This window comes from Wyeomyia smithii, chromosome 2, assembly GCF_029784165.1.
Source record: "Wyeomyia smithii strain HCP4-BCI-WySm-NY-G18 chromosome 2, ASM2978416v1, whole genome shotgun sequence".
Classification (NCBI taxonomy): Eukaryota; Metazoa; Arthropoda; class Insecta; order Diptera; family Culicidae; genus Wyeomyia; species Wyeomyia smithii.
In genome coordinates this window covers 262,286,732-262,388,269 of record NC_073695.1, presented here as the reverse complement: position 1 = coordinate 262,388,269, position 101,538 = coordinate 262,286,732, and the positions used below count along the sequence as shown (strand labels likewise).

The following is a 101,538-nucleotide window of genomic DNA, read 5'->3' as shown; positions in this document are numbered from 1 at the left end:
TTTCTGTTTCTGTTTCTGTTTCTGTTTCTGTTTCTGTTTCTGTTTCTGTTTCTGTTTCTGTTTCTGTTTCTGTTTCTGTTTCTGTTTCTGTTTCTGTTTCTGTTTCTGTTTCTGTTTCTGTTTCTGTTTCTGTTTCTGTTTCTGTTTCTGTTTCTGTTTCTGTTTCTGTTTCTGTTTCTGTTTCTGTTTCTGTTTCTGTTCTGTTTCTGTTTCTGTTTCTGTTTCTGTTTCTGTTTCTGTTTCTGTTTCTGTTTCTGTTTCTGTTTCTGTTTCTGTTTCTGTTTCTGGTTTCTGTTTCTGTTTCTGTTTCTGTTTCTGTTTCTGTTTCTGTTTCTGTTTCTGTTTCTGTTTCTGTTTCTGTTTCTGTTTCTGTTTCTGTTTCTGTTTCTGTTCTGGTTCTGGTTCTGGTTCTGGTTCTGGTTCTGGTTCTGGTTCTGGTTCTGGTTCTGGTTCTGGTTCTGGTTCTGGTTCTGGTTCTGGTTCTGGTTCTGGTTCTGGTTCTGGTTCTGGTTCTGGTTCTGGTTCTGGTTCTGGTTCTGGTTCTGGTTCTGGTTCTGGTTCTGGTTCTGGTTCTGGTTCTGGTTCTGGTTCTGGTTCTGGTTCTGGTTCTGGTTCTGGTTCTGGTTCTGGTTCTGGTTCTGGTTCTGGTTCTGGTTCTGGTTCTGGTTCTGGTTCTGGTTCTGGTTCTGGTTCTGGTTCTGGTTCTGGTTCTGGTTCTGGTTCTGGTTCTGGTTCTGGTTCTGGTTCTGGTTCTGGTTCTGGTTCTGGTTCTGGTTCTGGTTCTGGTTCTGGTTCTGGTTCTGGTTCTGGTTCTGGTTCTGGTTCTGGTTCTGGTTCTGGTTCTGGTTCTGGTTCTGGTTCTGGTTCTGGTTCTGGTTCTGGTTCTGGTTCTGGTTCTGGTTCTGGTTCTGGTTCTGGTTCTGGTTCTGGTTCTGGTTCTGGTTCTGGTTCTGGTTCTGGTTCTGGTTCTGGTTCTGGTTCTGGTTCTGGTTCTGGTTCTGGTTCTGGTTCTGGTTCTGGTTCTGGTTCTGGTTCTGGTTCTGGTTCTGGTTCTGGTTCTGGTTCTGGTTCTGGTTCTGGTTCTGGTTCTGGTCTGGTTCTGGTTCTGGTTCTGGTTCTGGTTCTGGTTCTGGTTCTGGTTCTGGTTCTGGTTCTGGTTCTGGTTCTGGTTCTGGTTCTGGTTCTGGTTCTGGTTCTGGTTCTGGTTCTGGTTCTGGTTCTGGTTCTGGTTCTGGTTCTGGTTCTGGTTCTGGTTCTGGTTCTGGTTCTGGTTCTGGTTCTGGTTCTGGTTCTGGTTCTGGTTCTGGTTCTGGTTCTGGTTCTGGGTTCTGGTCTGGTTCTGGTTCTGGTTCTGGTTCTGGTGTTCTGGTTCTGGTTCTGGTTCTGGTTCTGGTTCTGGTTCTGGTTCTGGTTCTGGTTCTGGTTCTGGTTCTGGTTCTGGTTCTGGTTCTGGTTCTGGTTCTGGTTCTGGTTCTGGTTCTGGTTCTGGTTCTGGTTCTGGTTCTGGTTCTGGTTCTGGTTCTGGTTCTGGTTCTGGTTCTGGTTCTGGTTCTGGTTCTGGTTCTGGTTCTGGTTCTGGTTCTGGTTCTGGTTCTGGTTCTGGTTCTGGTTCTGGTTCTGGTTCTGGTTCTGGTTCTGGTTCTGGTTCTGGTTCTGGTTCTGGTTCTGGTTCTGGTTCTGGTTCTGGTTCTGGTTCTGGTTCTGGTTCTGGTTCTGGTTCTGGTTCTGGTTCTGGTTCTGGTTCTGGTTCTGGTTCTGGTTCTGGTTCTGGTTCTGGTTCATTCTTTATAAACTTGTATTTACTTCTGCCAGTATTATTGCAATATCTTTTTTTATTTTGACGTAGGGCTACGTCTTACGGCATTTAAATAGGGGTATAAATTAAAAAACCGAAGCAGGCGAATAATTCGATTGCAACATTTTACGGTAAAGGGACCAACCGGCGAATCACAGCACTGCACAGCATAACTGAACATGGCCGGCCATGGTAGTAATTTTGTCCGGCTCGGTCGCGTCGCGTTTACATTTAGTCATTTGGCCACTGCTAATAGCTGTGAGTCAGGCTAATGCTATACTGAATGCAAAGCAGTGTGATACGCATCTTTTCTCACGTAAAAACAAATTAAAAGAGAACTATTACTGAAATTTACCGCATCACACCAATAAATTGATCAACCCTAATCGAGTGTATTACCAAACCTAAAGCAAAACATACATTGACCTAAGACAGGCAGTCGCATACCTTCGTTAACTTTGCGGTCGTGTCTCATAAACAACCTCTTCAACCATTGTTTGAGTTCAAATTTCTGCAATGCAGTATCATGATACAAATACAAACCGTATTTTGCCGTTTTGGAAGGTTCAAGATCTAGAAGACCCTTTCGTTTGATGTTTGCATTGAGAGAGCTTTTTTCAATGGAGACGCATGGTAGTCATAGTTGATATTGAAGATTATTGAAATGTTACCATTAAAATAAAAAAAACGGCTGTGGAAATTTGATATTTGATGTAAAATTTCCTGAGACGTTCAAAAAAATTATCAAACAATAGGGTCTTCCGGGTCTCAAACCCTCCATTACGGCAAAATACGGTATGTATCATAATTTTTACATAGTTATTTTTGCTTTAAGTACAGTGTGATATTTTTCTCTTGAAAGGCTCACAGATTTGGAATCGGTAAAACGGCTCGAAAGTTACAAATCTTTGAAATTGTAAACTTAAAACAAAATTGTTTTTTTTTTTTCAAAACAAGGTATTTACATTTAGTAATCATGATTTGTTCTACGACGTTAGACAGTGTCAAAATTAATTATAGCACACAGCAGAGACTCTACGCACCAATAACTTCCAGCAAAACCCAGTCGCAACAAATCCAGCGCACACACTCATGGCCAGGATGCAGCGAAAGGCTCATTGACATTAAACGCCTGAACAATATGCGAAACAGGAGCATACATTTCAACCTTCGCTCATTATACTCCTTTCAGGCTCCGGCCCGAAAAAAAAACTAAAATCCCCATCAATCAAGAGCTGTAGAACAATTTCCAAACCAGAAAAAGTCCTCCGTTCAAACCTTTTGTGCAAACAGTGAAACCGTATTGCAAAGAATCGTATCGCGGCCACTTGATCGAATTGTGAAGTGTCCTCGGTTGAATGAATGGCTGAGGAAAGAGAGAAAAAAGTCTATAATTGCTGCAGCGCGATAAGCGATCTGGGACCGACCAGCAGCGAGCGAAGCGAAATTCACCGCAAGTCGAGTGGATCCAGTGCAGTCGGGACAGGACGAAAGCCGAAAGCCTCAAGTGGGCAGCACAGTCGGGTTTTTTTTCCTCTACTCTGGCGTGTGAGCCTACCACTGTTAATGTGGCCATACAAAAACCGTGGGACTTCGTGAGGCTCCTTTCCGGTTTCTTGCTGCGATTGATTTCCAGCGGTTGACTTCGAACAGTGCACCGGGGAGGGGGACTTGAACCCTTTGGGAAGGAAGAAAACCGCATCCTAAGTCCAAACCCGTCATCGTTGTCGTCGTCGTTGCTGTTGCTGCCTTCGAGAATACTTGAGACTAATTGATCTTTTGCCTCTCGGGATTTTCGCGCGCGGACTCGAAACGGAATCGACTTGAGAAAAGCGAACTGATTAAGAAAATCAATTGTTTTTGTACCGCACTTCAGTGCGGTTCCGCGGTGAGAAACGTTCCATCAAGTGGCTTTCGGGTGGAATAATTGGTTACGTGAAACCAAAAGTGCGACCATCTTAGTAAATCGATCGGTCTTCGGATGCAATGGTAATTGAGACCGGCTGGAAATTGGCTGATTACTTTGTTAATGAAAAAATTCTTTTCGAATAATTCCAGTAGCAACAAATCGACGATTTTGACGGAAGTGGTAAGCTGAAGCAATAATATACCCAAATGAGTTTCGTCCAGTTGACTGAAAACATTCTCTGCTTGCTCCGAATCTGGGTGAGAGCCGCCTGCCAGGCGGGATAATTACACCTTAGAGCATTTTTACCCTCCCAGGTTTCTATTTTGTTCGTTACTGCAGGAGGTTACTGCTGTTGTTTGACAGTGATTTTCGATGAAAAGTGGCAGCCTAATCGTACGCGGACGTGAACCCAGCATGGAAGAAGCCCTGGTGCTGCGATGGGTCATACAATAGCGATCATAATAACAGAATAATAATAACAATTATTAGCGTTAACTGTTTCGCCCAGCCAGTCGATGATGGTTTAACCGCTCCTCACCGGAGGCATTTGAAAGTGTTGTATGTGTTGATTGATATTGGAAAAATGAACTTATCGAGTGGCCGTTAAATATGCGTCTGTCGAGGAGAGCAATGCGAAAAGGGTTGATGGCCACATGAGGCGAGCGGGGATCGAAAATTACCGGTTGTCAAATAAAAGTGTTCGCTTTTCACACCGAACAAAACCACAGAAGCGACCACAGTGGAATCGTTTTATGCTCGGTGCTGACAAGAATCAAATGCGATGGAAAATAATGGAGTGGAATTAATCGAGCAGAAGAAAAAAAATCATAAGCTATTAGACTTTGAAATCTGTTCAACTTATAATAATTATAAAACGGTCATGCAGTTCCGTAATGCAAACTGAAAATCATTGCAGTTTGCTTATGAGGACAATTTTTTTTACTTTACTTTCTATTCTATACACCAATTGTTAATACTATCTGTTATTTATGTGTGATGCCTATTCTACTTCGAAGAGTTTACAATGTTACAATAAAAGACAGAAGTCTTAGGTTACGAAATACAAATAATAAAAATAGTAATAATAATATTCTAATTTATTTAAAAAATTTTCATATGAAATATTCTGACAGTTTTCAGAATTTCTGATAAAATCCAACTCAATTTTATAGACTTGTGAGAGAGTGCTATCTAAATAAGTGTGAAGTTATGATTTCCGGGCTTTGAACTTTGCTGAACCCCGGAAACATTACCCAGTCCGTGATCCGTTCCAAAATGTAATTGGATTTTGAATATTTCGTTTCCGATTGGACTTTCCGGACCCTTAGATCGCCGATCGATGAAACTTTTGAGCGAACTTCAAAATGTAATGCTAATAAGCAAGTCTATGGAAACCACTCCAAAATTTACTTCTCAGTGTTGGAACACAGCCTAACCAAAAGTTGATTACATCGGTTCTACATTCCACGATGGTTATAAAAATAACCTGTAACAAGCAGAAAGCTTACAAAAAAATGTAAAAGTCAGTACAGTAACAACAATGGCGGACCCACAATTAGTTGCTTGTGTTACTTTTCTATCAATTCTGTACACAGTGAACACCGTATAGCAACAAGGTTGTTAGAAAAAGCGAAAGATCGAAGAATACGCAATATCGACATTAATAAGCATTCGGGGGGGATGAAGCGCGATCAAATCTCGCCCGTCCTCCTCGCATGCTCCCTTCATCTCAAGGAAAAAAAACCCCAATCGCTTTATCGCGTACGATCGCAGCGCGGATAATCACTGTTTAAATTTTTCATTTCAAAGCGGACCCACAATTAACACTTTCGGCTACTGTATGATTTACCCGTTTGTTGTGGAACATTGCTTTCGAGAAATTCAACACAGTAAGAAGCGCCTCCTGGCTGGCAAGTAGTCAATCAATCAGCAGCAGCGCCGTTTTGCGTGTTGGTGGGAAAGCAATTATTCACGTTTGAATGAAATTTTGTGAATGATTTCCCGTACGAGTGTGTGGGGAGATCTCGGGGTTGTTGTTCGCTGGGTAACCCAGAAAGTGTTTCTTTTGCGTTCAGGGCTTTTTCTTTTCTCTCTCTCGTGTTACTTGCCAATCATGATGTTCCATGCCGATAATTACTGTTGAGATTTCCGAGAAAAAGTACGCAAGTTCCACGAACGTACGTGCCATAATGGCGATCCACTAATCCATTAGGCCAACAATAATTTACCCCTATTGGGATCGAACCGTTGAATGGCAAGCTTACATTTACTTGCAATGACCATTAGAAAGAATTTTAGAGAAAAAAAATCCTTCACCAGTTTATGAATGAAACCTTGGTAAAAGAGCCGAATTTTCATTGTTACGCAAACATAAATTACCACTCATTCAGGACAGTCAACCAAGCAGAATCAACGTTTCTCACATCCAGCACAACGTCATACAAAAAACAGGATACACCACACCGAGCCAGCAACACCTCCTTCCATTATGGGCCCTGAAAGAAATAGAAGTGTTACTTTCATGAATGACCTGAACCTGGAAGAACGAGGAGAATGCATCGTTTTACGAGGCTCTTTGTCCTGTAGTGATCTTCAATAGGCTACGGAATAGTAGAAAACTGTGTAAATGTACGCAAGTTTATTCTTCTGCATGAAAAATAAAAAACGAACTCTATGAAAATAGTCCCAGCATGGCACTATCCTGCCCTCTCGGATGGGTGTAATACGCACGCACACGCACACTCGTGGAATTTTAATGGAATGCATATCGAAAGGATCGTTTTTATGTGATATTGTTATTGGAACACAGAACTTCATTTCATCGTTAATTTCTTGTTATAAAAAAATGCTATGATATTTTTTCTCGTAATCAGGGCATTAATTAGATACACAAAAAAACTCAAGTGACTAACTAATCATTATTACAATGAAAAGATCATCTAAAAAGTAGACTGTTCCAAAATGCTGTAAAGGAGAAAAAAAGGACAAAAAAAGAGATTATAATAAATCGCTATCATTGGGGTACTTTGATTCCTGAATTCCCTTTTTTCACCCAAACATTTTTTTTCTGACCTATCCACCGTCAAAAAATATTCTCCAACTAGCAATTAGCATATCCAAGATAGCGGACTTTCCGTAACATTTTTCAGGAGGCCTAAAACAAACGATTTATCAGCGGAGGTGGTCACTATTACCTAATCTTTTTTGAACTCGTTAAATGTATCTGCTACTTTTTTTCCTAAGGTTTACTTTCAATAATACCCAAAAATTCCTGAATAAAAGCCAGTTCGCAACCGCATATTGTTTGATGCTCTCCGATTGGGCTGAAATTTTCAGCATTTATTTGTCTATTTGTCTATTATGTCATTGAGATTAAGTGTGATACGTCGAAAAACGTCCAACTCACAAAAATTGCAATAACTCCTGCTACCTACCTTATTTTGAATGCCTGAAGTGCATTTGGACTAATATCATATTGATTACAACGATCAACACAGGTGCACTCCAAAAGCTCAAACCGAAAAAAAATGAAAGATTAAAGTTGTTCATAAACTTTTGTGAATTTTGGCGTCCCTGGCGTCACCTACCGTGTGAAACTGCAATACTGGCAGAGTTTTTAATGAAGTTCACTGGTAAACAAAGGTTTCATTCCAGAGCTCAAAGAGGAATTAAATCCATCCAGTTCCACGCAATTATTCTCGTTTGATCCATGAATGGGGGGGAGAATTGGAGTGCCCCTAGCAAAGATAACTTTTTCAGTGACTGAAATGAGTTCTCCTGAAAGCAAACGTGGTGGTGACGAACCCGGCGAGCAATTTTTCTGCGGCCTGTTGATGCACCAGAATCAACAGGGAAGCTATAATCTTTCAATTTTCCAATTTGAACTTAAGAGCAACTTTATATTTCGTTTTTGTCGACCAGTGTTTTCATACCGATATCATTTCCACAAAAGATTTTGTTTTGCAACTTCCTAGCTCCCAATTAAATGGATGCTGCTTGTTTCATGCTTTTCTATGGCACACGCTGGTTTTTGTATGTCTTCAAATCAAGTGTCTGCCTACCACGCCCAACGTTTGATACATATGCATCCACGTTATTCCTTAAATCACGTACTGATGACAACGGCCTCAACAACAGACCTTGTACTACTACTATCTGTACTACTTGATCGCATTTTGAAAATTAACACCAGTTTTTAAAAACACCAGAAGTTCTAAAACGCTTCTAAAGGTCTGAAAACACCCCCAAATAAAACACAAAAGCGATGAATAAGCTGAAAAAGTTTTATTAGGAGGATTTAAAAAAATAATTTAAGTATCTAGAGTACAAAACGTTGCTTTTGATAAAAATTAGTAGAAGTTTGTATCCGAAACACGACCCCATGATTGACATAAAACTAAGCACTCTTTAAAAAACTGCATTGTTGAGAGTAATACTGCACAACTTGAAGTAAGAGACAATTTGCACGTTTTGTGCCGTGCTGGAGAACGAAAATGGTGAAACTTCAATTACTTGTTTGGTTGCCCTTAGAAGGGCAATTTACTGTTTAAAGTTGGAATTGACGCTGATCGAAACCTTTGTTTGCCCCGACAGTGGAGAGATAAGGCACTCTGGAAACACACACTGTAAAAGCTGTTTTCACACTTAGTAAATTAGACGGCCGCCGAAGATTTTGAATACTAGAATCCATCAATATTTTTTTCACTACACTTTTCTCTCAATTTTGTGCTCTGTCTTTGTTGCTCACAGGGAAACTAACACCCTTGCTGCTTACACCACAACTGAGCGAAACAGATTAGAATTCTAAAAGCAAACATGCGTATCGGACGGCAGGATTAATTTTTTTTTTCATTTTCGAGATGCAAAGCAAACAACGCAATACACTTTTCTATCTAGATTCTTCCTTCATTTGATAGTTACTTACGAGACACACAGTAAAAGCACCGCAGTGAGCTCTGTTGTGTAGTTATTGAGCGTATTGTCGTTTCTTGTGAGAATGATCACACCAGTTTATCATCTCTCTGGAGAAATAGTTCAGCTTTTACAGCAGTGTTTTTGCGAGCTCCTCAGATACCCATGATTCGCTGCTCTATTGAAACATGTGCGGCGCGTCGAGAGTAGTTGTTTGCGCAGTGAAAGATAATCTCCCACACGGTACCCAAGTAACACACAAAACATGTTAGAAAATAGATTACAACGAAAGTAGTCATATAAGTGTACTACAAGCGCAATTAAAAACTTGTGTTATTATATCGTGTTTTAAGTTGTTTTTCATCAGTAATACAACCGCATTTCGAAAACAAGCTCATTTTTTCTTGTTTTGGAGATGTTTTTAATAACATGAGTTCAAGAATAACAATCACTATCACTTGGTCTTTTCGTTAGACATTGCACCATCTAATAACAACATTACGTACCTGTAAAATGCTTTTCCTTTGTACAACAGTCGTAGCATTAAACACTTAACTTAAAAATACTTGATCAAAATAATATTTAAATTTTATTAACGATTTCTATATTTATTCGAAGCGGGTCAAAACGTGCCATCAAAAGATAAACAAAACGCTGGCAGTGTAACCAAAATCACTTCAGTTTTTTATTATTGTATATCCAACATCGTTTTCTAGTTTTGTTAGATTTTATATCCAGATAACGTTGAAACTATGCGAAAACAATTTTAATATTCAATCAAAAGAAACAACTCTTTTTGAAAGGTTGAAAATCATTTTTGTCATCAATTTATAATCATTTAAAACTGCCACTGATAAAAGCAATTGTCGATCTAGTTGCACTGCGCCGTCACAACACATTTGCGCATGCGCTAATTAACAGTTGTCATAGCAACAGATTTGCGCATTGCCGTATTAGTACTCAAGATGTATTTTGCTACTTAATTCTATCAAGTTGGCTTGCTCTCATGCTGTTATCGGTACTTGTTCTATTAGCCTTCATGTTTTGCGCTTTTCTGGTGATAGAGATGTCATGGAATAGGTAACGTCAACTATTTTATACCAACGTGTGTTACTTGGGTAGTGTTTCCCCGAGGAGAAAAGAAAAGCCTGCTGCTAAAATATGTGGCAAACCGCAAGTGCTTTGTTTGAGCCGAAAGCAAATTTGGAAAACCAGCTGGTACTGTCACGCTACCGCGCATCCGTCCTACCATCAACCAGAAGAATGTAATTAGTTTGACCAGAAGCAGGCTTTTTTATAGCCCAAATTGTGCATTCCAGGCTAATTAGGTATACTATTCTGCCGACTTTTTCAGGGACCAATCAGAGTACGTAATTTTCGTTCAACAAGGTAGCCTCAATAGTAGGGTAAACAGGTATGAAACGCCCCAGAACATTTAATCGGAAACATACAAAAAATAAGATACGAGACTATTGGGAGCAGAGCCTGACAAAGTAATTTTCAATTGACAATTATCAGGTTATAGTGACGCTTTGACCCATCGCTTTCAATTGAAAAGCTTTTCTATCATTTTCTAGCACTTCGTGAGTCACATGACACATAGTCGAAAGCTCTTGCTGTGATTCTGACAACTGAAGAGCTTGGAATTGATAAAAACGCTTTTTAATTGAAAGCGGAGATTATCACCATCACTCTCAAATGACGATTCTCAAGTAAAAATGGCAATGAGCGCTGACGGAGACAGAAGGCTTCCATACAGTACTGCACGCATATATATATATATATATATATATATATATATATATATATATATATATATATATATATATATATATATATATATATATATATATATATATATATATATATATATATAGGAAAGAGGAGGGAAATATTGATCGGAACTTGCGTAACGTATTTATTGGATGCCATTACCGTTTTAACTACGGCTTGCGGGATAAGAAAACTACCATCAAACGATGCGATGCGGTGCTAATTTCAATTGAGGCGCTGAAGGAAAGGACAGAGTCTCTCTCTCCGTCACTCTCTCCATCGATTGAAATAGTCATTAGTTTCATTTGAAATGATCCGAAAGAAGAAAGAGGGAAAGAGAGAAAGTGATTCGTTGATAGTGGCTGAAAGGAATCAAGTGAAAACGAAACTGTTCGAATCGAAATGACAGCGCGAGTATATCAATTTCATTGTTTTGTTTCGAAAATGTAGAGCCCTGATTGGGAGTCCCTAACAATTAATGGGACCGATCTTTTTTGTTTTTATTTTTGTAACCAGTAGCAGAAAATAAACAAAAATAAGATTTGATTCGAGCTGCTACAGATCTAATTTCTTGCAGCAGTTCAACATTGTTTTACTAGTTCATAAAGTTTATTAACTGAATTTTGCACTTATATATCTTAAGCGAACCTAAAAGCTATAAACTATATCAAGTGAATAATTATATAATTTACCTTAATATAAAATGTTTTGGCCATTACAGACGAAATTATAGACAAAAAAACTGATTTTAAGGAGGGTTGTTGCACAAAAAATTCTATTTTGTCGTGTTTAACGAACAGATAGGACATCGCAGTATTCGGCAATTGTTTTTCTTTTAAATTTTTCCACAACTTTGCTAAAGAAAGCAATCCGGTATGTTGAAAATTAGAAAAATTATTTTTTTTATGTAACTGTTAGGTGGATTGATCGAAAACTAAATCGCCAAAAGTAAGGCCTTGTTGGCCTGATTTTTCGAATTTAGACCATTGTGCACTGTGGGATTTTCAAATAAATCTTTCCACCAATTGTAAATGTCTTGAAATATAATACTTGGAATGTTTCATAAAATTGTGGCTGAAAAACGTGCTTTACATTGAGTATTTCGTCGTTTTTATATCACTTTTTTGTACTTTACGACCTTCAAAAGGGCATTACTCAAAAAGGTACCGTACGATGATTTTGAAATTTTGACTAGCGATTCTGGACGTCATAACGAATCGAATGGTGTACTCAGATTCTGTGGTGCTTTTTTTTATAATAACGGTCCCAGCACCGTGTGGCGTTCTTTCAGTGCTTGTATGTCTATAAGCATGCCGCGTGCTTCATATGATAGTAAGGGAAATGCTGTCCAATTTAGCTTACGATTTTACATTTTTATACTGGTTGGTTTCCTGAGAAATTGTCTGCTGGTGGTGTTACTGTTTTTCCGATGAAGGCTATTGAATTACATTTTTTAATGTTGAGTTGCAATAGACTTTTGTTGCACCATGTGTATAATACATTAATTTCATTCTGGAATATTTCTAAATCTTCTGCGTTGATTATTTCTATAAAAAGCATCATGGCGTCAGCATATACAAGCACATTGATTTTTTTAAGAAAACGAAATGTCATTTACGTATAATATAAAAGGAAGAGGACCCAGGTGAGAACCTTGAGGAACCCCAGAAGTTACTTCTATTGGGTTTGAAAAGGAATTTTGAAAGCGGACTATTCCATGAAAACACGGGCATTTGGGCTATTGATTAAGGTATATTTGAAGATGTATTTTGTGGGTGCAAATATAGTGAGTATTACGCTATTGGCAGTGTTTTTCAACTGGTGGTACGTTTTTCTCAGCATCTACCAAACCGATTTGGCTAAAGTTTTACAAGCAGCTGTAAAAAAATTTCAGCCAAATCGGTGCAGTAGATGCTGAGAAAAACGTACCACCAGTTGAAAAACATGGTTTCGAGAGAAACGATGCGTAATACTCACTATATTTGTATCCAACACATGCAAATTATATCTCTAAATATACCTTAATCGATAGGCAAAATACTCGAACACATCACTCTACTCTAAACATCCGAAAAAAAAATACGGATTTTTTTATTTTTCAAACTTCCAATGTCCCCCCTTAACAAATGTATGGCTTGAATTGTTTCATTAACGAGTCTTAAAATCTACTATTGCTTGCTCAAATCGAGAAACTTTTCATTGAATAAACTCTGTGAGTCTACTGTACAAGAATAATACAATACTTTGCACATTTTGTGCCGTGCTGGAGTGCAAAATATATGGCTGTGTGATCTGGAACCTCCACATGGTTAAGAAAATTCCACATCTATCGACCCATTTCAACTGAGCAATATCCCCGTACTTTTTCACATCCTAAGTGAGCGCTTTACCTTGAACTAAAACATCCATAAAGTTAGCATAGGTTTTATTACTTCTGTATTAAATGTTGCTAGCTCAACATGAATGAGAATAACAGCGAATAAAAATAATAAACATGCAGTAACGCTTTTTATTCGATTTTTTTTTTTGCAATTGCAGTGCTATAGGCTTCTAATTCGCATATAAAAAATAAGATGTCAATGAACCAACTGAAAGAAATTGCTGTTGAAATCAGGCGCTCGAGATCTTTCGAAAATACGATTAATATTCGATCATTTGTTTTTTTTACCTTAAGAAAGGCACAGTTTGCTGTTCAAAATCAATAATAGCACTCTGATAACACGCACTGTGGAAGCTGTTCCCATATTCAGTAAATTAGACGGCCGCGACAGAATTTGATTGTACGGATCCAGCACAGATTACTTGCTTGTGTTTTAAAAAAAATATTAACCTTCAATTACTTGTTCAAAAGGCATTTTGCTATTCAAAATAGGATATGCTGATGGCAACTTTTGTGCTGCCCCAACAATGGGGGAATAACGGCACTCTGACGACACATGCTGAGAACCGCGCTGCTACTGAGACATGTGACCAACCACTGGGCAAGTAATTTGTTTACTCGTAAATCAGCTACAAAGCAACCCGCTGCTACTGCTGCAATCCGCTCCTGCTACTGTCAACGTTGTGTACCCTTTGTGCTGCCCTAACAGGGGGGAATAAGGTACTCTGACAACACGCACTTTGAAAGCTGTTTTCACATTCAGTAAATTAGACGGCCGCAACAAAATTTGATTGTTAAGATTGTTGTCAGAAAATATTAATCTTCAATTACTTGTTTATTTGCCTTGAAAAAGGCATTTTGCTGTTCAAAATCGGTTGCCGATCGCAAACTTTGTGCTGCCCCATCAGTAGGGGGATAAAGACACACGGACAACACGCACTGTAACTGTTTTACATTCATTCAGCAAATCAGACGGCGCGATTTAAATTGCTAGGATCCAGCACAGAAATTATTAACCTTCAATGACGTGTTTATTTGCCTTGAAAAAGGCATTTTGCTGTGTAAAATTTGATTTGTTGATGGCAAACTTTATGCTGCCCCAACAGTGGGGGAATAACGGCACTCTGACGACACACGCTGCTCCTGAGACATGTAACCAACTACCGGGCAAGTGATTTGTTTAATCCGAAAGCAGCTACAGGCCCAACCCGCTGCTACTGTTGGTATCCGCTTCTGCTACTGTCAACGTTGTGGACTGGACGTCCGCCCAGTACACCTTCCAACTAAAAAATGTAACTGATTTTACCAGGGACACTCTTTTATAGCCGAAGGTTGCTACGAAATAGGCCACGCTTCATTTCTAAGTTTTACCATTGTCTCATGTTCTTTAGACGAATAATTCCCAATTCGCATTTAAGTTTTGTATCCAGCGAAAAAACACCGATGGTGCTCTCACACACGTAACGATATTAACCCGCATCGTATTGCGGCTTGTAACGTCAAGCGATTTCATTTGCTCGCTGTTGCGTGTTGCATCATGTTGCAACTGAGCAGCTGGGAGACGACGAAATTCTGTCATGCAGATTGATTGAATCGATTTCAATTTATTCCTGTAAAATCGAATTAATCAACCTTGTTAAGGCGTTCTAACAGGACAGGGCAGTTTGTTGCTCAAAATCGGTTATGCTGATCGCAGCCTTTGTGCTGCCCCAACAGTAAATAAATAAAGCAAATTTTTTGCCCGCGATAGAATTTGATTGCTAGGATCCAGCACAGAATGATTGTGTTATTGCCAAAAATTATTAACCTTCAATTACTTGATTATTTGCCTTGAGAAAGGCATTTTGCTGGCAAATCTGCAAAAGCTGTTTTCGCGTTCAGTAAATAAGACGGCCGCGACAGATTGTGTTTTCTTGGATTCAGCACAGAATGTGCTGTTGTCAAGATAAAGCAAAACTTTATTGCGGGCAGAAGGCCGAAGCCCTTAACTGGCAAATCGAGACGTTTGGTGCTACCTCGCTGCTGCTGTGTACTGTGATTTGTGTACTGGTGCAACCCGTTACTGCTACTTCCGCTATTCGCTACACTGCAGCTAACTAGTTATACTATTCTGTCGACCTTTTTAGGGAAAGGAACCGAGCGACCAATCAGAGGACGTGATTTTCGTTTCAACAAGGCTTGAAAATCATCAATAGTACCGTAAACTGGTGTGACTTTGATCACTTTTTTGATTGTATCTCAAATATTTTCAGAATATACTGAAAACAATATTCTTTCATATTTTTAAAATAAGTACTGGCATGCATTGAACAAGATTCAGTCACTACTTCAAAAGTTTAGCAACAATTTTGCTGTTTTTAAATATGCTCTAAAAATTTTACACCAATAATCATTCCGGGGTGACTTTGATCACTTCATTGTTTTGATGAATTTGGAGTAACACTTTGCTACTTTCACTAAATTGAACAGCCTTAAACGACTTAAACGAGTTTATAAATATGGAAAGCAATTTGGGGGCCATTGAGATTCTACGTGAACAGTTTATAATGGCGAATGTCCAAGATTCATAAAAAATTTTTAGAATACATATGAATGATTATTCACTGAGAGAGAAGGTGGTCTAAAATCGTCAAAAACTAGTCCACGAAGAATACGACTTATGAAATTGTCCAAATTTGCATGTTACTTCACGTCTTGGGTTTTTGTTAAGAAGAAATATGTAATACGCTGTGGAGAAAATTGGGACTCAACATTGCCTTCGAGGAAAAACTTGCACAAAATAACAATAAAATGTATTGTTATAATATATGTTCATCTTAAGAACTAATCTGGGAACAAAATAAAAACACTTTACGTATTGCAACTTGTTGTTTTGAATCTGCTTGAACCGATTGTTTGTATGCAACAAAAATCGCCAAAAATACACTTTATTTTCAAATAATATTTTAGCATGAAAAACACTCTTTAAATAGCAGGAAATGCATGAATAGTAGCAATGCTAACATATATCCACACAATCAGTGAAGATTACGACAAATCCCAAGCAATACGAGCGCTTTTCTACCACATTTTCAGAAAAGAGGTATAGTGATCAGAGTCACCCCAGTTTACGGTACATTGGATGGATGCGTGTATAATTTTCCAATCAATTGCTGCAAAAATGAAAGAAATCGGTAGCAAACAAACCGATTTATAAGCATTTAAAAAGGGACAATTTTCGTCCCCTTTTCGTTTATAGTTTTCCTATTTACATCCCTATGTAGTAGGCTAAAGAAAAACATTGTTCTACGTCAAAAACGATCTAAATTGAAACACAATGTAGTTCCTGAAGCCTGGAAAAAAATTTAAACAAAAAACAAACAAATAAATTTTTCAAACACATTTTTGAAGGTAAAAAAACAACAAAGAAAACGATTTTGATTAAGCGTAAAACTAAATAAAAATAATCTATAGTGAACCCCTCTATTTTATCAACCATTAGTGGACCACCCGTCAGATTTCTCCCAATATAAATCGGAATATATAAATGTTTGTGATGTAGATTGGCTGGATAAGATGTTTCCCGATGGAAGTTTCCTGAAAATCCCTCGAGTTTTCTCATGAATTGAGTTAATCTGACGGGTGGTCCACTATAGGCCAATTCACTCTACAAAAATGATCCTGAGGATTAAGAACCGAAAAAAATGACCTCTAGTTATATTGAAAGTTTTTATAATACACCTCAAGAAGATAAAAAAACATAAATTACACACGCTGAAAAAATCTGCTTCACGCAAAACATAAATGAAGGTGACAAAAATTAAAACCTGTACAACGAATGTGTGTTGGATATGTCACATTGGATGAATTAGGCTGCTCCAAACTACTACACTTGTAAAGCATCAACTGGTGTTCAGCAGGCTGTTATCGCTGAAGCAGTGCAACCAGCAATCAAAGTGATGATTTTGATACTGACTAGATTCATGTGAATATTTTCTGATCGATTTACTTTCAAGAATCCTGTCATCATAGTCTTTTCGGCAGCCGAGCAGTAAAGTCGTTTTTCTAAAGTGCTCTGCGGACCGAAACTAATTTCCCGCTCTCTTTTTTAGCGTTCGCGTGTGCAGTGGTGTTGTTTGGTGTGCGAATACGCGTACGGTGTGCGAATACGGTGGGGGAGCCCCGACTGCCGAACAGCACCAGTGGTAGTGGTGCTAATCGGCGCGATTGCTGCGTTCGCGTGTGAGGTGGTGAGTCGTGCTTGTTTTGGCGCGAGTGCTGAAAGGTGTCGTGCTGGTCCAGCATCAGCGTAGGTCGATTCCCGCAGCAGAGGAGTACGGAGCTGTGGTAGTGGTTAGTTGGCGCGTGTGCTGTGGAACCCTGACGGGGGGAAAGCGTGCGGCGTCGCCGCTCTGCAGTTGAAGAGACAGCGCAAGCAGTACTGCTGATTCACATACATATAAAGATAAGTGACACAACCTTTATTTTTTTTAACTTTTGAAGTAGAATGCTTCTCTCAGGAAGTTCGGCTACATAGGGATGTGGATGAAAATCTAAAACTGAAAAAAGTGAGGAATATGTCCAATTTCAAATGCTAATAAATCGGTTAGTTTTCGATGGATTTCCTTCGTTTTTGCAGCAATCGATTAGAAAATCTTCTAAGATTCCTACCAAATGCATGAAATTTCAATTTTATCATTCGAACTATTGTACTATTGAAAATTCTTAAGCCTTGTCAAAACACAAAATTCGACCTGATTGGTCGTTATACCGCACTTTCCCAAGCACGGTCGGCAGACTTATGGACCTAGTAAATTGGGAATACATCATTTCGCCTATATAAGAGCTTCATCAGATAATAAACAGACATTTCATCGGATATTAAATTGAACAACGGAAATTTGAAGAACACATATGAATATTTGAAGAGTTAATTTTTTCTCGTGTTGCGCTATAATCCAAAGTTAATTGTCTTTATCTACATGCATACTCTGACTATTAATACGTGTTTGCGTCGCTTATGGCCTAAACACAATGGATACGTTGCGGCTGCGTTTGCGGCAATTTGACAGTAAGCCCATACATTTTCTGTCAAATTAACGTCAACGCAACGCAAACGTATCCATTGTGTTTGGGCCTTTAGTGTTTGGGTACGGTTATGCAGAACGCAAATAACGGCACGATGCCATTCGGCAAGACGAAATGTGTTGAAATGTATAGCTCTACTTCGCCTTAAAAAGAGCTGTACATTTTACCACGGTAAGGCGAATCGCATCGCGCCGTCATTCGCGTTCTGCATAACCGTGGCCTTTATTCCATTCCCGTTTAATGATGTCGTATTAAATGTGCATATTACAATTCGGCAGCACTTCAACTTCTCATTTGCACAAAATTCAAAAATATTCAATGAACTTCATTCAAAATATCAAACAAAAAGAAATTACAATACTGCCAATGAACGGTCAACGTTTATTTACTAGAAAAAATGACTGACACGCAAGCAGCCGGGTTATCTTTCTTGTAAAAGTATTCTACTTCAACCTTGCGGTCGTGGCTTTGCCTACAACCTTCCTGTGATTTTTATTTCCGTATATACACACAGATATATTTCGATTTCGTATTTCCTCTCCTATTTATATATAGTCATACTCTTTAGCTTTAAATATATAAGTATTTCAGTATATTCCATATATTAATTATTAGCGGCATATAGTTCACAACCGCTATGGCGGTAGGTGGATTGCCTATTCCACCGGACATCTCATCTTGCTCAGAAGGTGACGAGTCCGGGATGGATTTTTCTGACATCCCGAATAATGGAAATAACGCTTTTTTCGATGTCGTTAAAAAGCGTAAAAGACCCCGTAAAACTGCCCCGGTTATCCCATCCAGTGAAGATGAGTCAACTCGGGTTAAAATGTATCAGGTTAAACAACCTGGTCTACGTTGGGTCGTGTATTTCCGACCCAAAAACAAGCCTCTTAGAGTTTTACAGATATGCAAAACTCTAAAGGAAAAGTACTCGAGCTTGACCGAGGTCTACAAGGTCAAAGCGGATAGACTCAAGGCAACATTCTCGGATCCCCGACAAGCAAATGCTGTCGTCCAGGATCCGAATTTCAATATCGAGTACCGCGTTTATATACCGGCACGCGTAGTTGAAATAGAGGCTGTTATAACCGAGGCTGACCTCACCGAAGAGGATGTTGTGAAAGGTATTGGATGCTTTAAAAATCCATCCCTTCCTGAAATAAAAATCCTCAATGCAGGAGAATGTATTCGAAGGATAATACGGGCAATTTTTCCCCAAATGACTCGTTTAGAGTGACTTTTGAGGGAAAAGTTCTCCCGGATTTTGTCGAGCTCCACAAGCTTCGACTACCCGTGAGACTTTTCTTTCCAAAAGTCATGACGTGTACGAATAGTTTGCAGTTAGGGCACACGAAGACCTACTGCAACAAGAAACCTTAATGCTCCAAGTGTGGTGAAATCTCCGAGATTAACCACGCTTGCGGCGATCAAGAGACAAATTGTGTCTTTGTGGTGGTGATCCACATGAAGTCGAGGCACACCAAACAACGCTCAGAAGCGTTAAAAAAATCGACAAAACAACGCTGTAAGCAGTCATTTGCACAGATGCTGAAGACTGCCTTACAGCAACAGGAAAACCCATATTCCAGCTTGGAACATGACGATCCCAATGATGATGAAGAGGTATATCAACCTCTTCCGTCAAGTGGAGCCGTGCGTAAACGACCAAGCGTATCTTCCCCCAAGCTTCCTAGAAAGGAGCAGAAGAAAACACATAAAGATACCCCAAGTGGTCCACCTTCTAAGCAAAATATTGCTAAGCCGTCACCTCCAGGATTCAAGCTTAATCCTGAGAGTAACAATTTCGATAAAGGTTTTCCCAAACTACCAGGAAAACAATCTGCTTCCGCCAAAAAACAGTCATCGGAATCTGAAATACCGACCACTGATGGACGTATCTCATTCAAAACGATCGTTGAATGGATATTTACCACTTTTGGTCTATCTGATTCCCTCAAGAGTGTGATTTCGGCTTGGCTTCCAACAATTTGCATGTTGGGTAAGCAACTAAGCACCAAATGGCCCCTCTTCGCGTTCGTATCCTTCGATGTCTAAATCAGACAGCCGAACACAACTGATACGACACTAGCCGTTCAAGACTTCAATATCATCCGTTTAGACCGAGGAAACTCTTATGGCGGAGTGCTCCTTGGTATCAAAAAATGCTACCCATTCTTCCGAATTCCTCTCCCAGCAATTGATGCAATAGAAATTGTTGCTTGCCATATAACAATTGCTGGGGAGGGCCTCACTGTCGCATCAGTCTACATTCCGCCTAGAGCGGTTATTAACCGGTTGCAGCTGTCACAAATAACGGAACTGCTTCCGACTCCACGCCTCATCCTGGGAGATTTCAATTCTCACGGTACGGCGGGGGGTGCACCCAGAGATGATAGCCGCGCTGTTCTTATTGAAAGCTTTCTCGATGACTTCGATATGACCTTATTGAACATACCTGGGTTAGCTACGAGAATTGCAAGGCCTCCAATACGAGAGAGCACATTAGACTTGTCGATGTGTTCCTCCTCAATGGCTTTGGTCTTCAAATGGGAGATTATTCAAGATCCCCACGGTAGCGACCATTTGCCAATCAGTATTTCGATTATGAGCAGGCTCCATTCTGCTACCACAGTCGAAGTAGAGTATGATCTTACCCGGAATATTGATTGGGAAAAATTCTCGAACACAATATCCCAGGGTCTCGAAACAACGGATGAGCTTTCTCCATCCGACGAATACAACTCCCTTGCAACATTAGTGCTAGATAGTGCGTTGCAATCTCAGAAGAGACCTGCCCCTGAGAACAAGTTGAAAATTCGTCCCAACAAGCAATGGTGGGACAAAGAATGCACCGAGATGAAAAAAGCTCTAAAAGCATCATACATAGCATTCAGGGATAGTAGTTCAATTGAGCTTTATGATCAGTTTGGGGAGCTGGAAATAAAACAGTCTAAGCTACACAAACTGAAAAAAAGATCATACTGGCAAAATTTCATAAGCACGTTACCCAGAGATGCTTCTATGAGCTATCTTTGGAATACGGCTCGAAAAATGCACAATAGGTCCGACAGTAATGAGGCTAATGAATACTCTGAACGTTGGATCTATGATTTCGCGAAAAAGGTATGCCCAGACGTTGTCCCATCACAGCAAAAATTCAGCCCATTCACAGCAAAAGTTGCGATAATTAAGATTATCGCAATCAAAAAGCCAGACAAACCTGCCGCAAATCACCGCTAGTACAGGCCGATTACGATGCTCTCATGCATACGCAAATTGCTTGAAAAAATGATCCTGCGTAGACTTGACAACTGGGCAGAAACAACTAACCAACTATCAGAGACCCAGTTCGGCTTTCGTAGGGGCAAGGGCCCTAACGATTGCCTGGCATTGCTAGCCACAGAAGCGGAAATGGCTCTTGGCAGCGAACAACAAATGACCTCGGTTTTCCTGGATATCACAGGCGCATTTGATTCAGTTTCAATCGAAATTCTTTCCTAGAAACTGCATCAAAGAGGATTCTCCCCTATATTGACAAACTTTTTGATCAACCTGCTGTCTGAAAAGCATTTACTTTTCAACCACGGTTCTTCAACAATAACACGAACAAGCTACATGGGTCTCCCCCAAGGCTCTTGTCTGAGTCCGCTGTTGTACAACTTCTACATCAGTGACATCGACACATGCTTGACGGACGGCTGCACAATGCGCCAGTTAGCTGACGACTGCGTTGTATCAGTCACGGCGACTCTAGCTGTAGACATGAAAAATAGCCTGCAAAATACGTTAGATAATCTGACCGGTTGGGCCAGTTGTCTTGGAATCGAGTTCTCGCTTGAAAAAACGGAGATGGTAGTCTTTTCAAAAAAGCGACCTCCACCTCGCTTCGAGCTAGTTCTGTCCGGAAGACCCATCACTCAGTCACCTAGCTTCAAGTATTTAGGAGTATGGTATGACTCTAAGTGCACATGGGAAAAACATGTCAATTACCTGAAGCAAAGATGCCAACCGAGAATTATTTTTTTTCGGATGGTAACAGTAACCACATGGGGTGCTCATCCAGAGGATTTGATACGACTCTACCAAACCACGATTCTGCCCGTAATAGAATACGGCAGCATATGCTTCAGAGGTGTCGCAGCCTCACACATGCTGAAGCTAGAGAGGATACAATACCGTTGTTTGCGTATCGCTCTAGGCTGCATGCAATCGACACATACCATGTCTCTAGAGGTCATTTCGGGAGTACTACCACTCAAAGAGAGGCTATATGAGTTGGCTCTTCGTTTCCTCATCAGATCGGAGATAGCAAACCCAATGATAATTGAGAACTATGCGGAATGTTTGGAAGTTGTTCAAAAACCCTGTATGTCAGTATACCAGCAGTTTTTGACTATGGAGATAAACCCTTCGGATGTTGCTCCATACCGTGTGATTTCACCAACGCTCAACAATTCTTCTGTTGTATTTGATTTGACGATGAAACAAGAAATCCAGGGAATCCCCAAACACATCAAACCAACAGTTGTGCCATCAATATTTTCGGCAAAATTCGGCCACCTCCCAGAACAGAATTCCTTTTTCACGGATGGATCTGTAATGGATGGACATGCCGGATATGGCGTTTTTAACACAGATCATCGCATATCCCGCAAACTGGCACAGCCTTGCTCCATAGACGTAGCTGAATTAGCTGCCATACACAACTCACTGCGAATTATGGAGCTCAAGACACCAGGAAATTATTTCATCTTCTCGGACAGCCTCAGTTCTATCGAAACTATCCGATCGATCAAACCGGTCAAGCACCCGTCCTATTTCCTTCCGGAAATTAGACGGATATTAGAAGTGCTGGTTGATCGGTCTTTCATTATCTGCTTTGTGTGGGTCCCCTCTCATTGCTCAATCCCAGACAATAAAGAAGCTGATTTATTAGCGAAAAGGGGTGCCATAGAAGGAGATATATTTGATAGACCGATCACCTATACCGAGTATTTTCACCTGCCTCGACAACTGGCCCTGGCAAACTGGCAGGAAAAATGGGATAAAGACGATCTTGGGCGATGGATGCATTCGATTTCGCCCAAAGTGTCTACAAAAGCTTGGTTCAAAGGCTTAGATTTAACTCGAGATTTCATTCGAGTTATTTCGCGCCTAATGTCCAATCACTATGTTGCAAACGCACACCTTTATCGAATAAACTTAGTCGATAGTAATCTGTGCGAATGTGGAGGGTACGAAGATATTGATCATATAGTCTTCGTATGCCCTAAGTACCACAGAGCAAGGACCAAGCTTATTGATTCTCTCCGGAAACAGAATGTGACAATGCAAGTACGGGATGCGCTTGCCAGCCGCAACCCCGCGCTTATAATACCTATTTATGACTTTTTAAGAGATATCAAGTATTGAATTTGATTATCTCCTTGCTTTTTCTTCTTATTTTTACAACACAACCTCCATCAAAAAGTTTCACACTAATTCTGTTCTTTTTCGTGTTTCTTTTATTGATCTTTTTAGAGACACATGAATCATCGCTTCTTTCTGAGAGACATGATCCATCGAACATAGATATAAGTTTTGATTTCTAAGAGATAAGGAACCATCACACCTCAACGAATAGTATTAAGAATTGATATTTACCCATACAGAGAAGAATAATGTGTAGGTTTAAATGACATGTATTTTAAAATTGTATTTATGAAAGAGAAAAGATGAGAGGGTTTTTATGCCTGTTTGAGGAGGAGCAGTCGGGATACAGACTCTACCCAAGCTGGCTTTTCCCTACTCCAAAAGATATTCGGCCCCGTTATGCTTTGCGGTTGGGCCTAAATAAATATTAGAGTTTAAAAAAAAAACCTGTCATTTAAAAACATTCTCGAATCAATAATCATTAAAAACACGTTGGGTTTATTCAAAAAAAAACAACTTTTTCAAGAAAACCCTTCTGAAGGCTAAACAATAACAAAATAAAGTATTTGAATTATGGTATGAAGTACTAGAAAAGCTTCTTACAGGAGAAATCACTCAAAAAAGTGATACCACATATAGCGCAAAATCACCTAAAGAGGCTTTCAGAAGTAAAACTTGTGCGAAGGCCAAATGACATTAAATTTGGTTTAGAACCATTGACAAAGTTTAACTTTTTCCAGCTTTCGGAACAATTTTAATAATTCTATGTTCAAGCAGGGAGGTATCCCTGCTAGTCTAACAAGCCAGTCGTCGTAGGTTCGAGGCTCGGCTTGTGAGAGACTTTTAGTGTCAGTAGGATCGTAGCGCTAGCCCCGCAATTGTCTTGTACACTTGGCTGCGAAGTCTGTGTATAATTAAACAGAAAGTCAAGTTTCGAATCGGAATGTAGCACCAAGGCTTTGCTTTGCTTTGCAGGACCAAAAATACCTTTGGGATTTTGAAAAGGAGAGAGATTATGATTCTAGAGATTATAATATAGACTTCCCTCACTAATAAATCTGAATACACGTTTAGAAGCGTGTTTATTGTATTCCTTTTTTTATAACAACTTTTTACTACCTTTTTACATTCAAGTTCATTAAAAGGAGACAGTGTGTGCAGCTGGGGAAGCGAAAAATAAACGAACTGAAAATATGATACAGACAGGGAAAAATATATAGCATCCAGACGATTCTAGCACCCGCAATTTCCTTGTCCCCGGCATGGTGTTTTGACCAATTAAACTACTGGTACCACAGTCGTAAGGCGATTGCGGGTTCAAGTCCCGCCTGAATGCGGTATATTTTTCCAAGTCTGTATCAAACTTCCAGTTCGCCTATTTTTCGCTTTCCCAGCTGTAAGTATTATCTGCCCTTAATAAACTAAAATTATATAAAAATACATTATTTTCAATCATTTACTTTTAAGTCTTTTCTATTTTTTTTTTCTTTTCCGAGCACAATCTAAAATGAATTCAGAATCATTATAAACTACTTCTGAAGACTAATAATTGAAAATAAAGCATAGAATAGCTTCATTTCGTAGGACTCAAAACCTAAGAACTACTGGAAAAAGTTATTTTCCTTAATTAGAACAATACAACCTTTAGTCTTACCTTCCAGTCGGTCTCAGAATACGATGCTGGCCTAACAAGCCAGTCGTCGTTGGTTCGAGTCTCGGCTCGGGAGAGACTGTTAGAGCAATTGTCCTGTATATTAAACAGTTGGCTGCGAAGTCTGTGTATAATTAAACAAAAGGTCGAGTTCCGAATCGGAATGTAGCACCAAGGCTTTGCTTTGCTTTACATGCCTTAGTTATAAAAATCTCGTCAAAAATCAGAATATAAGTTAAATCCACAATGAATTAAGTTTAATTAGTACTAATGATGTAAAATGAACGCAGATACACTTTGTCTCATTAAAACTTTATACTTTTATTCAGGAAAGGCACGTCGTATCCTGTTATGATACCTACATTATAAGAACAGTTTATTTACTAGCTTTAGAACAGACATTGAGTTTTTATAATTTAATCAAACAACAGTGTGCAATGTCCTAAACAGTATAGAAAAAAAAACGCAAATTTGATAAGCTAAAACTTCCATCCGATTTTAGCAGCAACAAAAACATTCAATAATTATACATTTGAATACATACATATACATTTAATTATACATTTAAAAAAAGCTATGATTACCATACTATGTTTTGCAATGGTTTTTGATTGAAAAATGTTATACTAAACTAAACTTTTACATAGATATTTAAGATACATACAATTTTTTCGCATAGAAAAATGCTCAACAAAAGTGAAACAAAACTTGCCCTTAAGGCCCACATACAAAATTCAGCAAAATAATTTTACTATGTTCACAAGATGATCAAAATCAAGCCAAATTCTTTACATGAATTTCATTTCTGAGATACATAGAACGAAAGTCTTTCAAATTCAATACAAACAAGGGATCTCATTCCGTTCTAACCTTTCAAATACATATATTACACAAAAAATTCGACAACCCACTTTCGGAACCCCAATCGGAAAATTATAATACTTTCCTGTCGGAAACACTGTGAGAAAAAATGCTGCTCGCACGCAATCCTTCCATCTTTTCACCATCACAGTCAACCCCCGCAGGGCAAAGGACTTTCCAGCGGCGCGGCTGTGAGTTAACCCACCCCGGCAGGAGGTCCTGCATCGAAAGGCACTATTTACACCGCTTTGAGGTAAACATTCAGGCCACAGCCAGTATTAACCCTTCAAATTTGAATCCGTGGGTCATACTGAGACCTTGAATATTTCAACAGTAGCATTGATTAAATGATTTTTAATTGATTTCATTGTAGCTGGACCGATCTCCTGCGGGTAACGGTTCAATCGAGTTAGTGAGTCACAGGCAAAGTTAATTTGTTTCTCAACACTTAACGCAGATTAAATTGTCTCGAAGTATTTTGTAGAGAAAGACCTTGATTCGAAAGCGCTAAACGTAACTCAAACAAATTTGGTGCTTCATTCTAACGAAATCTGGTCCATGGCGAACAATTACTTCGTAACACTGTAACATGATCTGATTCCAGTGTAAATCTCCTGCCAATTGTTATAGAACTGATTGTACCCCATTCTTCGCGTCCTTTCATTAAGGGGTCTGCCAATGCCAGACGAACCATTATAATCGATCCAGGATTACAGAACGACAAAGCAATTCCCACCAGTTCCAGTCAGTTCCGGGTTTTCCGTTCGTCTCCGCCTCCAACCTTCCTAAGCGGCATTCGCTGAATGGCGACATAATCGCTTTGAGAAAACATTTGAAATAATTGCAACAAAACCCGGTCGCATAATAACACCTTTGAGTCGAAGCAAGACCCATTGTGGCACTCACCCTTCGCCTTTCCCTCCCGCACACACACACCCTCGACAGCGGGGTGATGTGAAAGTTTAGGAATCAAATTCATTCACACCATTAACATACAAAAACTACAAAAACCTTCGGAAAATGATTCGCTTTTGAACGGGACAACGGGCAGACTCCGAACAGAGGAAAAGTGTCAAACGCAAAAACGGCTCGAACGCCCACTTCCGCTACCACAACAGCAGCAGCAGAGAAAAAAGGACTTGCTTGGGTTGGTGATTGCGGTGAATAAGGATAAAACGTACTCTTCGCCACCTTACTTATTATAATAACCGAAGGCAAACGCACAGTTTTACCATCCATCGCCTCAAACAAGCAAAAAAGGATCACTTTCGAAAAGGACTTAACTGACAGCGCTGTCCAGAATAAGTAATGTGGACGACAGTTTACGGTTTTGTGGCTCTGATTGGTGTCGAAGAAGGAGCGTTTTAGCATGTATTTACACATTCATGAAAGGTGGACAAATACCACGGCGAATAGTCTGCGATCGAAGGTTCAACAAAGACAAGATGACGTCGACGTCATCAACGTCGAGGGCGGTGGCTGCAATAACGCTTTGTTACGCGGCTCTCTCGGCAAACATAATAATACATTTTAAGCCCCTCTTAGGGATTGTGTGAAAGTCCTGTTTATTGTATGAAATACCAAGAAAAAAAAATAGTGAAAAGAAACAACCTCAAGAGACGTGTTATTTTGTTTGCACGCTAATTAGGATTTTGAATGATTAGAATTTCCGGAACGACGGATTGTGGGTTCTGGTTTGGCTCATTTATTTTTGCCTTTGGCGATTTCCGCTCCTCCTTCCTGCTTACTGCGGAGAATTCCTGGTAGAAATTGGTCCCATGATGTGGGTTCTGGCTGATGCGAAGGTATGGACCGGCGTAGTCTGGAAAAAATGAATAAGTTGCAGAACGTTGAATGTGGAATTTAATCCTGAAAACTAATGAAGAAGTTAATCTTTCATTAAACATTAATTTGAGTGAAATATAAAAAACTATAAGCTCATTTCGAATTTCGATAAATGTCAAATATGTCAAAATGTTATAAATGTTCTCATTTGTTTCACGCCTCTATCCTAATACGCTTCCCCTGGTATACAGGGGAACTCTAAGAATATATACTCTCTTTTTAGGCGATTGATGCGTGCGCGCAAAAAAAATCGCGTAATTTGGAGCAAATCGTCTGAAAAAGATCGCGCCGTTACAAAATCTTTCGCTATGTGGTAAGTGTGAGTGTATATATTTGTATGTATGTGTATGTGTGTGTATGTATGTGTATGTATGTGTATGTATGTGTGTGTTACATCTTGGCTCATAAACAATATTTTCCATGTCACATATCGCGTAATTTCAAGAAAATCGCTTAAAAAAATCGTATAAAATAAAATCAAGTACAAAAAGTCGCATAAAAACAGAATTCAGTGTATCCATGTTTTGATATTAGCTTCTGTTTAAAGCAAGTGAGTGTTTTTCACATTGTAACACGTAAAAAAAGTTTGCAACATTTTCTATGAACTTTTCAGTTTTTCGACTTATCATCTTTGCATATTGTATTGTTGTGCATAAAAAATATCTAAACACTAACAGCAGGTAAAATTCCGAACGCTTGGTTCGATTAAGCAGTTCACTGAGCAGTTGGTTGGTTGGCTTCCGATGAAAAAAACAAAACTGTACGATGGTATTGGAGGTGTGCGCAACTCCATCTTTGCACTTGTTTCTAAGTCTCACTAACAATGCTTACGATAACTTGGCCAAAACTAGTCCAAATGTAGCAGAAGCGTGGGCTCAGTCCGCAAATGTGACCAGACACGCCCAATTTGGCTTCGTTGGAAGACGTTGCTGTGCTCTACTATAGCAAAACAAAATGTTTTGAAAATTTTCTCTTATGATCCTACATTTGGGCTCGGTTATCGAAAAATGCCAGACATTGTTTATGGATACTTCCAAGCAATCAATCATCACATAAAATTTCCAGCCACACTAATGTTTCATATAATAAAATTTTCCATAGCAGAATTTTGTGTAAATCCCGACAAATGTTTTGGACAGTTTTCCGAGAAGACCATTGAAGCTATTCATCAAGATTTTTTCAAAATATGGATGAATTACAAAGTTCCAGAAACCAAAGTCCCTTAAAGCTTTAAGAGGAATATAGTAGGGTGCCAGCAAAATGATCATCTCGAATTTCAAAAAAAAAACTTTATATAAAATGTTCACCTGCTCGAAAAAACATCTCAATCGGACTTAAAATGGGGTGGCGCAAAGCGATTGAAGCTTTAGCCTTTTTGAAAACCGAAAAATCACTCAAGGGGGTACGTGAAATTTCGGTTTCCGAAATTTTTTTTTTTCATGCCAAATGACTTAAAAACGCATAAAACGTCGAGAATTGGTGCCATCTGGAATTTTTTTTTTTTGCAAAACTCGACTCTCTGGGACTTGGTCGTTTATTCAATTGTGGAAGGCGGAGTTCAAAATGTTTAGAATTTATCTTTTGAAATTGATCACTTACTTACCTTACCAGTCAGCTCCAGGCGGAAGTGTCCCTTGCTGCTCGAAGAACTCGCCAATCAACTCGCCAGCCATGTCGTCTGCGGAGGCCCCGCAGGTCGTCTTCCACTTGATCGAGCCACCTTGCTCGCTGCGCGCCCCGTCGCCTTGTTCCAGTCGGGTTGTTATCAAGAACCATTTTCAACGGATTGTCGTCCGACATCCTAACGACATGCCCAGCCCACCGTAGTCTCCCAATTTTCGCCGTTTGAACGATGAGTGGTTCTCCCAGCAGCTGATGCAACTAGTGGTTCATCCGCCTCCGCCATGATCCATCTTCCATCTGCACTCCACCACAGATGGTACGCAGCACCTTTCGTTCGAAAACCCCAAGGGCGCGTTGGTCCTCCACGAGCATAGTCCACGTTTCGTGGCCGTAGAGGACTACCGGTCTGATCAGTGTTTTGTAGATGGTTAACTTCGTGCGGCGGCGGATTTTATTCGAGCGGAGTGTCCTCCGGAGTCCAAAGTAGGCACGATTTCCTGCCATAAGGCGCCGACGAATTTCTATGCTGGTGTCGTTGTCAGCAGTCACCAGTGAGCCCAGGTACACGAACTCGTCTACCACCTCGATTTCATCACCGCTAATATGAATTCGTGGCGGGAGGTTGACACTGTCTTCTCTGGAACCTCTTCCTCTCATGTACTTGGTCTTCGATGCGTTTATGTCCAGTCCAATTCGTCCGGCTTCAGCCTTCAGTCTGATGTACGTCTCCGTCATCTTTTCAAGGGTTCGTGCTACAATATCAATGTCATCGGCGAAGCCAAAGAGCTGAACAGACCTTCTAAAAACCGTGCCACTCGTGTCGATACCAGCCCTACGTATCACACCTTCCAAAGCGATGTTGAATAGCAAGCACGATAATCCATCACCTTGCCGTAAACCTCTTCGAGATTCAAAGGGACTCAAGAGTGTCCTCGAAACTCGAACTACGCACATCACCCGATCCATTGTCGACTTGACCAACCGTTTCAGTTTATCCGGAAAGCCGTAATCTCGAACGATTGTGTCGTATGCCGATTTAAAATCGATGAACAAGTGATGTGTGGGCACGTTATACTCACGGCACTTCTGTAGGACCCGCCGTACCTTGGATATTTGGTCCGTGGTGGCGCGGGCACCCATAAATCCCGCTTGGTATTGCCCCACGAATTCCCTTGCAAACGGTGATAGTCGACGGCACAGAATTTGAGAGAGTACGTGGTAGTTGCGACAATCTAACTCGTTGCCTTTTCTGTAGATGGGGCACACTGTACCCTCCATCCACTCCTCCGGTACTACCTCCTCCTCCCAAATCTTGGCAATAACCCAGTGTAGCGCCTTATTCAGTGATTCACCACCGTGTTTTAACAGCTCGCTGGAGAGTTGGTCAGCTCCAGCGGCTTTATTGTTTTTCAGCCGGCCGATCTCCTCTTTACCCTCCTGGAGGTCAGGGGCTGGGATTCTGTCGTCATCTGCGCGTACACCGAGATCTACTACCACTCCGTCGTCGTCCTCTGCTACATCACCATTAAGGTGCTCATCGTAGTACTGTCTCCACCTGTCAATCACCTCACACTTGTTCGTGAGAAGGTTGCCGCCCAGGTCCCTGCACAAGTCGGCTTGTGGCACATAGCCCTTGCGGGAACAGTTCAGCTTCTCGTAGAACTTTCGTGTGTCACGAGACGACTGGTTTAACGACGAGTGCAAACAGTTAGTGGAAAAGAAGAATGCAGCACGAGCGAGAATGCTGCAACATCAAACGAGGGCGAACGTGGAGCGCTAACGACGCGCACGGAACAGGCAAAACTCGTAAGAAGAAGCGCCAGGAGGAAGATCGAGATCGCGAGGCGATGGAGGAACTGTACCGTGCGAATGAAATTGATCACTAGTCTCTTGAAATAGCCTGTATAATGATATACACTATAACTAGCATCGAATACATTATGTTTCATTAGGGTAGTTCATTTATTCGGCATATGGTGGTTCATAATATTGTTAAAAATAAAAAAAGCACTACGGTTCGTTTGATTGGTGTGACATCTTCGACAAAGTTGTAGATAGTTATTCTGTCTTTCGAAGAAAATTACACTTGAAAAAATTTTTTTTGGAAAATTTTTTTTTCAGCTAGTTTTTTGAAAACGGCATATTTTTCTTCTGGAAAGACAAAATATTATCTAAGACTTTGCCCAAGACACTAGGCCAATCAAACAAACCGTTTCGACTGTAGACATATTTTTAATTTCCAATAGAGCACTCTATGAAGAATTAAGAATATTTTTACAGTCAAAACGGTTTATTTGATTAGCACGGTGTATCTGGCAAAGTTGTAAATAATAACTTCCCGATCAGAAAGACAAAACAAAAATGTAACAGAAGCTGTTAGTTTGTTATATGAAAAACCTTACAGATTGTGTTTTGAATTTGATCCCGTTAGGTGTTGAAATAACAGAAATGATAACAAAAACTATTCTTCTAATGTCAAACCCATATCAAACTTTGTTACTAACGGATCTGCTTTCTAACAAAATTAGATAGCATATAGAACAGTATAATAAAAACCATTGTTATAAACAGCAGGTTTTGATAGAGACGAAAAAATTGTGAGATTTGTCTCAAAACAACTTCATTCCAGGATTTATTTTTACCACTCATTCAGATTTACTTTTGCTATCAAAAGCATATGAGAAAAAACAAAATCGTATAAAATTATGTTATTTGTATCTCGTGATGATAGAGTTTTGTAATTTTTTTGTTATGCTCTTCTTATCGGGTTTGTTCTTCCAAAAAAATGTACCCCGTGCAAAATAAAATAAATTATAATAAAAAAAATCAGTTTTTTTAAATGGGCTGTTTTGGATAATTGATTTTTAACTTTCTTTTAATATTTTTTTTTTTCAAAAAACTAATAATTTGTTTTTAGAGTGTATATTTTTTTTGGAAAGACAAAACTATTATCTACAACTTTGCCCAAGACGTCACACCGCTCAAACGAACCGTGTTGGCTCAAAAAATATTTGTAATCATCAATACCTATCCGAAGTAGCATTTTTCAATAGTTTTTCAAAAATGAGTTGTTTCAAAAAATTAAACCAATAGCACAACATGGCATCTTTTGCCTATAAGAACGTCTATGCCAAGTTTCAGCCAATGGGCACGTTCACGTTCTGATGATGTAAACTTGACAGAAAATGTATGGTCGAACTGTCAAAACGACGCAAACCCAGAAACAACGAGTCAATTGTGTTGCGTATCTGTTTGAGATCCCTATACTCTCACTATCACTGAATAACATCGGAGTCTATTGTCCGATTATATAAGCCAGAGCACTGTGTGTTCCATCAAGTGTTGGCAAAGGACATTATTGTATTATTCGAAAAACAAGTGTCCTAGAGAGTAGATTTTTCGAACAAAATTAACAAAAAACATATTCCATCAGTTTCCACCGTTTCATGTACTTTTGAGACACTTGGAATCGAAAACATTTTTAAATATTCAAATTCTATGCACCTCCCGCGTGTGATTTTGCAAATGACATGAACACATCCAACATTTTCCGCGAGACACAATCTTAATATTGGTAATTTTTTTTTTTTTTTTTGCTCAGAGTAGTTTTTTGGAACATTTTGTTAATTTGTTTTGTGATATCTTGCCATTTTACATAGTATTTTTTCCAATTTAACATTGCCACCGTAACGACAATGATATAACAAATATTATATTTTAAGGAAGTTTTCTATTGGTATTCAGTGAAAAGTGATTTTTTTTTTCATTTTATACTCATTTTTACACAATATTATGAACCACCTTATGTCGAAAAAATGAACCACCCAAATGAAACATAATGTATTCGATGCTAGTTATAGTGTATATCATTATACAGGCTATTTCTAGAGACAAGCGATCAATTTCATTGAATAAATTCTAAATTGAAAAAACGACTACGTCCCAGAGAGTCGATTTTTGCAAAAAAAAATCAGATGACACCAATTCTCGACGTTTCATGCGTTTTAAAGTCAATTGGCATAAAAAAAATTTCGAAAACCGAAATTTCACGTACCCCCCTTGGGTGATTTTTCGGTTTTCAAAAAGGCCAAACTTCAATCGCTTTGCGCCACCCCATTTTGAGTCCGATTGAGCTAAAATTTTGCAAAGGGTGTTTTTCGAGCATTCGAGCACATTTTGTATAGGGTTTCTTTTTGAAATTTTCTGGTCACTTTTTTTCCATACGATGATTGACACCCTAGAATAATTTTTATTTAAATGCACAATATTAGCTGCGTGATGCTCGAAATGGATCGACATTAGGGTGGCAGCAAAAATGGTCATGGCACCGACCATGTACCTTTTGTTCGAAAAAAACCTGTGTAAAATTTCAGCTCAATCGGATATGATTTAGGGGTGCCTCAAAGTGTTCAGAGTTTCGTTGTTTAGACTCTCGAAAATAGACATCTTCTTCTTCTATCTATCTTCTATTTATATAAATGAGAAGTTTTGTATGTATGTATGTATGTATATATGTTCCAGCATAACTCTCGAAGGCCTTAACCGATTTCAACCAAACTTGGCATACGTGTTCTTTGTACAAAGGAAGTGGTCATAGAAATATTGGATAGGGGGAGGGGTCATACTTAAAAAAGCAGGGGCTGAAAAGTAATAAATTTTCATACATAATGGAAACCCTTCATTAAAATTTGATGATTTTCGGGTTCTTGGTCATATTTGGAGGCCGGAAATTGATGTTAAGAGACCGAAACATGATGTTCGATGCCATTTTCAATCCAAGATGGCGACTTCCGGTTTCTGGGAAGCCATTCAAAACTGTGGAAAACGCTTACAAACCCCCCAATGTTGGTATTTTCGGAGCAAAAATGACTCTTAAGAACACGTTATCGGTGTCTGACGATACTTTGAAACTTGGGTTGCCGACTTCCAGTTTCTGGAAATCTGCGAAAATTTATAATTTAATTATATACTCGGCCATATGGGTATTTTCGGAATCGGAATGACGTCGTCATATGAAAATCGATCATATATTTCCAAATATTGGCCTTTTTTGAAACATAGTGACGTCTGTTCGCAGCCGAAAATCGGCTTTCGTGCAAATGTTTCTAGAGAAGTGTTTCAAAACATCCAACCTGCTTTGATCCGTTTTTGGAACGATTTCTTGACTTATTTCATGCAAAATTTGATAACGGATAGTCCAAATTAGCGTTTTGGATAAAAAATATGTTTGGAAAAGTTGCTGAAGCTTAACCATAACCGAATAAAAATTTGGTTAAGAGCATCGATCAAATAAGATAAGAGCTCCTAAAATCCAGCTATTTATTTAAAAAAAAGTTTTGTATGCATGTATGTATGTATGTATGTATGTTCCAGCATAACTTTTAAATGGCTGTACCGATTTTAACCAAACTTGGCATACGTGTTCTTTGTGCTTCGGACACGGTGTGTAGCAGTGACATCTTAAGCCCTGAGGAACATCTGTGGAAAGTTTCAGCCAGGTAAAATTGTAAAAATGTCTTAAATGTCTAAAATGTCGTGTGCCAGCTGAAATACGGGCAACCAAGGGAAAATTCAAAATATCCGCACGTGCGTAATTCTCATTTCTAAAAAAAAAAAAAAATCAAAATACGTTTGAGGTAAAATAACGTCGTCGTGGTGGCACTACTCGTTTGACAGCTTTGGTAGCGTCAGAGGCAGAAGAAGACAATTATCGCAGTGAAAAGTGGTTCTACCGTGACGTGAAGCCTGCTCACAAGTAATGAAGGAAGAACAAAGAAACTCGAACTGGAACAATCGGAACAGACTCACGTGACGAACACGAACTAACGATTGTAAACTCGGGACGTGGAGCTGCCGATCTCTCAATTTCCAAGGGAGCACACGAGTGCTCTCCGAAGTATTGAAATCCCGCAGGTTCGAAGTCGTAGCGTAGCACTGCGGGAGGTGTGTTGGAAGGGCTCGATGGTACGTACGTTCCGTGTTGGTCGTGTCATCTACCAAAGCGTACAGCGTACACGGCCTAAATTTTGGAAGTACCGAAGACGACAAGGAATAATTCTACGCGCAGTTGGAGCGTGAGTACGACCACTGTCCAAAACATGTGTCGAAATCGTCATCGGGGATTTCAACGCTCAGGTCAGCCAAGAAGAAAAATACAACCGGCGATTGGAAGGTTTAGGACGTACCAGCTGTCCAACGAAATGGGCCTAAGATTTATCGACTTTGCCGTCTCCAAGAACATGGCTGTGCTAAGTACCTGCTTCCAGCACAACCTTTACACCAGTACACCGAATCAGACAGAAACACAGATCGTCCACGTTCTGATTGATTATAGGCACTTCTCAGACATCATCGAAGTCAGATCCTCTAGTAGCGCTAACGTCGACTCGGACCACTATCTGATGATGGTTATTAAGATGTTCTCTAAAGTGAAAGACTGAAAAATTAGATTTTGAAACATATTGTCATTCTTTGAGGATTTTTATATACTAATTTTTTGACGTTGACTAACGTCTATATCGAAGTGAGGCCCCTGAATTTGAAAATCTAGTAATTCAACCAGGGAAAACCAGAGAAAAGTGGTCAGGTTTTGAGCGCTTATTTTGCAGTCATCTATAATCAGGTTTTCGAGGTTTTGGCATCAATCGATCAGAAATTCTTTTACGGTTAAATTTATGTAACAAAAACAAACTATTGTTTGAGATACACTATTGAAAAATTGGTAATTAATATCGATTGTCTAAATCATACCGCGCAGCCAATCACTACCTCTCTTCCCAAGCACAGTCGACACTAACGGATACAATCGATCTGACTTTGTTGTTATTGTTGTTGTCACTTTCTGTTTCCGATGTTTATGCTGCTGCTAGCGGAAAAAACCTTGCAAATATGCATCTTTTTGTTGGTGTTAATTTTACGACAGCGGCCGGCGCCCCATCATTTTAATTCTAAAACCGCACCAGTGACATGCGAACGCTAGGTGATAGCAGCTGAAAGGAGGAAAGACAAAATAGTACCGGTCATCTCGTGGCGGTTTCACCCGTAATGCTGGTGGCTTTTGTAGTAAATGGCTACTGCAAAACACTTAAATGGCTGGAATTCTGGACGGACTAACCAGGAAACTATAATCGGCAACTGGCACCTTCTGGTGCCTCGAAATTTTTGTACAGAAGCGGCTAATTGAATTTTCTGTTTCACCAAATGCTGCTGCTAGCGGAAAAAACCTTGCAAAAATGCATGTTTGTGTTTGTGTTAATATTACGACAGCGGCCGGCGCAGCTTTCAAGAAACATTTGTCTCTACCATTCCATCATCTATGTAGCCCCTCCTTCTTTCTAATTATCTGACGAAGCCTTGGTATAAAACGTATCGTTCGAACGTTTCACCCCATCAGTTTCATTATTAAACCGTACCGGATACATACGGACGCTTGGTGTTAGCAGCTAAAAGGAGGAAAAACAAAATAGTACCGGTCATCTCGTGCCGGTTTCACCCGTAATGCTGGTGGCTACTGCAAAATATTAAAATGGCTGGAATTCTGGACAGAAACCAGTAAATAGGGACGTTGCGATACCATTAAACATCGATACTTAGGATCGATACCTGTATCGAGAGCCAGTACTGATTTTCCGATAGTATCGAGGCTAACGTATCGATACCTAAAAGTATCGTTGCGCGATACCAGTTCATTCAAAATATAACTCATAATTCTTTTTTATTATTTAAAAGATAAAACGTTTAATTCAAATAAACCATTTATATAACCCATTTTACGAGACGTTTTTGAACTCAATCTATGAATGAAATTTTGACAGAAAGCTAGGAACCGCTGACATAACGCACGTAAAAGCAACATCATCAACAGCAGAATACGTAACACCTGTCAGTTCGTAAAATGGTCTCTAAATTTACTGAATCTAGAAACACCAGCTTCTGCAGACACTTAGTCGAAAGTCAATTACGCTTTTCCTTAATAATTGATCCTGTTTTCAAAAGAACCGCATGCATGGCTCTGTAGATTTTACCTTCGGATCTGCATGACCGTAGAAAAGGATCGTTCCCGTAGGTTAATCTACAGAAATTTCTGTTAAATTGGCATTGCCGATGAGATGGCATGCATGCATACGATGCATCAAAATGGCACAGGAAACAGCAAGTTTTCTGCTTCGTTCGTTCTTCTTTACAGGGTTGTTTTGGGTTTTTTTGATACTGAGAGGTGTGTATCGATATTAATGAAGTATCGCTGATAAAACATCGATACCAAAAATGCGAGTATCGGAAGTAGAAGGATCGATTCTGTATTAGTATCGGTGGTATCGCAACGTCCCTACCAGTAAACAAGAAATCGGCAACCTCGCAGTTTTATAATAGAAGCGGTTAGTTGAATTTTATGTTTTACAATTGCTGCTGCTAGCGGAAAAAAACCTTGCAAAAATGCATGTTTATGTTGATGTTAATTTCACGACAGCGCTAGGTGTTAGCAGCTGAAAGGAGGAAAGACAAAATAGTACTGGTCATCTCGTGGTGGCTTTAGTAGTAAATGGCTAGTGCAAAATACTAAAATGGCTGGAATTCTGGACGGACTAACCAGTAAACGAGAATAATCGGCAACTGGTACCTTTTGGTGCCTCGAAATTTCATTACAGAAGTTTTGTAAAAGAAGCGTTGCAATTCCCTCTACTATTTGCTTCAATGGAATATTTTTTTTATAAGAATACGGTAGTCAACGTCATGCGGTCGTGTCTTGAATACCACCCTCCTACTTTTTCTAAAGACAGTATGTCAATAACACCAGTATTTGGAGATGAAAAAAGAAAAAAGTACCAATATAGCATTTTAACAACCCCATCCCCTACAGTCTAAGAGACCATACATAAAAGTGTAAAATATCAAAAATGTCTAAAACGTCGAGTCAAAAATTATTAAAGAACATCAGAAAGAATTAAAACGTGTTGAAGAGTGTATATATTGTCAAATTGTTGGATGTTCAAATAATAAAGTACGCTGAAGTTGCTTTGTACACGGTTACGTGTTACGTATGCAAACTGACGGATGCGTGTTACGTATGCAAAACTGCGTAAGTTCCGGAATCTATGCAAAAATAATTTATCAGCAGAGCTAATTCCACCTAGAAATCAGGATGAAAACAGAATAAAAGCTTAGATAACATCATTGTCTATTTTTTTTTTCCTCATCTATTACATCATTGTCTATTCGGTAATCAAATTTTGATTACCGTTACTTCGAATGAGCAATATGAATTACATAATTATAAAAACAATACTTTATAATAATTACGAAATCAGCGTAAACAAGCTGCGTTAATTCTCAAATTTGTGGTAAAACCCGCATGAATTCCCAAATACACCAAGCGTCTCAAATATATCAAGCGTGCAAAATGAATGTAGTCTAGAAACTTTAAAAAATGACAAAATTTTTTTTTTGAGTTTGAAACAAGTCAAAAATGCCATTTAAAATGTTAAAAATGTCAACAATCGCCACTCCTCTAGATTTTTAAAATTTGTCTCGAATTTCTGAATTCGATACTTTTTTCAAGATCTTCTTTTGAGAATCTTGATTCTTTCGTTCAAAATTCTCTTGATTCGATCTTTTTTTGGTTTGAGTCACAATGTTTCTAGTTGAAAAAAATAATAAAACTGTCGCTCTAGATGCATACTTACCAGTCATCGGTTTCCAAACAACGCCATTCGCCTCACTACTGGGAACTCCAGTGGCGCAGAAACTGGTCCACAGATCTACCATCATGTGGGAAATTTCCGCATCCTTCTCGCTCAACCCAGGTTTCCCTGGAGGGAACGGAAACAAGTACAGCAAATCATCAGAATGGTGAACTCCACCACGAAAAGGGTAGTGCGATGTGTCAGCACCGTATCCGAAGCGAGTTTGGTCTCCTGAATAGTCGAACGTGTACAGGAAAGTTCCACTTGGGTTAGCCAAACTATTGACTTGAGCTTCCCGCAGAAGCGGGGCTTTAACGGTAGCTGTTCCTATCATCTGCAATAAGGATCTTGAGAATATTACTTTTAAAGAAAGAGGGTAACTTACGTCAATAAGACCATCCTTCAGTCTGTCGAAATCACCACTTTCCAATTGATCCATACTGAACAATGTACTAATTTGATACCCCACCAAGACTCCGGTTGGATCATCGATACCAAGAATTTGATTGATTCTATCCAACAATCTATGCTTGACAAAGGTTCGATTCGCCAGCAAACCACTTCCCATTAGTGCGTCGTAAATAGATGTTAACAAAAAGGTTCCCTCATGCTCGACCACTCCAGCCATCATCGGGAGACCTCGACGAGGGTTTCCTGCTTCCAGCGGTACACGCGGAATGAGTCCGTAATAATCCTGAACAATAAACCGATTTCCACCAACCTGTCGCAGGCCCTTATTTTTTGTAGTTTTCATTTTGTGTGCAACGAAACTACTCAACAGACGCCCTGCGTCAATCCCACGAAGACATTCTTGAACTGCCTCGAAGTTCTGTGGAAAAACGTGTTTTCTTATTAATCTTCAAACCAGATTTGAGGCTAACCTTCTCACTGTGTTCAGCGCTTGTTGAACAACCAGTAATCGTGGCAATTTTGAGCGTATTACCGACCGGATCCATGTCCCAAACCCACGGAGAACTTGAAGCTCCAGATTGTAAGATCACCTTATGGAACAAACCGTCGGGAACTAGAGGACTGTACAACAGTGCCGAGACGGCAGCCGCTCCGGCAGACTGGCCAAACAATGTAACATTTTCATCATCGCCACCGAACTTCCGAATATTACTTTGCACCCATTCGAGGGCGAGTTTAATATCCAGCAGACCCACATTGCCGGGCATCCCCTCAGTTTTCAACGCCAAAAATCCAAACGGTCCAAAGCGATACTGGACGACTACCAGAACTATTTCCTTCTCCAGCAAGAATTCTCCAGTCTGAACTGTACCACCGTCTCTGCTGGCACTTCGGCCTTGAAGAAACACCATTACTGGATTTCTGCTTGAGAGCTGAAAATTTAGCCTTAATTATTTTTGCTCGGATGCCTAAAAAAGACGCTCACATCACCAGTAAACACGGAAAGAGTCAAACAATCCTCCAAATCTTGCACCGAACTTTGCGACGAATTCAAAGACACCGTTGTCAGCTGCGGACATGGTAATCCAAAGTGCGAAACATTGCGTACCCCCCGCCAAGGAAGCGCCTTCCGTGGAGCCTGCGACGAAAATACTAAAACCAATCACAGCCATTGTAAACATACTGCGCAAAACCTACCCGAAACCGGTACTCTCCGGCCGTTGTTTCTCCATACGGAATGCTCAAAAACTGATAGATAGAACGTCGACTAAAAGCACTCACGGTCTGGGACCCACGCAGGATACCCAGTTCAGGTAAATTCACTTCCGGTACGCTGTTGGCGCCATAACGCTGATAGAGAACCACGAATAAAATTATCACTTTCATACCGGCAAAAATTAAACGCCTCCGAAGAGTCCGAAATTCTGACTGAAACTAATCTAAACATGACTTAATGTATACTGGAATCACTGACTGACTGACTGATCGGACTGAGAGAGTATGCTATTTCGGTGTTCCTCATCAAATACGCGCCACTCATTCACAAGGACGTTCGAGGATGGAATTCTCTGCTTGGGATCAGTGAATATTGGCTTCCGCGATGAGCACATGACTCATAGACACAGACTCAAAACGAAGCTCTATCTAGACAAAACATTTCGCGATGTCATTCACCTCGATTGCATTTGTATGATGTTTGGTGGTACGGAAGGATTGAATTTTATTTTTGCGGGTTTTCTTTCTTTTATTTTTTGTTCAATTGCTTGATACATTTGAAAGAATTTATTTTACATTCATGGAAAATTGTTGATGAATGTTGAATGAATACAATTCGCATTACTATTAATTTTAGGGCTAACCAATCCATTACAGTCAAACCTGTTTTTGTGCAAGGGATAGGGACCGCTCGAAATAAATCGCATAAAAAATCACTTGAGACTTCACGTGCAGCTATAAAACAATGTTTCCACAACATTATTGAAAAAATATTTATTATGCGGTGGATAGGGACCGCATAAAAAAAATTTCATACAAAAATAACTCAAAAAGTAATGTTTCTGATTTAGAATACCTATGAGAACAATTTTAAAACATCTGATTGGTAAACGTAATTTTTTAAAACATACTAATCTTTTGTAGGCTAGTAATACGTGACTTTTCTTTCGTAAAACTGGCTCAAATAGTAATTTTTTGATGCAACACTTATGTAATGCGTTGAAATTCATTCCAAGGATCGAAAAAACTAAACGGCTGGAAATCTTGTCGGATGTGGTCCTTTTTCATATACCGCACAAAAAAAATCGCACAAATAAATTCACCGCATAAAAAAAGTCGCTTAAAAAATATTTCGCACAAAAAAGTCGCATAAAAAGCAGGTTTGACTATACTTTTTACAGATAAAGCATTTCTTCATCCCTTTGTAACAGAAACGACGCCTCTTGCGTCTCCGGACGAATATCCGTCTGTAGTATGCAAGAGACTCATTGGCAATTGTATGCAAGTTTTCACACAAGCCAGCCTTGTTAGCAATCCAAGCCATCTCGTGGTTCGACTGCGAACCAGACTAGAATATTTCAGGTCTGATTTGTGAACAAGTCCTATCAACATGCAAGCTAACTATGTGAAAGTTTATTGTCCCACGCGGTTTTTTTGCGATATTTGTACATCTATATACTGCCCATAATCGCATATCAGCCCCAGCTTCATTTTCATCAAGTTGACAAAACAACGCGTAAAGGTATTTTTCTTCCTTAAGTTATTCAGCTGTTGAGCGTGGTTCATTCCCATATTTCGACATAATATAATGAGATAGACATTTACCATAACTTCTCTAGAAGAACGACAAAAATGCAGGCTGGACTGGTATGCGATTATAGGCAGTATATGTCTGGTCAACGAATTCTGCGGTTCTCCTGACAAGCGTTATTTCTTCGGAATAATTCCAATTTATAAACATTAATAAAGGAACTTTTCTCATTAAAATTCGAAGCTGTTTCGAAATAGTTTTTGTATCGAATGTTTGCTAATCTTTTCATTTTTGCTGTCAAGAACAAACCATCGAAAAAACTGATAGCTTGCTTCATGCAATTATACATTTCAGTCACCAATCGACGATAAACGATAATTATTAATTTTGCAAACTATGAACACTAACAATCCTAACATTCAGAAATATTAGAATAAAATTATCAGGTATTTGGACGAATATGAACACTTAAAAAGAATAAATACATCTGAATTTCCTGTCTTTGTTTTTGCAGCCTCGTATTCCACGATATAATTGCATTAGGCTTCAACGTAGTCAAAAACAAATTGATTTTCAAGTTTCAATGATGTAGACACGTTTTGTAGGGAATGGCTTCTTGAAGCAAACCTTTCTAGGATATAGTACCAGAATTGTACGTAGATAACAATTTCAAGTAGACGCATTTTGTTACGAAATCGAATGGCTTAATTTTTCGCCGGATCATAGTCTTCTGAACGTTCTACTATGCATAAGATTTCGCCTGACGCCGAATGAACAAAAATGCGTTCCAAATTTGTATAGAGCCGCGTAAAAAGAGACTATAGACTGTTCCGAAAATTATAAATACATCTTCTTTCTTGAATAAAACAAAAAAAACAGAATTTTTCGGGTCATTTTATTCTGAAATATAGATAATAAGTGTTTTCTTTCCAGTTTCAATTCAAGTTGGGATTATTTTTCGTAGGATACGCGAGTTCTCTAACTTTTCTCTTAACACTACTCATAAGCTTTTGCACAGTGTGTTCTCCGACCATTTTTACCACTTTAAGCCAATCTTTTTTAAATTTTTCAGCATTGTCCGCTGGTATGACATATTTCCTCAGCTTTGCCTTGGTCAAAGCCCAAAAAGTTTCAATAGGGCGAATTTCAGGGCAGTTTGGAGGATTCATCTCCTTTGGGACACATGTGACATTATTTGTTTTATACCACCCTAGTGCATCCTTAGAGTAATGACAGGAAGCAAGATCGGGCCAAAAGATTGGAGGATTGATATGCTTTTCTGCAAACACTCTTTCACGTAAATTTTACCATTCATTTTGTTATTCGTAATGAATGGACGAGATATTTTCCCACATTCACAAATGGCCTGCCAAACCATTACCTTCTTGCCGAATTTTTCGGTGTAAATGGCTTTCACTGATCCAGGGACATCCTTTCCCTTCGGTGATGTATAAAATTGCGGTCCTGGCAGAGTCTTATAGTCCAGTTTTATGTAGGTTTCGTCATCCATGATAACACACCCCATTTTTTTGGTCAGAAGTTTGTCATAAAGCTTCCAAGCTCTCGGTTTCACAGATTCAGCTTGTTTTGGATTTCGTTTTGGCTGCTTCTGCTTCCGACGGGTCTGCAGACCCATTCTTCCCTTGGCACGCATAACGTTACTCGCCGAGGTTCCAAGCTTTCTCGCCACATCTCGTACTAATACTGAAGGATGCCGCTTGTAGTATTCCTTAACCTTTTTGTCCATAGTGGGATCAACAGGCCCGGGTTTTCTACCACGTCTTGAGGCATCAGTAAATGTGCACTCTTCACATCACTTCCGCAATGCGGTTTGAACTGCTCCGACACTTATACCTTCTTCTCTGGCTAATTTGCTTATAGAAAGACCACTCACGGTGCCCCATTTGTGCACAATTCGCTTTCTTTGCTCGGGAGAAAGGCCACGCATTGTCAAAATTTCGCACTAAATGTTAGAAAAAATGACAGCATCTGTTTCTTTTGGATGTAAACAACAGGACGCAGCCAACGTTTGGTTCAATACTGCACGTTATTTGAAATGACGGTTGATCGTAAGTGTATTTATAATTATCGGAACGGTCTATAAATTGAGCTGAATTGAGAATTGAGTTAAAACAATAACGTAAAAAACTGTCCCAAAATGTTTTAACTTTGACTGAATATTATAGTAATCAGCTAAACCCCGAAATGCAATATTATTAATTTTTGGTATTTACACCAAAAATTTTATTTTAAAACGGATAACCTGATTGGATTGATACCTTGTACCGTTTTTAAGTTATTGAAGAAGGCAACCCGCGTAAAACAACCTGACTGTATTTGGTTTTACAAATGCGCTCTGTAATATTTTCAGACTTTCTCTGTTATGATGTCAATTATTTCGGAAGATGGATAGGTCATATGTCCACTTTTTTATTTCCGTGCATCTCAAATGGGTCATATTCCATTGTCCGACGATCTGATAAGAGCCGTCCTTTAGCTGACAAACTCAGAGCCAAAATTGAAATTATCAATATGAAGAAACAATTACCCGCGTGAAAAAATAAAAAAAAAGTCGCCGATTAAGACTTATGACCTTTTAATGACGAGTATCAAAGGAATGACTCAAATAATCACAAAATAGGTATTGTTCGGTCTGGGGAGAACTCTTGCTATAGCAAAGTGGACTGTATTCGGTGGAACGAGCATAGGGAGTAAGTATCAATCAATCAACGCTTGGAAGCTCTGGAAAGAACTGGGATTTGACTTTGCTCCTTGCCGAGGACGAAAAACTATACCAGAGTTGAACACAGTTGATATTTCTCAACTACTTTTATTTTCTTCTTCTTCCTACTGCTGATGCTTACAGACCGATGGTTGAAACAAAACTAAAAAACTTCACGATGCGACCGCTGCTTTTATAGCGTCGCGCTGGGGGTGGGGTTTGGTGGTCTTCGCTGATTGGTTGTTCGATTTCTGTTGGAATGAATACCGATGCCGCGTATGTTGTCGACAGTAACAATATAGCAGTGAATGATCTGCTTTCGACGGAGACGGAACATTCTCCCCCCGGTTGAGGTTACTCAACTTTATCAAGACATGGAACACTATCTTCTGTGGGCAGGACCGAAATCTTGTTAATGGGGCGTCGGAAGACGGAACCTCCAACCACGACGTCAACGGTACGAACTACACCGTCGTCACCAGGGTAAACGGCTGTTATTCGACCCAACTTCCAGTTGAGTGGGGCCTGGTTTCGATCATGAAGCAACACAATCATATTGTTACGGATGTTTGGTGTGGCACGCAGATTCTTCTTTCGGGGTTGGAGCGTATTTAGGTAGTCACGACTCCACGCTCGCCAAAAATGTTCCCGCAACAGTTGTACGTGCTGCCATCGCGTAAGACGGGTTGCCTTGATGTCCTCTAAAGATGGTTCTGGGATGGCAGTAAGAGGGCGTCCAAATAAATAGTGGGCAGGTGTGATAACCGTTGGAGACGGAGAAAAGTGGTCGAGAGTTCATCACAGCCTCGATCTCGACCATAACAGTAGTTAGTTCTTCGAACGTCAGCCTTACGTTCCCGATGATGCGCCTCAGGTGTGTCTTTGCGGATTTAACTGCAGCTTCCCGAAGTCCGCCGAATTCTGGTGCGTCCGGCGGGATGAAATGCCACTCAATTGCACGCGACGAACAAAAATCTCTAATGGTATCCACGGACTGCTGACTTCGAAATTGTTGAAACAACTCATTCAATTCGTGATGAGCACCTCGGAAATTAGGGGCGTTATCCGAGTGAAGCTGCTGGACTATTCCTCTCCGGCCGATGAAACGCTTCAACGACGCCAAGAAAGCATCCGTGCTTAAGTCGGAAACCACCTCCAAATGCACGGCCTTGGTTGTCATGCACACGAAGACAGACACGTAAACTTTGACCAGGGTCGGACGGCGTCCACCTTGTTTTATCAAAAACGGGCCAGCAAGTCAACACCGGTGATTGCGAATGGGGGTGACGGTACCACCCTTGATACTGGTAAGTTCCCCATCAGTTGAGTTGAGTTGGTTGAGTTAATCCGGAAGCATCTGATACACTTGCATGTAATCTGCCGAATTGTTGATCGAGCGTTCAGAAGCCAGGATCGTTGTCTAATGGCGTTCATCAATCCAGACTGCCCGACGTGAAGCTGTTTGATGTGCATTTGCCAGATTAGAAGGCGTACTACCGTTGACGTAGATTTTTCTGTCGTGAGGTCGGGACCTTGATTCGACAATTGGCAATTAATCGCAGGACGTAGCTCGTAACACGTTGGATCTTACGGAAGCTACTGTACCTGGAGAAAAAAGGGAAATGGTACAACATTCACAGCTGCAATAACGACTGGTTCTTTCAATTCGGGAAGTTCGGGAATTTTTTCGGGTATATCGGTGTCGTATTCCACTCGCTAGAGAAACTCGAGGCCGTTCCACCAAAGGTGGTTGTCTTTAAAACCCTCTGGTAGTTGACCACGAGAAACGGTGGTTTTGCTGCGATCGAATGTATTTCCAGCGGTATCCACTATTGTGTTGTTGGATTATGGCGATTCGATTCCGGACATACAACTGGAGTTGGTTGAGCGGCTTCTTGATCCATGCCAGGACAATTGTGCTGTCACACCAAAGCACAATCTCTCGGAGTTCCATATCCAAGGCGGGTATTACTTTTACTAACAACCGGGTCAATAGCCGCGCGGCGCATAACTCCTTGCGAGGGATTGAAAGTTCCTCCAAAGGAGCTACCTTTGACTTGCTGGTAAGTAGACGCAGCTCGGCTGAACCGTCGGCAAATAGGCTACGCAGGTAGATGCAAGCCCCATATGCCACGGTGGAGGCGTCAGAAAAACCATGCAGCTCGTGAGCAATGGCTCCTTCAAAGGTGACGCATCTTGGAATGGCGATATGTGCTAGCAAAGACATCGGGACTTGCAGTTCATTCCACTGTCGCGCTGTGCCTTCATCGACCGGATTGTTCCATCCGATTTTAAGTTGCCACAGTCGTTGAGCCAGGAGTTTTGCCAAAACAGTTACTGGAAAGATCAATCCTAGAGGGTCGAAGAATTTGGCGATTTCTGAGTACATCACCCTTTTAGTGAAACGGTGTTGTGAATGCGGCGACTGCTTCGTATTTTTTGTGTTGTACAAAGTATCGGCAGATGAATCCCATAGCAGTCCGAGAACCTTGATAGCCTCGTTAACTCCGCGTTCAGCCAATGGCACCCTCTTTTCTTGATCTTCTATAGGAATGTGCTCGAGAAATTCAGGAGAATTCGAACACCACTTGCGTATCGGGAATCCACCGCTCTCTAGAAGCTGTTGTAGTTGTCGTTGAGCCCCGATGGCCTCTTCTATTGAGCCTGCACCGGAAAGCACATCGTCCATACAAGTTTCATCCTTCACGATGCGAGCGGCGATAGGAAAAGATTTGCCTTCTTCTTCGACGAGCTGTACCAAGCACCTTGTCGCGAGGAGGGAGCGGATGCTGTTCCGTAGGTCACCGTAAAAAGTTCTAGGACTCGCAGCGGTTGTGATGAATGGGCTCTCCAGAAAATACGAAGAAAACGTCGGTCTTGAGGCGCGTGTACGCGTGTACTTGCCGATACATTTTGGCAATGTCCCCGGAAAACGCAATCTTAAATTTTCTGAAGCGAAGAATGATGAAATGCAAATCATTCTGTACTACTGGACCCACTTGTAGAACTTCGTTTAAGGACAGCTGCACTGATGAGGACTTTGTACTTGCATTAAAAACGACCCGACACTTCGTGCTCGAGCTGGATGGACGTAATACCGCGTGACGAGGAAGATAATACTTCTGCTGGTTAGGTGGATCATTTGCCTCAAAAATTTCCCGACAAAGTCCGAGAGCCTCGTACTCCTGGATGAACTTGACGTACTGCGCCTGTAGCTCTGGATTATTTATCAAGCGTTTTTCTTGAATCAAGAACCTCTTCAGGGCCAATGCACGACAATCACCCAATTTAGAAGCGTTCTCGTTGAATGGTAACCGCACTATAAATCTTCCGCTCTTATCACGTTGGTAAGTGGATAGAAAGTGCGCTTCGCAAGCCATTTCTTCTGTTGACAACTTCGGAACGTCAGACACTTCCTCGATTTCCCAGAACTGCTACATCATTCGCTCGACATCTTCAAGGGAAGTGTGGTTGGCATGCTGGACGGAAATGTTGGACATTTGTGGCTCGACGATGACACCAGATACAATCCATCCAAGATGAGTATCTCTCAGCTGTGGCAGGTTATCATCTAGGCTTAATTGGCTCGGTTTCAGGATATCGAAGAACAGCTCAGCACCAATTAGCAGGTCAACTTTTGGTGGCGTATTGGAAACGGGATCAGCCAAAACCACTCCTTCGGGGAGATTCCAGTGTGTGATGTTGATCTACGACACTGGTATTGTACCAATTACTTTCGGTGTAATCAGGCACTCGAGACATGCTTGGAAGTTCGACACTCGGGATTTAAACTTCAAGGTGATTTTATCCCGAGCGTGGGATTAATTGGCCATATCTTCAGTCACAAAGTTCACTTGGGATTCGCTATCCAATAGAACGCGGCATGGATGAGGGTGGTTTTTCTGGTCAATCACATGTACCACTGCGGTAAGCAGCAGAACAGTCTTGGTCGCTTGGGCTAAGTTGGATGAACAGGTTGTAGACACAGGTGGATGGATGTGGATGGTTGATTCGAAGCAGCCGGAACCGGTGGTTTATTTGTCACTGCTTCCGCGGGAAGAGAAACGTTGGACGGTTTCTCCAAATTGGGTACTCCATCATCATGGAGCAACGTGTGGGGACGTCGTTGACACTTATGGCATTTCTTATTGGAAGGACATTCTTTGGAACGGTGCCCTTTCCACAGGCAGTTAAAGCAAACTCCAGCGGCTCGTATCTTTTCTTTTTTCTGGGATGCCGTCAGGTGAATCAGCGCGTTGCATTGGTAGTTTCGATGATCACCACCGCAAATCTCACAAGTTTGAGGTGTATTTGCCGAGACGGTGTGGCTCATCTGTGGCATAACTTTCGTTGGTTGCTGCTTGCTCTTGAAAATTGGAGGTGCTGTTTGGAAGGCCGCTTCACAGTTTCCCAGAATCTGACATCTGGATTTCAGGAACTCGTTGACTTGTTTGTAATTCGGCAGCTCGCCTTTCTTCTGAGTGGCTTCTTACGACTTACGAGTTGCCTTGTCCAAGGCAGAAATAAGCAGATAAACAATTCTATGCTACTCCAGTGATTTCTTGTTGAAGGTAGCGCAAACTTTCGACGTGTCGATTTTTTTCAAATTTAGCAACCCACGAATGTGAGTTTCCACTAGTGCCCGTTTGTTCTCGTACCGATCGGATAAAATTTCACAAGCTTGCTGATAGTTGCTTTCACTCAGAATCTTTGTATCTAAAATTCCAGCGGCATCTCCAGCCAACGCCTTGTCGAGGTGATACAGTTTAATGGCATCTGTATCCCCCGAATTAGCCATTAAGTCTTGAAAGATAGCCTTGAATTTCGGCCAAGAATCATAGCTTCCATCAAAAGATGGAATTGGTGCTTTCAACGGTTGTTGCTGGATGATGACCTGAGGTGCTGTGGAACTTACTGAAGGAGTTTGTGTGGCAATCCGGGTTTTCGCTTCCAATAGTAATTCTTTCACTGCATTGGAAACATTGTAATAGGTACAGCTCCTCAAATTTCGCATACTCATCATCCTGTGCATCAATCGCTTCATCGGGTACAATGGCTAATATCTTATTATGAATTTGGCTATACTTGGCGTAATTTACACTCAAATTTGTAGACAACATTCCAAGTTGTGCCAATCCAGGCGTTGAAGCGATTAGCGTCCGGTTAATTCGCATCAACTTCTGTTTCGCAGCAATTCTTTGGAGCACTAATCTCCCGCGTTGTGGCAGCACCCATTTGCATCTCCCATTCGTCGAATCCGTGTAACGATGAAGAATCATTCGGAGTTTGAGCTAGGTTTTCCGTTTGTATAACCGCATCAGTACCACCAGCGGTGTTATGCTGCTCTTGTCTCGGCGAATGTAGTACTGCCATTTCACTTTTTTTTTATTTACGAACGCGGTTTACTAACTACTTCGCTTCGCGCGCGGTTTGAATCGACAGCAGCAGCAGTAGAATTAGAAACAGCTACGTTCGACAGGTTACTGCAATCCTGTTCGGTATGGACCAAAATTTATGTTCGGTCTGGGGAGAACGCTTGCTATAGCAAAGTGGACTGTATTCGGTGGAACGAGCAAAGGGAGCAAGTGTCAATCAATCAACTCTTCCACTCTTCCACTCCAAGCTTCCACTCTGAAAAGAACTGGGATTTGACTTTGCTCCTTGCCGAGGACGAAAAACTATAGCAGAGTTGAACACAGTTGATATTTCTCAACTCGTATTATTTTCTTCTTCTTCCTACTGCTGATGCTTACAGAACGATGGTTAAAACAAAACTAACAAACTTCCGATGCGATCGCTGCTTTTATAGCGTCGCGCTGGCGTTTTGGTGGTCTTCGCTGATTGGTTGTTCGGTTTCTGTTGGAATGAATACCGATGCCGCGTATGTTGTCGACAGTAACAACATAGCAGTGAATGATCTGCTTTCGGTGGAGACGGAACAGGTATATTATACAAAAGGCGTTATCACAGTATTCGTAATCAATCCATAGAAAATAAGTAAATCGTACAATACAAATTGCTTGCGTTTTTTTTTCTGACGCGTCATACGATTAGCTGCAACTAACCTGTTGGCGTAGACCCGCTTTTTGTTCTAGACACTCAGCATCGTGCCACCCACTAAGCGTGGTTCCCGTTATCATGCCCATCACTTCTCGCGCTGTTTCGCTAACCGCATCATGGATGTGCTTCCACTGCTCGTTCGGGCCCCACTCTAGCTGGTTCACCGATCCGTCTGTCAACTTTCCGAGTATACTCTGCAACAACTCCTTCCGCTGATAACCTCTGGATGTCCACACGTCGATCCACATTCCACGTGGACAGATTTTTGACCATTTCGATCAAATCTACTAGTTTCACAGTTTCGAATAAACGAGCATCACTCGCTTTGAACTATACTAGAATTTGCAAAATAAAATCAAATTATTATTGCATGTATAATTGCCTTGAGATAGTTCGCGAAAATGCTATGGAGAAAAATACTATATACTAGCATTTTGTTGTTTATTCGTTTGAATTGTGAACCTATATTCCATTGACCTTTAAGAGTGCATTATTTTACTCAGAATCGAAGCAAATTGTATCCAACAAAAAAACAACTTTTTTGTCATTTCTCTAAATGCACGGTTTCTTTAAATTTACGGTGAAATTTTTTTTATACCGTGATAAAAGGAAAAAGCACTGTTAGGTTTATAATGAGGCAACAACAAGTCTTGCTAGCAACTTAGTATCGATTCACCGTATATCTAAACGATATATCAATGCGTCTGACACAAAAACAGCTGAGCAGCTCAGCCTGAGCTCAGCTCAGCCGAATGGGCTTTCGCGTTCTCTCCGAAACCAGTTTCGCATCAGTGATAAGACCGTTCGCATGGTTTGCTGCCGAGTTGAAGCTTTTTTGTGATTACAAAACATTGCATGTATGTATACTTTCAAACGAATGTCAAGAACAATCGGTGAGTTCTATTCTATTCTGAAAAGAAAAGAAAGTTAGTTTAATTTTGACCATTTCACGACGCGGAGCCACTCTCTCAGCCGGTTGTTTGACTCGATGACTTTCACTTTTTTCTGTGATGTGAACTTTGTTCCAGCAAAATGATGATAGCTTATCTTTTATTAGCAGCCGTGGCGATGACTTCGCACCTCACTGACGCGTTGCCGGTACCGGGCGATGCCCCACTGGTAACTCTAACCAATTTGGGTACACTACGAGGATCAACCACGGTTAGTGCATTCAGCAGCCGAAAAATCCTGCAATTTCTCAGCATCAAATATGGTGAAACCACGGCTGGGGAGTTTCGTTTCAAGGTAAGTATACCGATTGCGAACTCGAAATTTGAGAGAAATCTATAAGTTGATTATTTTAGGCACCCAGAAAAGCAACCGCTTGGGATGGGATACGAGACGTTTCCCAATATGGACTGCCGTGTCCGCAGCTGAAACTGGGAGCCTTTTTCGCCAACCAACCCGCGGGAATTGATTTCGAAGACTGCTTGAAACTGTCTGTCTACACACATGAAGTGAGTGAAGTGATTTTATAAAAAAGGCGCGTAACATTAACTGTGCACGATTAAATTGTAGCTATCGGGAAGTAAACCGGTGATGGTTTTTGTTCACGGCGGTGGCTTCTACGAAGGATCAGGAGCAAATCATACGCCAGAGTTTCTACTGGAGAAGGATGTCGTCCTGGTAGTGGTACAATATCGGCTGGGACCGCTGGGATTTCTTTCACTCAAAAATGAACAAATGCCGGGAAACGCTGGACTGCTGGACATTAAGTTAGCTCTCGAGTGGGTTAAGGATAATATAGGAAGCTTCGGAGGAGATGCCACCAATGTGACTCTGTTTGGGCAATCTGCCGGGGCGGCCGCCGTCTCGGCTCTCATGTACAGTCCACTCGTTCCGGAAGGTTTGTTCCACAAGGTGATACTTCAGTCAGGCGGTTCGAGTTCACCCTGGGTTTGGGATAAGGATCCGATTGGGCATGTGCGCGAAATAGTCACAATTGCTGGTTGTGATCCAAATGCTGACCTACCTCACAAGGTACAACCTAAAATGATCACTTCCATATGTGATGTATAATAAAAATATTTTTAGATTGAATGCCTTCGAGAGATGGACATCTGGAAGCTGCTAAAAGCTTTCATCGAACACAAAAATCGAACAACCTCCACCAAAGGCTTATCCGAGGTTGGAGGAAATCGTTTGACGGTGGGTGATTTCCACGGACTTCTGCCCGAGAAACCCTGGGAGCTACTTAAGATGGGAAAAATTCGACGTAACCTGCCGATGATGGCTGGTGTCGTGAAACACGAGGGAACGTTTCTGCTGACTACGATATACGATGGGCTAAAGAACATAGGACAGCTGGATAATGAATACTTCATCAAGTATGGACTGCTGGAGAGAACTAATAGAATTTTCGGAGTGGACGATTCGACCGGAACGTTAGCTGGGTATCAGATAAGAACGTTGTTTAGTCCGTCGCAATTATCCAGCGGAAATTTTGAAGAAATGGCAGATGGTTTGATAGATGTAATTTTTCGAATCAATCTGGTGATTCGGAAAATAAATCTCTCATGAGTTTGTTTTAATTTTTCAGCTTACCGGAACGATGCTCATCAAGGCAGCTCTCCTGCGTGAAGCTCAAGCCAACGGTCAGGTGAACCCGAATGGAACCTTCCTGTACACGTTCGACTACCAAGGGGAAAAGACGCGCTTCGGGTACGGTGCCGATACGTCTCATTATCCGTTCGCTGGAGGAGTTCACCATTCCGATGATTTGCTGTACCTTTTCCCGCATCCTCCAGGGGAACCAACGCTCAATGAGAAAGATGCCAAGATGGCTCGAATGATGGTAGATCTGTGGACTAGCTTTGCTACTAGCGGAGTGCCCAAAAGTGATCTAACCGATGTTGAGTGGACGACTATGAAAGGTAACAAAAAGTGGAGCAGATTGTTGTTGTAAGATCAAAAACATCGTTTGTTATTATAGAGTATGCTGGTCCGTACCTTCACATCGACGAAAAGCCCCGACTTGGTACAAACTTTTACGAGGAGTTTTCAGTAGTCAGCGATGAGAAACAACGGTTTCCAGAACAGTGATTTTACCAACAGTTTGGAATGATTTAATTCTGTAATATGTTTATTGTTTCGTTGTATAAGATTTAATATATTTTTTCCTTGGAACCTTGGATTCTATAAACGTATAATTCAAACAGCGTATAATTTTTTTTTTTCATATTCATTATTGAACTTCAATTTATTCTTTATCCCTCGTATTCAGTGCACAAATGAAACTTGCAGCCTAATCCGAACGGCACTTGAAAAACTTTCTACCGCGAGTCAAGTACCGGTGTCGCGCTCTCTGAATCAGTCGCTAGCAACACTCAGTATCGCGCAAGAATGCGGCAAGTAATCACACTCGTAGTTTTGAGCTCTGCAGTGCTACTAGCAAGCAACCAACACGCAACACCGATCGTGAACATCCAAGGGCAAGGACCCGTGCAGGGTTCAATCGGTTACACCGCGTGGAGAAATAAAACCATTTACCTATTTCAGGCAATTCCGTACGCCCAACCTCCCGCGGGAGGTCTTAGATTTCAGGTATGCATTGAATAGTTGTGTACTTTGAGTAGTAAATCACCTTCTCTACTAGTCTCCGAGAAAGAAGACCGCGTGGGAAGGAACGCTGGACACATCAAAGCCGGGTCTACATTGCCCCCAACTTACCGGAAGCACTAACGAAAACATTGACAGCGAAGATTGTTTGACCTTATCCGTGTACTCGGGTAACGTAAGTTGAATCACACTCAAGACACAAACATTGCTAATAAAGCATCACCAATCTTACAGTTAGATGCAAGTAGGCCTGTGTTACTATTTATCCATGGAGGATGGTTCCATTTGGGAGGTGCCAGCATCCACGGTCCTCAATACCTGCTGGAAGCAAACATTGTCTTAGTAGTGATCCAATATCGCCTGGGTCCTTTGGGATTCCTCTCAACTATAAGTGATAAAATTCCGGGAAACGTTGGCATTTTGGACGCTATTGCCACTCTAGAATGGACACAACAATACATCAAGTACTTCGGAGGGGACGCAAACAAAGTGACGGTCTACGGTCAATCGGCAAGATCGGCAGCTGTTTCAGCAATACTCCACAGCCCTTTAGTGCACAATCGACCCACGCGACTCTTCCGGAGTGCAATTCTTCAATCCGGTTCTGTATTCAGTCCATGGGCGATTTGTGAAACTCCCATCGAATCGGTTCAGGACATTGCTAGTCGCTTAGATTGTAACAACACCAACTCGTTAGAAGATTGTTTCCTACGGGCTCCTGTCGGGGTCTTCTGGCTGCTTTCAACGCACATCGAAGTGACACAATCAAAAATCGAGGATACCCGTATGTGGCGGGTACGAACATTGTCGTTGGCGGCCCCTCAGGATTATTCCCGCAGCACCCCAAGCAGTACCTTTGGAACGCAACCGCAGGGATAGCCATCATGGGAGGGACCACCTCACAGGAGGGACTTTTTCTACTAAACGAAATTTGCAATTTACAGCCAGAAAAGCCAAAAACTTTGAATGATTCGTTAGTCCTGCTGGCGTTTGTTCGCCTGCTGCACGAAAAATTTGGACAGGTCAAACTGGATGGTGCCCTGGAAGGGAACAGCATTCTGGAACACTTCAATGTGACACAGGTTGACCAAGTTAATTGGAATGACCTGGTACTGGGTTTCGTTGATGTAAGTTAGTAAGAAGCTCCCTGCCTTAAGTCAAGTGTTTAAATTTAACTTCGTAGATCTGCGGCAATCATGGAATAAAAGGACCAGTTCTAACGGACATTCACGCATTCTCCAATGTGAATCCAGCTAACGTATACCTGGACACGTTCGATTATGCCTCACATTTTGGGAAAAAGAGAGCCCTCAGTTTTTCGTTCCCCTACGAAGGAGCAGTCGATCACGGTGATGATATGAAGTTTATATTTCCAACTGAAGAATTGAATTCCGAAGAAACCATACTAGCGAAAACGTTGGTCCAACTATGGACTTCCTTCGTCATCGACGGTATTGCTACAGCAAAAAACATATCGTACTGGCCGCCGGCAAACAGTAGGTAAATGCATCTTCAATGATTATTTTTTTTTTACTTATTATTTACTGTTTTGGACAGGATTATATGGACCGTATCTTAAAATAGACAAAGAGAGCAAGCAGAAAGGATATTATTTAGGTGAATTTAAAGCTACAAGTACGAGACGAGCAATCAGCCAAACTCTGCCCGTGGACAATATCAGGTGTCTGTTTTTCTATGGCTGGTTCTGTTAGTTTTTAATAAATGCATAAATTTCTAAAAACTTCAGTTGCGCAATCCCGTGTTTACCAATAATATGAAAAAATAATAATTTCTGGAACGCTTCTTTCAGCTGAAATATTTCTAAGATTCTTCTTTCTCAAAAAGGTCTTCATGTATATTATCCATCTTTTAATTGGTTGATATTATTTTAAATAAGTTAACAAAGCTCCTGCTCTTTGTGAATAGTTCAATGCCCGGATAATAGAGTATGACCTATATAAAACTTTTTATTTATTTTCGAATATTTCGTTTGTTTTAATTCTTAAACTGGAATTTATATCTTCCATCCATCCATCTTCTTGCGCGCCATTCACCATAGATTTTAAGTTTAATTTTCGCCTTCATCTTCACCTTTTTAATATTTTTACTCGCGTTCATATCGTTCATATGGGTTTTCTGCTGACTCGTCTACATGGTGTTCAATAGGTTCGAATACATTTTAAAAATCAACTTTACTACGACGTCACGCTACTCTTCCTTCCATTGTGTGCGGTAAACAAACAACAAATGTCAGCAAGTCGACAACGACAACTCGCGTCGGATAGCCTATAGCCCGCATAATCAAAAACCATTGCTGAAGCGGTAAGGACTTCATCTGTACTTAATGAAGTATGGTAACTGTTCGTGATAATATCTTTTATCAGTTATTACTATACTAAATTGAATGACTTAAACTATTGAGCTACAATATTATATTCAGTATCCCCAAATAGGATAGTGAGCACTATTTGTTCACAACACCATCGCATGAGGAAGTAAAGCCGTTGGCGCCGGTCCGTTAATAAACGGGTCGTGAGTTAGGGTCTTGGGTGTGAAGTCGTCGCCTCCCTGGGCGTCGGTGATTGGCCACAACAGTGACGGAACTAGACCGACGGAAAATAAGCGAGAATAAAAAAAAAAAATTGGTCACAAATTTTTCGGCTTTAGTATTTATACAATAATTTTTTCTATCCAGTATCTCCGAGCAGACGAAGTTGAAGTCGACATTGCACGACGAATGCATAACAGCGCCCCTCGCAGCCTGGAAGAATACAAATATGACTACTCACGAAGAAAAGTGTGCTACATTTCTGGCAAGTGATGATATCTGCAGGTGCAAAACAAAAACATCATGTTTTTGCAAAAAAAAGAAATCGCCACTAGCCATCTTTATAATATTCAAAACAATATCACGACTATTCCGCGAACGATGAAATGCGATTCATGAAATGATACCTGAACAACTGGAAACTACTGCAAAATAACATATTGATACTATTTGAAGAATAGTTTTAGTACAAAATTTTGGATTATTAGTTTACCATATCGTGTATAATATCGAAAAAAGCATGTTCGGGAAATCGCTGTTTTTGAATGGTAACCATACCTAACGCCTAGTTCACCAAATGGTTATTTCTCAGTTTACTATAAACTAGGTGGTCAAAACTGAAGCTGATATGGTATGTAAATGGTTATGTGACTTTTTTATAAATGGTTAAGATACTATACGGGAAACAATTCGTGTATGGTATTTGTTTATGCGGGAGATCATTGCACGGTGACGTAACAAAAAATACCACAAAACCACAAAAGATCAAAATAATGGTTGCAGTGGTCCAAATCTTACAAAAAAAATCACAGGAGGGTTGTGTGCAAAGCCACGACCGCAAGGTTGAAGTAGAATACTTTTACAAGAAAGATACTCCGGCTGCTTGCGTGTCAGCCATTTTTTTTCTAGTAAATAAATGTTGGCTAATCATATCAATCGAATTTTGCGCTTCAACAAGGATTGACCGTTTTCAATATAATAGTAAGTTGCTTGTCATGATTGGGGCTTGACAATTTTTAAATTTTTGTCATGCGAAAAATTAATTTTTATGCAGATAATGAAAATTTTTCGGATGTCGTGCTCATGACTGAGGGAAAAGATAATTCAGTACGTCCTGAGACACGGAGATAAAGTAAAATTTATAGCTATTACAAATTTAAAAATGTAAATTAACTCAAGAGAAAATATGACCTCTTCAATCATCAGCTTTTTCTCATCCTGAAAAGGACAATTTGTTGTTCAATTCAATGTCGGATAAGATACCGATCACAACTTGGTGTTATCACTGACAGTGCGAATTAAGTATTTCTTGTGATAAAATAAACAGTGAAAAGCTGATTTAACACTCAAAATTAGACGGCTCACGTGTTGTCAAAATGAGTCAACTCTCCATTGAATGCATTTACTAGTGTCCGCTATCACACAGAGTCTGTATTTTACTAAAGTACCTCACTGCATCAGCTGCTATCGATGCTGATACCCGCTGCAACTGCTACGCTATCCGTAGCCATGCCACAGTTGTGGCCGCTATACGCTACCATTGGTATCCGCTGTCCCTGCATCAGCTGGTCCAGCTGCTATCGATGCTGAGATCCGCTGCACCTAGTGCGCTATCCATTGCTATGCCACAGCTGTGGCCGCTATCCGCCATCGCTGGTATCCACTGCACTGCTACTGCTGCTGCTAAGGGAGGACTGCTGTTGTCGCTATCTAGAACTATTATGAGCGGCTTCGGCTAAAACAAATTCTTATATAGGCCAAATAGCATATTTTAAATTGCAAGGTATATGATTCTGTCGACCGTGCTTGGGAAGCAATCATATAACGACCAATCAGAGGTCGAATTTGTCATTTTGACAAGGCTTGACTATTTTCAATAGTACAATATTTAGAATAATAAAATTACAATTATCTTCATTTGGGAAGAATCTTATAAAATTTTCCAATCTATTGCTGCAAGAACGAAGGAAATCCATTGAGTACTAACCGATTTGTTAGCATTTAAAATTGGACATATTTTTCACTTTTTTTCGGTTTTAGATTTTCATTTCACATCCCTATGTAGCCGAACTTCCTGAGAGAAGTATTCTACTTCAAAAAACAAAAAAGAAGAAGAAAGAGATTTGACAGTTGTCGCGGGTTTGTATTCATGGAGTTTTCGGCTCGAGTGAAAATGCGGAAGTGTACTGTTAAAAATTGCGTTTCCGAGAATAAACCAAAAGATTATAGTTATTTCAACATTCCATCCGATTTCCACAACCGGTACCTAAACAATCTAAGTGCTAAACGAAGAAAACTTTAATTCAATGTCCTCCAGCTGGAGGAAAACTTTCGGTGGAGTTGTGAATATGTTTGTTCTCTACATTTTAAGCCCAATGAGTGCTTTTCCAGTTCCCAGGGAGACTTGATTGACCAAATAGTCCATGATATGGCCTGCCGTCCCCGAAGGTACACGCAAAAGTTGGATGGTGCGAAACCAGTACAAAATTGTGCGTTTTTAGCGCAATTGTTGATGTAATTCGGAACCAGTACAATGATTGCGTGTTGGGCATAACGCAATTAATGCTCTAGGGTTTCTCCAATGTATTTGGCAGCTCCAAACTACTACACCTAAACAGTTTCAACTGGTATCAAGCAGCATTGCAAAGCGAGCAAGAAGCAAAACCTTTCTCCTCCTTTCTGCTTGAGGACGAGACATATGCTACGCTTTTCAAGTCTTTTGCACACACGCTTTCGAGATACTTTTTCTTCTTCATGCATTCCTCTGAATAGCAGCAAGCACGCATCGACAGTATGAGTGAGACTAACAACACTGACATCTAGTATGTACAGCACGGGTGTTTCGTAAAGCGACGAGACATCGTCTTGCGCGTCGCAACCCGAACCGAGAAAGAAGCGAAAAAGCAACCTGCAAATTATATGTGACGTATCTAGTCTCGTTGCACGTACATGGAAAATCTACGAGCAAGAGAAAAAAAGCAGTCACTAATACACTCGATGTGAGAAATAAAGTGTCGGTATATGATACATATTCTGATTTCAATCTATGTCAATGTATTCGAAGTACAACTGTTGCATTATGCGTTTCACACATTTATTGTGCGATTTCTGTGCAACCTTTGTGCGAATCGGGAAGACACAATGATTGTACAAGACTTCAACTTTTGCGTGTAAGATATCGTCCAAATTGAGGTGTGTTTCATACTGGTTTGCGTACCCGATAGATCGAATTTTTTCAGCATAGCGCTTTTCACTGGTTGGTAAACGGCTGGGCAATGCGTACCAGCAGTACACCCGTACTAGTTGGCATAAAATAGACCCCAGTGTGGTCCATAGCATAATGCCCAGCAACTCCTATCCCTACCTCCACGTGGTACCGACTGGGATACGAGCAACCAAGGGTAGATCGGTGAACCGGTGGGAACTTGGTCGTATGCTGACAGGGAAGGAGGAGTTGTTCTCCTTGGAGAGCAGCTTGCCTAAGCGTCTGTTCCCCAGGTCAGGGCTCAAACAGCGACTGATCCGGAGCGGACGGCTGAACTATGAAATGCGGTGTCTCGCCAGCTACACCAGTGTGGCAGTCGCAGCCCTAGTAAGGCAGCATGCTGAAAATAAACATACTACGAACAATCCAGAGAATGATACGAATCGGAACAATCGGTATAGACCTAGGCAAACGAAAAAGGACAACGATTGGAAACTTGGTACTTGGAATGTTAGGACTCTGCTCGAACCAGTACGCGTGGGCATCTTGGCCAGAGAGCTACGGAAGGCAAAAGTGGAGGTAGCAGCCATACAAGAGGTGCGTTGGCCTAAAACCGGGGAACGTAAATTCCGGGCGGTCGATCCGACCGCGAGCACTTCTTTCAAGTATCACATCTACTACAGTGGTGGCGATAGAGCGGATCGGGGCGTCGGTTTCGTACTACTTGGAAACCAAATGAAGCGTGTTATTAGGTGGAGGCCTATTAATGACCGTTTATGCGTATTGAGGATCAAGGGCAGATTCTTCAAAACAGCCTTATCAACGTGTACGCGCTGACAAACGATAAAACCGATGACGTATAAGAGGAGTTCTATGAGCTCCTCGAGAAAACGTATGGAGAATGCCCACAACACAATATAAAGATCGTCATCGGAGATACGAACGCACAAGTCGGACGAGAGGAGTTCTTTCGTCCCGTTATTGGTAGGGAAAGCCTTCACTCTACCTCCAACGACAACGGCTTGAGGCTAGTGAACTTCGCCACGGCCAGGGGAATGGCCATCTGTAGCACCCATTTTGCACGTCTGAATATTCGGAAGCACACCTGGAGACACCCCAATGAAGAGGCCTGCTCCCAGATCGACCACATGCTGATCGACGGCCGGCACTTTTCAGACGTCATAGATGTGCGGTCCTTTCGAGGGCCAAACATCGACTCGGATCACTATCTTGTGGTAGGCAAGATTCGCGCCCGGTTGTCCAATGTATTTAAATCGAGATCGGCGAGGAAGATACATCTGGTCATCCAGAGGTTATCAGCGGAAGGAGTTGCTGCAGAGTATACTCGGAAAGTTGATAGACGGATCGGTGGACCAGCTGGAGTGGACCTGAACGAGCAGTGAAAGCACATCCATGATGCGGTCAGCGAAACAGCGCGAGAAGTGATAGGCATGACAACGGGAACCACGCGTAGTGGGTGGTTCGATGCTGAGTGCCTAGAGGTGACGGAGGAGAAGAATCGAGCCTACGCCAACACGTTAGTAGCAGCTAATCGTGTAACGCGTCAGATGCGGGAGAAACACCGGGAGGCAAGAGCTGCCGAAAAGAGGCTTCATCGCCGTAAGAAACGTGAGCACTACGATCGCGTCCTCGCGGAGGCGGAGAATTGCTTCACCAGGCACGACACGAGGAGCTTCTGTAGAACGATCAACGGAATCAGGAACCAGACCGTGCCAGTACCTGCCATGTGCAATGACAGGGAGGGGAACCTGATTACCGATAAATCGCAGGTGGCCAGGCGTTGGAAGCAACATTTCGAAGTGGTGTTGAACGGCGAGGAAGGGAGGAGAGTCGTCGAGGGGAACAGGATAAAAATTGGGGAGGACGGACAAGCTGTGGACCCACCAACATTGGACGAGGTGAAGAATGCTTGCAAAGAGCTAAAAAACAACAAAGCCGCTGGGAAGGACGGCTTACCGGCCGAACTTTTCAAAGTTGGGAGCGAGCGGCTGTGTAGTGCAATTCACCAGATTATCCTAAGGGTATGGTCTGAGGAACAACTACCTACGGACTGGTTGGAAGGACTCATATGCCCTATCTACAAGAAGGGACATAGACTCGAGTGTAGTAATTATCGAGGCATAACCCTCCTCAATTCCGCTTACAAAATTCTCTCTCGTCTCCTGTTCCAGCGACTGAGGCCGTTGCAGGAAGCCTTTGTTGGAGAATACCAATGCGGTTTTCGAGTGGGGCGATCTACAACGGACCAGATGTTCACCTTGAGACAGATCCTCGAAAAGTTTCGAGAACACAACCTGCAGACACATCAACTTTCGAGCGGCGTACGATACAGTGAAACGCAACGAGCTGTGGCAAATAATGCTAGAACATGGTTTCCCAACTAAACTGATTAAACTGAAACGTGCGACGCTCGACGGTTTCACATCATGCGTCAGGACAGCGGGCGAATTTTCGGACGCGTTTGTGACGTTAGATGGTCTGAAGCAAGGTGACAAGCTCTCGAACTTGCTGTTCAACATAGCTTTGGAAGGTGCGATACGAAGGGCAGGTGTGCAGAGGAGCGGCACCATCATCACTAAGTCTCACATGCTTCTGGGCTTTGCGGACGACATTGATATAATTGGTGTTAACCGTAGAGCAGTTGAGAAGGCCTTTACGGCTCTCAAAAGGGAAGCTGCGAGAATTGGACTCACCATAAACACTGCTAAAACGAAGTACATGGTGGCATGGTTCTACGGGTGTTGGTGCTGCGGTGGAGATGCATGGGGATACTTTCGAAGTGGTCGACGAATTTATTTATCTTGGTACTCTCGTGACCTGTGACAATGAGGTGAGCCGCGAGGTGAAGAGGCGGATTGCGGCTGCGAATAGGGCTTATTACGGATTGCGTAGCCAGCTTAGGTCCCGTAGCCTACAGATCCGTACGAAATTTGCGATCTATAGGACTCTGATCCTCCCGGTGGCGCTCTACGAACATGAATCGTGGACGTGGAAGGAGGCCGATCGACGAGCGCTTGGGGTCTTCGAGCGTAGAATCCTGCGATCAATACTCGGAGACAAACTAGAGAACGGGGTGTGGCGCAGGCGCATGAATCACGAGCTGTACGAAGTATACAAACACACTGATATTGTCAAGCTGATGAAACACGGCAGGTTACAGTGGGCTGGCCATGTAGCACGGTTGGCAAATTAGCGACCGGCAAAGATAATATTTAGTAGAGAACCGGATAGAGGCCGACGACTTCGAGGCAGACCGCGCACGCGCTGGATGTGTGCTGTCGACGAGGATGCCAGAGCAGCGGGTGTAAGGGGAGACTGGTGAGTAGCAGCCCAAGACCGAGTTTTGTGGAGACGTATTCTGGATTCGGCATAGGATCTTAATGATCTGTCGCCATAAAAGTAAGTAAGTAAGTAAGCGCTTTACACTGCCTGGTGGTAACGAATTCGCATAGGTGGAAAGTTGTCCGATCTTTTTCGTTCTCGTATCATTCACTTCTATCACTAAACGATGAATTGAAAAAAAATCTAACACCTTGTTGACAAACCCGTGGGAAGTGTCAAAAAGTGTGTGTAACGATCTATATATACGTAAATCTGACACCAATACCAATACACTACACAGAATGAACATAGTGCGTATCTACTCAACGATAAAAAGTTGTATCCGGACTTATTGAACACCCTGTACGGTGTTACACACTTCTAGCACGAACCGCTAGAAAAATACAATTTTCATCCCAACCAATTTTGATTGGAATCTTCTCATAACGGTCCAGTAATACGCTAGCAATCAATCGTAAGTGCGAATTGTACTAGTAAAAGGATCATTTCTTAAAACTTTTTCACAAATAGTGTTATTTAAAAAATCCCAATGAAACAACTAACCTCACCAATCAGCCCCAGACCGTAGTGTCCCTTGCAGTTCGAAGAAATCATCTACATTCAATTCAATCCATGTCATCAGTTCACTACCCATGTCGTCTACGAAGGCCCCGAAGGCAGACTTTGTTTTGCTCATCTTCATTTTAAAGAGAAAACAGTTTTTTTTTTCCTCTTAACAACTGCGAGCTTACATTCAATGTGCATCACACCATCTGCTGTAGAGAAAGTGCAGAGTAATAGTTTTTCTGACGCAAAAACTCAGTGAAACTCTTGTAAATTGCTCATCCACGCACGCAAGAAAAGTGAAATAAATTGCTCGGCGATCAACTGTGCATTGCGTAACCGTTCTCATCGCTCTGGGGTGCGGCAAAAACAGTATACAATCAAACTTTCTGCAGAATACGCACCCACGGTGAGTTGTGAATCTTCTTATAATATTGTTTTCAAAAACGGATTAGGATGTGGCTTCAATGTGAACCTACATGTTTTGATATTTGGCCAACTTCTTTTCTAGTAAAGGAGAAGCTAACGAAAACTACTCCCTCTTAAGCTGAGAGAATAAATAAATGTTTAACACGCGATGATTAAGAGTGTAAACGAACTCTGCGACTGAAATACTCTACGCCTTAATGTGGATAATTACTCACTCTGTGTGAGAGAAAGTCTAGTTCTCCTAGGGGTTTGGCAGGTAGAGAAGAAAATTTGAGCAAGAGAACGGAAGAGCCTGCCCGCAGGTCGTCTTCCACTCGAACGAGCCACCTTGCTCACTGGGTGCCTTGTCGCCTCGTTCTAGTCGGGCGTTATGAAGAACCATACCCACCGGGTAGTCGTCGGACATCTTTACAACAAACTCAGCTCATCATGGCCTGCCGATTTTCGCCATTTGGACGATGACCACTCACCACTTCTCCCAGCAGCTGAAACTCGTGGTTCATTCGCCTATAGAAATCTACCAGTAATGTACCAGTGTGTCAATTTCGTGCGGCGACGAATTTAATTCCAGCAGGGCATCATCCGAGGTCCAAAGCAGACATGATTTCCTACCATAGAGTTCAATTTCTATGCTGGTGTCTCGATTTCATCACCACCTATCTCTTCGATTCCTGGTGGGAGGTTTAAACTGTTTGCTCCGGAACCTCTTTCTATCACCTAATCTTCGTAGCGTTTATGACCTGTACGCTGGCTAGAGTTTCTCGCTGGAAAAATGGGCCAAATGGATTCAAAAACAGAATACTGAAAATTTTTATTAATCAAAGTATTAATTGCTTAATCAAAGTATTAATTAATTCGGGATTTCTGTTAAATATAGTTTTCGCTGGTCATTCTTTCAGCATTCTAGCTACATGCCAGGCTCACTGCAACCGTTTAACTATATCCGCCGATTTGTACACTTGGTACACTTGATGGTTCATGCGTCTGCACCAAACACCATTTTCTAGTTTGCCTCCAAGGATTGAATGCGAAATCCTACGCTTAAAAACACCAAGAGCTCACCGATCGGCCTCTTACAACGTCCATTGCTTTGTAGAGTGCAAGTTTAGTACGACCGACTCCCCTTTCTGCTTTCACGCTGCCACTGTATTAGATGTGGTACTTAATTGCAGTGCCCGCAATAGGATCAACTGCTCGGAATTCGCGTTCTCCCGTTTTCGGCCACCTCACCTCCTGTATGACAGCAACCTCCAGATTCATCTTCTGCAGCTCTCGAGCCAGGATACCTGCACGTGCCGGTTCGAGTAGAGTCCATTTCAAGTACCGAGTTTCCAATAATCGTTGTCCTTTTTCGTTCGCCTAGGTCCATCCGATAATTCCGTTCCGTATTTATTCCTGGATTGTTCGTAGGATTTTACCTTCGGTATGCTGCCTTACTAGGGCTACGATACCTAGTCCCGCGACGGAGCTACCGTCTTAGATATAGCTGGCGAGGCACCGCGTTTCATAGCTCAGCTGCCCACTCCGATTCAGACGCTGTTGTGCGCCGCCCCTAACATGGGAATACAGCCGCATACGATCCCTCTTCCCAGTCAGCATACGACCATAGTTCATTTGCTGCATAATATTGATCAGTTGTCATTTTTTTTGACGCCTGGCACAAGTTGGTACTACAAATGGTTCGATTCCCCAAAAAGTGCTTGATAATTTGTCAATGTTTACAGCGCTTCCTGTAAATACCGTTTAGCATTAATCGAGTGATGGTATTTTGTGAAGCATTTATTTAAGCTGCAGAAAAAAATATAGCGGCAGCAAAAAGCTTCAAAAAACTTTTTTCTTATTTTGGCCAGCTTTTTGTCCTAGGTACTCCTCTGTGGCACCGACGGGAAGGTAAAAGGCGGCCAGATAGGATGTACCATTGGTGATTAAGATCACAAGCATGTCGTGAAAGTGTTTAAGCCGAATCCCAATGCTTCGGGCAGGGATGTGCCCAAAAAGTTTAATCTGTCCAAGCCTGTCGTTCAGAGAGCCAAAGACCGGAAAGGACCGCGTACGAATAAAGGGCAAAAGGCACCAAATAGTAACAGACAGTAAAATAAAGCATGAAATTCGCGGGCCCGGAAACTGTCAGCCCAGATGCTAACGAAGCTCCATTGTCTCGTCATGGATGATGAGTCTTATGTCAAGGCGGACTTCTGGTGGTTTGCGGAGCTACTTTCATTCTTCACCCAGCACAAGTTTGATGTTCTAAAGGAACTAAGTAATTCATAATTTGGCAAGCGATCTGCTCATGTGAGATCTACATCAAGGAATGTCTACAGTAGCGTCTGCTTCTCCTGTCAAAGGAACACGAAGGCCCTACGATATTCTGGCCGGATCTAGCTCTCTAGGAGTACGAAGCCAACGGGGTCACTCTCGTACCCAAGGTCAAGAAATCTCCAACGCACCGGAACTAAGGCCCATCAAAAATTCGGGGCTATCATGAAGCAGGCAATACGGAAGCATCCCAAGGAAATAAAATCTGAGGAAGACACGAAGAGAAGTTGGTTTCCGTACAAAAGATGCTTCAACTAGATGGTATACAAAATCTAATGAGTGAAGTTGAGAAGCCCCGTATCTAGAAGAAACCGTTCTAGAAAGTAATTTCAGTTTATTAATCTGTTTCTTGAAATAACACGAACTATTTCAAACAATTTGTTGAGAGAACGCTGAATATTTTCACACAATTTCTTGAAGTACCATAATGAATTATGTTAAATGCTTCTTGTACTTTGAGCTGACCGATGTTTATCCTATGTTCGGGAACGCATTCAAATCCATCCGAAAAAAGCTGCAAAACTGGTAACGATTAGTAAGGAAGCCGTGACAATGTTTGCATTAGCTGCACTCGGATTATCCCTGGCGGTTGCAGAAAATTCACGATAAAAATTATCACCAACACTCGTCGGTGAATCGATGTGCAGATACGGTCCGAATAAACCTACAATAACACAGTTACTCATCAGCATCGAAAAAAAAACCCAGTCGCACTTACTATCCACTGAAGGCCACTCCTGAACATTAGCAGACTGCGGGACCCCATCGATCGCAAATGACGTCCACAAATCAACCATGGTTTCCGACATTCGAGTATCCGCAGCGTTAAGCTCGGTCATCTCAGCCGGATGTGGAAATAGATAAATATTCTCATCCGAGTGATAAATTCCTCCTTCGTATGGATAATGCGAAATGTTCACTCCATATCCAAATTTAGTGTGTTCTCCATCGTAATCAAAAGTGTACAAATATGTTTCCATGTCACTGTACTTCACGTTCGCCTGAACATCCCTGAGAACCGGTCCTTTCACGATGATCGCTCCAGAAATCTAAATATAAAAAAATGAAGCGTCTAAAAGAAATGCAACACAAAGCACAACTCACATCAATCAATCCTTTAGCCATCACAGAGAAATTGGCACTCTGGAGATCTTCCGAACCGAAAAGCGCATCGATTTCGAACGCCGTTAGTGCTCCTGTTTCCTCCTCCAAGCCTAGGAGACGATTCAAAGTATCCACCAGGTCGTATTGGAGGAATTTGGAGTCATTCACTAGCTGACTAGCTAATAAGTAATCGTACACTTCGCCGAGAAGAAATGATCCATCCTGTTTGGTGACTCCAGCCATCATTCGAACATCTTTGCGAGTTTCACCTTGGCGAACACTTTCGAATGGTTTTTTGGTGAGAAAGTTTGATGGCCCTCCTACCACCATACCAAAACCACTGATGTGTTCTTTGCCAGCGGCGAATATGTTGGCCTTCAATTATCAACATTAAAACTATATCGTTAGGTGTAAACCACCGGCAGCAACATATACTTACTCGATGTATCAGTAAAGCGTTAACAAGTTGCTTAGTGGGAACCATCATCAGACACTGTTCGGTTCCTTCGAGTGAAAGTTCCTCCATGCAACCGGCATGTTTGGCAATATCTTGAGCATTTTCTTTCGGGTTGGAATCAACTGCCCAAGTAGAAATAGATCCACCTGATTGCACAATGACCTTGTTGAAGAGATTCTGCGGAACTAGCGGACTGTACAAGAGTGCGGAGACTGCGGCTGCCCCAGCGGATTGTCCAAATACAGTAACGTTCTGTGGGTTTCCACCGAAATCCGCGATATGGTCATGTACCCATTGTAGAGCCATAATCACATCCAACATCGCAGCATTTCCCAGTATGGTATTACTCAACGTCGAGAGGAAACCGAGGGCACCAAGACGGTACTGAATCGCTACTAGGAGAACATCCCGTTCCAGCAGATAATTTGGCGGGTGTTTGGCGGCCGATCCCGTGTAGAAAGAACCACCGTGAATGTAAACCATCACCGGATAATTACCTTCCGTCTGAAACGAATTCGCGGATAATTGAGCCGTTGATTCTTCTTCTTTCACTCAGAAGCACTCACATTTTTCGTAAACACCGATAGAGTTAAACAATCTTCATTGTCCTGATTAAGTCCTTCAACCGGTTGGGGACATTCTCGACCGGGTTGAGTAACATCTCGTTCCGTAGTCCACGCAGCAACCTTGACAGGAGCTTTGAACCGCCGAGCGCCGGTCGGTGGTTCAGCGTACGGGATGTTATAGAAGCTCGAAATCGATTGATTAGTGCGAGCAGTCCAATCGGTAGAACCACGAACTGTTCCAAGACCCTGAATAGTGACCAATACATTGGGGACTTCTTGACGCTCAACCACGCTGGTGCTGGAGTAAGTCGTACCCCACAGAACGGAGAGCAAGAGCGCGAACTTCACACTGTTGGACCTCATTGCAAATTTTTAAACAATTACGACAAGCTGTGGACTCTGACTGCGGGTTTTGGCACAAATGTGGTCACTGATAAAACACCCTTTATGATAAGGGTGATATCCGAGCTATTACCCGCGATAAGAGACGCCATCAGTCATCAACCAAAGAACGTACAGATTAACTCTATTGCGGCTGTAGTGTCTACCAAATGTCTATATCAGGGCTATCAAGTTGGTTCGATTAATTGATTACTTTTTTGGCGGTGTAAACCGTTGTTTTCACTGTTTTGGCATAGCACAGTTTATTCCGAGGAATTTCGTAAGAACAGTATTTCCGGTTTTATGGCGTTTGCGCTTGATTTAATAGTCCCCCAATAAGCATAAAAACTTTCAACGTTTCTCTTATATCACGAGTGAAGATTAAAGAGCAGTTGAGCGATAAATTGTTAAATTTTCTGAAAATTTTCCCTGGCAATGACATTTCTTATAAATCTTAAAATCAGAGACCTGAATATAATTTGTGTTTCCAGTTTCTTGATGTTTTCGAATTCGCATCGTTGCTTTCTCTATTGCTTTACTCTCGCTATTGCATTCAATGCTTTATCAATCGATCTTCATGAAGTGATGTCTCAAATCTGGTAAAATTTCACATTTTTGACATTTTTGATGAAAATAAAGCGCAGTATCCAGGAAATGTGCGATATCAGATTTTTTTGATGCCAAATGTCTCCGAAAATCTGATGTTATTTTAATGAATGAAGCCTTGCATAAATCGTCATTCAAACTTTTCAGCTACGAAAGTTTATCAGCTCAACAATTCCATGCATTTCTAACACATTTGGCGAAAAAATATATTCGTTATCGAACATATCACGATCTGTACTTTTTTCATCGCTCAAAGCAGTGAAATTTTAACTGCTTTGAGCTTAAATCCTTAAATTAAATGTAATTTGGCACGATGAAATTTATTTATTTTGATATGATTGTGACACATCATTTTCTATTTTATCATCGAATATTGAACTATTCACCTTATTCCCATGTATAAAACATTCGGTATGCGATACACACGTCCTTCAGTACACAGCCGCAATTTGCTTTTCTTTGCACGAAGTACATTGTGATGATCACCTGACTACCAGCGCGGGTAGCTATCGCAAACACGAAGCAACATAAAAAGTATTCTGAGAAGACAGTAAAAAAGGCTATACTTTTGGAAAGCCTGGATGGGGTTAATGGTTAAACCTGACTTCGCCGTCTCCTTTTCCAGGGGCACAAAAGCCTGTTCCACTGCCCCATGATCGTCACTAATGATATCAAACGTTGTCAGACCTGCACGTCAGAATTCCCAATCATACCTTCGAGCCCAATTAAAGTAAACTAATCAGCGCATCACCCTGCTTTAAACAATCATCAAACTACGATCTTGTTTGTGAAAAATTTCACGAATTATTCCTAAAAAGCACACTCTACTGCGCAAAACTTTATCATCGACGTAGTATACTTTTTGTAGAGAATTAGGCAGGTTTAGCAAAGCAATCAGCAAGGTTGGTAAATGACTAGGCACGTGTCACTTGAGACCCTATTGTGGTCATCCACCTCTATTCGGCAACTCCTATGCTATCTCAACCTCCACGAGGTGCAGACCGGGATACGAGTAACCTTAGCGGAGATCGGATAACCAACCCCCGATGGGAACTATGGTCGTATGCTGACTGGAAAGGGGGATCGTGCGCGGCTGTATCCCCATGTTAGGGGCGGCGTACAACAGCGTCTGACTCGGAGCGGGCGGCTGAACTACGAAACGCGGTGTCTCGCCAGTTATATCTAAGACGGCAGCCCCGTCGCGTTACTAGGTATATCGCAGCCTTAGTAAGGCAGTAATAGAATATAAAATACTAGGTTGTTCCTAGTATGAATACGGAACGAAACAATCGGTATGGATCTAGGCGAACGAAAAAGAACAACGTTTATTGGAAACTCGGTACTTGGAATGTAAGAACTCTACTCGAACCGGCAGCTATGCTGGCTAGAGAGCTGCAAAAAGTGAATGTGGAGGTTGCTGCCATACAGGAGGTGAGGTGGCCGAAAACGGGAGAGCGCGCTTTCCGGGCAGTTGATCCTATTGCGGGCACTTCAATTCAATACCACATCTACAACAGTGGTGGCGCGAAAGCAGAAAAGGGGAGTCGGTTTCGTGCTGATATGTCTGTTGAGAATTAAGGGCAAATTTTTCAACTACAGCCTGATAAATGTGTACGCACCGAACCTTATCTCTTACAAAATTACGAATAATCTTACGAATGAGCCATCAAAACGCTTCCATAGTCTTACATCATCTCTTATGGACAACGAACATTTATAGCAGCTAAGTTTTGAGTTTCCAGCAACACATGCGTTACAATCAGAAAGCAGCCTGGTCGCAATTGGTTTCATGTAACGGACACCGATTGTCAGGTTCTGTCCTAGGAAAAAAAAACTGACGTTTACGGTGACTATTTTTCACTTTCATGCAAAGCGCTGAAATTTTTCAGCCCTGTCTGCAACAGACAACCGCGCAATTTATCTTAAAGTTGCGAAACTAATTCACAAAACGCAAATGCGAGTGTAAATATTGACTATTACACAAGGAAACCGCTCCTACATTCAACTCAACACACTTCATCTCAATTTGTCCTATATAACGTAAATTTTTACTTTTTTTTAAAGTAAATGTATTTTCAATTTCATCTCTCGATTTGGTCGAGTGGCTTGAAATTTTACTTCGGAAAAACATGAAAAAATTTACGGTAAATTTGATAAACAAGATCGATGAGATGAATACAGAAGATTTGAGATGAATATAAGAGCGTTTCCTCTATTATGAATGTGATACCGAAGAGAAATAGGGTATTTGTTCCATTATTCATCTCATTAAGCCGAAAATCACGAAGAATACACGGATTAAACACCAATTTGTTCACGAAATCATTGGACAAATAAACAAAATACGATAACATGCTCTTATGGAATCGCCCTGCAATGGAAGTTTAGTAAACTTAGCTAGGTTTATTCTAAATTTTGTAAAACAAACCAGTTCTCCAGCTCAATTATTCATCTCACGACTTCCTCATATTCATCACTTCACTTGGTCACAATCACTTTGGTGAATGAACGTAGCCGCAAACCATCGTAGCAGGTTACCTAGTTATTCCCTATAGTTGTTCACGCACTAATTTGGTAACCTCCTAGGTAAACACAGTGCTGTCGATTTATGTCAATTATTCAACATTTTCAGCATGATATTTTCGTATTAACAGAAACTAATTTAGCAACTTTTGATTATCTTTCGCTTATGACGAAAAAACTTTGGTTGGATGCTGAACGAGTCCCGTTGTAGCCGTAAAGACAATGCGTGGAATTTGTTTTCTGCGGTAGGTGGCTGAAATGAATGAGTTTTTGGGTGCAGATGCCCGCACGGTGCTCCTGCAGACCGTTATTATCAAACAAAAAATACCATTAAAACGGTGGATGCCAGTTTGTTCGTTTTGACGTTCTCCATCTCTGGGTAAATTTAAAAAAAATCGTTGGAAGCATTTTTGAGTTAAGTCCATTTTATGTAAAAATGGCCGATATTCTTAGGAAATTCATACACGCTGCACCCTCAGATTTCAATGGTACTTTGTGAGTATAGATATCTGACTACCTATAAGCAATTAATATAACCAAAAACAAGCCTAATCTTTGAAAAGGGGGTTACTTCTTCGTTTCAATAAAAAATATTCTAGTGAGAGGTCGCTCTTATGTGATGATTATGTGAAGAGAGGTCGCTCAACCGAAATAAACTTAATAAACACATAAACAATGAACGAAAGATTGCTATATCCTTTACAACTCAGTTTTACGGTTGCAGGACTCGACGACCGAAGATAAAGTTGAAATCAAGCCATTACCAAAAAATATAACCTTTTACTACGCAACTGTGATACAGTCAAATTAACGACATGGGAATAAACCCCGAATTTTAGAATCAAAGTTTTCAAATTGGCATAATGATTGAGCATGCTATTTTGAAGTTTACAAAAAACAAATTCACCCTTGCTGCACCCGCTTCCTGCCCACGCTAATGAGATAGACAAAATCTGTTGCTTTAGGATCTATATGCACCGAATTAAATAATCAAATTAATAATTAATAAATGATGACATAACTCATACTCCTCTCCTTCTTCCACTTTACTACGCCACTGAGATATAGCAAAGTCTCAGATGACACAGTAATGACGCAAAACTCCGTTTAATACTCGAAAATCTTTGTATATGAAATTTGCACAGATACAGTGGAGAACGTTTTCAAGTTTACAGAGTACAAATTACCCTCCCCCCCCTTTGCCCACGCTAATGAAATAGAACCAAACTAATATATATTCTGAAAACCCTCTGAATGCAAATTTTTGCAGTAATCAGTTCAGTATTTTCTGAGCCCATAAGTAACAAGCAGACAGACAGGCTGACAAACAACGATGCCCACTATGATTAGAATTTTTCACGTAAACTTTTGACATTTCTGTCAATTTTCAACGCCTACTACAGTTTAAAAGTTTTCTCCTGTAATCACAACATAACTTAAACGAACTTTTGACTTTTAGTTTTGTTGAGATGAAGAGGTTACGCCCTTTTCGTAGCTTAGGTTTGTTTTTTTTCGGTAATGCCAATGACCTTCCTATCTGCGCTAGTATTAGTAGTCGATTTCACTAATCCAAGTTTTAGATTTGGTTGCAAATAATCAACACGCTGGTGGTAACGAAAAATTTCCTCCTATCCCGAACTCTTATTCAAGTTGTAAGCCGATTTTTAGTTTTTTTTTTCATCTATTTTTCCACTAAAACAAAGTTTGTTAAAACAGGTAACACTAATGAACTAGGATTTATGAGTGAAATATTTTTTGAAATTGAATATCAGCTGATTTTTTGGTTGAAAACAAATCGATTTTATAAGGATACACGACTAAGCCTGTATTGGTGAGATCTGGCGTAGAAAGCTCTATTGCTCATAGGTAGGCAAAATATCTATACCTTCAAAGTACAATTGAAATCTGAGAGACTTAAACCAATTACTGGTGCAGTGTGTATGAATTTCCTAAGAATATCGACCATTTTAACATAAAATGGACATAACTCAAAAATGCTACCAACAATTTTTTTTTCAATTTATCCAGAGATGAAGAACATCATTACAAACAAACTGGCTTTCACCGTTTTGATGGTATTTTTTGTTTGATAATAACGGTCTGTGGGAGCACCGTGGCCCGACTATGATATCAAATTTAGAGCTTTTAAGTAAGTTTCTGAGGATTTATTTTATAAGAAATCCACTGTGAACTGAGAAGAATTCATTCCATGGATTAGTAGATTGGTTTGTTAAAAAAATATGCCTTTTTTCTAATAAGTAAAGGGATTCTCCGTCAACAGCTAAGAAATTTCCAGCGAGGAACAGAATACGCTTTTTGTGTGTGGTATGTACGATTAGTTTTTTTATTCTCGCTTATTTTCCGTCGGTCCGCCACTGTTGTTGTGCCAATCACCGACGCCCGGGAGGCGACTCCACCCAGGACTCTAACTTACGACCCGTTGATTACCGGACCGGCGCCAACGGCTTTACTTCCTCATGCGATGGAAGGCGTTATCCCAGAGATCATTCCTAGGATATATTAATTAAAGTTGGATGAAATGAATGGCAATGGCATAGCTGGCGCTCTGATATCAGCTATGCTTCCACCACAGAACGGAACTTCTACACCAATTTCCCATTCTAATACAAAACTACAAACAAGGAGCTACGTATGAGCGGTACTATGCTTCCAATGAGACCAGTGAGTATTTTTTCGTGACGTCCAGATTTTGCGCAATTTAAATATTCGACTCCACTCCTTTCACAAAACTAAAGCACTCGGTCGTGGTATTCACCTATGTATAAGCCCCCTCAAGAGAATCTGTGCCAAAAAAGTAATTTCAGTTTTATACTGACCTATTTCTTGAAATGAGGAGGATGATTTTGTGCGATTTCTTAGTAAGAACGCCGATAATGTTTGCAAGATTTCTTCATGTAACATGAATTGAAATGTTTTCTCGGAAGCATTAAAACGACCACAGTAATGCATACTATATGTTCTGAAACTACCAGCTTTTACTCAAGCACTTTTCGTACACTATGGTACTACCGATTTATAGCCTAAGTTTTGTAATGAACTTAAATCCATCCAAAAAAGGCTGCGAAACAGCTAACGATCAGTAAGTAAACCGTGACAACGGTAGCATCAGCTGCACTTGGATTATCTCTGGCGGTAGCAGAAAATTCACGATAGAAGTTTTCACCAACACTCGCCGGTGAATTAATGTGCAAATACGGTCCGAATAAACCTACAATAACACAGTTACTCATAAGTGTCAGAGAAACAAACAAACAAACCCTATCGCACTTACTATCAACTTGTGGCCACTGCTGAACATTAGCAGATTGCGGGACCCCATCGATCGCAAACGACGTCCACAAATCAACCATGGTTTCTGACATTCGAGTATCCGCAGCGTTAAGCTCGCTCACCTCAGCCGGATGTGGAAATAGATAAATATTCTCATCCGAGTGATGAATTCCACCCTCGTATGGAAATTGCGAAGTGTTCCTTCCATATCCGAATCTAGTGTGTTCTCCATCGTAATCAAAAGTGTACAAATATGTTTCCATGTCACTGTATTTCACGTTCGCTTGAACATCCCTGAGAACCGGTCCTTTCAGGGTGATCGCTCCGGCAATCTATACGTAAAGAAAAACATTCTGAAGCATTCAAGTGAAGCGGCATAAACCACAACTTACATCAATCAATCCCTTAGCCATCATAGAGAAATTACCACTCTGGAGATCTTCCGCACTGAAAAGCGCATCGATTTCGAATGCCGTGAGTGCTCCTGTTTCTTCTTCCAAACCTAAAAGGCCGTTCAAAGTATCCACCAGATCGTACTGGAGAAATTTGGAGTCATTCAGCAACTGACTGGTGGACAGATAATCATAAACACTGTTGAGAAGGAATGATCCATCTTGTTTGGTGACTCCAGCCATCAGCCGAATATCTTTGCGAGTTTCACCTAGGCGAACGCTTAGAAACGGTTTTTTCGTTAGAAAATTAGATGGTCCTCCTACCACCATACCAATACCACTGATGTGCTCCTTGCCAGCGGTGAATATGTTAGCCTTCAATTATCAAAAACAACTTTATCAGTTAAACCAAACCACCAACAGCAGTTTGTACTTACAAGGTGTAACGGTAAAACGTTAACAAGCAACTGAGTGGGAATCGCCATCAGACACTGTTCGGTTCCTTCGAGTGAAAGATCTTCTAGGCACCCGGCATGTTTGGCAATATCTTGAGCATTCGCTACTGGATTGGAATCAACTGCCCAAGTGGAGATGGAGCCACCAGATTGCAGAATGACCTTGTTGAAGAGATTCTGCGAAACAAGCGGGCTGTACAAGAGCGCCGAGGCTGCTGCAGCTCCAGCGGATTGTCCAAACACGGTCACGTTCCGTGGATTTCCACCGAAATCTGCGATGTGATCCTGTACCCATTGTAGAGCCATAATCACATCCAGCATTCCGGCATTGCCCGGTATGGTATTACTCAACGTCGAGAGGAAGCCGAGAGCACCAAGACGGTACTGAATCGCTACTAGGAGAACGTCACGCTCGAGTAGATAATTCGGCGGATGATCAGCAGCCGACCCCAGGTAGAATGAGCCACCGTGAATGTAAACCATCACCGGATAATTCCCTTTCGTCTGAAACGAATTCGCGTATAATCAAACCCCTTATTCTTCCTCTACCCAGAAACACTCACATTTTTCGTAAACACCGACAAAGTTAAGCAGTCTTCATTGTTCTGATTAAGTCCAGCAATCGGTTGGGGACATGCTCGCCCGGGTTGAGTAACATCTCGTTCCGTAGTCCACGCGGCAACCTTGACTGGGGCTTTAAATCGTAGAGTACCGGTCGGTGGTTCAGCGTACGGGATATTATAGAAGCTTGAGATCGATTGATTGGTGCGAGCTGTCCAATCGGTAGTACCACGAACTGCTCCAAGGCCCTGAATGTTGACTACCACATTAGGAATTTCTTGACGCTCGACCACGTTAGGGCTGGAGTATGTCGTACCCCATAGGACGGAGAGCAGGAGCACGAACTTCATTGCTAATTCTTAAACAATCACTGCGAGCTGTGGACTCTGACTGCGGGTTTTGGCACAAATGTGGCTGCTGATAAAACACCTTTTACGATAAGACGGATGGGTGATATCCGAGCTATTACCTGCGATAAGAGACGCCATCAGTCATCAACTTTGGAACGTACAGATTAACTCTATGGTGGCTGTAGTGACTATCAAATGTCGGTAGCAGTGCTATCATGAAGTAACAGCACTGTAGCACATGTATTTTGGGAGTATGATTAATTGGTTGCTACTCTAGGTGGTACAAGTAGTTGTTTCCGCTATTTTAACATAATAGCGTTTCTGCGAAGGAATTTCGTAAGAAAAATAGTTTTTATGTAATGGCATGTGCAATCATTCAAATAATCGCTAAATTTATAAAGCTGATGAAAAATTGAGTTAGTATGCTATCACCTAGAATTACTATATATATTAAAAAAAAAAACGTTACGATAGAGTTCAGATGATCAGATCCCAATTTTGATGTTTGACTCTTAAAAGGCACGAATTTCTCTTCCATTACCTTATCAGTCCACTTCAAGTCGAAGCAAGGGCCCTGCAAACAAATTGGTTCATATAACTCGCGCTCAACTCTGCCAAGTGAACCCTTATTTGGTAAAAAATGACCATATAAGATGCATAAAATGCGCCTATGTGTACAAATCTGGAGGCCATATACGTACATTGTGAAAAAAAAATTGGTTACGATTTTGTATAACTTCGCATGCTCTCTCGAATGGCCTCATTTGAAACTTTGTATTGCATTGTATACGACTTAGAGGATTGACGCATTTTACAAGTTTATATGACACGTTAAATGGCTTTGTATATAACCTAATATTGCGTTTCATCGGATCTAAATTTTATACGATATGAATAAATTTAATGTTGCATCTTATGTAACTTCAAACTCGATATGCACATTTGAGTGACTAAGAATTAACATCCTTATACGACTTCTGGTTTGCTAGGGGACCTTGCTGTTCGAAAATGTCGTCTTCATCAAGTCAAACATCAAGTACGACAAGAAAAAATCGTTCTACATGCAGTTGGAGGCAACATACGACGGCTGCTCTGCCGTGATATGACATTGTGACGTAGATCCAAGTGAACTGTTGTTCAGTACGGCCCAAAAACGAATGAATTTCTCACCACTTTTTTTTTTCTTCATCTATAGTTTATTTGACACGGCACAAATACAATTCAATGTTTAACGGCGCCAATTATATCTGGTAGCTTACTTTCTAAAGTATCTTAATAACTAAAAGCAAATTTTTTATCCTCGCTGCCGACTACGAGCTGAAACTAAATCTAACTTAAAGCTAGAATTTTTTGCATTAAAAGCACAGGTTTGCTGTTTGAAGGTTTTCATTGCCATAGGTAAGCAGCATATTAAATTTGTTCCGCTGCTGGGCCAAGATATTACGGACTGGCATATTGGGTTGTTTCCATCGGGCCTTGAGAGTATCGTGCGGGTCTGATTGCTGTTTCCGGATCCGGGGTCTTAACGTGTTCTTGTCGTTTGGTTGGATGTAGGCGGAAGGGGGTAGGACTAAACTGGGGCGTGGATGGATTTCAAGAAAACGTATATAAGGGACATGTAGGATAGGTCACGGCTCACCAAGACATCACGAACAGGAACAGCCGGCTGCCTACCTTCGGCTTGCAGGCAAGCTATTAATCTAGACCTGGCGTCACGGTGTACAGGGCATGACCAAACAACGTGCTCTATGTCGTGATAACCTTCACCACAGGCACAGATACCACTCTCCCCGAGCCCAACACGACGGAGATGCGCGTCAAATCTATAGTGATTGGACATAAGCCGGGACATCACGCAAATGAAATCCCGACTTACATCCAACCCCTTGAACCACGGGTTCGTCGATGCCTTGGGGATTATGGAATGTAACCACCTTCCCAGTTCCCCCTTGGTCCAAGAATTTTGCCAACTGATGATCGTATTCTGACGTACAAATGCAAAAAATTCATTAAAGGCAATTGGTCTTTCATAAATATCACCGTTTGTTGCGCCCACCTTAGCCAAAGAGTCCGCTTTCTCATTGCCCGGTATCGAGCAGTGAGAAGGGACCCACGCTAAGGTAATCTGAGTAGATTTTTCGGATTAAGCACTCAGATGTTCCCGTATTTTCCCCAGGAAATACGGAGAGTGCTTAACATCTTTCATCGATCGGAGAGCCTCAATGGAACTGAGACTGTCCGTAAAGATGAAATAATGGTCCGTGGGCATTCTTTCGATAATCCCTAGGGTGTACTGAATTGCAGCTAATTCTGCGACGTAAACAGAAGCAGGATTATCGAGCTTATGGGAGACGGTTAAATTGTTATTGAAAATACCGAAGCCAGTGGACCCATCAAGAAGTGATTCGTCAGTGTAGTACATATTGTCGCAGTTGATGTTTCGATATTTATTGGAAAAAATTTTAGGGATCTGCTGCACGCGTAAATGATCCGGGATTCCACGAGTTTCTTCTATCATGGATGTATCGAAAAACACAGTAGAATCAGAAGTATTTGATAAGTCGACACGATTTGGAATATTCGAAGAAGGGTTAATATTTTGGGACATGTGATTGAAATACAATGTCATAAAACGGGTTTGAGAATTGAGTTCGATTACCCTTTCAAAATTTTCAATCACGGGACGGTTCAAGACCTCACATTTGATTAGAATACAAGAAGACAGGCTCCAGAAGCGGTTTTTCAATGGTAGTACTCCAGCTAAGATCTCCGAACTCATCGTATGGGTCGACTGCATGCAACCCAAGGCGATACGCAAACAACGATATTGTATTCGATCCAGTTTGATCAAATGTGTGTTTGCTGCGGAGCGGAAGCAGAAACACCCGTACTCAATAACAGACAGTATCGTTGTTTGGTAAAGCCTTATAAGGTCTCCTGGGTGGGCACCCCACCATTGTCCGGTTATTGTACGAAGAAAATTCACTCTTTGTTGACATTTTTTCATCAGATACCTCACGTGACAACCCCAGGTGCCTTTAGGGGGCTTAAACATGAGCCCTGGGGAAGACCCATGTAGCTAATGCGAAAAGTAGCCAAATCGCCGTGCGTAAAATGCATGTGCTTTTCGGACAACAAATTGTGCAAAAAATGGTTCAAAATTGGAGAAAATCCTTGTCGGTGAAGTTTGCCCGAAAGAATGTCAATAGAAACGGAATCAAAAGCCCCCTCAATGTCCAAGAACGCAGACGCCATTCGTTCTTTGCGAGCATACGCCAGCTGAATATCTGTTGAAAGCAACGCAAGACAATCATTCGTCCCTTTGGCACGGCGGAAGCCAAATTGAGTATCTGATAGTAGACCATTTGATTCGACCCAATGGTCTAAACGACAGAGTATCATTTTTTCCATCAATTTCCGGATACAGGATAGCATTGCAATCGGCCTATAAGAGTTGTGATCAGAAGCTGGTTTCCCCGGTTATGGATGGCGATCACCTTCACTTGCCTCCAATCCTGCGGTACAATGTTTTGCTCCAGGAACTTATTGAACAAGTTCAACAAGCGCCTCTTGGCATTGCCGGGTAGATTCTTCAACATGTTGAATTTGATTCTATCTAACCCAGGCGCGTTATTGTTACATGCCAGAAGGGCAACTGAAAATTCTGCCATCGTAAAAGGTGATTCTATCGCGTCGTGGCCTGGAGACGCATCGCGAACAATGTTTTGCTCAGGAACAGAGTCCGGACATACTTTCCTGGCAAAATCAAATATCCACCTACTTGAAGACTCCTCGCTTTCGTTGACCGTTACGCGATTCCGCATTCTTCGGGCTGTGTTCCAAAGAGTGCTCATCGATGTCTCCCTCGACGTCTCGTTCACGAGCCGACGCCAATATCCGCGTTTCTTTGCTTTAGCCAGGCTTTTAAGCTTGGTATTAAGCTCCGAATACCGTATATAGTCGTCGGGTATACCTCCCTTCTGGAAGGCCAAAAACGCGTCGGATCTTTGCGTGTAGACATCGGAGCACTCTTTGTCCCACCACGGAGTTGGAGGCCGCTCTTTGATCGTTACGCCGGGATATTTCTTCGTTTGGGCTTGCAACGCGGCGTCGAGGATTAAGCCCGCGAGGAGGTTGTATTCTTCAAGTGGTGGGTGATGTTGAATCGACTCGACCGCTTTAGAAATCATTTCCTCGTATAACTTCCAATCGACATTCCGTGTGAGGTCATACGGAATGTCAATTGGTCGCATGCGAGTTGACCCGTTTGTAATTGAAATAAGAATAGGCAGATGGTCGCTACCGTGAGGATCGAGGATTACCTTCCATGTGCAATCCAACCGTAGCGACGTCGAACATAAGGATAGATCCAGAGCGCTTGGGCGCGCTGGAGGTTTCGGGATACGTGTCATTTCACCGTTGTTTAAAATAGTCATGTCGAAGTCATCGCAAAAATTATAGATTAAAGAGGAGCGGTTATCATTGTAGGGGGAACCCCAAGCCACACCATGAGAGTTGAAGTCTCCCAAAATCAAACGTGGCGAGGGAAGAAGTTCTATTAAATCAAAGAGCAGCCGTTGCCCAACCTGTGCTCTGGGAGGAATATATATTGAGGCAATACAAAGCTCTTTACCTTGTATTGTCATTTGACATGCGACAACTTCGATGCCTGGAATCGAGGGGAGGTTAATACGATAGAAAGAATAGCACTTTTTAATCCCTAAAAGTACTCCTCCATATGGGGTGTCTCGATCAAGGCGAATAATATTAAAATCATGGAAGTTGAGATCAATATTTGAAGTAAGCCAAGTTTCACAAAGGGAAAATGCATCGCATTTGTTTTTATTTATCAAAACTTTAAACGAATCAATTTTTGGTAAAATACTTCTACAATTCCACTGTAAGACAGAGATAAAATCCTTCATATACGCAGTTGAATTAGGCATCGAAGGATACAATCGCTGCAAGGAGGGGCCATTGGGCAGTCAACTGCTTCAAAAATGATCTAACTGTTGGGAGGAATGCTGTAAGAAAAATTTTAATTGGATCGGGTACATTGAAATTTTCAAAAATCCAGTCCACAATGTCAGAAAATTTCACTAATCCAGAGTTTGTTTCATCAACTGGATGTGCAAAAGGAACAACTGGGGTTTTAGATGTTCCTGGCAGTGCTGGGCACTCCTCCTGGGACTTTAAATTTGCAAGCCCAGGAGGAGTTTGCTTCGGTTTTTCCGCAGCACTGTTTGGTTTGTTCGTACTTTTCATTACACTTTGGGAATTCTTAGGACCTTTACGGGGAAGTTTAGGAGAAGAAACATTTTTCCTCTTCCTAGACTCCCCAGGATTGGCATAAGATGTTCCCGCTGATGAATCGTCAGAATCGGTTTCATCAGAGGACAACAGATCAAAGGGGTTCGATGTTATGGTAGAAGTGGTCACGGTCTTCTTCAGCATCTCAGCGTAAGAACGCTTTGAACGCTCCTTAAGTGACCGCTTGATTTTATCTCTGCGCTGCATGTACACCGGGCATGTGGAGAGCTCATGCTGGTTTTCCCCACAGTGAATACATTTTTCAGCATTAACACTGCAAGAATCTTCCGCATGAGTCTCCCCACACTTGCTACATCGTGTCTTATTGCAGCAGTAGGCGGCTGTGTGGCCTAACTGCTTGCAATTGGTGCAATTCATAACACGGGGTACATACAATCGCACAGGCAGACGAACCCGGTCGATCGAGACGTGGCTAGGGAGTGCAGATCCGGCAAACGTAACGCGAAACGAGTCTGACGGAGTGTAAACTTTTTTACCGCCGACGAGAGACATGGACCGCAATTGCTTACAATCCAAAATCTTCGCCTGTGTTTCGGTATTTTTGAAGCAACCGGTTGCGCTTTTTAGGATACACTCGACAGACAGACTCGAATCGGCTATGACACTGTCGATCTCCACGTCTCGTGCGGGTATGTAAACGCGATACTCGCGTGTGAAGAGCTCAGAGCAAGCGATAGCATTGGCCTGTGCCAGATCACTGACCACGACACGGAGCTTGTTAGGTCGGACCTTGGAAATTTCGGTCACGGCCTTGTACCCCTTCGTCAGGTCTTTAGAAATTTGCAATATGTTTAATCGCTTTGAATTCACTCCTGTCTTTGGACGAAAATAAACAGTATAGCTGCCCTGTTGAGATCCGTCCGGGTAAAGCCTGGGGCGAGGGGGGACTGGAGAATGAACAGGGGAGGGGGTAACAGGAGGGTCAGGGTCAAGGGGGTTCGGGGATGGTGGCACGGGAGGCGAGGGATCTATATCCATCGCGCTAAATGTAGCGCACTAGCGCACTAGCGCCGACAAGAACACGTACCTATTTACTTCTTCCTTTCAGCAGTGGTTGTCCGATCGTTCGAAGCTGCACCCAAAGCAGCCAGCAGCACCAGTACAGCAGCACCAATACAGCCACCAGCAGTGAGCCGGGTGTGAGATCACTCAGCACAGCGACACGACTCGACTGTCAAATGATGGCCTTGAATTAGAAAGATCTATTCAGTGTGCACAGATCAAAACTGCAGCTGGTATTTTGCACCAATACAGCCAAAGTTGCAAGCCGGGTACAGAACGTATCGACACAACTCACAATCTAGTTGGCCTTTAGCGCGAATAATACACTCTTTTGTTTGGCTATTCGTACACACGGACCGGATTGTAATAGAACGGCCACTTTGCACGTCCGTTTCTGTTAGAAAGCCTATAGAGAAGAGAGACGCCATGACACTCACTTCCATTAAGCTCACACCAAAACGGCTGGAAGGCCTTTAAAGTTTCGAAAGTTTTGACGCAAAGTATTGCAATAAAGTTGCGATGAAAAAAGGGACTTGCTAGTTTACGGAACAACTTGTATGCAAGTACAATTTTAAAAAAAGAAATGTTAATGTTTTTCGAATCCCAGCTCTCGAGGTACGATGCTGGCCTAACAAGTCATTCATCGTAGGTTCGAGTCTTGACTCGGGAGAGACTGTTAGTGTTAGTAAGATCGTAGCGCTAGCCCCGCAATTGTCCTGTACACTTAACGGTTGGCTGCGAAGTCTGTGTATAGTAAACAGAAGGTCAAGTTCCGAATCGGAATGTGACTCTAACACATATCAAATTTAAACATGTTTGATATACGCTTTACTGTCATACGGTTTCATTCCTGTTACGTGAGATGTGTTTGGGTCCCTAAACATATAATATTGAAAAAGTCACGCAAAATAACATCGCGAAGCTTATTTTGACGGGGTAACCCGCCGTTTTGGTGTGACAGTTACCATAACGGTGAGTTCTACGTCTTCTCTCTATCCTATATAGCGAACCTATACATTAGAGAAATGACAAGACACTCACCGTTAAGGCAACTGTCAACATCAAAACGGATAACAGCAATGCAAAATGATACAACTCGCCCGTTTTGATGTTGACAGTTGCCTTAACGGTGAGTGTCTCGGCGTCTCTCTGGTGTATAGGCTGACTAATCCTATAGGCTGACTAGTTTCTGTCGAGTGTTCGACGCGGAATGAATTTGTATTAAAATGGGTGCCTACGTCACTTTGTTTTTTTTTTTATTTTACACAACGTACGAATAAGTAACAACAAACAGGAAGACACCAAAAGATAGGTTTTCGAATAATGAACAAATTGGCATGAAAAACCCATTTTCGAAAAAATGGCCTTAACGTCCCTTTGTCATCTCACGGCAGTGCTCGTCACGGGACATGAAAATCGTCATCGGGGATATGAACGCCCAGGTGATTGGAAAATAGTGTTCAAACAAAATTCGCATTGTTTATCGCGCTCAACTTAATCGGATACCGCCTTGAAGTTTGTAAGACATAATGATGAGGAAATATATTATTTCTGGCTACGTAACAGAAGTGTGCTTCGAATGTCTGCCTATCTGTGGGAATGGAATTTGGTGACTATAGCTGGAATTTTCATGAGGACTTTCTTAGAGAAGACAAAACTTTCGATACCTAGCGCTGAACGAAATTTGAAAAGTCGATTTCCATTGGAACCCCGATGTTTGTCATGTGATAAACAACAATTCGAATGTTGTTCTCGAATTGAACATTGATTGAATTACGCAGCAGTTTATTTGAACAGCACGCGCGTTGCACGGTAAGCGATATCGCTAAAGATAGCAGGGAAACACTTCATCAAAGCAACTCCTATTGAGAATGAGTGAAGTTAACCGCTATTTTAATTATTCCGCTTCGCTACATGATAGTCATTGATTTACATTAATTACTCTGTCTTCCAGCGTGCACACTTTTAAACAAAAACGAAACCATCTTTTTTATTGAAAAATCAAATCCTGTATCTTTGTCAAGTTCAATTCGTACAGAATAAAACAAAAAAAAATTGACTCAAGCTTCCTTTTAGGTAAAAGCGAATTGCTGAACCTTTTTCTTGACTCCTACCTTCAAGTTTTGTACAGCCTTCTGGGTCACTTCGTTTGCCGCAGAACGCCAGTTACCCTTTCACTACATCTCATTGACAACTATCATTCGTGTCTTCTTGAGTTTTTGCTTGACGATTGCCCAATATTTTACTACAGAGCGGAGCTCTAGTGTGTGGCAACAACTGTGTTTCTTGAAGAATACTAACAGATAATTTTTCAGGTACCTCTACTGCAGCACATAAATTTCCTGGTTAACGGTACTTTTCGCGATGAAAATTTTGCTGGAATATATGGCCTGCCACACGAGATATTTAATTTCAAACTTAGCCGTAACACTTTTTGACATTTTTTTGCCATGAGGTCAACACACTCGGTTTCCTCCAAACTAGTGCACCGATCTCATTAAAATTTTCAACACTCATTCAAAATACCCTTGATGACAGTTGTAGTTTTTATTCATTACAACTTTTCTCCTTTCTAGCATGTGGGGTGAAATGTAAACACATCCAATCGCTTGTGCATCCAATAATATTATTATTTCAATTGGGTGGCAACGAAATTACTACTAACTTTTTCCATACCGGATGACATTTGCAATAATTAAAAACGCCAGTAAATAAGATTAAAACAAATCGACGATACCTCTTATCAGCCAAACTGTCGTATCACTGCACCTAAAGCGAACACCATTAACTGACGTTTTGGTGATAGCCTATTACATGTACCAAAATATGGGACCAAAAACACATCATCCGCTTTCCGCAGAAATTTCTCACCTTCACACCGGTATCGACAGCGTCTTCCGGTGGGCGAAATGATAAGAAGAGCGAAGCTTTGTGAACGATAAAAGTAGTGCCCAAATTCAACTCGGCCCACAGTTATGCGATATCGCTGAATAGGAGAAGGTGTTAATTACGAGTGCAGCAGATATGTGTTCTATTATCACGATCGCAATTCTGTTGGGTGGGATACTATTGGATGGCGTTGAAAGTGCGGCTTCCATCGTTCAGATTCCTCAATTGGGCTCTGCCCAAGGATCAGTGGTTTATAGCGAATGGACCAACCGTACTATCTATCAGTACCAGGCGATTCCCTACGCTCAAGCTCCAATTGGAGCGCTAAGGTTTCAGGTGAACAAAATTTTAGGAGTAAAAGTAATTCAAATTAAATTAAAAAAAAAAATCTTCAGCCTCCCGCTAAAGTTGTTACCTGGTATGGAACACTGGACGCATCACAACCGGGAATACCCTGTCCGCAGAATAACGAACGATTTGTCAATTTGAACAATGAAGACTGTTTAACCTTATCTGTGTACACAAACAGCGTGAGTAAACGTTTTATAAAGCCAACTAACCGAATCAAAACAAGCAAGATAAAATTCTTTTCCAGTTGGAAGAGACTCGTCCGGTGATGGTGTACATTCATGGGGGTTGGTTTTTTAGGGGAAGTGCCAGCCGGTACGGCCCGGAGTATCTTGGAGTCGAACGTTGTACTGGTAGTGATTCAATATCGACTTGGTCCTCTCGGTTTTCTATCTACGTTGAGTGATAAAATTCCCGGTAATGTTGGAATACTCGATATGGTTACCGCTCTGGAATGGGTACAAGACAACATCGGTTACTTTGGTGGAAATAGCTCCCAGGTGACAGTATTCGGCGAATCCGCAGGATCGGCGGCCATATCTGCACTACTACATAGTCCCTTGGTTAGGGGTAGACAAACGCCATTGTTCCATCGAGCAATCTTACAGTCAGGCTCGGTATTCTCACCCTGGGCTATATGTGACAGCCCATTGGAGGGAGCCTTAGATATCGCCAAGAGACTGGGATGCTCAATAACAGCATACGAAACGTGCCTACAGGAAGCAGCGACTGATAAATTGCTTCAAGCATTCGAGGCACACCGGACCGATATGATAACTAAGAAAGGATATCCCAGTGTAGCAGGAACCAACATCGTCGTGGGTGGTCCTTCGGATCTTTTTCCAGTACATCCGCAGTACTATTTGTCCAATGCCGACAGAACAGTTTCCATTATGGGCGGCTCCACGTCCCAGGATGGTCTCTTTTTGTTGAGTGAAATCTGCGAATTACATCCCAAAGAACTCAACAATATGAACAATGGCCATGATCTTTTAGCTTTTATCCGTTTGATTTTGGAGAAATTTGGCCAAAATAAATTCGACGGTGCTCTGGACTATTATAATTTCGAATTAAACTACCTGCATAATTTTGTTGACGAAATGAAGTGGAAGGAAGTCGTTTTGGGTTTGACAGACGTAAGAAACCATTACACCGGCAGTGCTAAGGTAACTAACCAATTCTATCCTGCAGATTTGTGGTGCTCACGGTATCAAAGCACCGCTGATGATCGACATACAAGCTTTCTCTCGAGTCAACCCGAGCAACGTTTTTCTATACAGCTTCGATTATTCGAATTTTCGACCAAACCGAAATGTGTCGATCGAATTCCCATATGAAGGAATTGTACATCACGGTGACGATCTGATCTATCTATTTCCAATGGATGAGCTAAACGAAAAAGATACCCAAATTGCAAAAACTATGGTCCGGCTGTGGACCTCATTTGCCATCCGGGGTGTTCCTTCGGCCCAAAACGTACCCTACTGGTCACCTGCTGAGCGTAAGTTCTCCACCAATAAGTATATTTTTATCTACACTAAAAATATTGTATTTTAACCGCAGGCTTGTTTGGACCTTATCTTAAAATTGACGAAAAAAGTGAAATGGTGAACTTCTACCTAAACGAGTTTACCGCAAGTACACTGAAATTCAGACAGTGGGGATTTGGTTCTGCGCGAGCCTCAATTTCATCGATGCTGTTGATCTTCGCGCTGGCATTTCTTCAAAGGCTGCTCTAAATCTTCTACCAAAATATCTCACTATCTGGGTAAAACAACTTCACTACCGTTCCGTTGTTGTCTCATGTTACGTTAAGTTTGCGAGCTCATGTGAGTGCCATTGTTTCGTGTAAAATAAAATTCGTGTAAATAAATCTTCCACTATCAGTCAGCATCAGCATCATTCAGTGCCTTTTCGAGTATTCAATAGTATTTTTACTGCCTTAAATTGAAAACCTAAACCGAAATTGCCCTTAAATAACACATTTAAATAGTGAACACTATAAATAGTAAGCTAAATTTCCATTCAACTCTGAATCTCAACTTGTCAGTAGCGCCACCTTTTTGATAAATCTGAAAAAACGAAGTGAAGATGAGATGAATCAATAGAGCAACCGCTTCTCCAGTATTGTTAGGCTAACTCCGTAGCAATTATTAATAATGGGACACCCGAAAAAATGTTCAATGCTAAGAGATGGCGCTGTAGTGGTAGTAAAATCGAAATTCCCACGAGCATTTTGCTTAATGACCGGAAAAACTGCTATAAGTTACCCTTTTTTATATTATTCTAACTTTCAAGTACGCACTTTTGCTATATAAAATCCATTTTTACTAAAAAAAATGATTTTCCTATACAACTCCATTGACTCAATGGATTCATTTTCATTTCAACATATCCGGAGCGATTCGCGATTAGCGCGCAACTAACAAAATGTAAACAAATGGTTTTATTACACTATTGGTTTCTAAAAGACTTACGAAATTCATGGCAAGAATCCTTTCTTTTGTATAAATCGATAAAATTATTTAAATCAAGCTTTTAGTGAAGGGCGATGAAGCAGTTTACCCAAAACAAAAGATATATTGGAACTAGGCCCTTTACATTGTTTTGAAGCAACGGGCTTATTTGCGAAATTTTTCGTAAACAGGCGACAGTAAAGGGCGGATCAACTTTTAGATCAATCAAAGAAATAGTTATCGGTTTCCGTTATACTCTACAAAATTTTTTGGAAATAAATATTGAAATTCAGTCCGCAAATATATATTTCGACTGTGACACACAGTCTTCCTCAGTGCTTATGTGGACTGGTAAAGAGCAAAGCGCAAATCCTGTTTTTTTTTTTTTTCATTTGTAGAAGGTAAAAATGAAAATTTAGCACCCTTAATTGGAGTTAGGTAGGGAATTATGCGGTCGATTGTTTACCGTACCATGTCTGGGGTTTTTGGGAAGCAGATTGAATAGCCATGAGGGGTGATTACCTGCGTCTTTATTGAGAAGCGTGCATGAGTGTTGTTTATAAATTTCAAAACTTTCAGCTACGTCTAATTTCCATAAATTATTAACGGGGCGAAGGAGGTGAATGTTATCCGAAGTTAGTGGATGTTCCTCGTTAAAAATATGTTCAGCCACTTTTGATTTGAAATGGTGTGGTGAGGCATTTGTTGAAACTTTACTTGCTTTGGTCACTTCTGCGAAATGTTCTTTGAAACGTATCCCTAGGTTGCGTTTTGTTTGTCCAATGTAAACCATGTCACAGTGACTGCATGCAATTTTATAAATTCCAGCTTTGTTCAGGGTATCAATAGGGTCTTTGGTAGACCCTAATTTTGTTTTGAGTTGGGTATTTCTACTAGTGTAGACAATATCCATCCCAAATTTTCTAAATTTTGAACGAAGTGGGCGTGTCAAGTTAACGTCATATTCAATGGCTACCCTTTTCAGATCTTCTGTTATTGGGGTGAGTGTTGTAAAAGATTTCCGAATTTGAGCACGCTTCTTTTTATCAACAATGGCTTGAATGATACTTTTATTGTAGCCATTAAGTTTAGCAATTTCGAAAATATATTCCAGTTCCTTTTGCTTGGCTACTTCACTTAGAGGTAAAGTTTCCATGCGGTGGATCATATGATGGAAGGATGCCATTTTATGCTGGAAGGGATGGTTTGAAGTGTTAGGTATTACCCGTTTTGTATTCGTGGGTTTCCGATAGATTTCAAATTCCAAGTCCGTAGACTTTCTGACTACAACGACGTCCAAGAAAGGGAGTCTGTTGTTAAGTTCTTTTTCAATTGTGAAGTTTATATATTTATGGGTATTATTAAGGGATATGAAAAAAGTTTCAAGATCCGCCCTTTTCAAAATACAAAAAATATCATCCACATACCTCCACCATCGAATCGGTAAGATGTTCCTCTTCTCTAATGTACTTTCTATATTTGCCATGAAGAGCTCACATAGAAAGGGAGAAAGAGGATTCCCCATTAGCCTTTAGTCTGTTTGTAAAATTTACCACGAAATGTGAAGTAGTTTTCTTTCATGCAAAGGCGTGAAAGTTTCAACAAACTGTCAACTTTCTTTTTCCAAGTATTATCAAAATATTGGGAAAGAAGCCAGTCCTCTAAAAGGTTTAAGGTTTCATTCACTGGAACGCTAGGAAATAAGGCCGTGACGTCAAATGAAACCATTAAAGGAGGATCTTAAATTTTCAACGAAATCAAAGCACGCGGTTTGCTGAGCGAATAAAAGAAACGTGTATTTCATATAGCAAGGGTAACGAAAGAATGAAGAAAGAACAAATCAATGTAACGTATGTTCGAAGGTAACGATCATACTATAAACAAGGTAACGATCATACTATAAACAAGGTGTGTATCTTAAGGTAGTCATTTTTGTCCAACACTCCTCCTGAATGACTACCGACAGTTAGTCAGATAGTCCCACTGAATCCACAAATTTCTTCAGCAATGCTGGTCTCAAAGGCTTCGTAAGTGCATCCGCAATCATGTCACCTGTAGGACAAAAGATAAGTTTCACTTCTTGCCGTTTGCAAAGCTCACGAATGTAGAAACTTTTTGTATCGATGTGTTTAACACGACCGCTGATCCGTTCCGCTTTAGCAAAGCTAAGACATCCTTGGTTGTCTTCATTGATGATCGTTGCATCACTCTGCGGTTCGTTTAAATCCCGTAACAAACGTCGTAGCCAGACTGCCTCCTGACAGGCTACCGTGAGTGCATTGTACTCTGCCTCTAAAGAAGACAAAGCAACGCTATCTTGGCCTTTGCTCAACCATAAGAGTGGCCCACCACCGAAAAAGAACACTACTCCCGTTGTAGAACGTCGAGTCTGCCTATCTCCAGCCCAATCCGAGTCTGAATAACCAACCAAATTCCAACCATCTCTAGGACCAAACGTCAACTTGTAGTCTTTTGTCGAATTCAGATATCGTAAAATCCTTTTTGCTGCGGACCAATCACTCGTATTCGGCTCACTCACCTTTCTACCAAGCAAGCCCACACTAGCCTTGCAATCCTTGCATTCACAGCCAGGTATAATAGTGCTCCAATTAAACTTCTATATAGAGTCGTATCAGTAAACATTTCGCTATTGTCGTTCGCTGTGGTGTAACCAGGATCCATCGGCGTCCGTGCAGAATGAGCATTCTGCATCCTAAATTTTTTGATGAGGTTTTCAATATAGGCTGTTAAACGTAACGTGTAATAATCGCCAACTTTCTTAATTTCGAAACCGAGAAAATGTCTTACAAAACAAGTGACGTAATGTCAAATCTTTTTCTTAATTCAATGAAAATTTTATCGATTTCTGATTAATCGACGCATCCCATTAACAAATCATCAACATACACAAGCAAATAGATTGTAACACCAGCATTCTGACGTACGTAGAGGCACGAATCGGAATCACATTGAGAAAATTTAAGCTCGAGTAAAACTGCGTGTAGTGCCTTATTCCAACAACGTGCAGATTGTTTGAGCCCGTATATACTTCTTTGTAACTTGCATACGATACCTTGTTCTGCTACTTCAAACCCAGGAGGCTGCCTCATATACAGCTCCTCTTCGATCGTACCATTTAAATACGCCGTTTTTACATCATATTGCTTTAACAACAGCTTTTGTTTAGCTGCAACAGCCAATAGCGCACGAAGAGTCGACTGACGAGTGACTGGAGCGAATACTTCCGAGTAATCGATCCCAAAAGCTTGTGCGTAGCCCTGAGCTACAATACGCGCCTTATGCTTGACCACTGTTCCTGTTTCATCTCTTTTTAGCTTGAATACCCATTTTGATCCAATAGTTCTTTTTCCTATAGGTAAAACAACAAGGCTCCACGTTTTGTTTATCTCATGTGCTTTCATTTCCTCACGCATTGCTTCCTTCCATTCGGGAACAGCCATGGCTTCTTCGAAGTCGTAGGGTTCTTCAGCACTCGATACTTGTCCGACAATGAAATCATCGTATCTACTTGGTAATACTCCACGTCCATGCCGGTCCTCTCTCCTCATTGATTGTTCTGCTTCGTAATCGTCATAACCAAGAAAATCACTAGTGTCACTCGCATCTTCATACACCGAATCCTCACGAGTATCAAGCTCTACCGCTTCCTGATGACCATTATTTATAAATATTTCATTTTGGTTTCCGTTTTCAGTATCCGATTTAGCTTTCTGTTCAGTCTCTGGTTCCATCATCTTCTCCTCTTGTTGCTCTTATCCATTGCCTAATTCCAAAAAATGTGCATCTCGACTAATAACAATCTTATCAGTTTCACAATCCACGAAACGATACGCTTTATGATTATCAGCGTATCCCAAAAAGACCAACTTTTGTGCTTTTGGCTGGAACTTCTTCCTTTTTACGTCTGGAATGTGCACATAAGCGTGACATCCGAAAATACGCAGTTTCGAAAGATCCGGCTTTGATCCGGTCCACAACTCAAACGGAGAACGGTCTACTGCTTTCGATGGCATTCGGTTTTGGATATAGGCAGCTGTAAGAACTGCTTCTCCCCAAAAGCGTTTATACATGTCTGCATCCAATAGCATACAATTTGCCATTTCTTGTAGCGTTCGATTTTTCCTTTCAGCTGTACCGTTGGACTGAGGTGAGTACGGAGTTGTATACTGTGCTCTGATCCCCTCAGCTTTATTAAATTCCTTCAGTCTTTCGCAGGTATATTCTCCACCACCATCTGATCGCACAACTTTAACTTTGCGACCAAACAAATTTTCCGCCCAACGTACGTACTCTATTATTTTGTCAGCAGCTTCACTCTTAGCCTTTAGCAAAAATACTACACAAAACCGGCTATAATCGTCGATAACGACCATAAAATACTTATTGCCACTTGGTGTCAGGTTTTCCATAGGACCGCTGAGATCGGTGTGTATGAGATCTAGAGGCTGCTTTGACTGACGCTTTATTATTTGAGGAAAAGGATTTCGTGTTAATTTTCCTTTGAGGCAACATTCGCACATGATCCGCTCTCCACAATCTGTCAACGACATACCATTCGCCAATCCCTTAGACTGTATATCGCTTATAACATCCACGCTCCGGTGTCCCATTCTACGATGCCAAGTGTGTTGACATAGCCAGTGGTTAAAATTATCAAATGAGTTTCACAACATTGAAACTATGCTTTTTCGTCGTGTAGGTGATACATATTACCATGACAATCGGTTTCACTATCCGATATGCGATGTAAACAAAAGTGTTCATCGTTACTTGACGTCTCAAAATGAATATAATACCCAACAAGAACGAAACAGAAGATATTCGGATTGGTTCATCTATCAATTCAAAAATAGCAACCGTGAAAATGAAACTCAAAGGCAAAAAAATCAATTTCGATTTGAGGTACTGATATTTTTTGAAGTGCAGTTACATTTTTTTTATTTCGAAAATAATCTGAAATGGATAGCAATACCAACTGGAAGCTCTTCTCGTAATAACGATATTATCAAAACTAGAAAGCTTTGTGCAGGTATGGTTATCGTCCATATGTTTTCAACGTTGTAAAAAGTGCTTCAACATATAAAATCTTCTTTTAGGGAAGCGTACGCTACAGGAAGTTGCTTTACCGCTGATTGCACGTGGGCGATGTCAAATTGATGTTGGGAGCGAATGCAAACATTCCTTAGTCGTTTTGGACGTCGGGAATATCATCCGGCATATCCGTACTAGTCATTCTTCTGAAGCGTATGAGCATGGTTTATTCAAAGGTGATGAAATTACACAGAAGAAACTAAGAATCATCACCAATAGACAGGTCGCTTTAGCCGATCAATTGTTCATGAATTCAAATAATAAGTTTGTGATTATGATTGAACTTATTTATGAGAAATATCATTTATTAGAATAAACGTATTAAACGTTATAACTTAAATAAATTTAATGAATTATATGCTATGATGGCTGCTGTAATTACGTATGAACTGGTCTAGGTCAGTCGGTTGCTTGTCGAATCCCAGAAATTTAATATTGAATATTGCATCTGAGCTCAACGTAATACAAATATTCAGTACAAGTTACTGACACTGATATTCGTTCTCATTTCCGTGGTGATGATAATGAATTTCAACTTTGACAACATATAAACGAATGTGAACTTTGACTGAGGAATGAATACCAACAAACGTGTTCATCGAAAATCAACATTTCGATCTGTCTAGCGACCGTTGTCTAGCTACAGTTTATGATTGTGCATAGAAAAGATATTTGACGCTAAGGTTGGCTTGATATCAGTCTGTTTGAGTTTCTAGGCGGTGATTTTTCTCAGCACTGGACATAGCCCATGGTGCTTCGAAGTAGCTACCATGCAACGCTCTGCTATTTTCAGTTTGTATTGATTTCCAGCCGTCTCACCGACCACAACAACAACACCATCAGTTGATTTAATTTCACAGTGATTCGCTCTGAAGATAACATTGAAACCTTTTACTGCTAATTTCCGGACTGATATGAGACCTCCTTCCAACGTAGGCACGTACAAGACATTCTCCAGTGTAATAGCTACACGATTTCCCAAATCGTTCACACCGAAGACAATGCCACTGCCACATCCAGCAGATTTAGTTTTGCTTCCATCAGCCAACGTAACCTCGATTATGACATCTCTCTTGAATACGTTGAAGAAACTGCGGTCATTCGTCATATGACAAGTGCAGCCACTGTCAATGTTCCAAGCATCAGGAATTACATTTCCTGCCAGAAAACATACCGCGCCACACACTGAACTGCTCTTTCCTGCTCGATTCTGTGACACTGGCTGAGCCTTTACGTGCTTCGCTCGTTGCTCTGTAGCATGTTTCTTCGACCTCTCCGAGTTTTCTTCTTTCTTCGATGCGAGAAACTTCCGACAATTTCTTTTGAAATGTCCCGACTGGTGGCAGTAAAAACACTTTTTACTTTCAGTTTTCTGAAACACGTTCGTTTTCGAAGCCTTCTCTGATGCTGCTTGCTTTCCCGATAAGCTTTCGCGTTTCTGGTATTCATCCCGCAATCGCACTATCACAAGATCCATCATAAGTTCATCCTGACGTCGATTTTCCAATGTGGTAACAAAATTACTATACGATGCCGGCAAGCTGCGTAACAGCATTATTATTCGTAGCAGCTCCCCCAGTTCAACACCAGCATTATCGAGTCTTTCGAATAAGTCCTCCACCTGCTCGGTATGTTTTTCTACATCGCCGTTTTCATCCAAATTCAAACCACACAGTTGCTGAAGGAGTGACGCCTGGTTCCCGATCGTTGCTTTCTCGTGGTGAGATTGCAAATTTTGCCACATCTCCCTTGCAGTTATAGCCTTTTTCACAAAACGTAACTGACTATCCTCCACGAAAGGTGCAATGGTCGTGCGAGCTTTTCGGTCATTTTTATTCCACAGCTCCAACGCCGCATCGTCAATTTCCTCTGGTTTGATCTTTTTAACAACTTCTCAAATGTCATCTCGTTCAAGCATCGTTTGCATTCGGTACTTCCAAGATACATAATTGCTGTTGTTGAGTTTGGCAAACGTAATTTTCACGCTTTCCGCCATCTTATTATCTGCTCCTTTTCTCCGCACACAGTCCTCGGAAAATAATGATTATTCCGGTACACAGCTTTTCACGTTTATTCACCAGATTTAACTTAATCGATACTGGGACCGATAACCTGTAGAATTAATCCACCTGCAGAGTCCGTGGGATCACACGCAAAAGGAAAACTGTGATGAAAAACCAATGAAGCACGCGGTTTGCTGAGCGAATAAAAGAAACATGTACTTCATATAGCAAGGGTAACGAAAGAATGAAGAAAGAACAAATCAATGTAACGTATGTTCGAAGGTAACGATCATCTTGTATAAACAAGGTGTGTATCTTAAGGTAGTCATTTTTGTCCAACACAAACATGCTGATAAAATGAATACAGCGGGGCAGGCTTCAGTGTGCTGGACATGTAGCCAAAATGCCTGACGAGAGAGCCGCCAAAACTATCTTCAGTAGAAAACCAGGAAGAGGCCGTCGACTCCGTGGTAGCCCTCAGACGCGGTAAATGTACGCTGTGGAAGAAGATGCACGATCTGCTGGTGTACGAGGAGACTGGAGAACGGCTGCCCAAAACAGAAGAAGCTGGACATCTCTTATTAGTTCGACCCTAGACCGGTGAACGGTCTGTTAACCAACACAGTAAAGTAAAGATAGTAATTTCAATGTATTATGTGTATGTTTGTTCCTAAAATTCACTGTTCCTAAAAATATAACCGTCGCTGTTCGTGAACACAAACAACAGTTGATTTACCTGCATAATACATGTTCGAAACACGTGGCCCTCGCGAAGCGAGAGCCGTGATCGTGGCAACGACCAGCATGCGGTGCGATTTCAAACGATATGAAAAATTTTGAAATGATGACAATGTGTGCAGTAGGGAAAGCGAAAAATAAGCGAACTGGAAATATGATACAGATTTGGAAAAAATATACCACATTCCGACGAGACTTGCACCCGCAATCTCCCTGTCTCCGGTATGGTGTTTTGACCAATTAAACTACGGGGGACGATGGTATTGTTCCACAATCTATATATATTTGCACTACAATACATGTTTATTCTACCTGTAGAATATATGTTAATGCTACGTACGTATCTTTTACCTCGACGATGAACTCGAATTAAGGACAGAAGAGAAAACGAAGTATTGTGCTTGCTTCGAGATAAGAAAACTAGAGCTCAGATCATGGAGTGAAGCGAAAGCTATTGAGTTTCATCTTTTACACTGCTTTGTGGAAGTTGTGTGTGGTTGATCGAGAAGTGTGTGGAGCATAGAGCAATAGAGAAGGGTGTTCTTAATTACAGCAGATCATTTCAATTGTGATCAAAATGACGGTTAAATGTTGTGCTTGAGGTGCCACTACAATTAAAAATTGAGCAGCATTTCCACTACGCGCGCGATTGATCCATTAAAAAAAAGCAAAAATTCAAAAACGTAAACAAAGTTACCACTAACTGTCAGAAAAGTGAGGTTACAGAGATTCGGTGAGATAGTCTATTGGTTTTAGGAAAAGTAGGGCAGTAGTTTAATTGGCCAAAACACCATGCCGGAGACATCGTAGATTGCGGGTTCGAGTCCCGTCTGGACGAGGGAAATTTTTTCTAAGTCTATATCACATCCTCAGCCCGTATCGATTATTACCGTCCTCGGAAAAATCACATACATTGCCTACTTTATAACTCAAAATGTAAGTCATAGGACAAGAAATGTAATTAGTTCATGAAGTGGCGGAAATTGGTTCGTTGCTGCAAATAGAATGAAGAAAACTCAAAGAATCAATGATTTTTAAGAATGTAGATTCTTATTATTTTTCAATTAAAAATACATTAATTATAAGAGGGTTTTCAATTTCCCCACAGAGTCGAAAATTGGGTTCACTTGCGAAATCAATATACTGTATGACAGTTCGTCTAGGGCGTATTTAGGGGCTAGTGCGCAATATGGAATCCTAATCATAATAATTCCCTTTATATTAGGATCGATATGAAATATAACAGAATTAAAAGAATTTTTCTACCAGAACTCGAACCAACTTTTCCACAAAGATTTTTTTGCCACTCGTTATGGTTTGACAGAAAATTGTGCACTTCATTTTAGTGAATGCGCTCGAACACACGAAACATTGAAAAATTTTTAAGTGTAACATTTAATCATTTACCCCAACTACAGTATGTTATAGCTACCCAGATTCACTGAGTGGGCAAAATATGGTGTCGTTACCCTATTTAAAACCATACTTAACGACAAACTTGTAGAGAGAAAGTGTAAAGCTATACACCCCAGGGCCGCTTGAATTGCATCAAACGAGAAGATAATCGAACGATGTTTTATCAAGCAAGCATGTGATGAAACTTTCGTCATTCGGGGGTCCCGATAAGGGCCTAGGCGATCCTCCAGTTTCTTTTATCTGTTCTGGCAAACTGCGTAACTGGTGAAAGCCCGCTTCCGATGCGTTATGTCTTATCTTATCACACCTAAAAATAAGATTTCTGATATCGAGAGCACGAAACGCTCTCTCAGCTGTTTTTAAATTTCCTATTTCGTAATTGATCAACTCTTATCTCAGCGATTTTGCTAATCGGTTTTTGCGTACCCCAATATTCATATCATATAAATACGAAACAATAACTGTTTACTCTCAGTATTGATTGAGCATTGTTTCGAAAATGAGCCTATTCTTTAAGACCGGCCTCTTCCTCGGTTATCTGATTCTGGTCTGTGCTCAAACCGAACAACAGCCAGTTGTAACCATACCAGAATTAGGAACGGTTCGCGGATCGATATCCTACAGTGCATGGACTAACCGAATGATCTATTCATTTGAAGGAATTCCGTTTGCTGAATCTCCAACGGGGAATTTGCGATTTCAGGTAGGAAAATATTGCTAGTGCTTTGGGAAAAAGTTAAGCTGAAGCAATTTTTTTAGCCTCCAGTTAAAACGATCAGCTGGGAGGGAACATTAGATGCAACGAAGCCGGGCATCAGCTGTCCCCAACTGTTGGGTTCGGATGTAAACGCAATCGACGAAAATTGTCTCACTCTATCAGTGTTTTCCAATGATGTGAGTATTTTCTTCGAATTAGTTGAGTGAATTAAGAAACAGTTTGACCTTTAGTTAACCTCTTATCGACCGGTGATGGTGTCCATTCACGGGGGCGCCTTTTTTCTTGGCAGCGCAATAGGTTACCCTCCGGACTATTTGCTGGAAGCGGACATCGTTCTAGTGGTGATCCAATATCGGTTGGGTCCACTGGGATTTTTATCCACTATGAGTGATAAAATTCCCGGTAACGTTGGAATTCTGGATATGATTTTAGCATTGGAGTGGGTGCAGCAGAACATTGCCTCGTTCGGTGGTAACCCTCAAGTTGTTACAATATTCGGCGAATCTGCTGGAGGAGCGGCAGTTTCCGCTCTGCTACATACTCCCCTGGTTCGCAGTAAACCAACGCCTTTGTTCCATCGAGCAATCATACAATCGGGATCGGTATTCTCACCATGGGCTATCTGTGATACTCCGACAGAAGGGGCTTACGATATTGCCAGTCGTTTAGGATGTGGTAATGACGTAGAGCAGTGCTTGCTGGAAGCACCAGTCGAGGATCTTCTGATTGCCTTCCAACTTCATCGTACAGACGCCATCGTTAACCGAGGATTGCCTTACGTCGCCGGAGCAACGATGGTCGTTGGTGGGCCCTCTGGGCTTTTTCCTGAGCATCCGAAGAAATACCTCTCGCAAGCTTTTCCCAACATATCCGTAATTGCGGGAGTCACCTCGCAAGATGGTTTAATCTTTCTGAATGAAATCTGTGAACTGCACCCGGAAATAGCGCAGTCGCTAAACACAGCCCAGGATTTACATTCCTTCGTACGATTGCTACATGAAAAGTTCGGTCAGACAAGACTTGACGGAACTCTACAGGGATATGCAGTTCATGAACATTTTCTAATGAGTGAAATCGATCAGATGCAGTGGAAGGAAATTGTTCTAGGCCTAACCGATGTGAGCAATCCAGGAGTAGTTTAGTAACTTAATAATTCTGTTTCGATTTTTCAAAGATCTGCGGCAACCACGCATTCAAAGGACCAGTTCTGGTGGATACTCTAGCATTAGCATCGGTCGATTCGAATAGGGCCTATCTTTATAGTTTTGACTACGCAATAGACAACTCGACAAATTTGCCACTTTCCATATCGTTTCCCTACGAAGGAGCTGTTCATCATGCTGCCGATATCCATTACCTGTTTCCTTGGTCGAATCTGGATGACAATGGGTTGAAGATAGCCCAAACCATGGTACAACTTTGGACCTCCTTCGCCAGAACGGGCGTTCCCACGGCCCAAGCGGTTCCGTACTGGTCCACGGTTGGAAGTGAGTAAGGAAAAACAAACAGTCATAATTTGTTGCTAACGTATGGTTTTATGTTTTTCGGCAGATCTTCACGGTCCTTATTTATCAATTAACGAAAACATGGAGGAAAAGAAAAACTTTTACAATGAATTTACGGCAACTACTCTTCGATTCCGGACTAGCGGTACCGGTAGCATCGGTTCGAAACTTATCATAATCGTCATCGGTGTTTTGACGTTCTGCCGTACCATACTTTGAATAGTTTATGGTGAAAGAAATAAATTATACGTTACTTGTTGATATTATCAATCGCTCTTCTTACTATTCGCTCCGAAGATTGTGCAAGCAAATCACAGCCAGTCTTCAAGAAACAAGCACTTATGGACTGTTGACCAAACATCGCCCAACTTTATCAATGAGTCAGAAATTATCTTGAGGTGCTGATACAGATAACAGAACGGAAACAATAGAAAATTTGAAAAAATTCGAAGCGACGATAGTAAAAAGATTTTTTTTATATATTATCCGGTCAGAATCATTTCACAGACCGCAGCAACAGATT

The 101,538-nt window shown here is 41.2% G+C and overlaps 6 protein-coding genes and 2 pseudogenes across 11 annotated transcripts; 4 read left to right on the top strand and 4 right to left on the bottom strand.

The window, feature by feature from the left end:
* Nucleotides 1-27,290: 27,290 nt before the first annotated feature.
* Nucleotides 27,291-40,738, bottom strand: LOC129723706 (glutactin-like). Its single transcript, XM_055678077.1, has 6 exons — nt 40,519-40,738; nt 40,307-40,459; nt 39,792-40,253; nt 39,296-39,739; nt 38,911-39,244; nt 27,291-27,584 (listed from the first exon to the last, which is right to left on the bottom strand). The coding sequence occupies exons 1-6, from the start codon at nt 40,705-40,707 to the stop codon at nt 27,403-27,405; spliced, it is 1,764 nt and encodes a 587-aa protein (XP_055534052.1). The 5' UTR covers nt 40,708-40,738; the 3' UTR covers nt 27,291-27,402.
* Nucleotides 40,739-46,545: 5,807 nt separating this feature from the next.
* LOC129720574 (uncharacterized) lies at nt 46,546-48,169 on the bottom strand. The gene is made up of 2 exons (XM_055672062.1): nt 47,694-48,169; nt 46,546-47,554 (listed from the first exon to the last, which is right to left on the bottom strand). Exons 1-2 carry the CDS (start codon nt 48,167-48,169, stop codon nt 46,546-46,548), a joined length of 1,485 nt encoding a protein of 494 aa, XP_055528037.1.
* Nucleotides 48,170-51,582: 3,413 nt separating this feature from the next.
* LOC129723707 (glutactin-like) lies at nt 51,583-53,998 on the top strand. 6 transcript variants are annotated; one of them, XM_055678082.1, is made up of 7 exons: nt 51,583-51,706; nt 51,907-52,094; nt 52,154-52,306; nt 52,368-52,829; nt 52,884-53,321; nt 53,389-53,722; nt 53,782-53,998. In XM_055678082.1, exons 2-7 carry the CDS (start codon nt 51,918-51,920, stop codon nt 53,889-53,891), a joined length of 1,674 nt encoding a protein of 557 aa, XP_055534057.1. In that variant the 5' UTR covers nt 51,583-51,706; nt 51,907-51,917; the 3' UTR covers nt 53,892-53,998. The 6 variants fall into 6 exon arrangements, with proteins under 6 accessions (XP_055534057.1, XP_055534056.1, XP_055534055.1 ...); XM_055678081.1 differs by having other exon boundaries at nt 51,629-51,742; nt 51,910-52,094; XM_055678080.1 differs by having other exon boundaries at nt 51,631-51,742.
* Nucleotides 53,999-54,148: 150 nt separating this feature from the next.
* LOC129720573 (glutactin-like) lies at nt 54,149-56,119 on the top strand (annotated as a pseudogene).
* An 11,140-nt stretch (nt 56,120-67,259) lies between these two features.
* LOC129720572 (glutactin-like) lies at nt 67,260-69,301 on the bottom strand. Its single transcript, XM_055672060.1, has 5 exons — nt 68,939-69,301; nt 68,355-68,876; nt 67,916-68,290; nt 67,530-67,860; nt 67,260-67,475 (listed from the first exon to the last, which is right to left on the bottom strand). The coding sequence occupies exons 1-5, from the start codon at nt 69,299-69,301 to the stop codon at nt 67,306-67,308; spliced, it is 1,761 nt and encodes a 586-aa protein (XP_055528035.1). The 3' UTR covers nt 67,260-67,305.
* Nucleotides 69,302-75,417: 6,116 nt separating this feature from the next.
* LOC129723708 (glutactin-like) lies at nt 75,418-77,563 on the bottom strand. The gene is made up of 5 exons (XM_055678084.1): nt 77,150-77,563; nt 76,569-77,090; nt 76,132-76,506; nt 75,741-76,071; nt 75,418-75,677 (listed from the first exon to the last, which is right to left on the bottom strand). Exons 1-5 carry the CDS (start codon nt 77,495-77,497, stop codon nt 75,508-75,510), a joined length of 1,746 nt encoding a protein of 581 aa, XP_055534059.1. The 5' UTR covers nt 77,498-77,563; the 3' UTR covers nt 75,418-75,507.
* A 9,250-nt stretch (nt 77,564-86,813) lies between these two features.
* LOC129723711 (glutactin-like) lies at nt 86,814-88,951 on the top strand (annotated as a pseudogene).
* Nucleotides 88,952-99,282: 10,331 nt separating this feature from the next.
* On the top strand, nt 99,283-101,258 carry LOC129723710 (glutactin-like). The gene is made up of 5 exons (XM_055678085.1): nt 99,283-99,495; nt 99,552-99,686; nt 99,741-100,628; nt 100,685-100,997; nt 101,062-101,258. Exons 1-5 carry the CDS (start codon nt 99,292-99,294, stop codon nt 101,232-101,234), a joined length of 1,713 nt encoding a protein of 570 aa, XP_055534060.1. The 5' UTR covers nt 99,283-99,291; the 3' UTR covers nt 101,235-101,258.
* The last annotated feature ends 280 nt before the right edge of the window (nt 101,259-101,538 follow it).

What these genes read in the sequence shown, in the direction of transcription:
- LOC129723710 (XM_055678085.1), top strand. Translation starts at nt 99,292, where the DNA reads ATGAGCCTATTCTTTAAGACCGGCCTCTTCCTCGGTTATCTGATTCTG. An exon ending in TTGTTCTAGGCCTAACCGAT is followed by an intron (nt 100,629 to 100,684) that starts GTGAGCAATCCA and finishes GATTTTTCAAAG; the next exon opens with ATCTGCGGCAACCACGCATT. An exon ending in GTACTGGTCCACGGTTGGAA is followed by an intron (nt 100,998 to 101,061) that starts GTGAGTAAGGAA and finishes GTTTTTCGGCAG; the next exon opens with ATCTTCACGGTCCTTATTTA.
- LOC129720574 (XM_055672062.1), bottom strand. Translation starts at nt 48,169, where the DNA reads ATGGCTTGCGAAGCGCACTTTCTATCCACTTACCAACGTGATAAGAGC. An exon ending in GACATTGCCAAAATGTATCG is followed by an intron (nt 47,555 to 47,693) that starts GCAAGTACACGC and finishes CCTCGCGACAAG; the next exon opens with GTGCTTGGTACAGCTCGTCG.
- LOC129723707 (XM_055678078.1), top strand. Translation starts at nt 51,709, where the DNA reads ATGTATACTTTCAAACGAATGTCAAGAACAATCGGTGAGTTCTATTCT. An exon ending in ATGCTGACCTACCTCACAAG is followed by an intron (nt 52,830 to 52,883) that starts GTACAACCTAAA and finishes AAATATTTTTAG; the next exon opens with ATTGAATGCCTTCGAGAGAT. An exon ending in TGAGTGGACGACTATGAAAG is followed by an intron (nt 53,723 to 53,781) that starts GTAACAAAAAGT and finishes TTGTTATTATAG; the next exon opens with AGTATGCTGGTCCGTACCTT.
- LOC129723708 (XM_055678084.1), bottom strand. Translation starts at nt 77,497, where the DNA reads ATGAAGTTCGTGCTCCTGCTCTCCGTCCTATGGGGTACGACATACTCC. An exon ending in ACGTTTTACCGTTACACCTT is followed by an intron (nt 76,507 to 76,568) that starts GTAAGTACAAAC and finishes TGATAATTGAAG; the next exon opens with GCTAACATATTCACCGCTGG. An exon ending in GCAGTGGCCACAAGTTGATA is followed by an intron (nt 75,678 to 75,740) that starts GTAAGTGCGATA and finishes GTGTTATTGTAG; the next exon opens with GTTTATTCGGACCGTATTTG.
- LOC129723706 (XM_055678077.1), bottom strand. Translation starts at nt 40,707, where the DNA reads ATGAAAGTGATAATTTTATTCGTGGTTCTCTATCAGCGTTATGGCGCC. An exon ending in CCGGAGAGTACCGGTTTCGG is followed by an intron (nt 40,460 to 40,518) that starts GTAGGTTTTGCG and finishes TTTTCGTCGCAG; the next exon opens with GCTCCACGGAAGGCGCTTCC. An exon ending in TGTTTGGAAACCGATGACTG is followed by an intron (nt 27,585 to 38,910) that starts GTAAGTATGCAT and finishes CATTTTTTCCAG; the next exon opens with ACTACGCCGGTCCATACCTT.
- LOC129720572 (XM_055672060.1), bottom strand. Translation starts at nt 69,301, where the DNA reads ATGAGGTCCAACAGTGTGAAGTTCGCGCTCTTGCTCTCCGTTCTGTGG. An exon ending in TATCGGTGTTTACGAAAAAT is followed by an intron (nt 68,877 to 68,938) that starts GTGAGTGCTTCT and finishes AATTCGTTTCAG; the next exon opens with ACGGAAGGTAATTATCCGGT. An exon ending in TGGCTAAAGGATTGATTGAT is followed by an intron (nt 67,861 to 67,915) that starts GTGAGTTGTGCT and finishes TTTTATATTTAG; the next exon opens with ATTTCTGGAGCGATCATCGT.